Below are 144,179 nucleotides of genomic sequence, written 5' to 3'. Positions count from 1 at the left end.
CATCCACTGGGTCATCCGTGAACTCATACTCCTGGATCTTTGGCTGTAGGTTCCTGGACTTGGGTCTTCCTGGGCCTTGCCCCGATGCATGACTTCCCTTTCCTTCGAGCTTTGGCTTCTTGGGTTTATGTTTGACGGGTGTCCCGGGTTCGTGTTCTTTCCCAAGCTTCAGAAATCTCCGGTCTCCCTTCTTGTCCTGCCAATCTGTCAGGATCTACAGTAAGACAAAGAGATCAGATGATCTGTATATGAAGTACATACCCCAGCAGCCCACAGTAATTGCTGGATACTCTACGCTTGTTCAGACAGGGCCCCCTTCCTCCCCCTACCTAACCCATATGGGGCAAAGTGACTTTTTTTCATAATATTTAAAGGAGAAGTAGGGCCAAAGGGTTTTTTTAGCTGTAATTCTCCTATGGATCACAGGAATGAAGTTCGTTCTGCATTCCTGTGACCCGTTTTCAGCCCAGAGCGGGCTAAAGTCCATTTTTGACTGACGTCACTCAGCCAGTCCAGATACTGGATCGATCCCAACTTTACAGTCAGGATCCACCTAGCAGACTGGACCAGTAGCTGGCCTGGCCTCTCAGCGAACCACTGAGCAAGGCGCTCCTGTCCTCTCCATAGCCCGGCAGTCCAGTGGGTGCTGGAGCCCCAGAGCAGAGAGCCGGTGACTGACAGTCACCACTCCCTGATCAGAATAGAGTGTAATCAGTTCTTGATGTAGTGCTGGATCAATGCTGCATCCACCTAGAATTAACTTTTTTTTTTGTGAAACCCAAACTTTTAAGCGGGCAAGAGTGGGAACCTCTGCCAACGTTTACACCTTCATTGGAGAAGATTTTTTTCATTTCTTGTCCTTGTGACACCAGGATATAAAATGAAAGGGTGTCTATGTCACCGGGACAGGAAGCCACAGGGAGCAAAAAAGAAAAAAAACAAAAAAAACAAAACAAAACACTGGAAAGTCTTGTACCTGATGGTGCTGGACCAGATGTGGTTCAAAGTAGTAACCGCAACAGATGGCATTGTGTATTATTATTTATTTATCTCAGGTATTTGTATAGCGCCATCAATTTACGCAGCGCTTTACATACATATATATTGTACATTCACATCAGTCCCTAACCCTCAAGGGGTGTACAATCTAAGGTCCCTAACTCACATCCATACATACACATATTAGGGCCAATTTAGACAGGATCCAATTAACCTACCAGCATGTCTTTGGAGTGTGGGAGGAAACCGGAGAACCCAGAGGAAACCCACACAGGCACAGGGAGAACATGCAAACTGCAGGCAGGTGGTGCCATGGTTAGGATTCGAACCAACGACCCTAGTACTGCCAGGAGGAAGTGCTAACCACTTAGCCACTGTGCTGCCCATGTGTAAACTCAGCAAAAGGAAGTCACCTGCACCCCAAAAATGTATTAAACTGGAACTTCACTTAAAAAGTCCCGCTGGTTCACTGGCTCACTCCAGCTTGTAATGGAGACAAGTTTTTTCTTTGGATGGAGCAAGATATTTACCAGAACTCGCTCCCAATTACGCAATCCTTGCTTGGACAAGGATAATGCCCCTTATCCCACCCCCTCACATGTCACATGTCCCAGGAGGCTGCAGGACCATTCCAAAGCGCCAAGTAAACTTGCACATGTGCAGTCTGTGCCTCTTTAAGAACAGAAAGTGTCACATAGGATTTTGGGGCCTCACAGGTCCAGGGCTGTCCCGAGGAAAGGGGACCCTGCAAAGCCCCAATACACTGGCAGTTTGAGCTATGTGTTCTTAAAGCTGAAGTTAAGGTATGGCAATTTTTACATAGTCACATGGGTCCAGCTTGGACCAATACAACTATGGATGTGCCATACCTGTGGAACCTGCAAATCACTGTAGTAGACCGAGCCAGCGACCTCCTGGTTCACAATGCAGCAGGGCAGCTGCTCAGCACAAGACCAGAAGCTAATAGAGATTGCGGGAGTAGCGGTGTCCGCTACAGTGATTTCCGACTTCCACAGGGATCCCACAGGTATGGCACATACATACTGGTCCAAGCTGAAAGAATGTAACTATGTAAATACTGCCATTCCTGGAATTCAGTTCTACGGCTCCATGTACACGGGACACTTCTAAACGATGGAAACGGACTGCTGGAAAACGTAGGTTAAAAAATGTCTGTTTAGCCGCGTTTGCATACCGCATTTATGCGCGTTTGCGTTTAGAAGTGTTTTTTAGGGAGACCTTCCCAAATGCCCAGAATGCACTGAAAAACAGTAAAAAATTAACCATATCAGACATTTTGAGAGAAATAAAGAGAGCAGAAGCAGATAGAGCAGTATTTGTGGAGATTAGCGGTCTTGTTTTTTTGTGGTGTTTGGATGTTTTCCAGCTCATTTCTGTGCAGAAATTATTGCGGCAGTGTCTAACATATTTTCTTTCATGCGAAACCTCAAAGTACGGTGTACCGGGTCCATTTGAGTACTGGGAAAATGCTTTGCATGCAGGGGCGGACTGACCATTTGAGCACTCGGGCACTGCCCGAGGGCCCGGGGTCAGTAGGGGGCCCCATGAAATGCCCCTGGTACCTTTTCATAGGCTTTTTTTGAGTGTGGGCAAGGACACAGGGGCCCCATGATCCCCTATTGCCCAGGGGCCCCATGAGTTGTCAGTCCGCCCCTGTTTGCATGCATTTTTCAAGATGAAAAAAGACTCTGGACAGCATTTGGAAATGGAAGAGTTGAAAAAAAAATTCTAAACGCAGATACTTATAAACGCTAGTTGCGTTTACATGCATTTACAAGCATTTGGTGTTTGAAACGCTGATAAAATCTACTCCTGAATGCAAGTTTGGTGCATTCAAAAAAAATGACTGTAAACTCAACTGCCTGTAAACGACGATGTGTACATGGACACATAGGAAAACATTAGGGAGAGTTCAGGGGCTGCTGAAAAAAAACGCAGAAAAGCTCCTAAACGTCAGTTTATCAGCTGCCGTGTACATGGAGTCTTGCAAATCTTAGAAATGCATTTTGGTGTGCTTGTGACTTACTTTCATTTTAGCAATAAAAACCTGACAGATGTTCCATTTATATAGCACCCTGTTGGGGACACCAGAAGTAAGGGGAAAACTTTGCAATGGGGACACAGACAGAAGTAAAAACTAGACAGAGTTATAAAAAGTTCTGACTTCAAAGACACAATAAAGAGATCTTGATTTTTGCTAAAAGTGAACATCCCCCTTGAAATCAAAACCGAGCCCCACCTGAGTCTCCGCCTCCAGCACACGTAGTCTCCGACTGGCCGAGGACAGGAGTGTTTCCAGTTCCAGCTGAAGGGTGTCCAGCTCCTCAATACCGATGCCATCGTCCTCTGACCGGGACAGCACCGCCGTGTACCTGGGGCAAAGCTTCACGTGATCCACAGACTTGAACTCATGGAACTGCAGCGGGCAATCCTTTAACTCGCTCATCCTATCAGTTGGCACGCTGTAAAGTGAAGTCAAAAGTAGAATTTTTAAGATCAATATACATGTTGACAGCTAATGAAATCATTTCCTCAACCTGGCAGCCAATGAAATCGCATCCCCAGCCTGGCAGCTAATTAAATCACATCCTCAACCTGGCAGCCAATGAAATCGCATCCTCAACCTGGCAGCCAATGAAATCGCATCCTCAACCTGGCAGCCAATTAAATCGCATCCTCAACCTGGCAGCCAATTAAATCGCATCCTCAACCTGGCAGCCAATGAAATCGCATCCTCAGCCTGGCAGCCAATCAAATCGCATCCTCAGCCTGGCAGCCAATCAAATCGCATCCTCAGCCTGGCAGCCAATCAAATCGCATCCTCAACCTGGCAGCCAATCAAATCGCATCCTCAACCTGGCAGCTAATCAAATCGCATCCTCAACCTGGCAGCCAATTAAATCGCATCCTCAACCTGGCAGCCAATGAAATCTTATCCTCAGCCCGGCAGCCAATGAAATCTTATCCTCAGCCCGGCAGCCAATGAAATCTTATCCTCAGCCCGGCAGCCAATGAAATCTTATCCTCAGCCCGGCAGCCAATGAAATCTTATCCTCAGCCCGGCAGCCAATGAAATCTTATCCTCAGCCCGGCAGCCAATGAAATCTTATCCTTAGCCCGGCAGCCAATGAAATCTTATCCTCAGCCCGGCAGCCAATGAAATCTTATCCTCAGCCCGGCAGCCAATGAAATCTTATCCTTAGCCCGGCAGCCAATGAAATCTTATCCTCAACCTGGCAGCCAAATAAATCATATGTGCGCAGAAAGAAATCAAACAGCACAGAGCCTGAGCTGTGAAAGACAGTACCTGCTAATGATCGGTAGCTGGCAGGATTGGCTCCTGACCAGGGGTGGACTGATCATTTGGAAACTCGGGCACTGCCCGAGGGCCCGGGGTCAGTAGGGGGCCCCATGAGATGCCCCTGGTACCTTTTTCATAAGCTTTTTTGAGTTTGGGCAAGGACACAGGGGTCCCATGATCCCCTATTGCCCGGGGGCCCCATGAGTTGTCAGTCCGTCCCTGCTCCTGATCATGTGACCACTGTGACAGCCAATCACAGTGGTCACATTTTCAACCACTCCTTCCCATCCCTGTGGTCAGAACTTTTTAATGAGACCCTGGGACAGGTGGGAAGGGGTTAACGTTTAGCCATAATAATAGAAAAAAAAAATCTCTATTGCTTTAGCCTTGTAGTGCAGGAAATGCAGCCAATCCTGTGCATTTCCCACACTGCACTGAAATCGCACCATGTCCCAGCGATCTGCCGTGGGTGTCAAATATACATTAGTGACACCCCAAAACACAGTGCAATTGCCAGAAATGGATTGCGTGGCCACGAGATCCGATGCTGGTGCAGAAAAAAAAAAAAAAGGATGCATGCAGCTTTAACGTGCGATGCAATTGGAGCCCATAAAAAAAGAATGGGTTCAAATCGCACTGCAAAGAATCGCATGTGGTTTGAACAGGATTGCGGTACGATTCCTATCCGAATCACATTCAGTTTCCTGCACCGCTCCCGTGTCAACCCAGGCTTAGTGAGCCAACCTATCTGTAATGAAGTATGTCCTACAGCATCCAGCTGGATCCTGGAGAAGTCTTCTGTGCAGGGATACCCTGTCCTCTTCCAGTCTCAGCATTCCTGGTGCTACAGGGGTTAACAGCTTCAGCTCTTCTATGAAGCTGCTGTGTAAACCATTCCCGAAGAGGACCCGCCCCCTCCTCCCCTTTTTCTTTCACTGCCTGTCCCATGATCTGTGAATGAAGGAAAGAATCCTGTCATTCATCCGAATTTCCTCCATTCACAGGTTTTGTTGCAGGGAGTGAAAGCGACAAAAAAACATTTCACAGTGGAAGAAAAAGGGAGGATGGGGCGGGCCTCTTTGGGAACTCATTCACAGCAGCTTCACAGGAGACCAGGAGCTGTTAACTCTTGCAGTGCCAGAACGATAGAGCCAGGAAGAGGACGGGGCATCCCTGCACAGAAGATTTCTCCAGGATCCAGCTGCCTGCGTGACATGGGACGGCCTTCATTACAAGTACATTAGCTCAATACGGCTCCATTCACACCATGCAGATGCGACGGCGAGCATGCCTTTCCGTGTGTCACATGAAGGGAAATCTATTGATTATAATGGACTGACAAGCACATAAAAGAAGTTCCCGACCCATTTATAAAATCGCCATTAATTCATGATTAACCATTTACCCCCCCCCCAGAAGATTTAACCCCCTTCATGACCAAGCGATTTTCTGCTTTTTGCCATAGTGTTACTTTACCTGATGCGGTCATGAAACGCTGTGCACTGAACGCTGCACTGAAAGCTGCACTGATGACATTTATTTCATTTATTTTCCCTACAAGTAGAGCTTTCTTTTGGTGGTATTTGATCACCATTGGCTTTTTATTTGTTTGCAAAATAAACGAAAATTTTTAAAAACAAACAATATTTTAATTTTTGCTATAAAACAAAATAAATAAATATGTATTCATGAATGTAGGCAAATATGTATTCTGCTACATAGTTTTAGTAAACCATTAAAAAAAAAAAAAAAAACATTCTAATTTCAGGACCCTGCATTCACTATATCTACTCTCCCCGGACCCTGCATTCACTATATCTGGTCTCCCCGGACCCTGCATTCACTATATCTACTCTCCCCGGACCCTGCATTCACTATATCTGGTCTCCCCGGACCCTGCATTCACTATATCCGGTCTCCCCGGACCCTGCATTCACTATATCCGGTCTCCCCGGACCCTGCGTTCACTATATCCGGTCTCCCCGGACCCTGCGTTCACTATATCCGCTCCCCCCCGGACCCTGCATTCACTATATCTGGTTTCCGCGGACCCTGCATTCACTATATCTGGTCTCCCTCATTACACAGAACATGGAAATCCAATTATTTTAGTAAATATAAACTGCTAAATTCCTTTTCTCAAAAGCTGTATAGAGCAGTCCTGTGACTTCTATCAGTGTCCAGCAGAGCACTGGTTAAATCTTGCAGGAGGAGTTTTCATTCCCCTGATTGTCCTATGAGGCTGCATAACTCTGTCTGGGCATTGCTGGTTGGCCCTGTGCTGATCACATGCACCCTCTCAAAGAAAAAAAAAGCCATAACCACTAAACTGAGCATGTGCAAAGTGACTACCAGAGCACTATACTATCAGCAGATGGATTGGGGACACTAGAAGGGGAGGATCAGAGAAGTCAGGATCAAAAAGCCTTTTTACACAATGCAGAGGATTAACCCCTTAGGTTCCACAGTGAGTATAACCAGCATGCTTTACTGCATCTACAGAACGATTGTACTGTGGTGGGTTTAGTAGCACTTTAAGGCTTCATGTACACAAGTCTACTTTGACCACCAGGAAACGCAAATTACAGCAAAAACGCGGTACCGCGGTCAGCAGTCAAAGCGTTCCTAACCTGAATCTGATTCCTTCGCGTTCCAACAAGGTTTAACCTCACCTAAACGCAGCAGCTCCTAAACTCTGCTGCACGCCTTATGTACATGGACACACAGGCTTTTATAGACTTGAGTTTAGGAGCTTTGCTAAAAAATAAAATGCCAAGCTGGTCGTGAACATGAAGCCTAATTCTGAACCCGTGTGGAAGGGAGATGGAGATCTCTGTGTGTTATGGAGTCCTGGCGCACTTCCTGTCCTGGGGTGACAACGCCGCTTGCTCCGTAGATACAGTACAGTGGGTGTTGTCACCCTACGGCAGGAAGTGTGTTTCTGGCAGGATCACCAAGTGAAAATAAAGGGGGGGGGGACGAATGCAGCCACCAGATCTGAGGAACATAAGTGATGGTTGTCCTGTTGGCTCAGATACAATGTAAACGAATGATTTCCCTCATGGATACAAAGGATCATACAGTCAGATCTACTACAATGTATCAGATTTCTCCTGGGGGGAGGGGAGGGGGCACTGCAAAGGCGATCAAAGCTATCTAAAGGCAGATTTTCCGAATGTAGAGATCATCGGTCTCCATGGTGATGGGCTGCAGCCCCTCCATTGCAGTATGTGCATGCATGCTCCTGATGAGGACTGAGCTGTATACAGACCACCCCTCCCCCAGGTGTGCCCCCCATCTCCCAGCGTCCAGTACTCACATTCATTCACAGCATGACAGACGGAGGCACTGCTCTCTCCCCCCACCGGCCACTGACCCTGTTTCCTGGGCCCCGATCCCCCCCTCTGGCCTTTGTGTGCCAGCAGGTGGCAGAGGAGGACTGCCCGGGCCTCTGGTGCCAAGCGACCACTAAACCGGGGCCTTGGAACGCACCATTCACAGCACAGGCAGGGGGTGGACGTACGCCCTCCGAACCTCTTCACGGGAAAGCAGAGCCGTGTCTTGCCGCTTGTAACCCATAATATGTTTTACGGATAAAATTAAACCTCCGCGCCGACTTCGCTGCCATCTGTTTGTGGGGCTATTGCTCTTTTGTTTTCCAAGTTGTACTCCCCTATTTGTAGAAATGGTACAGTCCTCTACAACACCTCAGAGCGTGAGTGGAATCAACTATGTGCGCCGTAGGGAGTTTTGTGATTGACTTTAAGTAGTGTATTTAACCGGGTGGGCTGCCAGGATAAAGAGTTGAATATCTGTATCGAAATCAATAAATGGTTTCCTCGGGTTAGGATTCATGACACTCGGAGCATACAACGGAGCAAATGTGTTAAAAAGAATCATCGAATGTCCCTCCGTTTACGGTTTGGTTTCGCCCACCAGCATTCCACATTCCCTAATATGGTGAGGAGTATAGGAGGCGCGTCCATTGTAGGCGTGGGGGGAGACTTACCGCTCTATTTTCTCTCATTCTCTGTCTTTTCACAAAATAAATGCGACTGTGACCAAATATGCCTTTTTACTGTATACATATTAATGGCGGGTAAACATACGCTGTTTATTTTTAAGATTAGCTAGATACAAGAAGGAGAGGAGAGGAAAGCCAACCCTACTAGAGACATGGTTTGTCCCGGCGGCTGACCGTGGCTCTCTGTAGGGGGAAGCGGCGCTGTGCGCGTGCGCGGAGCTGTCACTTCCGCTATCGGGAGCAACCGGAGAGATGGTGAGTGTCTGGGGAGAGTCCCGGGGTCGCCGGGTGGGGTGGGTGTGAGTTGTGGTGACCCGGGAGGGGGTGGGCGCTGCGTTTGGGGGTTAGTCTGTGGCTAGGCCGCCTTGTGTGCGCGTGGGAGCGGCTCTGAATGAGTGAGTCAGACCGGGGAGGGCGGGGGCCGCCCGGGAAATGATGCCAAGACAGCGCCCGGCCTGTGGCCTGCACCTTGTACACCTCCCAGAGGGGGGAGCCTGCCCCCATAGGGGGACATTGTGCATCTGGAGCTCGGGAAATGTCCGGTCCTCCCGCTCAAGGATTGCACAATGCAGACACCACCCTCCTCCTCCATTGGAGATCAGTGCAGGACAACCATTGAGGCCTCTGCAGGCTCCTGAAGTGTCCATTGACCTTCCTTTTATTGCAGCATTAATATTCATTCTGGAGCCAGTGCAAAAATATCACCACCCCTGCCAGTCAGTGCAGCCAGGTCCTTGACACGCCCCCAACGTGCTGATTGGATGAAGAAAGGCTCAGCAGTATGATGATGGTGATATAGCACTCTGATCTCTCCTTCTGTCTGCATGCTCTGTCCTGAGCAGCTTTATCAGCCTCCGGTGCTAGACCTGTCCCTGCTGTGTGCAGCGTACTAAAGCCCCGCTCTGGGCAATCAATACAGTGATCTGTGCCCGGAGGTGGCCTTCAAGGTAGGCTGATCCCTCCATGGATTCTGGGACTTACATAGAAGTGTCTGTAACCCTGAGAAGTAAAATGTCATCTATGGCAGCCGAACAGTCCTTGGATATGGTTAGGCTGCAGTAGTCCTGTTTTTTGTTGTCTTTATGAAGGCTTTTGGCCCTTTATGTTCCTTTGGTGATCCTGCCAGTAACACACTTTCTGTCCTAGGGTGACAACACTCACTAGGTTTGTTCAATGGAGGAGCAACGTTGTCACCCTAGGCTGCTCTGTCTTGTTATATACTACAGAATGCATTGCCTCTCATCTCTAACATGGGGGGGTGTCCTGTAGTTCACAGTGAAGAAGTAACAGATTGCCAGTAACACACTATTTGTCTTAGGGTGACAACACTTGCTGTATTGTATCAGTGGAGGAGCAGTGTTGTCACCCTAGGCTGCCTAGGCTGTACTGTAGTTCACAAGGGGGAAGTAATACACTTCCTGTTATAGGGTGACAACACTCACCGTATTGTATTAATGGAGGAGCAGTGTGGTCACCCTACTCACTTCTCTCTTGATATATACTACAAATGTTACCTCTCGGCTCTATCGTGGGGTGTCCTGTAGTTCACAGGGAAGATTGCCAGTAACACACTACTTGTCTTAGGGTGACAACACTCACTGTATTGTGTTAATGGAGGAACAGTGTGGTCACCCTACCCAGTTCTCTTGATATATACTTCAGAATGTTACCTCTCGTCTCTAATGTGGGGTGTCCTGTAGTTCACAGTGAAGAAGTAACAGATTGCCAGTAACACACTACTGGTCTTAGGGTGACAACACTGACTGTGTTGTATTAATGGAGGAGCAGTGTGGTCACCCTACCCAGTTCTCTCTTGATATATACTTCGGAATGTTACCTCTCGGCTCTAACTTGTGGTGTCCTGCAGTTCACAGGAAAGAAGTAACACATTGCCAGTAACACACTTCCTGTGTTAAGGTGACAACACTCACTGTATTGTATTGGTGGAGGAGCAACGTTGTCACCCTAAGTTGCTCTCTCGATATATAGTACAGAATGCATATCCTTTCATCTCTTAACATGTGAGTGTCCTGTAGTTCACAGGGGAGAAGTAACACTTCCTGTCCTAGGGTGACAACAGTCACTGTATCGTTTCAGTGGAGGAGTAATGTTGTCACCCTAGGTTGCTCTCTCAAGATAAACCAAAGAATGCTTTACCTCTCATCTTTTAAAATGTGTGGTGTCCTGCAGTTCACAGGGGAGAAGTAGCACATTGCCAGTAGCATACTTCCTCTCATAGGGTGACAACACTCACTGCATTGCATCAGTGGAGAAGCTGCATTGTCACCCTAGGCTGCTGTCTCTTGATTTATACTACAGAAAGCATTGCCTCCCATCTCTAACATGTAGGGTGTCCTGTAGTTCACAGGAGAGATGTAACTCATTGCTGGTATCAGACTTCCTGTCCTAGGGTGACAACACTAATTGTATTAACGCAGTGTTGTCACCCTAGGATGCTGTTTTGATATATACCACAGAATGCTTTGTCTCTCATCTCTAACTTGTGGGGCTTCTTGAGGTTCACAGGGGAGAAGTAACTCATTGCTGGTAACACGCTTCCTGTCTTGGGGTGACAACACTCACTAGGTTGTATCAGTGGAGGAGCAACGTTGTCACCCTAGGCTGCTCTGTCTTGATATATACTACATTGCCTCTCATCTCTAACGTGGGGTGTCCTGTAGTTCACAAGGGAGAAGTAACACACTTCCTGTTATAGGGTGACAACACTCACTGTATTGTATTAATGGAGGAGCAGTGTGGTCACCCTACCAAGTTCTCTTGCTGTATACTACAAAATGTTACCTCTCAGCTCTAACGTGGGGTGTCCTGTAGTTCACAGGGAAGATTGCCAGTAACACACTACTTGTTTAGGGTGACAACACTCACTGTATTGTGTTAATGGAGGAACAGTGTGGTCACCCTACCCTTTTCTCTTGATATATACTACAGAATGTTACCTCTCATCTCTAACATGGGGTGTCCTGTAGTTCACAGTGAAGAAGTAACAGATTGCCAGTAACACACTATTTGTCTTAGGGTGACAACACTTGCTGTATTGTATTAGTGGAGGAGCAGTGTTGTCACCCTAGGCTGCCTCTCTTGATATATACTAGAGAATCTTCTCTAACATGTGATGTGTCAGTACAGGAAGTGAGTTACTGGCAATGTGTTGGGTGTCCTGTAGTTCACAAGGGAAAAGTAACAAATTTCCAATAACCCACTTCCTGTCCTGGGTGACAATGCTCACTGTATTGTAATAATGGAGGAGCAGTGTTGTCACCCCAGGCTGCTTCATCCTATCTACTACAGAGCATGTTAGTTCTTGTCTAGGTAATGTTGGGGGTGGTATGTATTTCATAGAGGAAAAGTTACATGTTTCCTGCCCTGGGGGGCAACCCTCGCTGTTTTGTATCAGTGGAAGAGCAGAGTGGTCATCCTAGGCTTCTCCCTCCAAATGTGTGCTATGGAACCCATTTCCTCTATTCTCCATAATATGTGGGGTGTCCTGTAGTTTACAGAGGAGAATTAACATACTTCCTGTTCTAGGGTGACAACACTCACTGTATTGCGTCAGCGGTGGCCACAGGTGTCAAACTGGCGGCTCTCCAGCTGTTGCCAAACTACAAGTCCCATGAGGCTTTGCAAGATTGACAGTTACAAGCATGACTCCCAAAGGCAGAGGCATGATGGGACTTGTAGTTTCGCAACAGCTGGAGGGCCGCCAAGTTTGACACCCCTGCCCTAGGCTGTTCCTTCAGGATGTGAACTACAGAACCTGTTACCTGTGTTAGGTTGGATGTGCTGTAGTTCACATAGAAGGAAAACACTGCCAGTCCTAGGGTGACAGCAGTTACTGTATTGTATCAAAGGAGGAGCAGTGTTGTCACTTAGGTTGCTCACTCTAAATACGGACTAAGAAATGTGTTACCTCTCATCTCTGTAACATGTGGGGTGTCCTGTAGTTCAGAGAAGTAACACACTTCCTGTCTTAGGGTGACAACACCCGCTGTATTGCATCAGAGGAGGAGCAACTTGTCACCTAGGTTTCTCCCTCCAAATATGGATTGTAGAATGCATTACTGCTCATCTCCGTAACATGTGGGGTGTCCTGTAGTTCACAGAGGAGTAACACACTTCCTGCCCTAGGGTGACAGCATGCACTGTGTTGTACCAAAGAAGGAACAGAGTTGTCACCAAGGCTTGTCAGCTCTAAATATGAACTACAGAATGCGATACCTCTCCTTCATAACAGTTGGGGTGCCGTGTAGCTCACAGAGAAGTAACACACTTCCTGTCCTAAGGTGGCAACACTCGTATTTTATTAAAGGAAATGTGGTGTTGTCACCCTAAGCTGCACCCCCTCGTGGATTGCAGAATGCATTACTGCTCATCTCCAGAACAGTAGTTCAGAGGAGCAACACATTTCCAGTAACACACTTCCTGTCCTAGGGTGACAACATGCACTGTGTTGTATCAAAGGAGGAACAAGGTTGTCACCATATCTTGCTGCCTCTAAATATGAACTACAGAATGCGATACCTCTCCTTTATATCAGTTGGGATGCTGTGTAGCTCACAGAGAAGTAACACACTTCCTGTCCTAAGGTGGCAACACTTATTATATTTTATTAAAGAAAGTGTGCCGTTGTCACCCTAAGCTGCACCCCCTCGTGGACTGCAGAATGCATTACTACTCATCTCCATAACATGTGGGGTGTCCTGTAGTTCAGAGGAGCAACACATTTCCAGTAACACACTTCCTGTCCTAAGGTGGCAACACTCATATTTTATTAAAGGAAGTGCGACGTTGTCACCCTAAGCTGCACCCAGGGGCGGACTGACAACTCATGGGGCCCCCGGGCAATAGGGGATCATGGGGCCCCTGTGTCCGTGCCCAAACTCAAAAAAGCCTATGAAAAAGGTAACGGGCATATCATGGGGCCCCCTACTGACCCAGTGCCTGGGTTTCCAAATGGTCAGTCCGCCCCTGGCTACACCCTCCTCATATGGACAACAGAACACATTACCTCTTATTCTCATAACATGGGGCTTTCTGTAGTTCACAGAGAAAAAGTGACACATTTCCTGATCTGCGATGACAACGCTAACTGTGTTGTATAAGTGGAGGAGAAGAGTTGTCACCCTGGGCTGCTTCCTCCTGATATGGCCTACAGAGCACTCTGCACCTGCATAAGATGGGTTAGCATTCTGTAGTTCAGGAAAGAGAACTGGTCAGGGCTGATGACACTGCCTTGATAATTCACAGCATACAGGAAGTGAGGAGCTCGCTGGATTTGTTGCAGGGTTAACCGCTTAATTTTTTTTGCACTTTTCTAAATAACAGGAAGAAGTTTTTAACAACCCAAAATGGAACAAATAAGAGAAGCTGATTGTTACAGTTTACAATCCCTTTAATTATGATAAAATAATAAATTCAGCTGTTTAAACATTCCATCTAAATAAGAGCTGGAAAAACAAACAGTTGTCTATTGCCCCGTCATGTGACCAGTGCTGAGGTCATTCTATTGCCCCGTCATGTGACCAGTGCTGAGGTCATTCTATTGCCCCGTCATGTGACCAGTGCTGAGGTCATTCTATTGCCCCGTCATGTGACCAGTGCTGAGGTCATTCTATTGCCCCGTCATGTGACCAGTGCTGAGGTCATTCTATTGCCCCGTCATGTGACCAGTGCTGAGGTCATTCTATTGCCCCGTCATGTGACCAGTGCTGAGGTCATTCTATTGCCCCGTCATGTGACCAGTGCTGAGGTCATTCTATTGCCCCGTCATGTGACCAGTGCTGAGGTCATTCTATTGCCCCGTCATGTGACCAGTGCTGAGGTCATTCTATTGCCCCGTCATGTGACCAGTGCTGAGGTCATTCCAGGCAGAGGATACTTTGCTTTTAGAAATAAATCATAAAATCAGACATTGTTACAATGTAAATGTTCACACTCTTGAAGGAAAAATAAAAATATAAATCCTGTATAATAATAATACCTGCAGGTGGTGGTTACTGTTTAGCATTTCTCTGGTGCAATATACAAGCTCATCCACTCGGGTATAAAAGACAGTGATATGTAGAATTTTGTATGCCTTTCTGATATTTATGTATCAGTCCTGAGCAGCGGCGGTGCCCAAAAAGGTCAGTTTATGCTGCATGTATGTGAAACATTACCATTACATGCATACAATGTACAGACAATCCTGCCAACAACATGGTGCCTAGTTCAGTGTGGCCTTGTGAATGAGGCCGAAGGCTTTCCCCCCCAGAGAACAAGCTGCACTGAATGACCCGCAGGCTGTAAAAAGTCATCCCAGTGTATCCTGCTGGAACGATGTGCTAAGACTTGAAGTTGCCAAAAAGGAATGCATAGATAAAGCGGATACCACAAAAAAAAATTAAAAAAACTTTTAAGTGCAAAAAACTTTTGTGCAAAAAAAGTGTCTAAATATGAAAAATTTTCACCAAAAAACCTTGATAATATAATGGCAGATCATCCATAAATATATCTTCAGAAACGGAAACTCTGCAACACATCGATCCTCATCGATCGAAATAACAGGATGAAAAACTTTGTAATTAATCGAAAATCCACTTCTCCAATAGATAAAGGACCACCTTCAAACGTATCCATGGGGGGAAATGCCAAGCACTCGAGAGAAACAGAAAGACTTCATGGTGCAATATTATAAAAACCAATTCCTTTATTAGGTACTCATTGCACTTACTCAAGAGGTGTCCCAGCCGACACCAGCATCAACAGCATAACAGCAATCACATAAACGAGCCTGGCTACTCAGCACATGCGCAGTAGCTGGCAGCCAAAAACGTAATGACGTCACATCAATCAAGCTCCGCCCTACGTGTTTCGTCATCGACGTCCTCACGGATATATATAAAAAAAGAAACCACGCAAACTTGTATAGAATAAATAAAAGTGAGCAACAAACACAGAAGAGGATATCCTCTCCAGTATTTTTGATTTCAGGTACTTGTATAGCGCTGTCAATTTACACACACACACTTATTATACAGTATTTATAAAGCGCCAATAGTTCGCTCAGCGCTGTACATTACAAAGGGGGACAGAACATGTGACAGAACAATACCAATACAATGCAAAACATGAGGGGATCGAGGGCCCTGCTCTTTCGATAGATATATATATATATATATATATATATATATATATATATATATATATATATATATATATATATATAGTACATTCCCATCAGTCCCTAACTGAGGGGTGTATAATCTAAGGTCCCTAACTCACATTCATACATACATATTTAGACAGGAGCCAATTAATCTACCAGTATGTCATTGAAGTGTGGGAGGAAACCCACACAGGCACAGGGAGAACATGCACATTCCAGGCAGGTGGTGCCATGGTTGGGATTCGAACCAATGACCCGAGTACTGCCGGGCAGAAGTGCTAACGATTAACCACTGTGCTGCCCCAATATGTACTAGTTGGAGAAAAACTGTTGCTCTGTAAACATATATGTCAATTTGTGAAATTAAAAAATATTCAAAAATCCACAGTGATATATAAATATATGACCAATTCATAAAGTGACTAAATGAACCAAATGTACGGCATAAAATATAAAAATGTGAGAACATTTTATATTATTATTATTATACAGGATTTATATAGTGCCAACAGTTTGCTCAGCGCTGTACAATATAACGGGAGACAATACAGCAACAATACAGTTCAATACAAGAGGGATAGGAAGGCCTGGTCCTGGGAGCTTACAATCTAAGATAAAAGCGAGTCCCCTTTAAATAAATAAAAAGTGGTTACAAGTTAAAAAAAAGTCCCCTTTTAATTCAATATGGATTCCTGAAGCAATTTTCAAATAATGCACCGCCTATCACCAGGAATATAGAATAAGATGCAGACTTATCAAATGTGTTTGACCCCCTTATTCAGAGGTGATCATGAGTTCAACACGGCGTCAGCTACGTCTCTCTATGTCCTTCCCGAGGATGCCACTTTGGCAGTATTATTATTATTATACAGGATTTATATGGCGCCAACAGTTTGCTCAGCGCTTTACAATATAATGGGAGACAATAATACAGTTCAATACAAGAGGGATAGGAGGGCCTGATCCTGGGAGCTTACAATCTAAGAGATTTCAATTTAAAATTTCATGCAATCCATATCATGTAAAAAAAGAGCACATACACACTCCATATAGTATAAGGATCGTAAAACAACTTTTATTATAGACCCGCACTTAGAAATACAAAATCAAATGCACAGATCCCAATATTCACCAAAGCTGGAAATAGAGCCACACTTCCAGTATGATCAGTGCGTGATGACGTCACAGCGGAGCTTCTCCTGCCGAAGTGGCATCTTTGGGAACGGCATGCAGAGACATGACTGAGACTGTGTGGAACTGAGCTCATGTTGATTTCACTGAGTAGGAGGATCAAACACATTCGGCAAACCTGAATCTTATTCACTATTCCTGGTGACGGGCAGCTCCGGTGATGTTGCTTCGTTTGAAAATTTCTTCAGGAGTCCACATTGGATTAAAAGGGGATTTTCTTTTTCCTTGCAATTACTCTTTATTTAAAGGAAATTTATAGTTGTTTTGTATTTATTCTTTTTTTTATTACAATATTATTATTTTGTTTTCCACTTTTCAGCCAACAGAGGGAGCTTTAGACTCCTTTTGATCTTTTATTTAATGTAATTTATTCATATTTAAGGGCTTTGTTTGCTTTTTTGATGGAAAATGTCTGTTATTTAAACCGCTCAGTTACTTACCAGCAGGAACCCATCCATTATTAGATGACCCAGCCTGTCGTTTCTTTCAAGTAACTTGTGATTCAAAGCAAGCTGAGCTGTCTCTTTAGCTGACCCATAGAGCTTAGGGAATCCTTTGTCATGTGATTTTTTTTTGTTTGTTTATATATGTATTAAATTGCCAATAAGATTTACCTTTAACGTGTATCTGCTTTTTTTTTTTTTTTAGTTTTGGATTATGTGGGGAAGGATTTGAACCCTTGTAAAGTTTTACTGTTATCCTAGGCTCTATTAGACTAGGTTCACATCTGGGTGCTGCCACTGCGAATCCGCATGAAAATCTGTGCAGCTGCACCACCCTCACAGAGAAATGCGGACCCGCGGGCGGGTGCCATTAGTTCTAATGGCACTCCGCCCACACTGGAAAATGCAACCGTACTGGGAACCGAGGTTCTCGTGCGGGCTGCATTTTCGGAAGAAGTGCAGGGACTTCTTCCCTGCGTGTCCCGGGACACGGGAGTCCATTCAAATGAATGGGCTCTCGTGTCCATGCAAAATGGCGGCCCGCATGGCCGCGTATATGTGAACCGGGGCTTAGAAAGATTTGCTCTCACTTCCTGTCCTGGTGACAAAATCATACTAGACAGGAAATGAGGAGAACGCTCCAACAGCAACACAGCAAAGTAGAATTTGTAACCTCTGACTGTGTAGCACATATATGTGGCAGCAAGATGGGCTCTGACACCCAACCACTGCACTTATTTTTATTATTATTTATTATAGGTACTTGTATAACGCCATAAATTTATGTAGTGCTTTACACACATATATATATATATATCAGTCCCTAACCCTCAAGGGGTGTACAATCTAAGGTCCCTAACTTACATTCATACATACACATACTAGGGCCAATTTAGACAGGATCTAATTCACCTACCAGCATATCTGTGCCTGTGTGGGAGGAAACTGGAGTACCTGGAGAAAACCCACGCAGGCACAGGGAGACCAATGACCCTATTGCTGCTAGGTAGAAGTGCTAACCGCTTAGTCACTGTGCTGCCCCCTTATTATGAGGTTTTTGTGCTGATCGCACTCCTGGCACAGTGACCGAGCTGTCATGACAGGCTTCTGATTGGGAACCAGTGGGGTGGGTTCCCAATCATGTGACTCTCACAGCAGTCACCTGATAGAGAAGCTCTGCTGCCTCTTAGGCACGCTAAGGGGTTAAGTACGGGAATACTAGAACCCCTGTCAGCTTTGAGTTGTCTGTTCCCTTTGACAGGTTTTTCCCTTTCTTCCTGTCTGATTTAAATGGTGTCACCAAGACAGGAAGTTAGGGCAAATCTCTCCAACAGAGGTCTGGATAGCAGTAAAACCTGACAGGGGCTCCAACCTTTTCCCATCCATTCCAAAACAGAAAAAAAAGTTTTTGCTATAGATATGCTTTTAATGTCCCTGACTCTTTGGATTCCTTGTCTGTAGAATAAACATGCATGCCTGGGCATAGGTAACCCGCCTACACTCTGACTGATAAATGAGTTTGTTTTCTAGAGTGATCATGCCGGCAGGAGGATGTTATTTGTGTTCCAATTATGAGAAGTGCAGCCCAGTGTTTTCTTTGGCCAGGATCATGCGGTTGTTGTGGGCTTTGTGCTGACTTCCCCTGTTCATAGACCTGTGATCACACACATCGGTGGTTCCCTGGAGGACTTCCCATTGATTGGATGGTGTGTTCCACCAATTTGTGTGCAGGTGAAGTATGGTGTGTGATGAGAACTTCGGCATTCACCTGTGTGAGCGGATACAAATCTCTGCATTCTTGTTCTCTAGATCTGGAATTTGATCTTTCTGGACTTTTTAGGATGAATCTGATTTCTGAAGAGTGCACAGATCTGAAATATTGTTTCTTTTACAAGGAGGTAGGAGAAGCCATAGATTAGTTGGAGGTCGAGTTGCTGGAGTACTTTTACAGATGGGATTCCTTACTCTGCCCAGACTTGTTGGAATGCCTTCAGGCCACAGCTGGGTTTACCATAGGCCAGTGATCTGGAATAGTTTGTGAATTCCTCTGGAGCAGACTTTCTGTACTTTTTCTTTTTAAATAAAGGAAACCTTAAAGTGGACCCCCCGTCCCCTTTGCATAGGCGGTCGGCGCGGCCCCCCCGTCCCCTTTGCATAGGCGGTCGGCGCGGCCCCCCCATCCCCTTTGCATAGGCGGTCGGCGCGGCCCCCCCGTCCCCTTTGCATAGGCGGTCGGCGCGGCCCCCCCCCGTCCCCTTTGCATAGGCGGTCGGCGCGGCCCCCCCGTCCCCTTTGCATAGGCGGTCGGCGCGGCCCCCCCGTCCCCTTTGCATAGGCGGTCGGCGCGGCCCCCCCGTCCCCTTTGCATAGGCGGTCGGCGCGGCCCCCCCGTCCCCTTTGCATAGGCGGTCGGCGCGGCCCCCCCGTCCCCTTTGCATAGGCGGTCGGCGCGGCCCCCCCCGTCCCCTTTGCATAGGCGGTCGGCGCGGCCCCCCCGTCCCCTTTGCATAGGCGGTCGGCGCGGCCCCCCCGTCCCCTTTGCATAGGCGGTCGGCGCGTCCCCCCCGTCCCCTTTGCATAGGCGGTCGGCGCGTCCCCCCCGTCCCCTTTGCATAGGCGGTCGGCGCGGCCCCCCCCGTCCCCTTTGCATAGGCGGTCGGCGCGGCCCCCCCGTCCCCTTTGCATAGGCGGTCGGCGCGGCCCCCCCGTCCCCTTTGCATAGGCGGTCGGCGCGGCCCCCCCGTCCCCTTTGCATAGGCGGTCGGCGCGGCCCCCCCGTCCCCTTTGCATAGGCGGTCGGCGCGGCCCCCCCGTCCCCTTTGCATAGGCGGTCGGCGTGGCCCGCCTACTCCCTCCCTTGAATTGGCGGCCTGCGCAGCCCCCCTTGCATTGGTGGTCGGCAAAGCGCCCCCCCCTCTTTGAATTGGCGGCCAGCTCAGCCCCCTCCCTTGCATTGCTGCTCAGCGCATCCCTCCACTGCCCCCCTTGTATTGCAGACCCCCTATCCCCCCCCCCTTTACATTGATAGTTGCTGTGGTTCCCCCCCCCAAAAAAAGAAAATGATTCCTTTTTGGAAAGTACACACCCCAAGGTGATCTTTTTTTTTTTTTTTTTTCACAATTTTTTTGGAAATGAAGATACATGTTGGTGAGCTTTAGTAATGGTGCAATGGGAACAGAAATTCATTTTTCGTTTTGCTCTTTTGGTTTAGACACGACCCTTCCTGTTCTAAAGCAGGATTGTGGTTTTGGTTGTCTACTGAAGCTTTAGTTGTTCGGCATCGGTTCATTGTACGTTGTTTTTGTATAGTTGTATTGTTTAAAACTTTTTTTTTTTTAGGTTGATAGCATGTCTGGGAGAAAAAAATCATTGTTTAGATTTTAGTCCACTTTAAAATGATCCTGCTAACACTCACGGCAAACTGCATGTATTTTGGTGGAGCACGACGAGCGTGTGCCCTCTGCTGACCTGTGTTGTGATTGGACACAGCATGAGTTTGTCATCAGGTTTCAGCCAATGATTTTGGGTGAAACCTGCTGATTGGCTGTGTCCAGTCAGAGCACAGAGTTCTGTGTTTACAAACACTCAGAACTCTGTAGACAGAACAGCGATCTGGCTGTTTTTTCTCCCTGGAAAGCAGGGAGAAAAAACAGCCAGATTTGTGAGTAAAAGCAGCACACATAATACTTGTTAGGCATACAGTTAACCCTTGCTTAGCCAGTGTCATTAGTACAGTGGACAGTATTATAGCTAATCACTGTATTAGTGTCACTAGCGATGTCAGTTAGTGACCCTCCCAACCAGTATCCATTAGCGCCAGGTTGCCCGCCACACTATCACAGTCCCGCTAAAAGTCGCTGATCACCGCCATTACCAGTATAGTGTCATAGCTGCGTAAGTTCCAGTATATATACCATAGTTTGTAGACGCTATAACTTTCACTCAAACCAATCAATATACATTTATTGGGACTTTTTATCAAAGACATGTAGCAGCATACATTTTGGCCAAAATTTATGAAGACATTTGATTTTTTTTTTTATTTTGGATATGTTTTATAGCAGAAAGTAAAACATAGTTTTGTTTTTGTTTTTTTGTTTTCAAAATTATCAGTCTTTTTTCATTTATATATAATAAAATACCACCAAAAGAAAGCTTTATTTGTGTGAAAAAAAATGTTAAAAATGTAGTTTGTGTACAGTGTTGCATGACCTTGCAATTGGCAGTTAAAGTAGCGCAGTGCTGAATAGCAATAAATGTCCTGGTCATGAAGGGGGTAAACTCTTCCAATGGTCAAGTGGTTAAACTAACACTGAGCAAATTGTTTTAGTTTTTCTTTTTTTTTTGTTTTCTTTCTATGGCTTGAATAAAAAATAAAATCATTTTTCAAGATAGTATCACCAAAAGAGAGCCTCGTTTGTCAGTAAGCCCGGATTCACACTTCTGCAGTGCGGTATATCGCATGTGGTTCGCACAGGAACCACACTGCATTCCTGTGCAAATCACATGTGAATTCTGTGCGGTGCGATTGGAGCCATACATTTTGTAGGGCTCAAGTTGCACCGCAGCGGCACCAAAAAGGTGCAGGACCCTTTTTTTTTTTTTTTTTTGGGTCCACACTAGAATCGGATCGCATGGGTATTCACACCTATGCGATCCGATTCTGCACATCGCACCGCGCTTTGCGAACTGATTTCGGGGTGTTGTTAACTTAACATACACATCCGCAGCGGTTCCTCCGTTTTAGCCCAGTTATACACTGATGCGGTGTGGAATTTGCACCAGTTTCTGTGCAAATTCCGCACCACATCACACCCCCCCCCTACCCGGATCGTGATGTGGTGCGGAATTCGCACAAAAACCGGTGCAAATTCCGCAGCGCATCATTGTGAACCCGGGCTAAAATGATTAATGTACTACTTTATTTTAACCCCTTCACGCCTAAGGGTAAAACAAATGTAAATGCCTAAGCACCATTCTGCAACGTTGACATGTGTTAGTAAAACCGTACATATCATCACAACTACTTTGTACATCCAGGTGGATTATACCGCGTTTTTTCAGGAGAAATTGGGGTTTCATTTGGTGGTAAATGGTAATGGATAGCTCCTGATTTTTTTTTTTTTTTTTATCAAAATAGTAAAATAAATATTTTTTTATTTAGCTGTGTGTTTCTTGTTACTACCATAACCTACCACCAAAGAACAACCCAAAATAAATTCTCCAGCTCTTGACGATCGCAGCGATATCATATATGTGTATGTTATTTGTACCCGTAGTACAGCCCAGAAACAATAGTGCGCATTTTGTTTTTGTCTTTTTTTTTTTTACCTAAAACACACTGACATTGACACCATTTTTTTTTTTATTCCTGACCTTGACCCAAACAATAACCCTGACACTGAACTAGATCAAACCTTGTTCTAGGTATTTTTCTTTATTTTTTATTTTTCTTTTTAATATTTATTTATTTATTTTTTTTTTACAAACATTTTTTTTCTCTCTATGTCAGGAGTTAGAGAGATACAATGTATCTCTCTCCTCCATTCATAGAGCGAGAAAAAAAGCAAGGGGGTAATGGATAGCTCCTGATTTTTTTTTTTTTAATTTTTTTTTTTTATTATTATTATTTAGCTGCGTGTTTCTTGTTACTACCATAACCTACCACCAAAGAACAACCCAAAATAAATTCTCCAGCTCTTGACGATTGCAGCGATACCATATATGCGTTTGTTATTTGCACCCGTAGTACAGCCCAGAAACAATAGTGCGCATTTTGTTTTTGTCTTTTTTTTTTTTTTACCTAAAACACACTGACATTGACACGAACGCCATTTTTTTTTAATCCTGACCTTGACCCAAACACTAACCCTGGCACTGAACTAGATCAAACCTTGATCTAGGTATTTTTCTTTGTTTTTTTTTTCTTTTATCTTTTAATATTTATTTATTTATTTTTTTTTACAAACATTTTTTTTTCTCTCTACGCCAGGAGTTGGAGAGATACAATGTATCTCTCTCCTCCATTCACAGAGCGAGAAAAAAAGCAAGGGGGGCCGGGCTATCACAGCGATCATGTGACCCGGAATCGGGAGTCCCGGGTCCCGATAGTTAGAACAGGACCCAGGGCTCTCAGTGACACTGCGCTCTTTGTGCTGGGAGCGCGAAGTACGCAAATATGCGGCGCCACGGAAAAAAGCCCAGTTCCGTGAGGCCGCATGTTTGTGTGACGTCGGCGTTAAGGGGTTAATTCATGACAAGGGTACTGCCAAATAGACAAGCCCATAGCAGCAAACATTTCTAGGGTCCATACAGGGGTGAGAGCTGAAATGGTTAAGTTAAAAATGGTCTTTTTTTTCCGGACCCTTTACCTACACCATGACAAATGATAAAGGTTCCAGAAGTCTGCATTCACAGCTGATCAGTTGAATCTGATTTGTGATCTGTTTTTCTTTCCCATATAAATAATTGCTTACTATATGATGATTAAATAAATGTCCATGAAGGACTAAATGTCAGACTAGTCGGATGTAGCTCTGTCCTGGTGTTTCGCAATGAGTCAGCTAGATCCCCCCCCCAGCATCCCTTTCACATTAGGTAAGACACAGGATTAAAGTGAAAAGCTTTTCCATCCCTGTTTGGATAAATGTGCTCCAGAAATAGAAGTGTGCGGTCACGTTATTGCTGAGACTCTGCGGGAACATTGTGCTTTTGTTAGGCTGAGTAGGTGCTTTTTTGTTTTAGCTCTAAAATAACAAGTTCTTGTTCAGAGGAAAGCTGTGGGGGAGAAATTGGCGATGTTGAAGATGATTATTTTATTAAAGTCATGCCAAACCGTGAAATTATTTTTTTCCTTAATGCATTGGTTGCATTAAGGTCAAAAACATTTTTTAAGTTACCTGCGCTCCCCCTTTCCAGTGTGATGGGGAAGAGATCTGCGCTGTGCACGGCTGCTTCTCTTCTCCCCTCGCTTCCCCTTCACACAGGGACTTGAACAGCAGCTGCTGGCAATCAAATGCGGTGAAGAGGAAGTGGGGACAAGTCCCGCTCAGGGGTGTATTTACTACAAGGCAAACAAGGCATCTGCCTAGGGCGGAATTTTTCAGGGGGGACAGCACTGCCCCTTGGAAGAAGGGACACATGGGGACCTGGTGGGTTCCGAGAGATGGTGCGGGTTTCATGACGGTGTATGCACAGCCCCACTCTCATTCCTGCGGATGTCCAGAGCTGTGAAGGTGAGTGTCTTTCTCACTCTCGCCATGGGGGATAGTGGCTGGTGTATGGGGTGCAGTGGTAGTGGAAGGCTTGGGTGGAGGGCAGTGGTGTTCTTGGTCAAAGCAATCGTTTCTCCTCCTCTCTGGCTGCATTCTTGCAGCCATTGAGAAATACTGTGTGAGCTGTGATTGGTCACAGCTTGTCACATGGTACAAGGCTGTTGTGAATAGCCTTCTACCATGTGATCTCTGTGATCATTCACAGATTTCACACGAAGTAAGCAATGATGTCAGAAGTGACATCTTGCTTACTCCTATTTATGTGATCACTGATTGGCTAATCAGTGATTACATGATCGGGACCTCACACAGAGGTTCCGTACAGCGATCCTCCGGACACAGCAGGCACCGGATCACGCACAGTCCAAAATGGCGGGCGCCGTTTATGAACTGCAACCCGCCCCTGCACTGCTATCGTCCGGCTATTTATATACATGGGCCGGACGGGCAGTGATTAAAGCTGAACTCCAGGTACAGAAGTTTTAATGCAAATATATTTCTTAATAGCCTCAAAGGATATAAATAGTTACTTTGTGTGAGCCAAATGCCTTTGCAAAACCAGATATTACCTTATACAGCCTTGGCCTTGTACCATGTGGTCTCTGTGATCATTTCACAGATTTCACACGTAGTAAGCAATGATGTCAGAAGTGACAACTTGCTTACTACTCTTCATGTGATCACCGATTGACCAATCAGTGATCACATGATCGGGACCTCACACAGGTCCCGTACAACGATTGGTGTTCCGCGGTGTCTGGAGGACACAGTGGGCACCGGATCATGGTGCTGTGCGCTCCCAGGGATCGGGGAGGACGTTTATAAATGGCCACCCGCCCCTGCACTGCACCCATCCGGCCGTTTATATACATGGGTCGGACAGGAAGTGGTTAAAGCGGTAATAGACTTCAGCTTGAGAAAAAAAAATTTTTTAAATCCCCCGGAAGGTAGTGTGATAATGTGTTCGTATGCATCCCATACCAGCACATTATGCAGGACTTACCCTAAAATGAAGCCCTCCAGCGGTGCAGTGTCCCCGCTGCAGAGGCTTCCGTCTTCACCTGGCCTTCCTTCTGGGTTTGCAAGCTCCAGCCGTCTGACTGGCCGAGCTGCGATGACGTCACTCCTACGCATGGCACAGTGAAGGAACGGCACGGGTATGCTATTCATTCAGGGCACATGCGCCAGCTGACAAAAAGATCGAATATGTCCTGAGCGGTGCACGTTTAGGAGATACTCATTTTACCTACAGGTGGTCTTTATTGTTAATTACTGCAGGTAAAAGATACAAAAGGGGGTTTACTTCCACTCTAAGATGTAATATTTTCATCTGTTGTTGATCCATTGTTCGTACTCCAACTCGCACACTTTGACAATAGCATGTGTTTTGTCTCAGCATTTTTTTTTTTTTTTCTTCAGCCCAACAGACTTGGCTCATACCATTCCTATATAGTTTTTAGAAATCATCTGAATGGTCACTCTGCAATACCAGATTTTGCCTGTAGGCGATGCTGTAAGAGAAATCTTGTTTTGACTTTTGGTCATCAGGGGGATACCGTTCTCTTTTGCTACTTAGAGCAATATTAAGCAGCAGTGTTTTGCAGAGTATGACATTTCGGCATTGGATTTACTAGGCCTTACATGTGTTTAAAGTGGAGCTCCACCCAGAAGGGGAAGTTCCGCTTTAAGGACCGCTCCACATTAAGCATTGGCACCTTTGGAGGGCAGGGGGGGAGCGGGTACCCAAATCTGACAGGTACCCGCTCCCACTTCTGGTCCGATCAGAAGCAGAAGGTGTCCTCCCTCCCTGTAGTCTTTTGGGACACGTGACAGGTCCCAGAAGACTACAGGACCATTCATGAAGCGCAGCACTACTCGCGCATGCGCAGTGGGTACCCGGCTGTGAAGCTGCAAGCTGTCACAGCCGGGTGCCCACACTGAAGATGCCGGCCTCCAGGAATACAGGACCACTGGTGAAATGGACTGCGGGGGACACACCACGGGACCGAGGGGCAGGTAAGTGTCTGTATTTTAAAAGTCAGCAGCTACAGTTTTTGTAGCTGCTGACTTTTATTTTTTGAGAGGGTGAGTGGAAGTCCGTTTTAATTTTGGGGGGAATCGAGTCAAACTCTTCTAAACTCCAGACCTTCCTTGTGTATGAGAGTTTTCTAAGATGTCTTTCTGTGCATTATTGGGATTATTTGCTGTTCATTCAAACTTAGTTTTTGTTTTTTTCAGTCTGCCACACTGCGCCCGTACCTCAACACAGTCCGCGCCACCTTACAGGCAGCGATGTGTCTGGAAAACTTCTCTTCTCAGGTGGTGGAGAGACATAACAAGCCAGAAGTTGAAGTAAGGTAAGATCCTGACTCTATGGAATAAGCCCCATGTAGAATCATTGGAGCATTTCACTTTTTCAGATGTTTACGGGTCATTCTGTGTGGTTCTCAACACTTCAACATGTAGTCCCACGCCCACCACACAACTAGCACTGTGAACACATCAATGCAGCTGCAGCAGAATCTACTGTTTATTTTTATCTCCGTTATCTATAATCCACTGACACCTTGACACATCAAGATTCTCACATGTGCTGGAGGCGTTCTAATTTATGCAGTGCAATTTACCTTTTTGAAAGTCAGGAAGGAGCCTTAAAGGATAAGTTCGCCTTTAGTAGCATGTGACACCCATAGTCAGGATGTAAGATTTTACTAAAGCGACTTCTTGCAGCCCTACCGGATCCCCTTTTGTAACAGTGAGCAGGGGGTTCCTCTCCCCGCACCCGCTGTCGCCAATTCAAAAACTGCCATGCTGTTGTGTCATTTATTCACAGCTGCCTGACAGACAGATTGTAGTTCTCAATGAACTGTGCGGGTGCTGGTGAGCGTTCTCAAAGTTCGTTGATCTTCCTGGACTTAGTAACTGTCTGCCTGTATGGAGGTACGGGTAGACAGCTGAATTCAGGGCTGCTGTTAGAAACCATGTGGCCCTATAGAGCCAACCAGACGGGCACCCCCCAGAAAAAAAAAATATGACATGTTTACCGGACCCTTCCTCAACTCTCCATCCTGATTATGTGCCTATAGCTGCTACTGGGTAGGCAGCACTGTGGGGGTAGAGGGGCATACAGGGGGGGGCCTGGGCAGTAAGGGGAAATTAATGGTGCATAGGGAGGGTGATGGGTGCAGCGGAAGAAGAGGTAAAAACTGGAACCGATCCCCTGTACGGCTCTCTCTGCAGCAGCTGAAAGCCATCAGGAGGGGGAGGAGAAGAAGCCAGCATTCAGCTGCTGCAGGGAGAGCCATAAGGGGGATTGATTCCAGTAATTGCCCCCCAGCCGTGGGGATCACCCTCCCTGCCCACATCTGATTCACCCAGCTGCCTTATCCTTTAAGTCCTGCTGCACACGGGACATTTTTATAGCGGCTGTTTTTGGCTTTTGACGTTTTTTTCTACAGCCAGTAAACTCCCCCAGCATGTTATCCTATGTGTCCATGCACACAGACTGGAATTGACATTTTTTGGTTGGAAAAAAACGCAGGACTAGTGGGTTTCTAGAGGAGTTTTTTAGCTGTAAAAACACTTTAACGCTGAAAAACGTTTTTGCTCAAAAAACGCAGCTAAACACTAATACAAAAACACTGAAAAACTCACATTTTTAACGTGACTACACCGCTAACATTACCAGCGTTAATGCCCCGTGTGTATAGAGCCCAAATGTATTTATTTCAGGTACTTATATAGCGCTGTCAATATACGCAGCACTTAACACATATATATATTGTACATTCACATCAGTCCCTAACCCTCAAGGGGTGTACAATCTAAGGTCCCTAACTCACATCCACATACTAGGGCCAATTTAGACAGGATCCAATTAACCTACCTGCATATCTTTGGAGTGTGGGAGGAAACCCACGCAAGCACAGGGAGAACATGCAAACTCCATGCAGGAGGCGCCATGGTCGGGAATCAAACCCATGACCCATTTACTGCAAGGCAGACGTGCTAATCACTAAGCCACTGTGCTGCCAAATGGTTGGGTTCAAAAATCCATGGCTAGTGTTTTCACTTGGCTCAAGTTTTGGTGTTTATGTAACATTTAACTCCAGCCTTACCTATTTTCCCACACCTGCAAAGTCCTCTGCTGCGTTGAAACTCCCTGCAAACCTGCATCGCCACAATATAAACCTTTGAAGCTGCAGCAGCTATCTTGAGCCCACCTTCATTTCCTGTTTGAAGGCATTCTGTCATCAATCAATCAATCTCCTCTCCTCCTGATCCATTCTGTTGTTACCCGCCTCTCACAGCTGTTAGCTTTCTCTGCCGTCAATCATTTTGTTCCATTATATAGAACAATACATCCCTGGCACCCTTTAGATGTGCAGACGTTAGCTGCATAATTTGCTGCTTGATAAGAAATCAAGTTATTGAAAAAACTACAATCAAGCGACTGGTCAGCAGATTGCACAGCTAAAATCTCCAATACCCAGTGGCCACCAGGGAGGAGCATGCATGTCTAAAGGGATGCCAGGGATGTGTACTTTCATTGAGTGCCCTTTTTAGAAAAAGATGATATGAGGCAGGACGCTGTCATTTAATACCAATCTGTACACCCAATTGAAGCACTGTGTTTTGCAGCCGGAGATGCACAGGAGTTCCATGCACGCATCCCAGAGTGTGTACACATCAATACAGGTCCTTGGTTCAGAATGCAGGCTGTCTGCTTTCTGATGTGTACATTGGATGTGCACAACTAGATGCGTGTGGAAGTGCGTGTAGCCAGACAGCTGTCATTTATTACAACAGGCTGTCTGCAGTCCCATGCATGGAACACCTTTGCATCCCAGATGGTTGAAGACTGCCCTTTGCAGGGGCGTACAGATCGGTGTGCCCCTGTGAATGAGGCCTTACAGGAGTCTGCTGGCCCCTACCATCAAAGCAAAGACCAGCTGACAGACCCATTGATGAACTCACTGGGTCTCAAAAGAGGTGTTCTTTTAAAAAAAAAATGATTCCTTTGAAAATGCTTAATTGCAAGTTTATCAGTGAGGATGAAAGGAAGGTATTGCGAGTACTATACACAGTACTATAATGTGTATGTCAAGCCACAAAAAAAGAGCAACAAAAAAAACAAAAGGCATACATAGTACAGTTGTGCAATACATGTATATTTGTCCACGTTTGTCGCTTTAAACCCCCTGCAAGTATAGAACAATACCTGTGTGTGCCAGAAGTGCATTCAGCTCCTAAGTCCTGTTGTGGACTGACAACACAGAATTTTTGTGGAGTGAATAGTGTCAGCCCTGCTCTTTGTATTTTTTTTTTTTTTTTTTTAATAGTTTTGGAGAAAGATTAAAACCCATGTCAGGTTTTGTTGATTTTGGTACCCACATTAGGGAAATTCACCCTCTGAATTTGTACTGTTTGCTGTTATCGAAAGTGAAACAAAATCCCAAAATTTTGGCTGACGCTGGAATAGTAATAGAGGGGACATGTTCCAATGGGGACACTAGTTTGGGTAACCTGGTGGCACCCTGGAATTCCCTCTCTGGAGAGATTTCTTCTCACTTCCTGTTTTGGCTATAGGACAGGAAGTCAAGGGAAATCTCCCCTATGGGACACAGATGGCAAAAAACTGGCAGAGATTATGACCCACCCTTACGCAATCCAAAATGGGGAAAAAAAGTTTTGCCTTTAGTTACATTTTAACACACCGAAAGGGAGAATATAAAAGTAGTTATTGTTAGTGTACATACTGTATACTTTAAAGTGTTACTAAACCCCGGACCCTGCATTCACTATGCCCGGTCTCCCCCCGGACCCTGCATTCACTATGCCCGGTTTCCCCCCGGACCCTGCATTCACTATGCCCGGTCTCCCCCCGGACCCTGCATTCACTATGCCCGGTCTCCCCCCAGACCCTGCATTCACTATGCCCGGTCTCCCCCCGGACCCTGCATTCACTATGCCCGGTCTCCCCCCGGACCCTGCATTCACTATGCCCGGTCTCCCCCCGGACCCTGCATTCACTATGCCCGGTCTCCCCCCGGACCCTGCATTCACTATGCCCGGTCTCCCCCCGGACCCTGCATTCACTATGCCCGGTCTCCCCCCGGCCCCTGCATTCACTATGCCCGGTCTCCCCCCGGCCCCTGCATTCACTATGCCCGGTCTCCCCCCGGCCCCTGCATTCATTATGCCCGGTCTCCCCCCGGCCCCTGCATTCACTATGCCCGGTCTCCCCCCGGCCCCTGCATTCACTATGCCCGGTCTCCCCCCGGCCCCTGCATTCACTATGCCCGGTCTCCCCCCGGCCCCTGCATTCACTATGCCCGGTCTCCCCCCGGCCCCTGCATTCACTATGCCCGGTCTCCCACAGTATACAGAACATGGAAATGCAAGTATTTTAGTTAATGTAAACTGCTAAATACCTTTTCTTATCAGCAGTTAGAGCAGTCTTGTGACTTCTGTCAGTGTCCAGCTGAGCACTAGTTAAAACTTGTAGATGGAGATTTTACTCTGCTCTAGGAAGATGCAGGACCCCTGACCTCTGTATGGACAGTGCTGATTGGCCCTATGCTGATCACATGCACTCTCCCAAGAAAAATTAAAAACCTCTCTAGCAATACACTCCAAACTGAGCATGTGCAGAGTGACCACACGATATGTCTTATCAGGAGATAAGAGGGGGACACTGGAAGAAGGGGAGGATCAGAGAAGTCAGGATCAAACAGCGTTTTTACACAATGCAGAGGATTGACCCCTTAGGTTCCACAGTGAGTATAACAAGCATGTTTTACTACATATACAGACTGATTGTACTGTTTTGGGTTCAGTAACACGTTAAACATTCCCTGTATGAAAAGTAGAAGACCTGAGCAGGCAGACTGGAAACATACGGGTGTCTTCTTAACCTGTACAAGGTGCATGGAGGAGTGTTGATAGTGGTCTAAATGACTTTTAATTCTACACTCAGGTTTTCTGAAACTGAAGGAGCAAGAAATGTTCACAAACTGATGTCAGACTGGTAACCATGGAAACAGTGTGCGGTACATTCCGTTACTGGGGAGACGTGGTACTTGGTTTTTGGTGTTAAGAAGTAGATGGCATTTAAGCTACTTATAGGAGACATTCATGTACAGCAGTCCTTGTGCTGAGTCTGGTTTCCTGACATTTTTTTATGGTGTTTTATGGTTGAACACCCCAAGTTATTAAAGTGGAACTTAAAGTGGAGTTCCAGTCAGTTTTGTGTTTATTAACCTCCTTAGCGGTATTCCCGAGTGTAGCTCGGGGTAAAATGTCAGTACCAAGAGCTACACTCGGGCTTACCATGCGGCATTGCTCAGGGGGTCCCTGCAGCACTTACCTTGTCCTTCGCTCCCGCGATGTGTTCCCTGCAGCGTCCCCGGCCGATGCCGGCATCCGGCTTCCATGTTCCGGTCCCTGTGACGTCGGGACATACAGGCACCAGAACCGGCGGCAAATTTGAAATTTTTAAAAAATTTCATTTTTGCTGTCAATGCTGTTTCAACATGCATGCATTTCACATATATTTTGTCCCTACTGCTTTGTCCTGCGCCCTGCCTGCATTTTGACTGTTCTTTCTGCCTGGAAACTTAGAAAAGTCCATGGCGTCCAAAAAGCGTCCCTTTAGGTCAAAAGCGGTTTTAGACCAGCTAGAGAACAGCGATAGTAAATCAGAACCACTTACAGAATTGAGTGATAATGATTCGTGGGGGAAATTCCTCATCAGACACTGAAAACGATTTTGCGACTTTGCTCAGCGATGTGCGAATTTGCCTCTGTATTTCAAATTTCAGTGTTTTTGGTTTGATTATATTATTGAATTAAATTTATTATTATATTATTATTTTTTATGATTTATTAAATTATAATTTATGATTTCGTGTTTCAAGTTTTATCCTACCCGGGATGTTTACTAGACTCTTGTTCGGACAGATTTCAGTGAGTTATTCCTAAAAATTACAGCCTACAATAAAAAAAACGACATATTTCCATGCAAAAAATGGTACCGCTTTCAGCACAAAAAATCGGAAAGAATCATACCGCCGAGGAGGTTAAAAGTCAGCAGCTACAAAAACTGTAGCTGCTGACTTTTAACAAACACGCACTCACCTGTCCCGGGGTGCAGCGACATGCTCACCCGCACCGTCCCTCTCCGGCGCCGGCATCACAACTGTGGGCACCAGGCTGTGACAGCTTGCGGCTTCACAGCCAAGTGCCTACTGCGCTTTGGGAATGGTCCCGTAGTCTTCTGGGACCTGTCACGTTTCCCAGAAGACTACGAGGAGGGATGACAACTTCCGCTTCCAATCGCCTTAGGCCAGGGGTGTCAAACTGGCGGCCCTCCAGCTGTTCCAAAACTACCTCTACCTTTGGGAGTCATGCTTGTAACCAGGGCTGTGGATAAGGGGGTACCACCAGTCCTCCTGTACGGGACCCAGGCCAGCAGTGGGGCCCAGGCAGCTGGGTGTATCAGATTTGGGCAGGAAAACTGATCAGCATGGCAGGGTGGAGGGGGGGGGGGCAATTACGGGAACTGATGAATGGCTGTCCCCCACCCCTGCAGTGCTGTTAGCTTTCCTCCTCTCCTTTCCACTGCCAGCTGCAAGCACTCGATAGGATCCTTCAGGATGGAGTGTGGAAAGGGTCCGGTAAATATGTCACATGTTAAGGTTCCCAGAAGACTTCGGGAGGAAAGAGGAGGCCGAACTTCCGGCTCACTTTGCTGCGGCAAACTGAGCCGGAAGTGGCAGCGGGTACCTGTCAAAAACAGGGATCTCCCCCATCCACCCCCCCCCCCAAAAAAAAAAGATGCAGTGAAAGGGGGGAGGAGGCAAATAAGCGCTTTTGAGTGGAACTCCGCTTTACGATAAAAAAATAAAATGGGTTAACCAGCAGGATTTTTAAAGTGGTAGTAAACTCTTGAAATAAAACAAGTTTCCTCCTGCAAGACAATATAATGTGCTAGTACATTGTGAAAGACTTACCTGGAAACTGAGCCCTCCAGTGGTGCGTTGTCACTGCTGCAGAAGCTTCATCTTCGCTCAGTGTTCCCTCCAAGTTTACAGGCTGCGGCCTCTTGAATGGATGAGCCGCGATGACTTCACTCCTGCGCATGCTCACAGGAGTCAAGGCCTCGGCACACGACTCTGAAGGAACGGCACAGGCATGCCCTTCTGCTCACTAGAATATCTCCTAAGGGCCCGTTCACACTTGACTTTATTTCTAACTCTTGCCAAACGCCCCTATAGCGTTTGGCAAGCGTTGGTCCGGTGTTTGCGGAGCGTTTTTAACGCTCGGCAAACGCTCCGCAAACGCCGCATGCGCGGTTTAGCGGCGGTTGCTAGGCGTTTGCCGAGCGTTAATAACGCCCCACAAACGCCTATAATGCATTTGAGTGGTGTTACCGCTCCGCCAACGCCCCGCAACCGCGTCGCAAACGCCGGCCGGGCGTTTGCGGAGCGGCACCATAGACGAGAATAGGAGGCTTCAAAGCCTCCTGACTCGACCAGAGGCGTCCGTTTTGCCGCGACGCAACGCAAACGCTCCTGTTAGAACAGCACCATGTGCTGTAATGTGCAGAGTTGGCAGAGGCGTTTGGGAAGCGGTAAAAACGCTTCCCAAACGCCTCTCTGCCGCCTGCACACAAGGCTAGTGTGAACGTAGCCTTAGATAGGCGTTTGGGAAGCTTTTGTAATGCTCCCCAAACACCCCATGCGCGGTTTTGAGGTGGTTGATAGGCATTTGCCAAGCGTTAAAACTGCACCACAAATGCCTTTAATGAAGTTAAATGGTATTAGCGCTCTGTAACCGCCTCGCAACCACACTGATCGGAAGCTTCAACTCCTCCTGACTGGACACGAGGCGTCAGTTTTGCCGCGACACTAAAGGTTCAGTGTGAACAGCACTGTGTGCTGCCTTGTGCAGAATTTTCATTGGTGTTTGAAAAGCTTAAAAGCTTCCCAAATGCCTGTCTGACACCTGCTGACAAAGCTAGTGTGAACTGAGCCTTAATGGTGCATCATCCAGGTATGGTGTTATCATCCAGGTATGATATATACATGGTGTCACTGATCCAAGCTGGATCAAGGCAACGAAGTTCAAATATTCATACCTGGAATTCTTCTTAAACACAGTTCTGGCACTCACTTCAAATATGGAGCCACAGAAGAAAAAAGTAAGCTTCCAAGATTTTAAGTACATCGAAGATCGCATGGTGATCATGGTAGAGGAATGGGATAAAAGTTGGTTAACCCCCCTGGCAGTATTCTCGAGTGTAGCTCGGGGTAAAGTTTCAGCACCACAAGCGGTAACCCTGAGCTACACTCGGGAATACACTGCAGCGTTGCTCCGGGATCTCTTCTTCACTTACCTTGTCCTGCGCTCCCGCGATGTCCCTCCTGCAGTGTCCCCAGCCATCTCCTTCGGCCGATGCCGGCATCTGTCTTCTGGGTTCCGTTCCCTGCGACGTCGGGACGTACGGGGGACGGAACTGGCGGGAAATTTAAAAATGACAAAAAGTGACATTCACTAAAATCACATAGTATAACATTACTGTATCAAACCATTTCACATATATTTTGTCCCTACTGCTTTGTCCGGCGCCCTGCCTGCATTTTTACTGTTTTTTCTGCCTGGAAACTGAGAAACGTCCATGGCGTCCAAAAAGCGTCCCTTTAGGTCAAAAGCGGTTTTAGACCAGCTAGAGAACAGCGATAGTAAATCAGAACCACTTGCAGAATTGAGGGATAATGATTCGTGGGGGAAATTCGTCATCAGACACTGAAAACGATTCTGCGACTTTGCTCAGCGATGTGCGAACTTGGCGCTCTAATTCAAATTTCAGTGTTTTTGGTTTGATTACATTATTGAATTAAATTTATTATTTTTTATGATTATTTATTAAATTATAATTTATGATTTTGTGTTTCAAATTTTATCATACCCGGGATGTTTACTAGACTCTTCGGACAGATTTCAGTGAGTTATTCCTAAGAATTACAGGCCTACAATAAAAAAACAACATATTTTCATGTAAAAAAATGTACCGCTTTGAGCACAGAAATACTGACATAATCAGACCGCTGGGGAGGCTACAGAAGCTGTGCCTCGCTGTTTTTGCATTTAGTAAATCTTCAAGAGATTATCCACTCTCCTGTTCAGAAAATAGTTTGCCCAACACAAGGCAAATCAACAGGTTCAGGAAAGAGGGGGTCATTGGTGGTACTTCCTTTGTTCTGACTGGCAAAGCTGGTGAAGCATCTTTATCACAAAACTGTAGCTTTCTGTAATGGCTGCTGTGCTAGATGACTTTTCATGAGCATCAAGAAGTGCAGAGCTGAATGTAGGCCACTTGGCCTCTTTACCAGCAGACTTGTAGGGGAGGATTGTATGTGATGTAGGACAGTTCTGTGAAGCTGTTTGCTAAAGAAGTCTTTCTTTTCTGGGTTTCAGGAGTAGTAAAGAACTGCTCTTACAGCCGGTGGTCATAAGCAGAAATGAAAAGGAGAAAGTGCTGATTGAGGGATCCATTAACTCAGTGCGCGTCAGCATCGCTGTGAAACAGGTGAGCTACTGCAAGCGTGACCTGACAGTACGGTTTGTGATTGTCTGGTATCATGTGCCTGTGTGTTGCTTTAAATAACTTGTTACAGATGCAGCTGCCCCCCGCACCCACCGATCCTCTGTTTTGACATTGAGTGGGGGATCTTTTCCCTCTGCTCACTGTCAAAATGTTTAAACCCACGGTGAAAACTACAGAGAGCCTTTGTGGCCGCCTGCTTGTATTTCTCAATAAACTACCAGGGCACTGGTCAGTGTTTCTCAACCTTTTTTCAGTCAAAGCACCCTTTAAAATGATGGACAGTCCCGAGGCACCCTTTAAAATGATGGACAGTCCCGAGGCACCCTTTAAAATGATGGACAGTCCCGAGGCACCCTTTAAAATGATGGACAGTCCCGAGGCACCCTTTAAAATGATGGACAGTCCCGAGGCACCCTTTAAAATGATGGACAGTCCCGAGGCACCCTTTAAAATGATGGACAGTCCCGAGGCACCCTTTAAAATGATGGACAGTCCCGAGGCACCCTTTAAAATGATGGACAGTCCCGAGGCACCCTTTAAAATGATGGACAGTCCCGAGGCACCCTTTAAAATGATGGACAGTCCCGAGGCACCCTTTAAAATGATGGACAGTCCCGAGGCACCCTTTAAAATGATGGACAGTCCCGAGGCACCCTTTAAAATGATGGACAGTCCCGAGGCACCCGTTAAAATGATGGACAGTCCCGAGGCACCCGTTAAAATGATGGACAGTCCCGAGGCACCCGTTAAAATGATGGACAGTCCCGAGGCACCCGTTAAAATGATGGACAGTCCCGAGGCACCCTTTAAAATGATGGACAGTCCCGAGGCACCCTTTAAAATGATGGACAGTCCCGAGGCACCCTTTAAAATGATGGACAGTCCCGAGGCACCCTTTAAAATGATGGACAGTCCCGAGGCAGCCGTTAAAATGATGGACAGTCCCGAGGCACCCGTTAAAATGATGGACAGTCCCGAGGCACCCGTTAAAATGATGGACAGTCCCGAGGCACCCGTTAAAATGATGGACAGTCCCGAGGCACCCGTTAAAATGATGGACAGTCCCGAGGCACCCGTTAAAATGATGGACAGTCCCGAGGGACCCTTTAAAATGATGGACAGTCCCGAGGCACCCTTTAAAATGATGGACAGTCCCGAGGCACCCGTTAAAATGATGGACAGTCCCGAGGCACCCGTTAAAATGATGGACAGTCCCGAGGCACCCGTTAAAATGATGGACAGTCCCGAGGCACCCGTTAAAATGATGGACAGTCCCGAGGCACCCGTTAAAATGATGGACAGTCCCGAGGCACCCGTTAAAATGATGGACAGTCCCGAGGCACCCTTTGTAATGATGGACAGTCCCGAGGCACCCTTTGTAATGATGGACAGTCCCGAGGCACCCTTTGTAATGATGGACAGGCCCGAGGCACCCTTTATAATGATGGACAGTACCGAGGCACCCTTTATAATGATGGACAGTCCCGAGGCACCCTTTATAATGATGGACAGTCCCGAGGCACCCTTTATAATGATGGACAGTCCCGAGGCACCCTTTATAATGATGGACAGTCCCGAGGCACCCTTTATAATGATGGACAGTCCCGAGGCACCCTTTATAATGATGGACAGTCCCGAGGCACCCTTTATAATGATGGACAGTCCCGAACACCCTTTAAAATGATGGACAGTCCCGAGGCACCCTTTATAATTTATGGACAGTCTTGAGGCACCCCATTCTAAATTCTGAAAAACTATTCTAATAGTTTTATATACCTCAGCAACATCCACACATGTAGGACACCCAACATTGGAGGTGATTTATTCTTCCAAAGCAAATACTCTTATGCACATTGGTACTGACTAGTATTCCAATGTTTCTCTTCTCCCTCAGTTTTTCTCCATCACTGAGCTAATGTGACCCCAGCACTGATGGAAAGGGGCGGGGGAGGGTCAAACTAGGATGCTGTGCAGGTAGATGACATCCTCCTTATCAACTGATGATGTCATTGGTTGTCAGCGGCTAGAAGGTCATAATGGTGCACAATGAAAATCTGGGGCTTTGTGTAACTAAAAGACAGGCTTGTTCCACCCTCTGGCTTGTAAACAAGTTTTGGGTAGTTTTTAGAGATTTTGCCCAGGAACCCAGTTGAGAGAGGCTGCTCTAGGTAGCTCTTTGAGTCTTCCTGTCAGTTTGTAACTGCCTGCCCATCTGAGGTACAAGCAGACAGCTTACATACACTGCCTGCTAGAGCCCTACATCTGGGTCTAATGCTGTGCAGGCTCATAATAAAGAAAAAATAATAAATTCAGATTTTTTTCATTTAACTTGCAAAAAGTTGTGTATTTATAATTCATTTTTTTTTTTTTCCAAGGTAAACTAATCCTAATATTCTAACACAGGCACCTAGGCATAGCAATGGCTTTAATTGTTCCTTCTACACCTGTTTTCCAGGCAATTATGAACAGGCATAGCTCAGACACTTTTGACTAGTGTTGGGTCTTGCCTACCCCCTCTTGCCCCCCTGCACTTCCCATTGGCCAAGCACTGTGCTGGGTTGCCTTACTGGTCCTTATTAGGCCATTTGATATGGTCCAGTATTTGGGCATAGATGGAATAATGAAAGCTCTTCCTATCATATATTCTACTGGAGCCATGTTGTCGAAGACTCACACTCACTTTGAACATTCAGGGGAAGGTGACAGTGTCTCTAGAAAAGGCATCCCCTGGCCTCATGTGCTTACCTTACCTGTATTTCCACCAGGGTGGATTTGATTTAAATCAAACTGATTTAAATCACTAGTCAGTAAGGCTTGATTTAAATCCTAGTTTTCTACATAAAGACTAATTCTTGCTGGTATAACTTTAATATGCAAGTAGATGAAGATTTTTAGAATAACAACTTTTCTGTTGTACTTAGGAAGGAGAAAAATAATCATTACCTTAATAATAACAATTTAAATAGATTTATTCAACTGAAACAATAACATTCCAGCATATGTGATTTACTTAAACATCCATATTTATTAACTAATTTGGCTAAACAAAATCTATATATTTTAAGAAACTTAGACTGTCAGCCCCTTCCTCCTCACACTTAGTTTCACTTTCTTCTTGTGCAGATCTATTCCACTCCAAACAATCAGAAAAATATTGTTTCTGTTCTATTCACTGAACTTCTTGAAACTTAGCACTGAAGGGGTTGATTCTGTATTCATAGGTTTGTAGAAGTTAGGATGAAGGTCTTTTTCTTAACTCTGTTCATGTTATAACATTTTTGCTGTGAAGAAGAGGCATGTGATCTCCGCTGAGTCAAATTCAGTTTTGAGAACTGCAAAAGTAAACCGAGCATCTGTGATAATATCTTGTAGGCAGAGAAACTGCCCAATAATCTTACAAAAACCTCTGGAAGAGCATGACATTGTGAATGGATTCATGGAATTTATTTACCAAAAAAATTAAACCTATACAGCCTTATTCTACATAATTAAAAAACTAATCTTTATTTCATGATGGAATAACCTTTGGATGGTAATATATTTTCCTCAAAAAGCATTTTATTTAAAAAAATCCGATTTAAATAAAAAAAATCCGATTTAAATAAAAAAAATCAGATTTTTTTTTTAAAATCATTGATTTTTATCCACCCTGATTTCCACCCAGCTCCTTGCTCTGTGCTATGAACAGCATTGTTGGCAACCCAGAAAATGTACTCTCTGGTCACGTGCCAGTGCTTGGGCATAGTGATTGGTTAGGGCAACTGGCAAGGTGATAGTTTCTCTTTAAAGTATAACTAAACTCAAAACATTTTTTTTTTAGTTTTGTATGGAATGCAGAGGGATTAGAACACCCCCATCAGTTTTACTTGCTGTATGTGCCCCCGTTAGGGCGATTCATGCTCTCTATTTGTCCTATTTGAAAGTAACAAACAAATCCTACATTTTGGGTTTTCCCCAGAAAAGTAATAGAGGGGAAATCTTCCAATGGGGATGTAACGGAACCGACCCCAGACTGCGCTTGGGGACTTCCTTTAGAATACCGCTTCCCCGTCCGAACACAGACAACAAGCACCACAGCGACCATACAAGACTAGACGACACCAGCCTGGAAGTAAACCTGGAGGTAGACTAGTTTATTTGAACACAGATACAAGATATATACACTGGATACAAATGGAGAAACAGAAAAAGGGTGCACCGACCTAGTGCATTATCGTTTAAAATAATTTATTGAAGAAACAAAATAGGTATCATACTCACAATGGACATAATAACACAGACATGTCAAACTGAACAAGGTGTATGATCCAAACAACATCTGAGTCCATACGATGGTTGGCTCTGAGGAAGAGGTTGTGTCCTCGAAACGCGTTAGTCAGTTGGTTCCATTGTATGGACTCAGATGTTGTTTGGATCATACATCTTGTTCAGTTTGACATGCCTGTGTTATGTCCATTGTGAGTATGATACCTATTTTGTTTCTTCAGTAAATCATTTTAAACGATAATGCACTAGGTCGGTGCGCCCTTTTTCTGTTTCTCCATTTGTATCCAGTGTATTTGGACCACCCCGGTCTGTTGAGGGCAGCAAGCAGTGCATATTCCAGAAAATTCCAGAACATTCCTATTGGGTCTACTGAGTCCTTTCCTAGCGCAGGAGTAAAGTGTTTGTTGTGTTGGACAAGATATATACACTCAGGAGACAGTCCCCCCTCCCTGCATAATGACACAGGGCGGGGTAATCAAGATTTAGTAAAAAGAGACACACCAACAGACAGTCCCATCAGGAGTGAGGGCTGCTGGAGACACCGTGCCCCCCCCCCAGCGCTAGACGGATGGGAACGGATCCCCATAGGCCTGGTTTTAGCGGATAGCATCAATCAGATGTCGGTGTGTGTAAACAGACAAATGTCTGTTTATAACTGACGCTCCGTAGAGAACAATGAAGGGTCCGATCGGGTCCGCCTAAACAATTGACAGGTGGACCCGATCGGTCTGCCCATGTGAAAGGGGCCTTTTTATTGTGCAGGGGGTGAGCACAAATACATAATCTTCCAGGTGTTCTAAGTATTGTGATTTCACCAGCTGCTAATCAATCTGTTCTGACCGTAAAAACTTACTTATCTGCACATTTTACTTGAAATATTAATTGTTTGTTTGTACAGGCTGATGAAATTGAAAAGATTTTATGCCATAAATTCATGCGTTTCATGATGATGAGGGCAGAAAACTTCTTCATCCTGCGTAGAAAACCTGTAGAGGTAAGAACATGTTTGATGCTGGCCAGTCACATAATAGTACCGTTGCTTTTATGAAAGAATCAGAAATCGATTGCAATTAACAGCCAGTTTGATCAAGAAACTGCAAAAGTTCCGACCTAACCGATCTTTTCCTTGGGTTGAAGGTTGATTTTTGATGGAAAGGTCTCTTGGAATAATCTGCGATTCGCTGCTTTCTTATGTGGTCTGCATAAGGCAGTGTTTCTCAACCTTTTTTCAGTCAAGGCACCTTTTAAAATTACGGACAGTCTCAAGGTACCCCATTCTAAACTGCGAAAAACTATTCTAATAGTTTTATATAACACAGCAACATCCACACATGTAGGACACCCAACATTAGAGGTGATTTATTCTTCCAAAGCAAATACACTTTTGCATGCCGGTACTGATATGTATGCCAATGTTTCTCTTCTCCCTCATTTTATCCTCCATCACTGAGCTTGGTGCCAGGGGCATCTCATGGGGCCCCCTACTGACCCCAGGCCCTCGGGCAGTGCCCGAGTTTCCAAATGGTCAGTCCGCCCCTGATCCATGCACACCTACATGATAGCGATCTAGCAACTATTAAAATTCCACAGCTCGTGCCACCTCCGTTTACTGCCGTTAAATGACAGTTCAATAGCCTGACTTACTGTTTGCTTGAAACCTGAAGCTTCGTATGTGGAACTGGAATATGTTTCAATTTTTGATAATTACACAAACATTTAATGGTATTTGTGCCACATTGTGGTGCTGCTTTTGTTCTCTTTGTTTTGTTTGTGTGATCAGGCAATGTATTATAAAGAATACATTGTCTATACTGTTTTTTCATCTCTCACAGTAAAGCATTATTAAACCCAAAAGCAAACATTTATTATATTGCAACTTACCAATTCTTAGATGTGATGGCTGCATTAGTTTTCTTTTTTAAGTTTTCTTCTATTTTCATCCGGTGGTACGGCCAATGCGTCTGTTGTTTTTCAACAGAGCAAGCTGTTCTGCACATGTAGCAATTAGAAGGTCGAGACAAACCATTTACCACTGATAGGAGTGCTTGCAATGATCAGTTTTTATTTATGTGAAACCTTTATCTTAAAAGGAATATACCGTATTTGCCGGCGTATAAGACGACTTTTCAACCCCTGAAAATCTTCTGAAAAGTCGGGGGTCGTCTTATACGCCGGTATACGGCGAGCCGGTGTGTCAGGGCGGCACTTTTTCCAGGGGCGGTGTCCTCCAACGGACACTAAGTACAGGGGTGGGCAGAGGGGCTGCTGTACCTTACCTGGCTCCGGTCCCGGTCCCACGATGATCCGGTCCAGGAAGCGCGGCTGCTCCTTCTTTCAGTTCGGCCACTCAATGGTCGCGCGGCCGCTCGGCTCCGCCTCCTCCTCCTCACCGGTGATTGGGCGCCAGCGCACACAGGCGACCAATCACCGGCGAGGAGGCGGAGCCGAACGGCCCCGCGAAAATCAAGCTGCCGAACTGAAAGAAGGAGCAGCCGCTCCTCTCCCCCACTGACACTAACGATGGGGCACTATACCTCCTCCCCACTGACACCAATGATGGGGCACTATTCTCCCCCACTGACACCAATGATGGGGCACTATTCTCCCCCACTGACACCAATGATGGGGCACTATTCCTCCTCCCCACTGACACCAATGATGGGGCACTATTCTCCCCCACTGACACCAATGATGGGGCACTATTCTCCCCCACTGACACCAATGATGGGGCACTATTCCTCCTCCCCACTGACACCAATGATGGGGCACTATTCTCCCCACTGACACCAATGATGGGGCACTATTCCTCCCCCACTGACACCAATGATGCGGCACTATTCCTCCCCCACTGACACCAATGATGGGGCACTATTCCTCCCCCACTGACACCAATGATGGGGCACTTTTCTCCCCACTGATACCAATGATGGGGCACTATTCTCCCTACTGACACCAATGATGGGGCACTATTCCTCCCCCACTGACACCAACCATGGGGCACTATTCCTCCTCCCCACTGACACCAACGATGGGGCACTATTCCTCCTCCCCACTGACACCAACGATGGGGCACTATTCCTCCCACTGACACCAATGATGGGGCATGATTCCTCCCACTGACACAAATGATGAGGCACTATTCCTCCCACTGACACTAATGATGGGGCACTATTTCATCCACTGACACCAATGATGGGGCACTATTCCTCCCACTGACACTAATGATGGGGCACCATTAGTGTCAGTGGGAGGAGTAGTGCCTCATCATTGGTATCAGTGGGAGGAATAGTGCCCCATCATTGGTGTCAGTGGGAGGAATAGCACCCCATCATTGGAATACCATACTGAAATACCATACCATATTGAAATCAAATCTGATGTTTTTTCATTTTTATTTGGTGTGCGTTGGAAGAGGGGTAGTCTTATACGACGAGTATAGCTCAAACCCTATATTTTAACAGGAAAAGTAGGGGGTCGTCTTATACGCCCAGTCGTCTTATACGCCAGCAAATACGGTATATGTGACTGCATTGTGAGCTGGAGTTTGGCTTAGGTTTGTTAGTATATCTAAATATGCTAGTTCATCTAACATTCCCCTCCCCCACGACTGACAATGCTGCTGTCCAGTGGTATCCCCTGTGCTCCTTTATCCAGAGCGGGTGCTCTCTAATACAGGAGATGCGTTACTGGCCAGATCACCAGGTGAAAGCAGAGGAGAAAAGCCTAAAAAAAAAGAAAACTAATGCAGCCACCACATATAATGATTAGTGAGCTGCAATATATTAATACTGCTTTAATGCCCACAAAAGGATTAGTAACAAAAACATTGCAATGGTAAAATACATGTGAAGGGATTTGGAGAAGTTAAAGGTGCTGTATGGCCACTCCACCCCAACAGCATGCCATTCCCAGGGGTTGGGGGGGGGGTTCCTACAGATTCCTAACGATCTTCCATTGACCGCAACTCAGAATGCCCAGAGATCTGGTAGGGGTAATAATTCTTCATATTTGGTGTTTTCCAAAGACGTGCTTTTCATCATCAGTGATATTAGGAAATGCCTTTGATACGTGGGAGTAATTAGTGCTGGGAACGTGGCTTCAGATCAGATGGCTGCCATTCTTTAATGAGAACATTTTCTGGTTTCCAGGGATACGACATCAGCTTCCTGATCACAAACTTCCACACGGAGCAAATGTACAAACACAAGCTGGTCGACTTTGTCATTCATTTTATGGAGGAGATCGACAAGGAGATCAGCGAAATGAAGCTGTCAGTCAACGCCAGAGCTCGTATCGTAGCCGAGGAATTCCTAAAGAACGTAAGCAAGTTTATGTTTTCATTTCTTAGGTGGGCCAGGGAATCGGTGGCATGTACTAATAACAGGCTCCAGGCTGACGAAGAAATGTGAATCTTGGCATGGTTTGCCACTCTCAAGCTGCTGTTATATTTCCAATGATCGTCAGCTTCCTCTGGTGGCCATATTGTGGTATTTTCCTGAAATATGTCAGTTGGGAAAACATCCTATTTTGGCCACTAGAAGGAGCTGTCGATCATCGGAAATAAATGTATTAGGAAAAATTTTAAAATTTTCATGACACCCGAGCAAACATTGGCACATCACTTTTGGCTTGGGACATTGGCACATCATTCTTGGCTTGGGACATTGGCACATCATTCGTGGCTTGGGACATTGGCACATCATTCGTGGCTTGGGACATTGGCACATCATTCGTGGCTTGGGACATTGGCACATCATTCGTGGCTTGGGACATTGGCACATCATTCATGGCTTGGGACATTGGCACATCATTCGTGGCTTGGGACATTGGCACATCATTCGTGGCTTGGGGCATTGCCACATCATTCGTGGCTTGGGGCATTGGCACATTATTTGTGGCTTGGGGCATTGGCACATCATTTGTGGCTTGGGACATTGGCACATCATTTGTGGCTTGGGACATTGGCACATCATTTGTGGCTTGGGACATTGGCACATCATTCGTGGCTTGGGACATTGGCACATCATTCGTGGCTTGGGGCATTGGCACATTATTTGTGGCTTGGGACATTGGCACATCATTTGTGGCTTGGGACATTGGCACATCATTTGTGGCTTGGGACATTGGCACATCATTTGTGGCTTGGGACATTGGCACATCATTTGTGGCTTGGGACATTGGCACATCATTTGTGGCTTGGGACATTGGCACATCATTCGTGGCTTGGGACATTGGCACATCATTTGTGGCTTGAGACATTGGCACATCATTCGTGGCTTGGGACATTGGTACAGCATTTTTTTGTATAAATTGATCCCTAAAGTCATATGTAAACTTGAACAATGATTTTCTTGTATTTTGCTTTTTAATGGTAAGTAAAAGTGGTTCTAAAGGTAGAAGGCTTTTTACCTTAACCTCTTCACGCCGGCCGCACGCAAATGTGCGGCCTCCCGGCGTCTGTGCCTAGACGCCGAGCGGCCGCACATTTGCGTTCTATTAAAAAAGGACATATGTGCTGAGAGCGTGTGCCCCGCGTGCTCCCAGCACACATGTCCGGTACTCACGAAAAGTTCCTGATCTCCTCTTTCGATCAGGACCTTTCCCGATCATGTGACCAGCGTGATGGTGCATCACAGCGGTCACATGACCCTAAACTCCGCCCCGGCTTCTGATACTCTTAAAAGGCCAGGAGGCGCCGGAGTGAAGGGGTTAAAGTGTTGGTAGTAAACTACTTTTCTAAATTGGTACCTACAGGTAATTTTATAATAAAGCTTACCTATAGTTTCAAGGAATATCTCCTAAACGTTCACCATTTAGGAGATATTCTCTAGTTCTCCACCTGGGGACATCACATGTGCACGGCGCTCTGAAAGGACGGCATGCTAAGTATTCTGTCCCTGCACTGTGCCATGATGGTAGCTCTCGTGCACATGAGCGGGAGTGACATCATTGCGGCTTGGCCATTCAAACAGCCACTGCCTGCAAACTCGGAAAGCAGACCGGTTGAAGATGGAAGCCCTGTCGGGACCTTTTCCGATCATGTGACCACCGTGATGGCGAATCACGGCGGTCACATGTCCCTAAAACCGCACCCACCTCCTGGTTTCTGAAACTCAAAGGGCCGGGAGGCACCAACGTGAAGAGGTTAAAGCGGAGTTCCACTCACCCTGTCAAAAAATAAGAGTCAGCAGCTACAAAAACTGCTACAAAAAACAGCCACTTACCTGTCCCTTGGTCCCACGGTGTCTCCTCTGTAGTCCGTTTCACCGGCCGTCCTGTATTCCTGGAGGCCGGCATCTTCAGTGTGGGCACCCGGCTGTGACTCCTTGTGGCTTCACAGCCGGGTACCCACTGTGCATGTGCGAGTAGTGCTGCGCTTCATGAATGGTCCTGTAATCTTCTGGGACCTGTCACGTGTCCCAAAAGACTACAGGGAGGGAGGGAGGACACCTTCCGTTTCTGATCGCCTAGGCAATCGGACTGGAAGTGGGAGCGGGTACCTGTTAAATTCGGGTACCCTCTCCACCCCGCCAATCCTTAATGGGGAGCGGGGGAGCAGTCCTTAAAGCGGAACATCCATGTTTGGGTGGAGCTCCGCTTTAATAACATTCAATTACAATTGATTTCCTCTGGATCAATTGTTGGTATAGAATTATAACTTTTTTTTTTTGGTTGAACTGGATGGACTTTTTTTTTGTCTTTTTTCAGCCAGACTAACTATGTAACAATATGACTTGTGTTGCAATTGTATACGCTATGTGAATGGGGTTTTTTTTTATTTGCTAATTTTTTTTCCTACGAAAGTGGAGTTACCCATAAAATTAACTTCTCCTCACTTCTGTGTGATCTTTGGGGATGTTCGAACCTTTTCCACTCGTCAACTTAAAAAAAAAAAAAATTGTCAGGAGTCACTCTATAAACCTTGGCATTTCAGGTCCCAATATTTAACTACACAGTGGAGAAGAGTGAAGGATCAAAACATTATGTCAGTCAGATTCGTGCAAATATTATGATTCAAATCATGCAAGGAAATGCACTTCTCTATGCATTTGTTGTCCTAGCTACAAGCCTGCATTCATCTTTTGCAACCAATCAGACATAAATCCTTGACTAGTCATGACTCGTGCTTTGACTTTAGCCCCTTGACGCCGAGTGCATGCAAATATGCGACCTCTTGGCATCTGGGCCTTGACACCGAGTGGCCGCATATTTGTGTGCCATTAGAAAATACATATGTGCTGAGAGCGTGTGCCCTGTGCGCTCCCAGCACGTATGTCCGTGACTCACAGGAATGTCTCGATCTCCCCTTGCGATCGGGATCTTTTCCGATCATGTAATCGCCGTGATGGCGGTCACATGACCCTAAAGCCTTGCCCATCTCCCGGCTTCTGAAACTCTTAAAGGGCCGGGAGGCACCGGCGCGAAGTGGTTTAAAGCGGAGTTCCACTCACTCACAAAAACTGTAGCTGCTGACTTTTAAAAAACAGCCACTTACCTGTCCCACGATCCCGCGTTACCCCTGCTGCTGCCCGTTTCACTGGCCGTCCTGTATTCCAGGCGCCGGCATCTTCAGTGTGGGCATTTGGTTGTGACAGCTTGCAGCTTCACAGTCGGGTAACCGCTGCGCTGCCTGAATTGCCCCGTCATCTTCTGGGACCTGTCACTTTTCCCACAAGACTTCGGGGAGGGAGGGTAGGAGGACAACTTCCGTTTCCGATCGCCTAGGCGGACGTGGGAGCGGGTACCTGTCGAATTCAGATACCCGTTCCCCCCCCAATCCATAAATCCTTAATGGGGAGCGGGGGACTAATCTTTAAAGCGGAACTTCCCCTTTTGGGTGGAACTCCGCTTTAAGGACTGATTCACACCAGCAGCCACGGTGAACGGACAGCCGCTCGTGTTTGCTGGAAAGACACAGTGCTGAAGCACTGATCCTGGCACATCCCACTAATACTCAGAAATCCTACCTATAGATTAGTTCTAGTTAGTGACTAACTGCCCTGATAATGTATTCCTTCTCCTGGTCTGTAACGGGGTATTTACAACCAGACGGTGTGCAAAATAGCCAAGCAACTAGCATTTTAAAAATAGGACTTGCAACCTCAAGTTATCTTGTTTGCCATTGTTGCAATATAGAGAACATTATATCTGTTTTCTAACAACGCATTTTGTTTTATTTTTTTTCAGTTTTAATCAACGTGTCTGGACGGCGGATGTGACTCCCTCATTTTTGCTCCTGGATCTCTGCATCGCTGCCCCTCAGGGGTGGGGAATTAAAGGGCCAAGGGAGGGGGCTTGCATTTAGGTGCAGAGTAAGGAAATCGGTGAATGTCTGTCAGACCTCAGGGGGAAAATGTACATGGCATTTACCTTCATTCCAAATTCCCCCACAGGATGGGACAGAATATTTTTATTGTTATTTTGAGAGAAAAAAAATGTGCTTGTCTCAATCTGTAATCTTCCTTTTTTATTTTTTAATATTGCTTTATTTTTTGTTTTTTTTTCTTTATCGCAGTCTTTACAGAGAAGGTCATTAAAGTGATTTTCAGTAAGTGCCCACAGCTGGAACCTTCAGTCACATTGAAGGGGCTGCTCTCGAGTGCATTATCAGCTCTTGCTGCTTCTCCCACAACCCCCTCAGAGATTTTGTTGTTTTTTTGTTTTTTTTTGTTTTTTTTATATAAACTTGGCCATGGATCAAACTCAAAATACACAGCCTGGTGCATGTATGATTGGCAGCGGGCCATCTTCCTGCTCCCTGACAGGTCCATTAGCGAGAGCGCGACCGTTTTTACTTACAAGACTGCCAGAGGTACTGTAATAAAGGTGTATATTCTATCAGTGGTCTGTACAGGGTGGCCTCCCTCCCAGCTCATTCAGAGGAGAGATCTGAAGACCGCTGTGCTGTCGCAGGTCAGAACACGCCTTTATATTTCACTCCGGACTTTTGCCAAATCATACGGTTTGTCTCTGAAATAGTAATTGCAAATTTTCAGAGCTTTTTCTTTTTTTTTTTGTTGTTGTCGTCCGTCCCCCCATAAAATGAGAATTGGGAATCTGAAAAAAATATATATCCTCTATATCTTCTGCTTTTTTTGCACTTAATGTAGATTTTTCTTATTCAAAAATAAAGCCTTTTTGTCCTGTCTCCTATTACTGCAAGTCTGGTTTATTTAAAGGGACGCTCCTTTCGAAAGGTAAACATTTGCATTTTAAAGCTGAAAGCTGGGAGAAACGAACTGTCTAGATACGATATTTTTGTGTATTCTTAGTTCTTGGTCTATTTTTTTCTAGATATTGGAATCCAGTGTGAAACAACTCTTATACTGTGACGTTGTTCAGGTATTCCTGTAATAAAGACCAGTCACTGCTGCTCTCTCTCTCCTTGTGCAGGGTGACTGGTCTTGTCTCCACCCCCTCCTGCAGTTTTCTGCCCTCAGCTCAGAGAGGCTCAGTGGTTGGAGCCTGCTGAGCCTCTCTCACAGCTCTGCTCTTTTAACAGGTTATGTACAAAACCGTGATAATGTCAGTGGCGTCACTATGGGGGTTCGGGGGTATGAACTGCACCTGAGTGACACCATGGCAGGCCCCTCAATTAACACTGTACTTGGTCCGCTGAGCTCCTCCTCCTGTTTTCCGGCACTCAGGGCTGAGACTAGAGAGGGCAGCCTGGTTCAGTAAACTGTACATAGGGGGCTTTTGTAGGTAAAAAAAACACGTGTCTTGTGGTGTCTGCTTCTTAGGATGCATCCTTTTTTACTAGGTCACTAGGGGACATTTTTGCATTGAAGTCTATGGGACGAGTTTTTGCCTTAAAGTCTACAGGGCGAGATTTTGCCTTAAAGTCTACGGGGCGAGATTTTGCCTTAAAGTCTACGGGGCGAGATTTTGCCTTAAAGTCTACGGGGCGAGATTTTGCCTTAAAGTCTACGGGGCGAGATTTTGCCTTAAAGTCTACGGGGCGAGATTTTGCCTTAAAGTCTACGGGGCGAGATTTTGCCTTAAAGTCTACGGGGCGAGATTTTGCCTTAAAGTCTACGGGGCGAGATTTTGCCTTAAAGTCTACGGGGTGAGATTTTGCCTTAATGTCTACGGGGCGAGATTTTGCCTTAAAGTCTACGGGACGAGATTTTGCCTTAAAGTCTACAGGGCGAGATTTTGCCTTAAAGTCTACGGGGCGAGATTTTGCCTTAAAGTCTACGGGGCGAGATTTTGCCTTAAAGTCTACGGGGCGAGATTTTGCATTGAAGTCACTAGGGGGTGTTTTTGCGTGAAAGTCTATGGGTCGAGATTTTGCATTGCAGTCACTAGGGGGTGTTTTTGCATGAAAGTCTATGGGACACAACTTTGCATGCGAGTTTCCTTGACACTTTTTTTTTATACTAAAAGCAAGCAATTCTCTGTACCTTTTTTTCCTATCGGCAAAGTGCCATTAACACTATTTTCAGCCAATACGTTTCGGCCACCGATATATCGGTGCATCCTTAGTTTAAAATAGCTGACAGCTTTCTGTTAAGGCCGATTGCACATGGGAGTAAAAAAAATGCTCAGTTTCTTGCCAGAAATGAAATGTATTGTTGTCTATCGGACATGGAACACAACTGAGCAAAGATCAGTAATACAGCGTTGAGTACAGAGCAGTAAAACGAAAATAGAAAATCTTTTTTTTTGAGTGCAGTAATTTATTCACATATTTACTTATTTTGGCCCCTTGCACATGATGTTTACTCAGGAATTTGTGACGCCCGTGTGCCACGAGGGGCCACAATACTGGCAATGAAGAAGAATTTTACTTGTCTATACGCTTATACACATTTTCTCGCCTATACGCAACATTACTCAGGTCTTTACACAGTTTTTGGCCTATTATACACTGGCGAGTAAACATCATGTGCTAGGTTCACATCTGTGCGGGTGGTCCCGCTGCAGATCCGCACAAAATCCGTGCAGCCGCACAGAGAATTGCAAACTCGCGGGTGGGTGCCATTAGTTCTAATGGCATGCCGCCAACACTGGAAAACGCAACCGTCCTGGGAACCAAGGTTCCCGTGCGGGCTGTATTTTCAGAAGTGCAGGGACTTCTTTCCCTGCGTGGCACGGGAGTCCATTCAAATGAATGGGTTCTCATGCCCGTGCAAAACGCGGGCCAGACGGCCGCATATATGTGAACCGGATAGGCTAAGGGGCCTATCTGAACAAGGTTATTGGTAATTATTATTTAGGCCTGGGTCACATCTATACGTTTTGCAGAAACTTTCTACAGTCCCTTTAACATGGTTTCCTATGGGACACCTTCACATCTATGCGTTTTCAGCCACCGCATTTTTGAAAAGGGTCAGGGACTTTTTTTCCCTGCAGCAGGTTGCAGCACACTTAGGCTGGCCATACACTATACAATTTTCTGTCCAATTTCCTTTAGATTTACCTTCAATTATGCAGTGCACGGGCCTGCCTAATTGGATACAATTGAAAGTGTTGTTTAGGTTTGACCTCATATTATATGGTTATATCAAAATTCTCAAGAAAATTGTATAATGTATGGCCAGTCTAAGGTGTGGACCAGGCCTTAGAATCAGATTTTCCTGTTTTGTTAAATATGTCCCATATGCAGCTGAAGTTACATTATATTGCCAAAAGTATTAGGACTCCCATTCAAATCATTGGATTCAGGGGTTCCAATCCCCTCCATGGCCACAGGTGTATAAAACCATCCCCTAGGCATGCAGACTGCTTCTACAAACATTGGTGAAAGAATGGGTCGCTCTCAGGAGCTCAGTGACTCCAAGCGTGGTCCCGTGATAGGTTGTCACCTGTGCAATAAGTCCATCCGTGACATTTCCTGGCTACTAAATATTCCTCTGTCCTGTTAGTGGGATTATAACAAAGTGGGAACAACAGCAACTCAGCCAGCAAGTGGTAGGCCACGTCACATGACAGAGTGGGGTCAGCGCATGCCGATGTGCGCAGAAGTCGCTCACTGTATTCATAAACCGAAGCATAGTAAACTGTGTTTCTTTTGTGAAGGGCCCTGTCAGGTTAGCTGTATGGGGCCCCATGGTTTCTAAGGGCAGCCTTGCTTGTAACTGTCAATCTTGTCTTGCAATGCCTCATGGGACTTGTAGTTTGGCAACAGCTGGAGGGCCACCAGTTTGACACCTGTGCTTTAGGCAATCGCAGTGGAAGCGGTAGCGGGTACCTGTCAAATTCGGGTACCCTTTCCCCCTCCCTCTGCTCCCCAAAGGTTCCAGCCCTTAACAGGGAGCGGGGGACCAGTCCTTAAAGCGGAACTTCTACTTTTGGGTGGAGCTCCACTTTAATTGAACAAGCTAAAGTTAGAAGCTCATTGGCTGTCCTGCACAGCTGCTAGTACCAGGTCACGGTCTTCAGAATCGCCCCACCAGGAGAGGAGCAAACCTGGGTCTGGTAGCACATGTAGCAGGTAGGGATTAAGCAGAGGAACTAGCTAAAGTTCGGTAATGAAGATGCAGTTGGCAGCAGGAGCGTAAGGAGCGAGATATTGGCTGGAGAATGGCTTAATGGGAGGAGCAAGGAGTTCAAGGTTCACCAGAAACAAGCCAGAACATCAGTAAGAATGGTCTACAGCATTTGTGGCTCATCAAGAAGAGCTGCTACCAGACACAGCAGAGGTCCTGGGTTCAGATCCTGGTCCTGATAAAAGGGAAGATGTCCTGGTCTGGAGGTGCCCACTATGTTATGCCAATGGAACTTTCATGCTTGAAAGTAGATCCAAACCCAATTGCTAAACATAATTTCAAATGTATTTATATCTGCAGCTTTCATAAAAAACAAATCTCCTGAGATCCCGCGATGAAGGTCATTGCTCAGGCACCTCCTGTTATAAAGTGACAACTGTTACCTATTTGTGCTCCTATGTTGCCACCTTGCACAGATGCCCCCCAGAGTAGACTACAAGGGGCCATGCCAACACACATTAGGAAAGCATTGACCAGTGTTGTGCAACTATAAAGAAGCCGGTCCAGATCAATGACGTGCCGCCGACACTGGAGCAAGTGCATGTAGACAGTAAGTGGCGTAAAGAGGCTGGAGGGGATCAGTAGCTCTGAGATTCATCGAGGAATAAGGAATTAAAAGGTCCCGTGGCCTCCTGGGAGCCATGATGGAAGTGTCCTAGGAGCTTGAATGAGATGAGAGAAAAGGATGCCACTCAGAACCAACCCCGGGAGTCAGACATGTATGGTATATGGGATGGCTTTAGCCTCCACTCTAGCCACGCCTCTGATGCGTTTCACCCCACCCATTGGGGGCTTGGTCACAGAGGCCCAGGAGGCTGAGGGCACTGTGTTTGCCATTCAAGCCTAAGCCAGAAATAAGAAAGTGGAGGGAGGGGCCCCCAAAAATATAATTTCCCCCGTATTTTTTTTTTTAAGTCCAGTTCTGTTAGGCTAGGTTAAATTTTGCCCGTGCTCTGAAAAGCGATCTGCGGCAGCCACTGTCAGGCATTCCAGAGGCAATACTGGTCCTTTATTTTTGCCAAACAGCAGTTTATATTGAGGCCAACGTGCTGTCTGTTTTTACCGCCCCCTCCAAAAGAAACCTTGGAGTGAGGGGGTAGGAGGAGATTGATGAGCAGTTGTCGGGGAAGGCAAAGTTCTGTTTTAAGAGCTCGTTCACAGTTGGACCCCAAAGTCTCATGACAAGTCACACCCCATGTTTCCCAACGAGTACCATTCCTATCTATGCAACTTGAGGGCCATAGACTTCAATGTAAACCCTCCAAAGTCGCATGACAAGTCACACCCCATGTTTCCCAATGAGTACAATTCCTATCTATGCAACTTGAGGGCCATAGACTTCAATGTAAACCCTCCAAAGTCGCGTGACAAGTTACACCCCATGTTTCCCAGTGAGTACCATTCCTATCTATGCAACTTGAGGGCCATAGATTTCAATGTAAACCCTCCAAAGTCGCGTGACAAGTCACACCCCATGTTTCCCAGTGAGTACCATTCCTATCTATGCAACTTGAGGGCCATAGACTTCAATGTAAACCCTCCAAAGTCGCATAAAAAGCCACACCCCATGTTTCCCAATGAGTACCATTCCTATCTATGCAACTTAAGGGCCATAGACTTCAATGAAAACCCTCCAAAGTCGCATGAAAAGTCACACCCCATGTTTCCCAATGAGTACCATTCCTATCTATGCAACTTGAGGGCCATAGACTTCAATGTAAACCCTCTAAAGTCGCATGAAAAGTCACACCCCATGTTTCCCAATGAGTACCATTCCTATCTATGCAACTTAAGGGCCATAGACTTCAATGAAAACCCTCCAAAGTCGCATGAAAAGTCACACCCCATGTTTCCCAATGAGTACCATTCCTATCTATGCAACTTGAGGGCCATAGACTTCAATGTAAACCCTCTAAAGTCGCATGAAAGTTGCACCTGAATGATACACATGCGACTTTGTACAGCACAAACAATTATTCTTGGTCAAAATCAAATTCGCACTCAAGTTGCAATGAAAATTGCACGATTTTGAAGTCGCACAAGTGTGACTGGAGCCCGAAGCCGGACTAAACCCACCTAAACTTTACAGCCTAGGAAGCGGCCATCTCAGCCTATGTTTGATCTGCAGTTTCCATGGTGATCAATTACGACACCAACCATTGGATGGCTTGACAGTTCAGTTCAGAGCACAAGCAACTGTGCCAGTTATCGTACAGAACAAGCCCTGAACGTAACTGCTTTGGAACACCGTTTAGTTCCCCTTTAATCCCACGCTCTGCATTCATTGCCCTTTGTGTGAAATGGAACGTTCAAACAATTGTTCCAGAATTCCTGGGGTTGGCCAAACCAATCGCATGTGTTTCCACAGAAGTGCCACGTCGCAGATCCTGTCATGGCGCTTCATCTACCGCCTGCCTGGCGTAGATAGCATTTCCCTTCCATCGGTTTCACTTTTTAATTCATCCATAATACACGACTTCGCTCTAATCACATTTAATCGCTTGCTGAGGCCGTGCCCCGGGGTTCTAAGGAGTTCACAGGTTGCTATGGCACACAAGCTGTCAGTCAGGCCTACACAGATGGATTACAGGGGAAGCCATCATGTGCTGCAGGCATAGGATTGTGTTGCCCTGTTGCCCTGGAGACGGCTGCCTGGTGACAGCAAACAGAAGGGGGCGGTGCTTCTCCAGGAGCCTGGCTGAGATGGACTGGGATGTGGGCTCTGCAGGGCAGTGTAGGGGCTCATACACCTGTGTACCTGGGACAAGCAGCCATCAGAGGGACGGGCCAGCAGGCACGCTCCCCGGCCCTCCCTACCATCCCATGCTGGGTAAGCCCTGCAATACACACACTATGACCTTCCTTTACAGGTTGTCACCTATGGCAGCTGGTATAGAGGATTCAAAGACAGATGAATGATCCTCATCGCACATAATACACATAGGGGCGAGATTTACTCATCTGTGCACAGTAACCAATCAGATTCTAACTTTTACTTCGAAAGCTTGATTGCACAAGTGGAAGTTAGAAGCTGACTGGTTACCGTGAACAGCTGCATCAGATCCTGAGGGCTCCCAGTTGTCATAAATCGCCCCCCATGTATGATGACATCATACATAAGAAGAATACAGTATATATATATTTACGTATATTATATATATCCGAGATGATCACACACTATACATGAAGATAGATATATATATATATTTATAGATCGATATTCATGTATAATGTGTGATTATCTCAGTTACACACACCTTATTCTATCTATCTATCTATCTATCTATCTATCTATCTATCTCAGTTACATATATATATATATCTGAGATGATCACACACTATACATGAAGATAGATAGATATATATATATAGATAGATATTCATGTATAATGTGTGATTATCTCAGTTACACACACCTTATTCTATCTATCTATCTATCTATCTATCTATCTATCTATCTATCTATCTATCTATCTCAGTTACATATATATATATATCTGAGATGATCACACACTATACATGAAGATAGATAGATATATATATATAGATAGATATTCATGTATAATGTGTGATTATCTCATATATATATATATATATATATATTTATTTTTTTTTTTTATTTATTTCATGTATAATGTGTGATTATCTCAGATATATATATATATATATATATATATATATATATATATATAATTTTTTTTTTAATTTTATTTTTTATTTATTTCATGTATAATGTGTGATTATCTCAGTTACACACACTTTAATCTATCTATCTATCTATCTATCTATCTTTCTCAGTTACATATATATATACACATACATACATACATATATATTTATATGTAGCTGAGATAATTATACATAATACATGAATATATATATATATTTTTTTCTCATGTATTATGTGTAGTTATCTCAGCTACATATAAATATATATGTATGTGTATATATATATATATGTGTGTGTGTGTAACTGAGAAAGATAGATTAAAGTGTGTGTAACTGAGATAATCACACTTTATACATGAACATATAAATATACACATATCTATATATATTCATGTATAATGTGTGATTATCTCAGTTATTGGTGTAAATATCTATTGATCTCGGGGAATATCCTTGCATACGCTGGGAGCCTCTAAAATACAATTCTTATTTTAATATGCAACTCATTATAACTGATCATTGCAACAGTTTTTAGTCCTAAGGGCCAATTCACACCAGTGCTGTGACCTGCGTTTTAGGGCTGGTTCATATAATAGAATCGCAATCCAGATGCGTTCCGGGTGCATTTCTGCATGCACATTTTTTGATACGTTTTTGATGCATTCTGGTTCATTCCCCCCTCTTTTTCTTCAATTGAAATTCCGGTGCGTTTTTGGTGCATTTTACTACATTCCAATAGAGTTCTGTGCAGGAAAAATGCAGCCTGTTCTACTTTTTTTCTCTAACTGGAACGCACTGGAACTGCAAGCACTGATTAATTATTATTTATTAATTATTATTTATCAATGTAATTATTTATTATTATTATATTACTCTTCCTTCTTAGTAATAAAAACAGTCATGTTATTATATTCATTCCTAATTTTAGGAATAATATTCAGTTATTATTATTATTATTTGCATTCATTCGTTTTTGCAGGCTAATCACCCCTCCCTAGTCATTTATATCTCCAAATATCTGGGTGTGCTTTTATGTATTTTAGGTTTGATAACAATGCCATTGACAACTGAGGACTCGTTCACACCACAGCGAACAGAAAACACACAATGGTGTGCGGTTTGTAATCTTTTGTGCTGCATTTTGCTGCATGTAGAACTGCATTTTAAAAATAAGTTTTTTTTTCTGTACAGGTCACATCAAGGGTTGAAAATTATTTTTTTTACTTGATGAATTAGGAGCATTAGGATGAATGCTCTGCGTTGATCTGCATTGACAACACAAGGACACATAGAAAACATACATTTTTGTGCATGTAAAAATGCAGACATGCTGCGCCTCTATGCAATGCACCTGTATACTGGGAACAAAGGGGGAGATTTACTAAAAGTGCAGAATATGGTGCAGCTCTGCACGGTAGCCAATCAGCTTCTAACTTCAGCTTGTTCAATGAAACTTTGGCAGTAAAACCTGGAAGCTGATTGGTGTCTATGCACAGCTGCACCAGATCTTGTACTCTCAAGCTTTACACAAGGTTCACATCTATGCAGGTTGGGGTGGGTGCATTTGCTGTGCATTTTGCTTTTTTTGAACATGCATTTGTTATGCATATTATATGCACTTTGAGTTTTGCCAATAGAAAAGTTTGACAGTTCTGTAGTGTGACTTTAATGCGGCTTTACATTCTCTGGCACTCAAGGAGCATCAAAGTCACATCAGAGTAGTGCAGGAACCTTTGTGTCCAAAGTCACATGTTAGGGTTGGGGTTAAGGGCTAGATTAGGGTTAAATGTTAGGGTCAGGGGCGGACTGACAACTCATGGGGCCCCCAGGCAATAGGGGATCATGGGGCCCCTGTGTCCTTGTCCACATCCAAAAAAGCCAATGAAAGGTACCAGGGGCATCTCATGGGGCCCCCTACTGACCCCGGGCCCTCGGGCAGTGCCCGAGTGCTCGAATGGTCAGTCCGCTCCTGGTCAGGGGTAAGTGTAGCCCCTAACCATAACATTTAACTCTAGCTTTCATCCCTAACCTTAACATTTAACCCTAGGCCTAAACTTAATATTTAACCCTAACCCTTAACATAACCCTAACATTTAACCCTAACCCTCAACCCCAACATTAAATCCTAACTCTAGCCCTTAACCCTAACCCTAATATGTAACCCTATAATTTAACCCTAGCCCTAAACCCTAACATTTAACCCTACCCTAGCCCTTAACATAACCCTCACATTTAACCCTAGCCCTCAACCTAGCCCTCAACTCTAACCCTAGCCCTTAACCCTAACACTAACATTTAACCCTAGCCCTCAACCCTCACCCTAACATTTTTTTTTATTATTTTTTTTTTTTTATAACTATTTATTAATTTTAAATAAAATTCATATTACAATCCTTTTCCCCACTTAACGGAAAAAAGAAAACAAACAAAACGATACAATTTTACAAATAATTATCTCCCTAAAATAACTCCATAATCCTCCCCCTCCCCATCTACCTACCCCTCCCACCCCCCATCCAACTACTCTGCGTTTTCCCCCGCCCCACTATAGAGAGCGATCATAATATATCTAGTAGGGTTTTATATCTTCATATATTTCACCTTTCCTTTAAAATCCTCCCATTTTTCCCATTTTGCATGAAATATCCCCATCTTATCTACGTGCATATAATAAAGTTTCTCCATCTCACAAATCTGATTCACTCTAACTACCCAGTCCTCTTCCGTTGGAACTTCCTTTTTTCGCCAATACCTGGGTATCAGACTCTTTGCGGCACTTAATAAATACCATATACCCGAATTCTTATATGTTTTCACTGGTACCTCTGTATTATGGAAAAGACAAACCCCTGGGTCCAATCTAATATTAACTTCAGTAATCTTCCCCACTACGTGAACTATTTCCTTCCAGAATATTTGTATTTTTGAGCACCCCCACCATATATGATACCACGTGCCTGTCTCTCCACACCCTCTCCAACACAACGGTGAAATCTCCCCATTCATCCTATTTTCAACTTTCGGTGTTATGTGCCATCTTATCAAACACTTAGAATTTACTTCAACCTCTCGCATACTAATATTTTCATGAATTAATCTATATATTTTTTTCTGCATCCCGTCGTCTATTTCCATCCCGAAATCTCTTTCCCATTTCTCTATATACATCCTAACCCTAACATTTAACCCTAACCCTAAACCCTAACCCTCAACCCTAACATTTAACCCTAGCCCTGAACCCTAACCCTAACATTTAACCCTAGCCCTAAACCCTAACCCTCAACCCTAACATTTAACCCTAGCCCTAAACCCTAACCTTAACATTTAACCCTAGCCCTAAACTCTAACCCTAGCCCTAAACCCTAACATTTAACCCTAACCCTAGCCCTAAACCCTAACATTTAACCCTAGCCCTAAACCCTAACACTAACATTTAACCCTAGCCCTAAACCCTAACATTTAACCCTAGCCCTAAACCCTAACACTAACATTTAACCCTAGCCCTAAACCCTAACATTTAACCCTAGCCCTTAACCCTAACACTAAGATTCAACCCTAGCCCTTAACCCTAACACTAACATTTAACCCTAGTCCTTAACCCTAACACTAAAATTTAACCGTAGCCATAAACCCTAACCTTGACATTTAACCGTAGCCATAAACCCTAACCTTAACATTTAACCCTAGCCCTTAACCCTAACACTAACATTTAACCCTAGCCCTCAACCCTAACACTAACATTTAACCCTAGCCCTCAACCCTAACACTAACATTTAACCCTAGCCCTTAACCCTAACACTAACATTTAACCCTAGCCCTTAACCCTAACACTAACATTTAACCCTAGCCCTAAACTCTAACCCTAGCCCTCAACCCTAACATTTAACCCTAGCCCTTAACCCTAACACTAACATTTAACCCTAGCCCTAAACTCTAACCCTAGCCCTAAACCCTAACATTTAACCCTAGTCCTCAACCCTAACACTAACATTTAACCCTAGCCCTAAACCCTAACATTTAACCCTAGCCCTAAACCCTAACATTTAACCCTAGTCCTCAACCCTAACCCTAACATTTAACCCTAGTCCTCAACCCTAACCCTAACATTTAACCCTAGCCCTCAACCCTAACCCTAACATTTAACCCTACCCTAGCCTTTAACCGCAACTCTAACATGCAACTTTGGACACATAAAGGTTACTACACTACTTATGCGACTTTGATGCTACTTGAGTGCCAGAGAGTGTAAAGTCGCATCAAAGTTGCACTGCATTAGCCTAACAAAAACTGCAAATCACATCAAAACTTTATGAAAAATAAAATCTTATTAAAAAAGAATAATAATGCCATTGACAACTGAAGACTTGTTCACAACACACAATAAAACGCACAGAAACTGTATGCTTCTTTACATGCATTGACGAGCATTTTACTGAACACCAAACTGCATTTTACAAATGTCATATCAAAGGTCAAAAGTGTAAAATTATTCATCTCCCCTTGTATTAGGATAGATGCTTTGCATTGACATGCTTTTTTTTTTTACATAAAAATGCAAACATGCTGCATTTTTACACATCACACCTGTATTGTCCAAACAGGGCACAAGGAAAATGCATTTCAATGCTTATCAACGTCTATCCTAATATAAGAAAAAAAAAAAGATTTTAGAATTTTGACCCTTGAAGTGGCCTGCATAGAAAAAAAATTGCAGTTGATAATTCAGTTTAATGTGTGGTAAAATGAAGCAGAACGTGTTAATAAAGTAAGTTTTCTGTGCCTTGTGGTGTCCTCAGTTGGTGGAGCCCTCAGTTGCAGGGGCGGACTGACCATTCGAGCACTCGGGCACTGCCTGAGGGCTCGGGGTCAGTAAGGGGCCCCATGAGATGCCCCTGGTACCTTTCATAGGCTTTTTTGGATGTGGTTTGAGTTTGGGCAAGGACGCAGGGGCCCCATGATCCTCTATTGCCCGGGGGCCCCATGAGTTGTCAGTCCGCCCCTGCTCAGTTGTCAAACGCCTTGTTAATAGCTGCAAAATACATAAGAAGACTTACAGATGCTTAAAAATGTAAATGACTCCGGAGGAGCAATTGTGCTGCAGAATGACTAATACTTTTGTACTTTGAGCTGTTTAGGTGAAATTTACATGAAAAAAAAATCTAATCAATTTGGATGGCATGTTTTTGGGGTGTATTTAAAGTAATTCAGATTATAATTATTACCCTATTTTTTGTGTGTATTTGTGTATTTGTTTCTTTTTTTGGTGTACTGTTTTTTTTGTACTGTTGCTTTACATTTTTTTGTTATTTTACTTTTTTCTATTTTCTGTGAAAAAAAACAAAATAACGGTTCCAATAAGGGCCATTTTTGGCATAAGAACAGATCTAAAATAGTTGAAAGGAGCTTCTGTTTGATGCTCACTGTATCCTTAAAGTGGGTGTAAACCTCAGAGATGAAATATGAACAAAGCATATTCCTCTTTAGTAGCTTGTGTCAATCTAGAGCACTAAGTGTCATTTCTGTCCACTGCCTTGATCCTCTGCTATCAGCATGAGTCATTTCTCACACGTTTTCCTGACACCAAGAGAAAAATGGTGACAGGGGAGCAGGGGCGGACTGACAAATCATGGGGCCCCCGGGCAATAGGGGATCATGGGGCCCCTGTGTCCTTGCTCAAACTCAAAAAAGCCTATGAAAAAGGTACCAGGGGCATCTCATGGGGCCCCCTACGGACAGCGCCCGAGTTTCCAAATGGTCAGTCCGCCCCTGCAGGGGAGGGACCTACAGCTGATTGACAGCCTCAGCTCTGTTCCTGTGTGCTCTGAGAAGGGGGTGTGTCCCTTCCCTCCAATTAGCTCTCAGAGCTCTCCTCACTGATGTAACTTCAGCTCCCCGCCCCATGCTTTTCAGAGTTGATAGCTCCTGTGTAATTTCTGCACTTTCAAATGTATGTAGGAGACAGATGGCTACAGATAAACAGGTACAACCTATGTAGGAGGATTTGTTCATCTCTGTGTATCACCTGAGGCCAGTCACTTCAATGGGTATATATGAGAGTTTACAACCACTTTAAGTCAAAATGTAGACACGTGGTTGGGGGTGCAGTAAAAATGTATGGCTGACCCGCTCCCTCCTGGTTCACACCTGTGCGTTTTTTGGTGCTTTTTGCAGAAACACACTACAGACCATTTAACATGGTTTCCTATCGGACATGTTCACATCATTTTTGGAAAGGGTCAGGGACGTTTTTAAATGTGTTTTTGGTTAAGAAGACTTCAATGGAGACACTGCAGAAAAAACCGTAGTGCGTTTTTGATGCGTTTTTGACACATTTTGCATTTTTTTAATCTGCCCAACAAATTGTCCCAAAAAAGCATAAAAAAAGCAAAACACATAAAACAAATGAGTGTGCAAAAACGCAAAATGCAACACAAAAAGAACTGCAAAAACGGATCTAAAGCATACTGCGTAGGTGTGAACTGGGTCTTAGGGCCGGTTCACACCATAGAAATGCAGTCCGGATGTGCTCTGGATATGTTTTTGCACATTTTTGATGCCTTCCGGTGCATTTTTCATGTGTTTTTGATGTGCTCTGGTATATTTTTGCCCTCTTTTTTTTCTTTACCCTTAAAAAAAGGACTTGTGCATTATGGTGCATTTTTGGTGCATTTTTGATGCTTTTTACTTTGTTCAAGCACAGTTCAGTGCAGAAAAAATGCAGCATGTTCTAATTTTTTTTTTCTGGAACTGATCGCACTGGAAATGATCGCACTGGTGTGAACTATGCCATTGGAAACCATATAACCTACTATCCATGCATTTTTGATGAAGAAAAAAATGCACTGGACTGCATGTGGTGTGATCTGGTTTAAACCTGCAATAGGCAGAAGACGGGGGTGTTTACATACCATGATGCCTCGCAAAATCTACCCAACATGCAGCGATCAGTAGGCGGCAAACATGCTGAATGCAGCACATTCAGGCAAATGGGGAAGCACTGCAATGTACACAGTTGTGTCACCTTTGTTGGCAAAAATGGGGTTAAAACAGGCAGTGAGGAAGCATCACATCGCCTCCTCACCATCTGTTAATCGCCCCTGAAGTGCGACCTGAATGCTAATCGTGCTTCAGAGGGGAAGTAGATTTGGATGCATGTCTAAATCTACCATAAAAAACACCCCCCTGTGAAAATCCTGTTGAATCTCGTTACTCTGTAATTCTTATTTACTTCAGCTCCAGCTATGTACCCATACATCTCTGGACTCCAAGTGGCTATAGCTGCAAGCATCATCCCGATGCCGTTTTTTAGAACCGACAGTCGGCTCACTTGTAAAAGCAGCCTGAGTAGCTAACTAGCAGCTGAATCGCTTTTACAAGCAGCGGGAATGGGACGTGTCCCCCCCTCCCTCCGCCTTCCATGGCTTCGTTGTGCTATCCTGTCCCACTGGGACAGCCGATCGACCAGCTGGCTCTTCCGGCGGCTGATCATAGAGATGAACAAAGACCGGATCAGCTTTGTTCATCTCTATGATATAGTGCAATGACCTTAGGCCTGGTTCACACCACTGCATTTTGGATTTCGTCGGTTTTGCCATGCTTTTTCCATTTTTTTCATGCTCGTTTTTCATGCGTTTTTGGTTTTCACTGCCAACTTGTTGCTGGGCAGATTCAAACACAAAACACGTCAAAAACGTGTCAAAATCACATAAAAAAAGCACTACATGCATTTTCTGCAGCATCTCCATTGAAGTCATATGAACAGGGGCGGACTGACAACTCATGGGGCCCCCGGGCAATAGGGGATCATGGGGCCCCTGTATCCTTGCCCAAACTCAAAAAAGCCTATGAAAAAGGTACCATGGGCATCTCATGGGGCCCCCTACTGACCCCGGGCCCTCGGGCAGTGCCCGAGTTTCCAAATGGTCAGTCTGCCCCTGCTTATGAATCAAAATCGCAACGTTTTGCATTGAAAAAAGTCCCTGACCCTTTCCAAAAACGCAGAGGCTAAACAAAATCATAGATGTGAACACGTCCTATAGGAAACCATGTTAAATAGATTGTAGTGCGTTTCTGCAAAAAGCACTATAAAACGTATTGGTGTGAACCAAGCCTTACATCACTTTTGGTTTACTTGGAAAGAAACGGAGCTGTTTTTAAAAATGAAAAGCATTTGATCACACAGATCTTGGTGTGATCAAATGCTTTTAAGAGCAGAGGAGGGATCTGGGGTCTTATAGACCCCATATCTTTCCATAAAGAGTACCTGTCACTGCCTTTTTACATTCCTTATGACAGCAATAAAAGCGATTAAGAAAAAAATTAATGCGACAGTGTAAAAATAATAATAAAAGAAATAATTTAAAAATAATTTAAAGTGCACCTGTTTCCCCATGCTCGCGTGCAAAGGTGAACACACGCATCAGTCCCGCACGCACACACGCACGCATGCAGCAATCATCTCACACATGTGAGGTATCGCCGCCAACGTCAGATCAAGGGCAGTAATTCCAGCACTAGACCTCCTCTGTAAATCTAAAGTGGTAACCTGTAAAGGCTTTTAAAGCATCGTCTATGGATAGTAAAATGTACGCCATTTGTCGCTGTTGCACAGGCGTGTGCAATTTTAAAGCGTGGTATCTGTTTACTCAGTGTAACATCATCTTTTCTATTTTATTAAAAATTGGGTTATGTATTGTGTTTTGTTTTTTTTTTGCATTAAAATTAAAAAGTGTATTTTTTCTAAAACAAATTGCATTTGAAAAACCGCTGGCATGTGACATAAGAAATTGCAACACCCACCACTTTATTGTCTAGGGCCTCTGCTTTAAAAGATATATGTTTGGGGGGTTCTACGAAATTTTCTACCATAAAAAACAACTGATTGTTACATGTTAACAAAAAGTACCAAAAAAAGCTTGGTCTTCCCAGCAAGCCAGGTAGATTGCTCCTTTTAGTAGTTGCAGTGTGTTTCCTGGAGTTGCTGGGTTATCTTTCATTGTCCTCAATACACAGATGGTTGCTGTATCAATCGTCCTCCCCGCAGCGAGCAAGAATGATGGACCTGTCAGTCTGAAGACACCATACAATCCACAATAGCTGGAGCAGCCAGCTCTCACTATGGTAACCCAGGTGAATGCTCCTTTATGTTCATGTTTGATGTGGGAACAATGGCGCTCCACTCTGCGGTCATAGCTGAGCCTTAAGGCATCCCTCCGGCTACAATCCCAGCATACACTGCCAGCTGCCACGCTACATTGTTGTACAGGCTGCTATGCGAGTAAATCACTGTGAGGTCCCTGTTGCTGTTGGGGTGATTCTTGCTATTAGGTTGGGTCCACACCTGGGCGTAGCAGGAACGAGATCCCATTTTTTGGAGTGTTTTTTCGCTCGTTGCGCATAGGGCAGTCTATTGACTTGAATGGGCTACCCTACGCTCCCTAAAGAAGCTCCAAAACTTTTTTGGAGAAGAGCGTGACTTGTTTTTTAGTGCGTTTGCCATACAAAGTGCAGAGAAAATGTGTGTTTGCCGGAAATTCCAAGTGTGACTGGAACCTTAAAGTGAACCAACCAGTACTTTACCCATACTAGTTTTTTGTCTCGTACCTGGTAGAGGTCGAACTGATGACCTCCTGTCCTGTTTTTCCCCAGAGAGTGATGACAGTGGTAGACAGGACACGGAGTGGCAAGGGTGCATGGAGTGGCATGGGTGCCGGTAGAAAGTTCTGGCCAAAAGAAGAGTTGGATCTTGCAGTAAGGCAGAAGCTAAACAGCAGGAAACTTGTGCCAGATGTCCTCCCAGAACTTGTGAGAACCGGCGACAGGAACATGGTTAGGCGAGCAGGGTTCAGCAACAGTCGGGCAGTGAAGGTGCAGATTCAGGAGTCAAAGAGCAGAAACAGGAGCCAGTTCAAGGTCAGTTCAAAATGAGTAGAAGCAGGATGTGGAATAAAGTAACAAGCCAGGGGTCAGGTACTGGCAGGGCCATCTTTAATATTGATTGGACCCTGGGCAAACCCAGCCCATGCAAATTTGCTCTCACATTACACAGGACCCCCTCCCCCATACTACCCCCATCATTACACAAGACCCACTTCCCCATACTACCCCCATCATTACACAGGACCCCCTCCTCCATCATTGCACAGGACCCCACCTCTATACTATCCGCATCATTACACAGAACCTCCCCTCCACACTACTCCCATCATTACACAGGGCCCCCTCCCGCATACTACACCCATAACTATACAGGACTCCCTTTCCCATACTACCCCCATCATTACACAGGACCCCCCTCCTCCATTATCACACAGGACTCCTCTTCCCTACTACCCCCATCTTTACACCAGACCTATCCCCCCATACTACCCCTATTATTACACAGGACCCGCCCATACTACACCCGTAATTACACAGGACCTCCCATCCCATACTAACCCCTTCATTACACAGGACCTCCCTCCCCCATAGTACCCCTAATATTACACAGGACCCCCTCCCCAATACTACCCCCATCATTACACAGGACCCCTTCCTCCATTATTGCACAGGACCCCTCCTCTATACTACCCGCATCATTACACAGAACCTCTCCCCTATACAACTCCCATCATTACACAGGACCCCCATCCCCATACTACACCCATAATTATACAGAACCTCCTTCCCCATACTACCCCATCATTACACAGGACCCCCCTCCTCCATTATCACACAGGACCCCTCCCCCATACTACCCCCATCATTACACCGGACCTCTCCCCCCATACTACCCCCATTATTACACAGAACCCGCCCATACTACACCCATAGATACACAGGACCTCCCACCCCATACCAACCCCTTCATTACACAGGACCTCCCTCCCCCATAGTACCCCCATTATTACACAGGACCCCCTCCCCCATACTACCCCCATCATTACACAGGACCCCCTCCCTTCCCTCCACAGACCCCTGCATTGCCCCCTTCCTGTATTCTGTCAGCAGGGGGGTGCAGGAAGCATTCTTGGCTGTCAGAATACAATGGTTACTGCTAGCAGCTATAGCCACTGCCAGTAACTGTATGTAGAAAAATTCAAAATGCTGGTTGTACCCAAGTCAATTGATCGATCAACCTGGGTACAATCAGCCTGGCCATACATGGATCGGAATTTGTCCCTTCTAAACCAGCCAAATTGTAATCCATGTATGGCCGACTTTAGACAATTGTGGGTTTTCAACTTTGTGGCAACAGTTTGGTGAAGGCCTTTTTTGTTCCAGCATGACTCTGCCCCACGTACAAAGTCAGCTACATAAAGACATGGTTTGGTGTGGAGGAACTTTCATGAATTGCACAGAGCCCTGACATTAACTTTACTGAATATATTTTAGTTGAACTGAAATGCTGATGGCAAGCCAGGTCTTCTCATCCAACATCAGTACCTCACAAATGCTTTTTTGGCTGAATGGGCATCAATACCATCAGTGATGCTACAACATTTTGTGGAAAACTTTCCTGGAGCAGTAGAGGCTATTAGCTTCAAAGGGTAGGGGAGCAACTCCATCTTAATGCCCATGGTTTTGGAATGGTATGTCCAACACAGGGGCGGACTGACAACTCATGGGCCCCCGGGCAAAAGGGGATCATGGGGCCCCTGTGTCCTTGCCCAAACTCAAAAAAGCCTATGAAAAAGGTACCAGGGGCATCTCATGGGGCCCCCTACTGACCCCAGACCCTCAGGCAGTGCCCGAGTTTCCAAATGGTCAGTCCGCCCCTGGTCCAACAAACTCATATAGGTGTCCACAAACCTTTAATGATATAGTGTATGGGCAGCTCAGTAGCAAGTGATTCTGCCCCCCAGCAGTAAGGTCTTTGGTTTAAGTCCTAGTCAAGATACTATCCTTAAGTAGCCTGCATGTTTTCCCTGAGTCTGCATGGGTTTCCTCTAACACTCCAAGGACCTACTGGTAGTCTAATTGGCTCCTGTCTAAAAATTATCCTAGTATAGTGTTCTACTGAGTGCACCCAAGATGGCTGTCTCACTATCTTCATCCAACAGCCAGTAGAAAAGTGCTATGAATATATGAATTAATTCATGTAAAAATTGATTTTCTACAATTTGCCTTTAACACATTGTTTCTGGTGTAACCCACAGTTTGTCTCTCAATGTTCTGCTGACACACAGGAGCTGGATGGAGGACAGGGGACTACGGGAAGTGTAGATGAATCAGGTATGGAGAGAGTCATGACATTGTGACTCTGCTTTGGATATGTTGTAAAGGAGGCTTCAACAACACCAACTACTAGGAAACTTTATCTTCCCAAGTTTTTTATAGTCTCAAATATTAGTAGTCTCTATTTATCTAAATCTGTGCCCTCCTGTATAGTACAGTGCTAATTCTAGTCCAGCCATTCTCAACCAGGGTTCCATGGAACCCAAGGGTTCTCCAGGAGTTGCTAGGGGTTCCTTGAGCCGTGGCTGGTTGACCTTCCTTTTAATGGTGCCTGTATTGTTCTAGGACCAACAACACTTGGCAGAGTCAGCAGGGTGACACCAGTTATCTTTTTTTAGCATTATTCCTACTTTTCTTTCCAGTTTTATTTTTTATCATCATTCCTACTGACCACCAACGTAAGGAACCTTTGCCTCCTGATTAACTGGTTTTAGTAAGGTTCCGTTGAGATCTCCACACTTTTTTAGGGGTTCCTCTGGGCTATAAAGGTTGTAAAAGGCTGTTCTAATCTGTGTGAGTCTCCATGTTGGAGCTTGTATAGCATTGTGTACTGTACATTAGGGGCAGGTATACCTTGAGGTGTCTCATTCCTTCCTAAAGGTGCAGGGACACACAAGAAGTCCAGCAAAGCACAATGACAGCTGAAGGCGTCCAACGTGTCCCTGCTTCAATTTTCACCAATTTAACTAAATAAAAATGGCAATCACCCGAACATACATATAACATGCTTTTAAAGTATGGTGCACATAAAAAGCCTTTGCATAGCAAAGTTCTTTTATGTGGATCTTACTTAAAAAAGCTAGTTATAAATTCAGGTGGCTGCCATTTTTGTTTATCTTGGTTCTGCCTCCAGTCCTCTGCCCACTGCACCTTGGCCATCCATAGGTACACATCAAAAGTGAAAAAAGTAACTTTTAATCAGAAGATTTTAGTTTTACCTCCTTGGAACATCTCTTAGCCAGTTGGCCAAAAGGTAGTAGAAAAACCATATAAGCCCCACTTGATGGACAGGTTGGGTGAGTATAGTTGTGGGTCACAGTACCATCAGGGGCGGGCAGGAATCTCACCGGATTTTTTACTCAAGAAAACACCTGTCCTATCTATAGCCAGTACTGCATCAAGTCATCTACAGAAACCTGGTGTGGCCATGTTATATACAATAGGTTGGTTCATCATTTCTGAATATAGGTTCAGCCCACTCTAGAAGTTGTAGAGTAGACTTTCTGAATGTCACTGCTGGTTATATGACTTGGCCATGATATTTGTGCTCTTGTTTAAAAAAATGAACACTGAATGAGCAGCTGGGGCACATTTAAAAAAATATGATATACTTTCCAGGCACCTCCTTGAGTCTTCAAAGTCAACATGAAGGCCATCGAGCACCATCTCCTACTGGGAACCTCAAAAAGAAGCCTCGGTCTGCTGTGGAAAAACACAAGCAGGATGGTAGGAAAACAATCAAAGACTTGCTATTGATGCGTATGGGAGGGCCTCATGCATAATAGTCTAAGGAGGAAAAATAGTTCATGCAGTCAGGCTTTACCAACCAGTCAGGCTCTCTATTCTTAAGTTTCCAGCAAAGGGTAGTTGCTATGGAAAACCAGAACTGTTCATCTCTCAGCGACCTTAATGTATGGGGCCCAATGGGTATGCACGATGAACATCTGCTCACAGCATTTTCTCACAGCTAGTAATCACATTCCCTATTTAATCCCCTAACCAGTACTGGAAAATTAAATATAGACTGAAGGCAATGCTTGGATGGTCCACCATCCACCCAGCTCTGTATTTCCTTATTGAGAGTGACAACCCTATTCCAGCCAATGCTCTGTGTACCACTTTTTCTGCTCATGCTCCAGTTTCCCCTGGGGATGAAGCTGTGCACTCCCAAACGTTTCCCCTTTTAGCTACCACAGGTGACATTCTTCATCAGCTTGCAGGACAGCATGAGTGACAGCTGCTCCTCCAGGGATCTTCACTGTCAGAATGGAACCCCAGGCAAAGGAAGAGAGAGTCCTGCAGTGATGTCACGCTAGCTATGACTCATAATAATGCATATCATCCTTCAATAAAAGAGCATTTTATGCAATGATCAGTCATATTTTCAATATCAATACCAAAATTTCACAATTTCTGCCAGGGGATGCAAACTTTTGAGCACAACTATATACAGTCATGGCCGAAATTGTTGGCACCCTTGATATTTTTCCTGAAAATCAAGTATTTCACACAAAAAAGGTATTGCATTAACACATGTTTTGCTATACACATGTTTATTCCCTTTGTATGTATTGGAACAAATATAAAACAGAGGCAGAAAAGCAAATATGACATAATGTCACACAAAACCCCAAAAATGGGCTGGACAAAAGTATTGGCACCCTTAACTTAATATTTGGTTGCACACCCTTTGGAAAACATAACTGAAATCATTCGCTTCCTATAACCATCAATAAGCTTCTGACACCTCTCACCCGGAATTTTGGACCACTCTTCCTTTGCAAACAGCTCCAGGTCTCTCTTATTGGAAGGACACCTTTTCCCAACAGCAATTTTAAGATCTCTCCACAGGTGTTCAATGGGATTTAGATCTGGGCTCATTGCTGGCCACTTCAGAACTCTCCAGCGCTTCTTTGCCATCCATTTCTGAGTGCTTTTTGACGTATGTTTGGGGTCATTGTCCTGCTGGAAGACCCAGGATCTTGGACGCAAACCCAGCTTTCTGACACTGGGCCCTACAGTGCGACCCAAAATCCTTTGGTAATCCTCAGATTTCATGATGCCTTGCACACAGTCAAGGCACCCAGTGCCAGAGGCAGCAAAACAACCCCAAAACATCATTGAACCTCCACCATATTTTACCGTAGGTACTGTGTTTTGTTCTTTGTAGGCCTCATTCCGTTTTCGGTAAACAGTAGAATGATGTGCTTTACCGAAAAGCTCTATCTTGGTCTCATCTGTCCACAAGACGTTTTCCCAGAAGGCTTTTGGCTTACTCAAGTACATTTTGGCAAACTGTAGTCTTGCTTTTTTATGTCTCTGTGTCAGCAGTGGGGTCCTCCTGGGTCTCCTGCCATAGCGTTTCATTTCATTTAAATGTCGACGGATAGTTCGCGCTGACACTGATGCTCCCTGAGCCTGCAGGACAGCTTGAATGTCTTTGGAACATGTTTGGGGCTGCTTATCCACCATCCGGACTATTCTGCGTTGCAATCTTTCATCAATTTTCCTCATCCGTCCACGACCAGGGAGATTAGCTACAGTGCCATGGGTTGCAAACTTCTTGATAATGTTGCGCACTGTGGACAAAGGCAAATCTAGTTCTCTGGAGATGGACTTGTAACCTTGAGATTGTTGATATTTTGCCACAATTTTGGTTCTCAGGTCCTCAGACAGTTCTCGTCTCCTCTTTCTGTTGTCCATGCTTAGTGTGGCACAGACAGACACACAATGCAAAGGTTAAGTGAACGTCTCTCCTTTTTATCTGCTTTCAGGTGTGATTTCTATATTGCCCACACCTGTTACTTGCCCCAGGTGAGTTTACAGGAGCATCACATGCTTGTAACATTCTTATTTATCCGCAGTTGTGAAAGGGTGCCAATACTTTTGTCCAGCCCATTTTTGGAGGTTTGTGTGACATTATGTCGAATTTGCTTTCTTTCCTCCCTTTTTTTGTTTTGTCCCAATACACACAAAGGGAATAAACATGTGTATAGCAAAACATGTGTTAATGCAATACGTTTCGTGAGAAATACATGATTTCCTGGAGAAATATCAAGGGTGCCAACAATTTCGGCCATGACTGTATATATATATATATATATATATATATATATATATATAAACAACAAAACAACATTTGACAAATAGAGGACTATTTCTAAAAAATATTTGTTGGACCAGTGTGACAAGCATTTGCCCATCTTTGACTAGTTCTGACCATATTTTATTTAATACATTGATTTTCTGTGATCATCAGCTCCATCTAGTGGCCATAATAAGGTATTGTTTCTGATTGAAGTATTTCAGGAAAAATACCACATTAAAGCCACTAGATGGAGCTGACAATCATAAAAAAAAAATTACTTTATTAAAGGAGAAGTACAGCCAAAGCTCTTCTGGCTGTATTTTTCCTGTAGATCACAGGAGTGCAGTTCATTCTTCACTTCTGTGACCCTTTTTCAGGTGACAGCGGGCTGAAGCTCGCTGTCGGCTGACGTCGCTCAGCAGGTCCAGGCTGGAGAAAGGCTGGGTGAATTCTTGTCACATTCGTCCAACATTGTTTTTTTTTTACAATTAGCTTAGCTTTATGATCATATGCAAGTGCTATAAATTGCTTTGCAGACACTTTAACACCTTCTATCACTGCAATTCTACTAAAAGGGATTGTACCAGGAGAAATGTACATTAAAAATTTAATATATTGCAGTCCTTAGATATGGTATTATTTCAGGCTAAGTACATTTTCTGAAACTATAGAAAAATTCCTGTTGATCCTGCCAGAAATCTAATTTCTCCTTGTGTACTGATCTCAAAAAGGTTATCAGCTTTCCAAACTTTCTTCTGTAAATTACCCAGCCCCCCCCCCTCCATATGTAAGAGACATGTAGAGGACAGTGGCGTCCCTAGAAGGGTGTTGGGAGTGCGGGCCACACTGGGTGCCACAATCACAGGGGGTGCAGGAGCAGGATGCCAGCACAGTGACAGCTGCCCCCGCCCCGGTGTAGAGGTAAAATAAGTATCCTCTGAAGCAATTGCACATGTGCCAGTTTCAGGCCAAAGAAGCCGATCGCTGGCTCTGTGCTAAAGTCAGAGATTGGCTTCTTTGGCCTGAAATCGGCACATATGCAGTTGTTTCAGGGGTTACATATCTTCAAGGGATACTCATTTTACCGCTACACCGGCACCACTCCTCTCTGGAGGGGGGACACCATGTGTTACTGCACCGGGTGACACCAACCCTAGGGACGCCTCTGGTAGAGGGGTAGATGTTTATAGTCCAAATCAGGGGAGCAGCCTAGGGTGACAACACTGCTCTATACAGTACAATGAGTGAGCGTTGTCACTCAGGAAGTGTGTTTCTGGCAGGATCGTTAGGTGAAAATAAAGAAAAAGCCAGAAAGAAAAGAAAACTAACGCAGCCACCACCAAAACTGGTGTGCTGAGATGGATATAAAATGTTCTTGGGTATAGATACAATAATATCATGCAGACAGGGCAGGCGTGACCGCCTCTATTAACATCGCAATCTAATCTTTATGTACACATGCTATGGCAGCCGAAGGACGGATAAGAAAAACAATGAATTCTACCATGATCAATCCAGAGAGACTGAAGCTAGCCAAGCTCCTAGTGGAGAAAGCAATTAAGGTCAGTAAAACTAGTTCAGCATACTCTAAAGTGCGGCACGATAATTATTCATCCCCCGTTAATGAATTAATTCAATCTTTAGGGTTTAATATATATGAGACGTGACACAAGGGCCAAGCTGGGAGCCCAAATGAACTGTCATTGTAAATCAGTTAAATATTTTCCAAGCAAAAGCTATGGGGTGTGTTAAAAAAAAAATGTAGATCTCTTCTTCGTGTGAAAGAGCATGTACATTCCTTCTGTGCAAATTGGGGCAAAAATTCACGTAATTAGGCTATTTTTTCTCCAAGTTGAGTTACTCTTCATACAGAATAGATTGACGGAATATACTGCATTATGGCCACTAGATGGAGCTGAGTGTTTATTTCCTATGATTATCAACCCCATCTAGTGGCCATAATGCAGTATTTTCCTGATTCACATTTTTCTAAAAAATGACAGAAAAAAAGCCTATTAACGTTTGTTTTTGCCTTGGTTCACACAGGACGTACATGTCGTTTCTCAGGACAAAGAGGTCTGTAATTTTTTTTTCTTAATAAATACACGCCTTAGAGTTTGTCTTCTTTCTAAAGCAGAAACAGCGTGTCTCCTGCAGCATGCCATAGAGAAGGGTGCTATGTTCTAACAATAATAGTCTGGTTCTATTAATAACAAAGCAGTTTTTGTTTTTCTCAGATTCCCACGTAGCATAGTTTTGTTACCTTTTGATCCCGCCAGTATGTGACTTCTCACAAAGGTCACAGCACTCCCCCTGAAAATGCCTTCATCTGTATTTTTTTTTTAAATTCAGGACCATCTTTGTTCAGGTATCAATTCAGGGTCCATGCACTCTGGCTTAACCCCTTGCCCTCCAGAGGATTTACTCCCCTTGCTGACCAGGCCATTTTTTGCGATACGGCGCTGTGTTACTTTAACTGACAATTGCGCAGTCATGCAACACTGAACCCAAATAAAATTTACGTCTTTTTTTCCCACAAATAGAGATTTCTTTCAGTGGTATTTAATCACCTGTGCGTTTTTTTTGCGCTATAAATAAAAAAGACAATTTTGAAAAACTAAACAATATTTTTGACTTTTAGCTATTAAACAAAAAATAAAGAAAAAAAAATCAAATTTTGTCATAAATTTAGGCCAAAATGTATTCTGCTCCATGTCTTTACTAAAAAAAATTCCCAATACGTGTAAATTAATTGGTTTACGTGAAAGTTGTAGCATCTAAAAATGGCGGTATATACACTGGAATATTTATTTATTTATTACTAGTGATGGCGGTGATCAGCGACTTATAGTGGGACTGTGGCGGGCATTCTGGCACTGGGGGGAACTAACTGCCACTGACGTCCCCAGTGACACCAATACAGTGATCAGTGCTAATAAAAAGCACTGACACTGTACTAATGACACTGGGCAGGAAGGGGTTAACATGAGGGGCGATCAAAGGGTTAACTATGTGCTGTGTGTATTCTACTAGGGAGACTGCGCAGAGCAATACAAAGCAGCATGCCATTGCTGACAGGGGAGAGATCTGTGTTGTTCACATACAGACCTCTCCACTGTCCGCTCCGCCAACGATCACCAAGTCCTGGCCGAGAATCGGCGGCCGGGACCCGGTGATTGACATGCCGAGGAGCCAATAGCGGCGCAGGTAGGGAGCCAGATATAGTGAATGTAGGGTCCTGGGAGACCAGATATAGTGAATGCAGGGTCCGGGAAGAGCAAATATAAAGAATGCAGGGTCCGGGGAGAGCGGATATAGTGAATGCAGGGTCCGGGGAGAGCAGATATAGTGAATGCAGGGGCCGGGGAAAGCGGATATAGTGAATGCAGGGTCCGGGGAGACCAGATATAGTGAATGAAGGATCCAGGGAGAGCGTATATAGTGAATGCAGGGTCCTGGGAGACCAGATATAGTGAATGCAGGGTCCGGGGGGACCAGATATAGTGAATGCAGGGTCCGGGGAGACCGGATATAGTGAATGCAGGGTCCGGGGAGAGCGGATATAGTGAATGCAGGGTCCGGGGAGATCAGATATAGTGAATGCAGGGTCCAGGGAGACTAGATATAGTGAATGCAGGATCCAGGGAGACAGGATATAGTGAATGCAGGGTCCGGGGAGAGCAGATATACTGAATGCAGGGTCTGGGGAGACCAGATATAGTGAATGCAGGGTCTGGGGAGATCAGATATACTGAATGCAGGGTCTGAGGAGAGCAGATATAGTGAATGCAGGGTCCGGGGAGACCGGATATAGTGAATGCAGGGTCCGGGGAGAGCAGATATAGTGAATGCAGGGTCCGGGGAGACCGGATATAGTGAATGCAGGGTCCGGGGAGACCAGATATAGTGAATGCGGGGTCCGGGGAGACCAGATATAGTGAATGCGGGGTCCGGGGAGACCAGATATAGTGAATGCAGGGTCCGGGGAGAGCAGATATAGTGAATGCGGGGTCCGGGGAGACCAGATATAGTGAATGCGGGGTCTGGGGAGACCAGATATACTGAATGCAGGGTCTGGGGAGAGCAGATATAGTGAATGCAGGGTCCGGGGAGACCGGATATAGTGAATGCGGGGTCCGGGGAGGCCAGATATAGTGAATGCGGGGTCCGGGGAGACCGGATATAGTGAATGCAGGGTCCGGGGAGATCAGATATAGTGAATGCAGGGTCTGGGGAGATCAGGTATACTGAATGCAGGGTCCGGGGAGAGCAGATATAGTGAATGTGGGGTCTGGGGAGACCAGATATAGTGAATGCGGGGTCCAGGGAGACCAGATATAGTGAATGCAGGGTCTGGGGAGATCAGGTATACTGAATGCAGGGTCCGGGGAGAGCAGATATAGTGAATGCAGGGTCCGGGGAGACCAGATATAGTGAATGCAGGGTCCGGGGAGACCAGATATAGTGAATGCAGGGTCCGGGGAGACCAGATATAGTGAATGCAGGGTCCGGGGAGACCGAATATAGTGAATGCAGGGTCCGGGGAGACCAGATATAGTGAATGCGGGGTCTGGGGAGACCAGATATAGTGAATGCGGGGTCCGGGGAGACCAGATATAGTGAATGCAGGGTCCGGGGAGACCAGATATACTAAATGCAGGGTCCGGGGAGACCAGATATAGTGAATGCAGGGTCCGTGGAGACCGGATATAGTGAATGCAGGGTCTGGGGAGAGCAGATATACTGAATGCAGGGTCTGGGGAGACCAGATATAGTGAATGCAGGGTCTGGGGAGAGCAGATATACTGAATGCAGGGTCTGGGGAGACCAGATATAGTGAATGCAGGGTCTGGGGAGATCAGATATACTGAATGCAGGGTCTGAGGAGAGCAGATATAGTGAATGCAGGGTCCGGGGAGACCGGATATAGTGAATGCAGGGTCCGGGGAGAGCAGATATAGTGAATGCAGGGTCCGGGGAGACCGGATATAGTGAATGCAGGGTCCGGGGAGACCAGATATAGTGAATGCGGGGTCCGGGGAGACCAGATATAGTGAATGCGGGGTCCGGGGAGACCAGATATAGTGAATGCAGGGTCCGGGGAGAGCAGATATACTGAATGCAGGGTCTGGGGAGACCAGATATAGTGAATGCAGGGTCTGGGGAGATCAGATATACTGAATGCAGGGTCTGGGGAGAGCAGATATAGTGAATGCAGGGTCCGGGGAGACCGGATATAGTGAATGCGGGGTCCGGGGAGACCGGATATAGTGAATGCAGGGTCCGGGGAGATCAGATATAGTGAATGCAGGGTCTGGGGAGATCAGGTATACTGAATGCAGGGTCCGGGGAGAGCAGATATAGTGAATGTGGGGTCTGGGGAGACCAGATATAGTGAATGCGGGGTCCAGGGAGACCAGATATAGTGAATGCAGGGTCTGGGGAGATCAGGTATACTGAATGCAGGGTCCGGGGAGAGCAGATATAGTGAATGCAGGGTCCGGGGAGACCAGATATAGTGAATGCAGGGTCCGGGGAGACCAGATATAGTGAATGCAGGGTCCGGGGAGACCAGATATAGTGAATGCAGGGTCCGGGGAGACCGAATATAGTGAATGCAGGGTCCGGGGAGACCAGATATAGTGAATGCGGGGTCTGGGGAGACCAGATATAGTGAATGCGGGGTCCGGGGAGACCAAATATAGTGAATGCAGGGTCCGGGGAGACCAGATATACTAAATGCAGGGTCCGGGGAGACCAGATATAGTGAATGCAGGGTCCGTGGAGACCGGATATAGTGAATGCAGGGTCTGGGGAGACCAGATATAGTGAATGCAGGGTCCGGGGAGAGCGGATATAGTGAATGCAGGGTCCGGGGAGACCGGATATAGTGAATGCAGGGTCTGGGGAGACCAGATATAGTGAATGCGGGGTCCGGGGAGACCAGATATAGTGAATGCAGGGTCCGGGGAGACCAGATATACTGAATACAGGGTCTGGGGAGACCAGATATACTGAATGCAGGGTCCGGGGAGACCAGATATACTGAATGCAGGGTCCAGGGAGACCAGATATAGTGAATGCAGGGTCCGGGGAGACCGGATATAGTGAATGCAGGGTCCGGGGAGACCAGATATACTGAATGCACGGTCTGGGGTTTAGTAACACTTTGATAATACTGTTTTCTCCCCATCCCTGTTACACAGCAAAAAAAGATATTCAGCATCCATGGTCCATACCCCGTCATACGCAGATGTCTGCGGAATCGCGGATGGGTGGAGAAGAAACTGCCCAAGGTGGCCAAGGCAGCGCGGAAAAAAGAGAAGTCATCAGATGAGGAGACAGAGGAGGATGATGGCGATGGAAGCGGCCATGATGATGACGGTAATACAAATGGCAGAACATGGGCTCCGTATAGACATGACTAGGACGTCTCCATGCCAGAGCTGTATGCTTTTCTGCTCCTTGCTGCAAATGGAACTAAACCGATTTCCTGGTAATGTAAGGAAGAGGAAAAGAATATTTACCAGCATGGCATAAGCTGCGCTTCTATCTAAGACTCACTACAATGACGCCTTCTTTATGATGCATAAACAGTCCTTATATATGGTGGATGCATTTGTTTTCTTTGTCTAATGTCTTTTCTCCCGTTATTTTCACCTTGTGATCCTGAGACTAACACACTCCTGGCCCTTCCATGGCTACACTCACTTCTCCATTGTATCTATGCAGGGAGCCCCAGGCTGGACTTTGGGTCTGCCTTTGTGCCTCTCCACTACATGGGGGGGGGGGTTTACAAAACAAAGATATGATTGTTTTGTTGTCCGTTCAGCTCACAGAAAGTGATGAGAACACTGCATTTCTGGCAGGATCAACAGGTATTTTCTGTACTTGCTGAAAATGTTCTTAGCCTTAAAAAAAGAAAACTAATGCAGTCACCACATCTAAGGACCTGTAAGCTGCAATATATTATGTTTGTTTTTGGGTTGTAAACCTTTACATATACCCTATCAGCATGCTTCTTGTCAGCTCATGACTGATTGGCTGCTTGTGCTGGTTCTTCCTCTCGTACTTCAGTCCTGCTGTACAGGGACTGCAAGATGCCAAGTCACAGTCAGGTACTTGCATTTAAAAAATAAATTTAAAGTGGTTGTAAACTCTTATATACCCAGTGAAGTGACTGGCCTCAGGTGATACACAGAGATGAAACAAATCCTCCTACATAAGTTGTACCTGTTTATCTGTAGCACTCTCCTCTCTACAGTCATTCTCTACATCCATTATAAAGCTTGTTTGAGAGTTCAGAAAGCAAGGGGCATGCGGCGGAAGTTACACTATGCAGAGTTCAGTGAGGAGAGCTCAGAGAGCTGATTGGAGGGAAGAGACACCCCCCCCCCTTCACATAGCTCACAGGAACAGAGCTGAGGCTGTCAATCAGCTGGAGGTCCCTCCCCGTCACCATTTTTCTCTTGGTGTCAGGAAAAATTGTCAGAAGCGATTCATGCTGATAGCAGAGGAATGAGGCAGCAGACAGAAATGACACTTAGTGCTCTGGATTGAGACACGTACACACTATAGAGGGATATGCTTTGTTCATATTTCATGTCTGAGGTTTACAACCACTTTGGGTTAGCAATAGTCGGACACCAGTAACAAAATCAGGCATGGAGACAGAGGGTCAAATCCGGTGTTACCCACAGACACACTTTAGTTGGTTCTTCTTCTATTACCATTCAGTGAGCAGGCATACATCTGCTGATAAGGTGGAAGTAGGGGCGGACTGACCATTCGAGCACTCGGACACTGCCCGAGGGCCTGGGGTCAGTAGGGGGCCCAATGAGATGCCCCTGGTACCTTTCTTTGGCTTTTTCATAGGCTTTTTTGGGTGTGGACGAGGACACAGGGGCCCCATGATCCCCTATTGCCTGGGGGCCCCATGAGTTGTCAGTCCACCCCTGGGTGGAAGCCTGCGACACACCACCACACACCATGAAGGAGAAGGTAGGAGATCTTTGGGAATGGCCAGGAACTTACAATAAAGTCATTTGGAAAAAATGGTAAAAAAGTTATGAAAGTTAATGTCATTTCCACAAAACTCCCAGATGAGCAATGCTGAATGGCTGGTAAATGTAATGGTGAAATCATGTTTTATTTCCTGATCAGATGATGATGGTGAAGAGGAGGACGAAAAAGATGATGATCCTGATGGCACCTATGACCTTATGGCAAGTATCTAATCAGTCAATAACCCATTCCTTTACATTCCATTCTGTTTTATTTTATTCTTTTATTCTATATTTTATTCTGTTCTGTTCTATTCTATTCATTTTGTATTCATTTGTTAGGTTATGTTAGAATGATTCGCTTTCGGAATTCGTATATTTGGATTAGTTTTGTTTGTCCAACAAGGACTGCGTTTGCTTTAGCCGCAGTTCACACCTGAGAAATTTGAAGCACATCAATGCTTTGCATGAGGATTCCCCATGTATAGTATCCTATCGTACCCTTTAACATCTGAGCAGTGTTTTGCTTGAAGCTTGTCCTCCAAAGCTTGAAAAAAAACCCTTGAGCTTCTTTGGGGAAGAGTTGCATATTTTTTTCCCCTATAGGTGTCAATGGGAGTGCCTGAAAAAAAAGGCCTAAAAATGTGCACTTTCTTGCCTCTAGGAATGTGCATAATGGAAAAATCTGTTTAGCTGCGGATTCATTCATTGACACCCCGGTCACATCAAGCCCGACTTTGAAATCATGCAACTAACTGAGAAGTCGCACAATTTCTTTTATATTCTATTCTGTTTTTTCTATTCTATTTTATTTCTTTCCATTCTATTCTATTTTATTCCTTTACATTCTATTCTGTTTTCTTTTATTCTTTTATTCTATATTCTGTTCTATTCTGTTTTATTATATTCTATTCCATTCGTTTTGTATTAATTCGTTAAGATAGGTTATGTTAAAATGATTTGCTTTCGGAATTCGTATATTTGGATTCGTTTCATATTTTCATTATTTTCAAATCTATTCGAAATGTGAATTTCAGAAGATAGCTATATTAATTCTATTTTATTCTATGCTATTATATTCTAGTTTTTATTTTCTATCATATTTTGTTTATTCTATTCTATTCTTTTCTGTTTCTCTTCTATTCTTCTATTTTATAGTATTCTTTTATTTACTATTCTGTTGTATTCCATTCTATTATATTCCTTTATATCCTATTCTATTATTTTTTTATTCTATTTTATTCTTTTTTTTCTATTCTAATCTTTTATTCTATATTATATTCTTTTCTGTTTTGATCAATTATATTATATTATTTTCTATTCTATTATGTTTTGTTTTATTCTATTCTACTCTATAAAGCAACCTAAGTAGGATTCATCATCTTATTTCACTTTTAGACTTTACTGTATTTATTGCAATATGTTTCCATTACAAATTCAAATTCATTTTCAAATGTAAATTCAAATTCATTTCCAAATTCAAATTCATTTTCTAATTTGAATTTGGATAGTACTGAATTTGGATAGATTTGAATTAGTCCTTTTACAAATTTTAATTTGGATAATTTGTTTGTTACAATTGATTTCGGATTTGTTGAAATTCGTTACTACAGTGGGGATCGAAAGTTTGGGCACCCCAGCTAAAAATTTGTATTAATGTGCATAAAGAAGCCAAGGAAAGAAGGAAAAATCTCCAAAAGGCATCAAATTACAGATTAGACATTCTTATAATATGTCAACAAAAGTTAGATTTTATTTCCATCATTAACACTTTCAAAATAACAGAAAACAAAAAAATGGCGTCTGCAAAAGTTTGGGCACCCTGCAGAATTTATAGCATGCACTGCCCCCTTTGCCAAGCTGAGACCTGCCAGTGTCATGGATTGTTCTCAATCATCATCTGGGAAGACCAGGTGATGTCAATCTCAAAGGTTTTAAATGCCCAGACTCATCTGACCTTGCCCCAACAATCAGCACCATGGGTTCTTCTAAGCAGTCGTCTAGAAAACTGAAACTGAAAATAGTTGACGCTCACAAAGCTGGAGAAGGCTATAAGAAGATAGCAAAGCGTTTTCAGATGTCAATATCCTCTGTTCGGAATGTAATTAAGAAATGGCAGTCATCAGGAGCAGTGGAAGTTAAAGCAAGATCTGGAAGACCAAGAAAAATATCAGACAGAACAGCTCGCAGGATTGTGAGAAAAACAATTCAAAACCCACGTTTGACTGCACGATCCCTCCAGAAAGATCTGGCAGACACTGGAGTTGTGGTACACTATTCCACTATAAAGAGATACTTGTACAAATATGGTCTTCATGGAAGAGTCATCAGAAGAAAACCTCTTCTACGTCCTCACCACAAAAATCATTGTTTGAACTTTGCAAATGAACATATAGACAAGCCTGATGCATTTTGGAAACAAGTTCTGTGGACCGATGAGGTTAAAATTGAACTTTTTGGCCGGAATGAGCAAAGGTACGTTTGGAGAAGAAGGGGCACAGAATTTAATGAAAAGAACCTCTGTCCAACTGTTAAGCATGGGGTTGGATCAATCATGCTTTGGGGTTGTGTTGCAGCCAGTGGCACAGGGAACATCTTACGAGTAGAAGGAAAAATGGATTCAATAAAATTTCAGCAAATTTTGGATGGTAACTTGATGCCATCTGTGAAAAAGCTGAAGTTAAAGAGAGGATGGCTTCTAATAATGGATAATGATCCTAAACACACCTCGAAATCCACGGGGGATTACATCAAGAGGCGTAAACTGAAGGTTTTGCCATGGCCTTCACAATCTCCTGACCTCAACATAATTGAAAATCTATGGATAGACCTTAAAAGAGCAGTGCGTGACAGACAGCCCAGAAATCTCAAAGAACTGGAAGACTTTTGTGAGGAAGAATGGGCAAAGATACCTCAAACAAGAATTGAAAGACTCTCGGCTGGCTACAAAAAGCGTTTACAAGCTGCGATACTTGCCAAAGGGGGCAGTACAAGATATTAACTCTGCAGGGTGCCCAAACTTTTGCAGACGCCATTTTTTTGTTTTCTGTTATTTTGAAAGTGTAAATGATGGAAATAAAATCTAACTTTTGTTGACATATTATAAGAATGTCTAATCTGTAATTTGATGCCTTTTGGAGATTTTTCCATCTTTCCTTGGCTTCTTTATGCACATTAAAAAAACTTTTTAGCTGGGGTGCCCAAACTTTCGATCCCCACTGTATTGTGATTCAGAATTTCAGATACATCTGAGTATAAAGTACCAAATAAAGAAAATTTTGTCCAAATTATAATTCGTAATGAAATGAATCGCACATGTCTCCTTCTCCTGGTAACTGTTTTTCCATTGGCTAAAATAAAAACGCATGAAAAATGCATGCGCAACTGCACATAAAAAAACATTCCAAAAATGTCTGAAGAAGCTCAAATGTGAACCTAGCCTTGAGATTTCTACATCTCTGGGCCTTCTCCGCCATCATTTAATCACTGCCTCTCACTGTTACTGCCCCCCAACTGTGGTATAAAGACTGCTCCAGTGTTACGTTGGTGATGGATCTTTATCTGAAGACCTTCAGCAAACACTAAGTCATTGTTCATGAGGTGGATAGGGAACACGACTATGCAAACGCACTTCTCTTGGCTCTCAGCTGATCACTTCATTTTACTTTGTACTGAGTTCTTGCATGTGCATATTTTTCAACAGTTGGGTATATTGGAAACCAGAAGGGTAGCTGGACTTTGAAGGCCAAGTATAGCCTTGGAACAAGTGGCCCCCATTCCTCTGAGCTGACCCAGTCCAATACTTGCCTTCATCCTGCTTCCAGCAATTTTTACTGTATGGCCCTGTTCACACCGGTACAGGCTTTCTTCCAAAACTGTCCCTCTGGGTCCTCTTCATCCTGCGCATACATGCCATGGTTCCATTAGTTCCTATAGGGAAAGAAGTACTCCATAGGACTGCTGGAGGCCACAATGAATACAGATATCCAAAGAAACGAATGGGGCCATGGAGTGTATGCCCAAGATGAAGAAGACTCGGTAGTGATCCTTTGATTTCTTCGTTGAAGTTTGTTAAGTGTATGGCCAACTTTACAGGACACAGGACAAATCTGTAACACAGATGATGTTTTGATGGCATTACACAGGATCTTCTATCCATAAACACATTTACGTTAGTTTGAATAACACTTCCCACGTGTTCTGCTTTAATTTTTAGTTTATTTTTGATTACAAGGGTTGTGGATCCCTTTTTTATAAGGACTTTACACAGCAAGGCCCCATTAAAAGGAATTCTTGAAGAAGATATAGTAATACAAATGTCACTGTAAGAGTATAAACTAATCCTTCCATTTCAGCTTTGCCCAGCCGACTTTGTTGAGTTCTGGCCTGGCTGTCTGAGTGGAGTTCTGGCCTGGCTGTCTGAGTTGAGTTCCGGTCTGGTGGGCTACATTGAGTTCTGGCCTGGCTGTCTGAGTTGAGTTCCTGTCTGGCGAGCTACGTTGAGTTTTGGCCTGGCTGTCCGAGTTGAGTTCCGGTCTGGTGGGCTACATTGAGTTCTGGCCTGGCTGTCTGAGTTGAGTTCCGGTCTGGTGGGCTACATTGAGTTCTGGCCTGGCTGTCTGAGTTGAGTTCCTGTCTGGCAAGCTACGTTGAGTTTTGGCCTGGCTGTCCGAGTTGAGTTCCGGACTGGTGGGCTACATTGAGTTCTGGCCTGGCTGTCTGAGTTGAGTTCCGGTCTGGCGGGCTACGTTGAATTTTGGCCTGGCTTGTAAGCAAGGATTAGTAGCTCTTTTAGCGAGACACCACCCATTGGGTCAGCTTATTTCTTTATAAGCAGGGTCCCGGAAGAACCGTAGTGGGTTGACTGGAAGTCTGCAAAACAACACCATGTAGGAACACAGTCTGAGTGGAGCATGCCCCTCAGGGTAGGCCTAATATAGGCCCCAATGAGAACCCATCTCAGGAAACCTAAGGCTGAGGTAAATGGAAGCGTTGGTTGACATCCGTATGTTTGAATATCACTTCCCATGTCTGCTTTCATTTTAAGTTTATTTTAAATTATGCTTAAAAAAATAATAACTTCTAGTGTCCATTGCATGTCCTGCTCAGTCCAGGCTAGTTCGCAATGAGATCCCCTATTTTATCTGGACGACCAGACGTGATGCCGTGGACTGTCGCTTCCTGAAAAAAGACCAAATGATGAATCACTACGCCAGAGCTGGTTCCTTCACCACCAAGGTGGGTCCCTCCACTTTGTATCTTAATGCCTACATTATCCCGATGAAGACCAATGAAGACTGGCCTTATGTTATAAACAAGAGCAAAGTGTGATGATTGTGTGCACATGTAAGTCTTTATCCTTCTCATCATCTGACAGCAATGTCCTGAAATCTGATCGGCTGCACTTTGCTCTTTTGTTAAATACATTTCTTTCAGAAATGGAAAAGAGGGACACCTTTTATAATGTTGGCACAGGACACACCCCTGCCACGTCCCCAGCTGAGTGGACCACAAATCTTTTGTCCTTTAATCTGGGTGGCAGAGTACAAGGAAACAAATGGCCGCACACTGGTGTCATCATTTTTCTTTATAAAAACTTTATTGAATCAGCCAAGAAGGAGCTGAAGACTGAGCCTCTGCTGGTGTCAGAGATGAGCGGTCTTTCAGTGGAGTTGTCAGTGTGTTCTTGACTAGTTCAATAAAGTTTTTATAAAGAAGTGACAACTTTGATGCGTGGCTGTTAATTCACTTGAGCTACATAGTTACTTAGTCTGGCTGAAAAAAGACAAAAGTCCATCCAGCTAAACCATAAAAAAAAACAGTTATAATCCTACACCCATAGTTGATCCAGGGGAAGGCAAAAAAACCTAGCAACGCATGATCCAAATTTGCTCCTGCAGCAGAAAATATTCCTTCCTGATCCCCAGAGAGGTAATCGGATATTCCCTGGATCAACCTTACCTATAAATGTTAGTATCCAGTAATATTCTTTGTATCCAATAAAGAACCCAGGACTTTTTTTAAAGCAATCTATTGAGCTGGCCAGAGCCAACTCTTGAGGGAGTCTATTCCACATTTTCACAGCTCCATGTTTGAAGCTAGGGTGTGCAAAAGCAGCTTGACCGGCACCTGAGACACCCATGGCTGGAGAATTTAGAGCATTAACTGGGTTATTTTATTAACTGGGAAGCAAAGTGTTATAGAGTGCTTTATAAACAAGTTCAGACAGCCATAATACGTGTGCAGGCATCTGAATGTATCATAACAAGAACAAGAACTGGGACTAACTTTCAAAGTATAGATAAAATCAGAGGTGGGCATCCTTGAAGAAGTGGAGGTCTACCTGAACAACATGGAAGAGATCGAAGATTACCAGGGTTGTGGAGCCCTTTTTTATAAGGACTTTACACAGCAAGGCCCCATTAAAAAGAATGCTTGAGGAAGATATAGTAATAGAAATGTCTCTGTAAGAATATAAACTAATCCTTCCATTTGAGCTTGGGCCAGCCGACTTTCTTGAGTTCTGGCCTGCTTGTCTGAGTTGAGTTCTGGCCTGGCTGTCTGAGTTGAGTTCCTGTCTGGCGGGCTACGTTGAGTTTTGGCCTGGCTGTCCGTGTTGAGTTCTGGTCTGGTGGGCTACATTGAGTTCTGGCCTGGCTGTCTGAGTTGAGTTCCTGTCTGGCGGGCTATGTTGAGTTTTGGCCTGGCTGTCCGAGTTGAGTTCCGGTCTGGCGGGCTACGTTGAATTTTGGCTTGGCTTGTAAGCAAGGATTAGTACCTCTTTTAGCGAGACACCACCCCTGGGTGGGTACTGTGGATTGGGCCAGCTTATCTCTTTATAAGCAGGGTCCCGGAAGAACCATAGTGGGTTGACTGGAAGTCTGCAAAACAACACCATGTAGGAACACAGTCTGAGTGGAGCATGCCCCTCAGGGTAGGCCTAATATAGGCCCTAATGAGAACCCATCTCAGGAAACCTAAGGATGAGATAAATGGAAGCATTGTTAACTTTGAGTTTGAACTGAACAGTAATGCTAATGTCTGATGAATAGAGGAAGAGATGTACGTGTGTATGGGGAAGAACTGAGCATAGTAAAGCATTCAAAAGGCTGATTGTGTGGACATTCTTCTATTCCTGGAGGAGGGTATTTTGGCTGGGAGCATGTAGTTAATCAAAATGGCTGAACACATTTGTTGTACAGGTGAACGATACCCCATTTCGTTCATGTTGCAGGAGTATGATGAGAGGTGCCCTGAGCCAACATGATTGTTGCTGGTGGCGAATCCGGTCCTTGCTTATAAGCTAGGTACGTTTAGCTCTGTCCTGGCTGCCTTGAGTTCTGGCCTGACTGGTTGGGCTGAGATTTGCTCTGGTTGGCTAGGATCGGCCCATCAGAGCAATATGTAATTTAGTTAGGATAGCACAGCAGTCAGGAGTAAGTAATGCAGAGTGCAGAGCAGGGGCGGACTGACAACTCACGGGGCCCCCGGGCAATAGGGGATCATGGGGCTCCTGTGTCCTTGCCCACACTCAAAAAAAGCCTATAAAAGGTACCAGGGGAATTTCTTGGGCAGTGCCCAAGTGCTTGAATGGTCAGTCCGCCCCTGGTGCAGAGTTAAGTAACACGTAATGCAGAGTGCAGAGGTCAGTAGGAAGTAATGCAGTGTGAAGAGGTCAGTAGGAAGTAATACAAAGTGCAGAGGTCAGTAGGAAGTAATGCAGTGTGCAGAGGTCTGTAGGAAGTAATACAAAGTGCAGAGGTCAGTAGGAAATAATGCAGTGTGCAGAGGTCAGTAGGAAGTAATACAAAGTGCAGAGGTCAGTAGGAAGTAATGCAGTGTGCAGAGGTCAGTAGGAAGTAATACAAAGTGCAGAGGTCAGTAGGAAGTAATGCAGTGTGCAGAGCTCAGTAGGAAGTAATACAAAGTGCAGCGGTCAATAGGAAGTAATGCAGTGTGCAGAGGTCAATAGGAAGTAATGCAGTGTGCAGAGGTCAGTAGGAAGTAATGCAGTGTGCAGAGGTCAATAGGAAGTAATGCAGTGTGCAGAGGTCAGTAGGAAGTAATGCAGTGTGCAGGGGTCAATAGGAAGCAATGCAGTGTGCAGAGGTCAGTAGGATATAATACAAAGTGCAGAGGTCAGTAGGAAATAATGCAGTGTGCAGAGGTCAGTAGGAAGTAATACAAAGTGCAGAGGTCAGTAGGAAGTAATACAAAGTGCAGAGGTCAGTAGGAAGTAATGCAGTGTGCAGAGGTCAGTAGGAAGTAATACAAAGTGCAGAGGTCAGTAGGAATTAATGCAGTGTGCAGAGGTCAGTAGGAAGTAATACAAAGTGCAGAGGTCAGTAGGAAGTAATGCAGTGTGCAGAGCTCAGTAGGAAGTAATAGAAAGTGCAGCGGTCAATAGGAAGTAATGCAGTGTGCAGAGGTCAATAGGAAGTAATGCAGTGTGCAGAGGTCAGTAGGAAGTAATGCAGTGTGCAGAGGTCAATAGGAAGTAATGCAGTGTGCAGAGGTCAATAGGAAGTAATGCAGTGTGCAGAGGTCAGTAGGAAGTAATGCAGTGTGCAGAGGTCAATAGGAAGTAATGCAGTGTGCAGAGGTCAGTAGGAAGTAATGCAGTGTGCAGGGGTCAATAGGAAGCAATGCAGTGTGCAGAGGTCAGTAGGAAGTAATACAAAGTGCAGAGGTCAGTAGGAAGTAATACAAAGTGCAGAGGTCAGTAGGAATAATGCAGTGTGCAGAGGTCAATAGGAAGTAATGCAGTGTGCAGAGGTCAGTAGGAAGTAATACCGTGTGCAGAGGTTTTCAAATCTGACAGATAGTAGAGGGGGGACTTCTCCCCATATTATCTGTCAGAGAGATGGGGGGGCAGCGGGCGCAGCTACAGCCATAGGAACATGTTACATGTTTCACCCTAAAAACAGGTGGAACATGTAACAAGTAATATGTTCCCAAAGGTGAACTTATCCTTTAAGCGCAATGCTACCTTTTTAACAACTACTTTCCTTCGCTTCAGCAGGCAAAAAGTTTAGTATAGTGTGACCTTTTTGTTAGATAAAGTGGATGTGAACTAGGTGCAAAAGCTGGGGTACACACAAAAAGCGAGGTCTGATGACAGGGTCTCTTTAAAATGTTAAAAGCTCAGTGATTTGATTTACACTTAAATGTATTTTAAATGATAGAGGTCTGTATATCAGACTACAAAGAGAATGAAAGACAGATTAATTTGGTTCCAAAACAGAGGATGTACCTCCAAGGGTGGCACCATCATTGCACACTGCATTCACTTATTAAGGTGTTACTAAACCCACAACAGTACAATCAGTCTGTATATGCAGCGAAGCATGCTTGTTATACTCACTGTGGAACCTAAGGGGTTAATCATGTGTAAAAATGCTGTTTGATCCTGACTTATCTGATCCTCCCCTTCTTATTTATTTATTTCAGGTACTTGTATATCGCTGTCAATTTACGCAGCGCTTTTACATATATATTGTACATTCACATCAGTCCCTAACCCTCAAGGGGGGTACAATCTAAAGTCCCTAACTCACATTCATACATACACATACTAGGGACAATTTAGACAGGATCTAATTAACCTACAAGCATGTCTTTGGAGTGTGGGAGGAAACCGGAGTACCCAGAGGAAACCCACGCAGGCACAGGGAGAACATGCAAACTCCAGGCAGGTGGTGCCATGGTTTGGATTTGAAACGGTGACCCTAGTACTACCAGGCAGACGTGCTAACCACTTAGCCACTGTGCCGCCTTCTTCCAGTGCCCCCATCTTATCTCCTGATAAGACATACGGAGACACTCTGCACATGCTCAGTTTGGGAGAGTGCATGTGATCAGCACAGAGCCAATCAGCACTGTCCAGACAGAGGTCAGGGGTCCTGCATCCTCCTAGAGCAGAAATAAACTCCTCCTACAAGCTTTAACAAGTGCTCTGCTGGACACTGATAGAAGTCATAAGACTGCTCTAACTGCTGATGAGAAAAGGGATTTAGCAGTTTATATTTCCTAACATAATTGCATTTCCATGTTGTGTGTACTGTGGGAGACCAGATATAGTGAATGCAGGGTCCGGGGGACCAGATATAGTGAATGCAGGGTCCGGGCAGACCAGATATAGTGAATGCAAGGTCCGGGGAGACCAGATATAGTGAATGCCGGGTCCGGGGAGACCAGATATAGTGAATACCGGGTCCGGGGAGACCAGATATAGTGAATGCAGGGTCCGGGGAGAACAGATATAGTGAATGCGGGATCTGGGGAGACCAGATATAGTGAATTCAGGGTCCGGGGAGACCAGATATAGTGAATGCGGGGTCCGGGGAGACCGGATATAGGGAATGCGGGGTCCGGGGAGACCAGATATAGTGAATGCAGGGTCCAGGGGACCAGATATAGTGACTGCAGGGTCCGGGGAGACCAGATATAGTGAATACAGGGTTCGGGGAGAGCGGATATAGTGAATGCAGAGTCCTGGGAGACCAGATATAGTGAATGCAGGGTCCGGGGAGACCAGATATAGTGAATGCAAGGTCCGGGAGACCAGATACAGTTGCAAGAAAAAGTATGTGAACCCCTTGGGATTACGTGGAGTTTTGCATGAATTGGGCATAAAATGTGCTCTGAACGTCATCTAAGTTACAACAATAGAAGAACACAGTCTGCTGAACATAATACTACACAAACATTAGATGTTGCCATGGATTAATTGCACATAACATGTAAACATTCACAGTGCAGGGAGGAAAAAGTATGTGAGGCCCTAGCTTAATGACTTCTCCCAGAGCTAATTGGAGCCAGGAGTGAGCCAACCTTGACTCCAATCAGTGTGATGATATTGGATGTGTTGCTGACAGCTGTCCTGCCCTTAAAAAACACACACCTGTTTTGGGTTTACTGGTTTCAAGAAGCACTGTCTGATGTGAACCATGCCTCGCAGAAAAGAGCTCTCAGAAGACCTACCATCAAGAATTGTTGACTTGCATCAAGCTGGAAAGGATTACAAAAGTATCTCCAAAAGCCTTGATGTTCATGTGTCCACGGTAAGACAGACTGTCTACAAATGGAGAAAGTTTAGCACTGTTGCTACTCTCCCTAGGCATGGTCGTCCTGTAAAAATGACTGCAAGAGCACAGCGCAGAATGCTGCATGAGGTAAAGAAGAATCCCAGAGTGTCAGCTAAAGACCTACAGAAATCTCTGGCACATGCTAACATTTTTGTTGACACATCTACAATAAGGAAAAAATTAAACAAGAATGGAGTACATGGGAGGACACAACGGAGGAAGCCATTGCTGTCCAAAACGAATATTGCAGCACGTTTGAAGTTTGCAAAAGAGCACCTGGATGTTCCACAGCACTACTGGCAAAATATACTGTGGACAGATGAAACCAAGATTGAGTTGTTTGGGAAGAACACACAACACTATGTGTGGAGAAAAAATGGCACAGCACACCAACATCAAAACCTCATCCCCACTGTAAAACATGGCGGAGGCAGCATCATGGTTTGGGGCTGCTTTGCTGCCTCAGGGCCTGGACGGATTGTTGTCATTGATGGGAAAATGAATTCCAGAGTTTATCAAGACATTTTGCAGGAAAACATACGACCATCTGTCCGCCAACTGAAGCTCCGCAGAGGATGGGTGATGCAACAGGACAATGACCCAAACCATACAAGTCATTCAACAAAACAATGGCTGCAACAGCACAGAATACGCCTTGTGGAGTGGCCCAGTCAGAGTCCTGACCTCAACCCAATTGAAATGCTGTGGCATGACCTTAAGAGAGCGATTCACACCAGACATCCCAAGAATATTGCTACACTGAAACAGTTTTGTGAAGAGGAGTGGTCCAAAATGACTCCAGATCGTTGTGCAGGTCTGATCTGCAATTACAGGAAATGTTTGGTTGAGGTTATTGCTGCCAAAGGAGGGTCAACCAGTTATTAAGTCCAAAGGTTCACATACTTTTTCCTCCCTGCACTGTGAATGTTTACATGTTATGTGCAATTAAACCATGGCAACATCTAATGTTTGTGTAGTATTATGTTCAGCAGACTGTGTTCTTCTATTGTTGTGACTTAGATGACGTTCAGAGCACATTTTATGCCCAATTCATGCAAAACTCCACGTAATCCCAAGGGGTTCACATACTTTTTCTTGCAACTGTATAGTGAATGCCGGGTCCGGGGAGACCAGATATAGTGAATACCGGGTCCGGGGAGACCAGATATAGTGAATGCAGGGTCCGGGGAGACCAGATATAGTGAATGCGGGATCTGGGGAGACCAGATATAGTGAATTCAGGGTCCGGGGAGACCAGATATAGTGAATGCGGGGTCCGGGGAGACCGGATATAGGGAATGCGGGGTCCGGGGAGATCAGATATAGTGAATGCAGGGTCCAGGGAGATCAGATAGTGAATGCAGGGTCCTGGGAGACCGGATATAGTGAATGCAGGGTCCAGGGAGATCAGATAGTGAATGCAGGGTCCTGGGAGACCGGATATAGTGAATGCAGGGTCCGGGGAGATCAGATAGTGAATGCAGGGTCCGGGGAGACCGGATATAGTGAATGCAGGGTCCGGGGAGATCAGATAGTGAATGCAGGGTCCGGGGAGACCGGATATAGTAAATGCAGGGTCCGGGGAGACCAGATATAGTGAATGCAGGGTCCTGGGAGACCTGATATAGTGAATGCAGGGTCCGGGGAGACCAGATATAGTGAATGCAGGGTCCGGGGAGACCGGATATAGTGAATGCAGGGTCCGGGGAGACCGGATATAGTGAATGCAGTGTCCGGGGAGACCAGATATAGTGAATACAGGGTCTGGGGAGACCGGACATAGTGAATGCAGGGTCTGGGGAGACCAGATATAGTGAATGCAGGGTCCGGGGAGACCAGATATAGTGAATGCAGGGTCCGGGGAGACCGGACATAGTGAATGCAGGGTCCGTGGAGATCGGATATAGTAAATGCAGGGTCCTGGGAGATCGGATATAGTAAATGCAGGGTCCTGGGAGACCGGATATAGTGAATGCAGGGTCCTGGGAGACCGGATATAGTGAATGCAGGGTCCAGGGAGACCAGATATAGTGAATGCAGGGTCCAGGGAGACCGGACATAGTGAATGCGGGGTCCGTGGAGATCGGACATAGTAAATGCGGGGTCCGGGGAGACCAGATATAGTGAATGCAGGGTCCTGGGAGACCGGATATAGTGAATGCAGGGTCCGGGGAGACCAGATATAGTGAATGCAGGGTCTGGGGAGACCAGATATAGTGAATGCAGGGTCCGGGGAGACTGGATATAGTGAATGCAGGGTCCGGGGAGACTGGATATAGTGAATGCAGGGTCCGGGGAGACCGGATATAGTGAATGCGGGGTCCAGGGAGATCAGATATAGTGAATGCAGGGTCCGGGGAGATCAGATATAGTGAATGCAGGGTCCGGGGGTACCAGATATAGTGAATGCAGGGTCCGGGGGTACCAGATATAGTGAATGCAGGGTCCGGGGGTACCAGATATAGTGAATGCAGGGTCCGGGGAGACCAGATATAGTGAATGCAGGGTCCGGGGAGACCAGATATAGTGAATGCGGGGTCCGGGGAGACCAGATATAGTGAATGCGGGGTCCGGGGAGACCAGATATAGTGAATGCAGGGTCCGGGGAGACCAGATATAGTGAATGCAGGGTCCGGGGAGACCAGATATAGTGAATGCAGGGTCCACGGAGACCAGATATAGTGAATGCAGGGTCCGGGGAGACCGGATATAGTGAATGCAGGGTCCGGGGAGACCAGATATAGTGAATGCTGGGTCCAGGGAGACCGGATATAGTGAATGCAGGGTCCGGGGAGAGCAGATATAGTGAATGCAGGGTCCAGGGAGACCGGATATAGTGAATGCAGGGTCCGGGGAGAGCAGATATAGTGAATGCAGGGTCCAGGGACACCGGATATAGTGAATGCAGGGTCCGGGGAGACTGGATATAGTGAATGCAGGGTCCGGGGAGACCGGATATAGTGAATGCGGGGTCCAGGGAGATCAGATATAGTGAATGCAGGGTCCGGGGAGATCAGATATAGTGAATGCAGGGTCCGGGGGTACCAGATATAGTGAATGCAGGGTCCGGGGGTACCAGATATAGTGAATGCAGGGTCCGGGGGTACCAGATATAGTGAATGCAGGGTCCGGGGAGACCAGATATAGTGAATGCAGGGTCCGGGGAGACCAGATATAGTGAATGCGGGGTCCGGGGAGACCAGATATAGTGAATGCGGGGTCCGGGGAGACCAGATATAGTGAATGCAGGGTCCGGGGAGACCAGATATAGTGAATGCAGGGTCCGGGGAGACCAGATATAGTGAATGCAGGGTCCACGGAGACCAGATATAGTGAATGCAGGGTCCGGGGAGACCGGATATAGTGAATGCAGGGTCCGGGGAGACCAGATATAGTGAATGCTGGGTCCAGGGAGACCGGATATAGTGAATGCAGGGTCCGGGGAGAGCAGATATAGTGAATGCAGGGTCCAGGGAGACCGGATATAGTGAATGCAGGGTCCGGGGAGAGCAGATATAGTGAATGCAGGGTCCAGGGACACCGGATATAGTGAATGCAGGGTCCGGGGTTTAGTAACACTTTAACTAAGATCAAATGTTTTATTCGCAGGTGGGGCTGTGTGTCAATCTTAGAAACTTGCACTGGTTTGATGAAGCCGACCCTGATTCCTTTTTTCCTCGTTGCTACAGACTGGGGGCTGAAGATGAGAAGAGGACTTTCATTGGTAAGGCCTTTTATCACCTGTAAGACTTTGTTTACACGGGAAAAACAAGGAGGTTATATACATGTGGATGCAGTGCTACAAAACACCTCTCCCATATGTGATATGTGATGGGTATGCAAAACAATTATAAACTTTAAAATTAACCCACAAAAACAAAACAAATAAAGATAAAAATCCACATGGTGTTAAAATTACCAAAATATATGTACTATTAAATCCTCCCTCCTGCTACCAATGTTTCACCATCCTCAGAACATATCTATTCAGTGTAAATCCAACCAAATATCATTAGTCATGCGACAACAAACAGTTAATAAACACAATTTTGTGTGGTACTACGACACACCTCCCCCATTACAATATATGACATTATAAAAGTCTTATATGGTTTTAATTAAAAGTCCAATAAAGTGCTTGCTAGTGACACGTTTGTTATGTTGATCTGTTTTTGGGGGCTTATTTTATAGCTTAGAATTTTTGCATACCCATCATATATCACATATGGGGGAGGTGTTTTGTAGCACATCCATGTGTACATAACTTTGATTGGTTGTATCTCTTTTTGGATATGATTGAGGTGCTGGCAGCCACATGTTAGGAGTTTGTACACCATAGCGCTGGACCTATTGCTATTTATCAATAAAAGGGGTGCCCAAATTCCATTCTCTATGCCCTTTGAGCGCCCCTTCCACTTCTCCATGTCGAAAGGATGGATCTCAGCAATTCTTAGTAGAGTGTTACATTTTGCTGTCTTCAATGTTACCTGTAATATGTGGACAGAGAGAGAAGTCCCTTAAATATCATGTCTACCCTATTAAAGTGTTACTAAACCCACAACAGTAAAATCAGTCTGTATATGCAATAAAGCATGATTGTTATACTCACTGTGGAGCCTAAGGGGTTAATCCTCCGCAATGATTACAAAGGATGTTTGCTCCTGTGTTCTCTGATCCTCCCCTTCTTCTACTGTCCCCAATCCATCTGCTGATAGTACAGAGCCTTGGGGGCAAGCTGCACATGCTCAGTTTGGTGAGTTTTATTTTCTCTGGGAGAGTGCATGTGATTAGCACAGGGCCAGTCAGCACTGTCCAGACAGAGGGATAGGGGTCAGGCAGCCTCATAGGACAATCAGGGGAGAATTAAAACTCTTCCTACAAGCTTTAACCAGTGCTCAGCAGGACACTGATAGAAGTCACAAGACTGCTCTAACTACTGATGAGAAAAGGTATTTAGCAGTTTATATTTATTAAAATAATTGCATTTCTATGTTGTGTGTACTGTGGGAGACCAGATATAGTGAATGCAGGGTCCGGGGAGACCAGATATAGTGAATGCAGGTTCCGGGGAGACCAGATATTGTGAATGTAGGGTCCTGGGAGACCAGATATAGTGAATACAGGGTCCAGGGAGACCAGATATAGTGAATGCAGGCACTGGGGAGACCAGATATAGTGAATGCAGGGTCCGGGGAGACCAGATATAGTGAATGTAGGGTCCTGGGAGACCAGATATAGTGAATGCAGGGTCCGGGGACAACAGATATAGTGAATGCAGGGTCCGGGAAGACCAGATATAGTGAATGCAGGGTCTGGGGAAACCAGATATAGTGAATGCAGGTTCCGGGGAGACCAGATATAGTGAATGTAGGGTCCTGGGAGACCAGATATAGTGAATGCAGGGTCCGGGGAGACCAGATATAGTAAATGCAGGGTCCGGGGAGCGGATCTAGTAAATGCAGGGTCCGGGGAGAGCGGATCTAGTGAATGCGGGGTCCGGGGAGACCAGATATAGTGAATGCAGGGTCCGGGGAGATCAGATATAGTGAATGCAGGGTCTGGGGAGACCGGATATAGTGAATGCAGGGTCCTGGGAGACCAGATATAGTGAATGCAGGGTCCGGGGAGACCAGATATAGTGAATGCAGGTTCCAGGGAGACCAGATATAGTGAATGCAGGGTCCGGGGAGTCCAGATAAAGTGAATGCAGGTCCTGGGTTTAGTAACACTTTAAGAGAGTGATAGAAAGCCAGGTGGAATATTTCCTCAAGCCACACAAGTGTTGAGGGGTTCTTGAGTCCAGCATAAGGTCTAGCTGCTGTGATATCCATTGTCCTCTGGGATGGACACCATCAGTCAGTAAACTCTGAGACAAACCCTAAATGGGTGACCATCAAGGCCCCTTATGTATAGTCCTTCTTTCTTCTTCAGCTGTCACTCTGTTTGGTCCAAAGTCAGGATCTGTAGACGTAATGGTCTGTTCTACAGCACAATACTACAGTATATGGGAAATATTTATGTGTAAGATTTTATAACTACCAAATTACAAATAAAATGATTATAAAATCACAACACATTCTTTATAAAATTTCACTTTGCACAATAAATATATCCATTTCCGTGGGAATTTTAACCTTTAGAAGATTTCTGGCTGACGGCTGCTCGGAGTATTCTCAAGAGAGTGTCGGGAAGAAGAAGCATTTCGGCTACAGATACAGAGTTCATCGCATTGACCCCGGAGAATGCAACTAATCCAAAGAATGAACAAGGTAAAAACAGATCCCGACATGTTGGCATTTGACTGATGTAAAACGTACCTGTCACCAGATAAATAAAAACAGAAGAACATATAAAAATAAAGAGGATGGTGGCCAAAAACAAGTGTTTTTCCGTACATTGCCTGAGAATAGACGTGTTTATCTCGAGTATGGGAACTGCTGGGCCTGTTTTGAAAATATTGGTTCCTGGTGTCATTGAAGGGTCTCATTTATCCAGGCCATGGTATAACTAGTAGTAGTCACATTGCACCTGAATTGTTCTGTAATGTTGAAGACATTTGTAGCTTCTACAAGCCACTTCTTCAGTTCTACCGGATGTTAGGAAGATAACCCAGCATCCATATGCCCAGACATATTAATCCACTTAACAAAATCAAAACAGGACGCACTCTCTTCATGCATTGACGTAGTAGACCACGAATTTAATATAAAGCATAAAAATGCATACTCACAAACCAATGGGGGATAAAAACAGACAAGAAGTGTCCATAATAACAGTCCAAAGTGACGATAAATCCTTAGTGAGGTAAGCTAACGCATTTCAGGAGATGAACTCCCCTCATCAGAGCCAGTTACCATGAAATGTGTAGATGTTGATTGTCCAAGAACAGGATGGGAGGTGAGAAAAGATGTGATACTTAACTAGAACTTGGTGGTACCACTTTCCCATCTCCGATCCAGTTCTTGGACAATCAACATCTACACATTTCTTGGTAATTGGATTAAGGTGTCTGTGCTACTGATGTAGGTTTAAATGTTGGGGTATCTTCCTGATAACCATTGGAGCTGAAGAAGTGGCTTGTAGACGCTACGAAATGTCTTGAACATTGAAGTTCAGCTGAATATGACTTACTGCTACTAGTTGTAGTTCCCTGGCTGTACCTGGCTCTAATACCGTTGAGTCACTGACCTGCTGTATAATGTTGGAATTCCTTATCTCTACACTTGTTACAGATCAGTGATTCAGAAAGTATTAAAATGGTTGTAAACCTCAGACATGAACTATGAACAAAGCATATCCCTCTATAGTGTGTACTTGTCTCAAGCCAGAGCACTAAGTGTCATTTCTGTCTGCTGCTTTGTTTTTCTGCTATTAGCCTGAATCACTTCTGACAAGTTTTCCTGACACCAAGAGAAAAATGATGACAGGGGAGGGACCTTCAGTTGACAGCCTCAGCTCTGTTCCTTTGAGTTGTCTGGAGGGTTGTGACTTTTCCGTACCAATCAGCTCTCAGAGCTCTCCTCACTGAGCTCTGCAGAGTGTAACTTCAGCTCTCCACCCCCTTTTTTATTTTTTTTTACTCAGGCTTTAAAAAAAACTGGACTTTGAACTGAAACAGAGAAGAGAAGACTGCAGATAACCAGATACAACGTATGTAGTAGGATTTGTTTCATCTCTGTGTATCACCTGAGGCCAGTCACTTCATTGGGTACATGGAAGGGTTTACAACAGCGGTTCTCAACCGGGGGGTCGAGCGACCATTTCACAGGGGTTGCCTAAGACCATCGGAAAACACATATTTCCGATGGTCTTAGGAACCTAGACACCGCTCCTGTCTCAGGCGATCTGTGGGCGGGATGATATGCTGCCCCTGTAACCTGGCCACACCTCCGGGATCACTCAACAGCTCCGCCTCCTCGCCGCTGATTGGCCACCGGAACTGTAGCTCAGGAGAGGCACACAGGCGGCCAATCGCCGGCGAGGAGGTGGAGCTTGGAGAGGAGGAGCCGAGCGGCAGCGCGCGGAGATCGAAGAAGATCAAGGGAGCTGCAGGAGCGAGTGAAGAGAGAGGCCAGAGAAGGAAGACAGCTGACAGGTAAGTGCAAATTTTGCTGCTGCAGCCAGGTATGCAGGCTGTAGATGGGAGAGGGAGAGAGCGAGCCCAGGCTGGAGCAGGAGTCAGCAAGGTAAGTATCATTGGTGTCAGTGGGAGGGATAGTGCCCCATCATTTGTGTCACTAATACCAACGATGGGGCACTATTCCTCCCCCCACTGACACCAACGATGGGGCACTATTCCTCCCCCACTGACACCAACGATGGGGCACTATTCCTCCCACTGACACCAACGATGGGGCACTATTCCTCCCACTGACACCAACGATGGGGCACAATTCCTCCCACTGATACCAATGATGGGGCACTATTCCTCCCACTGACACCAATGATGGGGCACTATTCCTCCCACTGACACCAATGATGAGGCACTATTCCTCCCAATGACACCCACAATGGGGCACTATTCCTCCCACTGACACCCACAATGGGGCACTATTCCTGCCACTGACACCCACAATGGGGCACTATTCCTCCCACTGACACCAATGATGGGGCACTATTCCTCCCACTGACACCAATGATGGGGCACTATTCCTCCCACTGACACCAATGATGGGGCACTATTCCTCCCACTGATACCAATGATGGGGCACTATTCCTCCCACTGACACCAATGATGGGGCACTATTCCTCCCACTGAAACCAATGATGAGGCACTATTCCTCCCAATGACACCCACAATGGGGCACTATTCCTCCCACTGACACCCACAATGGGGCACTATTCCTCCCACTGACACCCACAATGGGGCACTATTCCTCCCACTGACACCCACGATGGGGTACTATTCCTCCCACTGACACCAATGATTGGGCACTATTCCTCCCACTGACGCCAATGATTGGGCACTATTCCTCCCACTGATGCCAATGATTGTACACTATTCCTCCCACTGATGCCAATGATTGTACACTATTCCTCCCACTGATGCCAATGATTGTACACTATTCCTCCCACTGACGCCAATGATGGGGCACTATTCCTCCCACTGACGCCAATGATTGGGCACTATTCCTCCCACTGACGCCAATGATTGTGCACTATTCCTCCCACTGATGCCAATGATGGGGCACTATTCCTCCCACTGACACCAATGATGGGGCACTATTCCTCCCACTGACACCAATGATGGGGCACTATTCCTCCCACTGACACCAATGATGGGGCACTATTCCTCCCACTGACACCAATGATGGGGCACTATTCCTCCCACTGACACCAATGATGGGGCACTATTCCTCCCACTGACACCAATGATGGAGCACTATTCCTCCCACTGATACCAATGATGGGGCACTATTCCTCCCACTGATACCAATGATGGGGCACTATTCCACCCACTGATACCAATGATGGGGCACTATTCCACCCACTTATACCAACGATGGGACACTATTCCTCCCACTGACACCAACGATGGGGCACTATTCATCCCACTGATACCATTGATGGGACACTATTCATCCGACTGACATCAGTGATGGGGCGCTAGTCCTCCCACTGCAAAATTACAGTTATGAAGTAGCAACGAAAATAATTTTATGGTTGGGGGTCACCACAACATGAGGAACTGTATTAAGGGGTCGCGGCATTAGAAAGGTTGAGAACCACTGGTTTACAACCACTTTAAAGATAAAGTATCAACAAAACAACTATTCTCAAGGAGATAGTCAACAAAGGGAGCCCCCATACTTTTCTCCTAACAAGGTCACTTTAGATTCACTTGCAGTTCAAACTCACAATTGACCTAAACACTGCATATTTCTATTATGTTGCCATTCTGAATAAGGTAATTGAATTGTACTATAAACCATGTGATGACCCAAGTGGGACTTGAACCCACAATCTCCAGCTCTGGAGGCTGATGCCTTCTCCCAGGGGCGTATATACCACAAGGCAAACAAGGCATTTGCCTGGGGCAGCATTTTTCAGGGGGGCAGCACTGTCCCCTGGAAGAAGGGACTGAAGAAGGGACACATGCGGCATGGGGATCAGGTGGGATCTGAGAGAGGCTGCGGGCTGGTTGACAGTATATGCAAAGCCCAACTCTCATTCTCAAGGATGTCCAGAGCTGTGAAGGCGAGCGTCTTTCTCTCTCTTGCCGGGTGGGGAAGGCGGTGTATGGGGGGCAATGGTAGTAGAAGGCTCTTTCAGGTGGGGGGGGGGGGGGGCAGGGGTGTTGTTGGTCAAGGTCTCAGGCTCTCTCCACCATGGTGGTGGGGAAGTGGTGTTGGTTGGTGTCAGGCTCTCTATACGGGGGGGGGGGGGGGGCGATTTTTGTGTTGCCTAGGGCAGTACAAAACCTACATACACCACTGCCTTCTCCATTAGGCCACTGGGCCCACTATAAGGAACCTATGTAACTCCGCAGTATCTTTCTGCAGTTTCTGTGGACCCCTTGACGTGCTATAGGTAAGCTAGGTCCATTGAGATTCTTACTATTAGGGAGATTGCTGAAAGATACCCTCTAAAAAAATTGGATCAAATGGAAAAAAAATGTCCTTTCGCCCATAGCAGCCAGAGAGGTTTCATCTCTTTTATCGTAGATAAGAAAATGAAAAGGGGAACTTGATTGGTTATTATCGTTCACACCACTGCCCAAGCTCTACTTGTATTTTTCTCTAATGAAGAAAGCATGAGCTCTGGAGGCTCTATTAGGCCACTGGGCCCACTATAAGGAACCTATGTAACTCCGCAGTATCTTTCTGCAGTTTCTGTGGACCCCATTGACGTGCTTTAGGTAAGCTAGGTCCATTGAGATTCATGCTATTAGGGAGATTGCTGAAAGATACCCTCTAGAAAATGAAAGAAGGAACTTGATTGGTTATTATCATTCACACCACTGGCCAAGCTCTACTTGTATTTTTCTTGTTTTCTTTTTGTCTGCAGATGCCAAAAGAACAAATAAACATGGAGGACGTGTGTCAGCTCAGGTGATCAGTACCGCCATCCAGGCCTGTGAGGCCTACCTGAATAGCCTGGAACACGATGACATTGATATGGAAACATGCTCAGCTTCCATCATGACAGATGCAGCGTGGGAAGAATTTCTGCGTCATTATTATCAGGTCATCCAGTAAGTGAACACCCAAGGAATCATTTATGATGTCATTTTTTTTTTTACATCCAAACATGATGTCATTTTTATATTATCGGACATCTGCCGTGAACTCAAAATTCCAGGCAGATATAAAAAAAACATTCAAAATAAAAATTATATTATTAATGAATAATAATATTTAGTGCTGCGCTCCCGTGCTAAATTAATTATATAAAAAAACTTGCAACAGTGATTATCAGTTCATAATCAAATTATATACTCAAAAACATATTAAAATAACAAAAACAATATAATATAATAGCCTTGATGCAAACAATTTGTGTGTTAAATGAACAGTCCTCTTGATAAATCCAAAAACTCGTGTCACCAAATGGGGAAAAACACCGATGAATATTAATATATATTGCGCTCACCTCCAATTTTTGCCTAATATATAAATAGGCAAAAAAACACTTTTTGTCCTGACAGGACAGATGAAAACTACTCCTGCTCCAGATCTCTCACATAGGTGTCCATTTATGACACAGAGAATAGCTGCGATTCAACAGATCTCAGCTATTCTCTGGTCATTCACAGTTTATGACACTCAGGAGATCATGTCAGCCCTTCACTGGAGATCTGTGTTCTCCCTCCAGATTCTCCAGCCCAGAGCTGGAGAATCAGAGGGACCGAAAACTAAGCAGAGATAATTTACCTCTGTTTAGTAAACTGATCTTTTACTGTAATCTCGCGAGATTATAGTAAAATGAGCCGTTTTCCAGAGTTTGTAGACCATTCTCCAGCGTTTGGAGACCGTTCTCCCTTCGTTCGGAGAACTGCTTCATAAACTGCATTCACAGGAGAACTGCGTTCTCCGAGAATGCCGGAGAACTGAACAGCGATCTATTACCGCTGGTTCGTAAACGGACACCTCAGCTGGTTGCACGTTGTTGTATGCTAATGATCCACCTGGTGTCTCTCCACAATGCTGCTTAATAAGATGGATATGGAAGGATTCCTCACTCGCACCTCCAGGGCTCTATTTGTCTCTATATCCCCTCCAGAATATTCTGATCACTGGAGCTGGGTGTAAGGTGCCACCATAGCATGACTTCTGTAGTACTGAAATGGAGCTGAGTAACTTCACCAAAAAAAACATATCACTTGATTTTTATAAAAAAAACATTGTTTAATTCTGGGAGGTATTCATTAATAATTTAATAAATTTTTTAAAATGCAACTAGTGTAACAACCTGAATATGACTTGGTAGCGGCGTCTTGCGGTCCTTGTTCAAACCTAGAGGTAGGAGTAGCCGTAGGAACACTTCAGGTGTGCTGCATGCAAATATACTAAAAGGGAACAAGATGAGAGGAAGAGCGAGCAGAAGGATGATCTCAACAGTCTGCTGCTATCTTTATCCAATCAGTGGGATAGGAGTAGAAAGAGGACATCACTGTATTTCTGAACTGTAAGTGGCATATTCACCTGGGTGTGATGTATGATGGGGCTGTGTCAATCTTTGGACTGGACAGACAGATAATAAAAATGCATCAGAGGGGAAGAGCAGGTTAAAGTGTTTCTTGACTAAATAAAGTTGTTTAGGAGATGAAGGTTTGCAGTATGTTGTCTTGCCTCGTAGAATATGCTAGCAGAACGAGGTAACAAGCCCCAATGTTGGGTCATGACTGGAATGTGTAGCTTGGGGGGATGGGTGAATGGACTCATGGAACCAGAAATACCTACCGTAACATTATAATAGTACAGTATGTTCTGGCTGTTAAATAATCACTTCCTATCTTATTTTAGTGAAGGAGCTGTGATAGACCAATCGTCCTCCTATGTGGACCAGTGTGATCATGTTTTAAGACAATTGGCAGACGTGAACCCACAGCTGGACATTGAAGGTGACAGAAACATCTGGATTGTTAAACCGGGTGCCAAATCCAGAGGTAGAGGTGAGAGAACAAGAATCACATGGCCTTATGTCCTACCATACCTTTCCATACTGGCGTACCCAATCCATTTTGTCTGGAAGTTTTGTTTTCTCTGCCATAATTCATTACATCAAAAGAGTCAGCCCACCTAAGACTAATTTATCGGTTAGGAATGGAGAGTGGTTGATGTTGGAGTATTATATGCAGCCAATTATTATCTAGCACCTCACAGACCCTGAAGAGCTAGTAGTCAACATGGGGTTTATTTACTAAAGCTGGAGAGTGCAAAATCAGACTCCCTTCTGCATAGAAACCAATCAGCTTCTAACCTCAGCTTGTTCAATGAAGCTTTGGCAATGAAACCTTGAAGCTGATTGGTTTCTATGCAGAAGTGAGTCTGATTTTGGACTCTCCAGCTTTAGTAAATAAACCCCCATGTGTCAAACGCCTATGAATCTACTTTGGAGATACACTCACCAGCTACTTTATTACGTACACCTTGCTAGAACCAGGTTGGACTCCCTTTTGCCTTCAGAACTACCTCCATTCTTTGTGGCATAGATTCAACAAGATGTTGGAAACATTCCTCAGAGATTTTGGCCCATATTGACATGATAGCATTACGCAGTTGCTGCAGATTTGGCGGCTGCCCTTCCATGATGCGAATCTCCCGGTCCACCACATCCCCAAAGGTGCTCTATTGGATTGAGATCTGGTGATTGTGGAGGCCATTGGAGTACAGTGAACTCATTTTCATGTTCAAGAAACCAGTTTGAGATGAATTGAGCTTTGTGACACGGTGCATTGTCCTGCTGGAGATAGCCATCAGAAGATGGGGACACTGTAGTCATAAAGGGTGGACATGGTCAGCAGCAATACTCGGGTAGGCCACGGCTTTTAAACGATGCACAGTTGGTACTAAGGGGCCCAAAGTGTGCAAAGAATATATCCCTCACACCATTACACCACCACCAACAGCCTGAACTGTTGATACAAGGCAGGATGGATCCATACTTTCATGTTATGTACACCAAATTCTGACCCTACCATCTGAATGTCGCAGCTGAAATCAAGACTCATCAGAACAGACAACATTTTTCCAATCTTCGTTTGTCCAATTTTGGTGAGCCTGTGCAAATTGTAACCTCCGTTTCCTGTTCTTAGTTGACAGGAGTGGCACCCGGTGTGGTCGCCTGCTGCTGTAGCGCATCCGTTTTAAGGTTCAACGTATTGTGCATTCAGAGATGGTCTTCTGCATACTTTGGTTGTAACGAGTGGTTATCTTAGTTACTGTTGCCTTTCTATGATCTCAAACCCCAGTCTACCCATTCTCCTCAGACCTCTAACATCAACAAGGCATTTTCGTCCACACATCTGCTCACTGGATATTTTCTCTTTTTCGGACCATTCTCTGTAAACCCTAGAGATGGTTGTGCGTGATAATCCCAGTAGATCAGCAGTTATGAAATTCTCAGACCAGCTTGTCTGACACCAACAACCAGGCCACATCCAGAGTCACTTAAATCCCCTTTCTTCCCTATTCTGATGCTCGGTTTGAACTTCAGCAAATCGTCTTCACCACATCTAGATGCCTAAATGCATTGAGTTACTGCCATGTGATTGGCTGAATAGTAGTTTGTGTTACCACACAATTGAACGGGTGTTCCTAATAAAGAGGCTGGTGAGTGTATAAAGGACACAGGAGCACATGGAAGAAAACTGTGCAAACAAAGAGAGCAGATACAGACTCCATGCAGATGATTGGGACCTGATAAGAACTGCACCCAAGACCCCAGCATTGCAATACTGTACAACAAAATAGTTCTAGTTGTTCCATATGTGTTGAGATCATCCAAGTTACAGGCAGATGGATGTGGTTGGCGGAATCTCTAACATGGTTGAACTTCCTTTTTTCCAGGAATAATCTGTATGGATCGTTTGGAGGAAATTCTGAAGTTGGTGGATTGCGATCCCATGATCGTTAAGGATGGCAAATGGGTGGTGCAGAAATACATTGAGAGACCACTGCTCATCCATGGCACAAAGTTTGATGTCCGCCAGTGGTTCCTTGTTACGGACTGGAATCCGCTGACCATTTGGTTTTACCGAGAATGTTACGTCCGCTTTTCAACCCAGCCGTTCTCCCTGGAAAATCTAGACACGTAGGTTAGGTTGGGACTGTACAGAAACTAGCTGTTTAAAAAACACTTTTATATGTTAAACATGCAGGCTAGGCTACAAGGTTTGGTTTGCACAGTTTCACAGATACCAACCGGCTAGGACCATATACGTGCTGCCATGTCACCCGCTGTGGAAAGTGTTGTCAAGATAACTCCATACTGACAAAGCAAAATGATGAGGGGCCGCATTATCATGTATATTGTACATCAATGTATAATGTAGAGGTAACATACCTACTTTGGGCCCACCCTATATATGCAGCCACAGTTCTGCACTCACATTGTACAGTTGACCCAAACTTTACCCAATATATTTTACAGGTATACGTCGATAGATAGACTCCAGTGAAACATGGAGATTTTTCTTTTTAACCAACCAATAGCACACAACTTTGCAGCTCAATGGTCCTGATATTTATCTTGTGTAGTTGACTTTCCCCTTGCTAAATATGTATTCCTGTTGGTTCAGCATAACAATCAAAATTACCACATCACAGGGAATGGGTGTATGGTGCCACATCCAAAATGTTGAGACCAAAAAGAGAAGAAGAGGGAGATTCTCTCAGAATGAAGGGGACAATAAAGGCACCATACTAATGCATAGCATAATTTGGTTAAAATATATATTTATTAATTAACATAAATATAAAAATAGTGGAATATTACATAACCACCATGTAAAATTCAAGGACATCATGGGACTATTTAAAGATTTAAAGCATTATTTCATAGTACCAATAACATTTCCATTAACAACATTTCATATATCAACAAAAATTTTATTTACAGCTTTCCACAGCGTCAGTTAATAACCTAACTGCCGCTAATTCTGAGAGGGTGCTATATATACGTGGTTTAAGAAATCCTACCCCAGGTGGCAATAGGGGAGTGCCTGCAGGACACTGGGATAGATAAAGGGGAGGCAGAATAGAGCCGTAGCCAGCTGTGTAATCCCAACTATTACAAAAAAAAAAATGGAGAAAACAAACTATGTATACCCACAAGCCAAGGCTCCAGTGAAACATGGGAGATTTTTCTTTCCAACCAACTCAGAGAACACGACTTAGCAGCTCAATCGTTCTGATATTTATCTTGTGTAGTTGACTTTCCCCTTGCTAAATACTTATTCCTGTTGGTTCCGCTTAAGAATAATTGTAAGTCTGGGGCTGGTCAAAGTGTTCCATGTTTCCAGTACTTCCCTCCCCAATGTAGCTTTTAACATACACTGGATAATAAGGTGGAGGATGAGCAGAATCATGTGACAGATACTGCAGTACCTAACAAAACGCAAGTAAGAAGTCTGCAAAACCAGACTACATTTGATGATTTAAGACTTTCTGACATTCCTGTAGTATTTGTTTTGATGACCTTGCCTGATCATTGGGAATTTCAGAAAAAGGAAGTGCTGTTTGAATAGTATTAAGGTGTAATACTGTACAGAACAGAACAGAACTCAGTCGAATTGTATTCCCTTAGCTCTATCCATTTATGCCACAACTCCATCCAGAAGAATTTTGAGATCTCCCGCCATCGCCACCCTCAGGTGCCATTGGAAAATATGTGGTCCAGTGACCAATTCCAGGCCCATCTGGAAAAAACCCTCCCCCAGGTGGCATTAGGAGAGGGCCTGCCAGGCAGAAAAGAGCCGTAGCCAGCTGTGTAATCCCAACTATAACAACAAATGGAGAAAACAAGCTACGTTTACCCACAAGCCAAGTCTCCAGTAAAACATAGAGATTTTTCTTTCCAACCAACTCGACTTAGCAGCTCAATGGTTCTGATATTTATCTTGTGTAGTTGACTTTCCCCTTGCTAAATATGTATTCCTGTTAGTTCATCTTAGGAATAATTGTAAGTCTGGGCCTGGTCAATGTGTTCCATGTTTCCAGTACTTCCCTCCCCCTCCCCAGTGTAGGTTTTAATGTACACTGGATAATAAGGTGGATGATAAGCAGAATCATGTGACAGATACTGCACTACCGAACAAAATGCAAGTAGGAAGTCTGCAAAACAAGACTACATTTAATGATTTAAGACTTTCTGACATTCCTGTACAGTATTTGTTTTGATGACCTTGCCTGGGAATCTCAGAAAAAAGAAGTTCTGTTTGAATTGTATTAAGAACATAACATAACACAGTCAAATTTTATTCCCTTAGCTCTATTCATTTATGCAACAACTCCATCCAGAAGAATTTTGAGAACTCCCGCCATCGCCACCCTCAGGTGCCATTGGACAATATGTGGTCCAGTGACCAGTTCCAGGCCCATCTTCAGAGGCTAGGAGAAAGACATGCCTGGACTGACATCATTGTCCCAGGGATGAAAGCTGCCATCATACATGCCATGCAGAGTGCTCAGGATGTTGTGGAGTTCAGAAAAAGCAGCTTTGAATTATATGGGGCCGACTTCATGTTCGGAGAGGACTTCAAACCCTGGCTGATTGAGATCAATGCCAGTCCAACCATGGCCCCTTCAACGGCAGTGACCACCAGAATGTGTGCCAGCGTTCAGGAGGACACCATACGCATCATCATAGATAGGAAGCACGATCGCAACTGTGATGTTGGCAGTTTTGAACTCATCTATAAACAGGTACAGATAATCCATGAACACGAGAAACCCTTAAAACTAAATGTTGAGATTCCACTGTTCAGGGGGCCAAAGCAATATAAAAGATTACAGTTTCCTGGAAATGTTCTAGCTTGGTGACGTATACAGGAAGGCCACTTGCTTCAGAAAGCTGTCTCTATTGCTGTAGTCAAGCCTTTGAAAATAGCAACAAGACGTCATTTTGTAAATTTCTAGCAGCGTATTGTGAAACATGGGATTTTTTAGGCAGAACTATTAAAAAATATACTTTATTTATTCAATTAAATATAAAACCTGCTAATATAATATACAATGTTTTGTAAAATCAATCCATAATACAATCTTATTCATTGGTTTCACCAAAACATTTTATAGAATTGGTATACAGATATGCTGGGCTTATGTGGGCCGACACGTTTCATGGAATACTCTACTTCTTCAGGAGCCGTCAGTCTAGTATTGTATCAAAATTGATCTGAAGAAAAAAGGAGTATACATATATGTGTCATAATTATGAAATACCATCTTGACCTAAGGGCCAGGAACCCACCGCATGCTATGACAGAGAAAGAAAAAGCAGCCATGGAACAGGGTCCAGAGGAGGGACAATGGCAGTGAAAGAGTCTCCATAGTTTCCAAAATTATAATGCATTAAAAATAATGAAGGTTACTCTACCTCAATAAAACCAAATGGCCAGAATCCATCAGTTGCTAACATAAGGAAGGGATCTGTATTCATAGCATTATGCAAAACTATTATTATTATTATACAGTATTTATATAGCGCCAAAGGGTATGCTCAGCGCTGTACGGTATCAAGGGGGACAGAACATGAGACGAGACAGTAACAATACAATACACGAGGGGTTCGAGGGCCCTGCTCTTTCGAGCTTACAATCTAGGAGGGAGGGGAAGGTAGTACAGGAGGAGATGGCTGTGGGGGATGGAGTGGTGGGAGGAGTGGAGGAGGTTAGTTGCTAGGTGAGGTCGGGCGTTAGGTGAGGTTGGGGTAGGCTTCCCTGAAGAGGAGGGTTTTCAGGGTGCGCCTGAAGGTGAGGAGGGTAGGTGACAGTCTGATGGATTGGGGTAGGGAGTTCCAGAAGATGGGGGACGTCCTGGAGAAGTGCTGCAATCGGGCGTGGGAGGAGGAGACCAGGGAGCTAGAGAGTAGGAGGTCCTGTGAGGAGCGGAGGGCACGGGTAGGGAGGTATTTGGGTATCAGGTCAGTTATGTAGTTTGGGGCGGCATTGTGAATGGCTTTGTAGGTCAGGGTTAGCAGTTTGAATTTGATGCGTTGGGCAACCAGGAGCCAATGAAAGGATTGGCAGAGGGGGGAGCCAGATGTGGAGCGGTTGGTGAGGTGGATGAGTCTAGCCGCTGAGTGTAGGATCGACTGGAGTGGGGATAGCGTTCATTTGGGTAGGCCAAAATCCTCCAGTTTATAACAGAGGCATCTGAAAAAAGGAAATTTTTATTCAGGTAAAGTGAGCTTCATTATTGTTTTTTGAATTATAATTTTGGAAACTATGGAGACTCTTTCATTATCATGATAACTAGACAAAAAATAGCCTAACAATTTTATTTTCTTGGGGTGTATATCCAAAATAACCCATTCATATGAAAAAGCTTTCGTAGATCAATAAACCATCAACTCAAAGTCACTCTTTTTTTTTAGACCATTATTATATAATTAGGCCTCATGCACACAGGGGCTTTTTGCAGCTACTTTTAGGGGCGTTTTCAGCCCTCCATGTTATCCTATGTATCCATGCACACAAACATTAGGAGCTTTTAGTAGCAGTAGTGTTTACCAGCAGGAAGAAAAAACCCATGGCCAGTGCGTCCAGGAGCAGCAGCGTTTTGTCAGAAAAATGCCTGATGTGTCTAAACGCGTATTAATGATAGGCGCTTATTATTCTCGCCAATTAAATGGATTATCGCCAAAGCACTTGACACCTGTAAACGCGCCTAAATGCTTGTAAAACTGTTAGACACTTTGATAAGACTCAGGAGTTTTTTCTGCCAAAACGCAGCTGCCAAGAGGAGGAGCTTTTTTAAAACGTACTGTGTGCATGAGGCCTTGACGTGTAATTTTAGATATATATAATGAGATGGCACCACTCCCACCCTGCTAAATTCCATAAAGTTTTCAGGCCATCTAGGAGATTCAGTCACATACGTGAGTTTTTGGTCTTCCTCAGGATGTCATCCCCAGTGGAGTTGACTAGTAGTTACCTGATCTAGTTCCAAGAGAAACCTCCCACCTACAGTGCCTTGAAAAAGTATTCATACCCCTTGAAATTTTCCACATTTTGTCATGTTACAACCAAAAACGGTAATGTATTTTTGTTGTGAGGATGCTTTTCTTCATCAGGGACAGGGAAGCTGGTCAGAGTTAATGGGAAGATGGATGAAGCTAAATGCAGAGCAATCTTGGAAGAAAACCTGTTAGAGTCTGCAAAAGACTTGTGACTGGGGCGGAGGTTCACCTTCCAGCAGGACAACGACCCAAAACAACCAGCCAGAGCTACAATGGAATTGTTCCGATCAAAGCATATTTATTATTATTATAATACATGATTTCTATAGCGCCAATAGTTTGCACAGTGCTTTACAAAATGAAGGTAGACATTATAGTTACAATACAATTTTGTACAAGAGGGAAACAGATGTGTTAGAATGGCCCAGTCAAAGTCCAGACCTAAATCCAATGGAGAATCTGTGGCAAGACTTGAAAATTGCTGTTCACAGACACTCTCCATCCAATCTGACAGAGCTTGAGCTATTTTGCAAAGAAGAACGGGCAAAAATGTTCCTCTCTGAATGTGCAAAGCTGGTAGAGACATCCCCAAAAAGACTTGCAGCTGTAATTGCAGTGATAGGTGGTCCTACAAAGTATTGACTCTGGGGGGCTGAATACAAATGCATGCTGCACTTTTCACATATTTATTTGTAAAAAATTTGGAAAACCATTTCTCATTTTCCTTCCACTTCACAATTATGTGCCACTTTGTGTTGGTCTATCACATAAAATACCAATAAGACACATTTACATTTTTGGTTGGAACATGACAAAATGTGGAAAATTTCGAGAGGTATGAATACTTTTTCAAGGCACTGTGTATAAGTGGACCACTGCTTCTGAAAGCTGTCAATAACATCAGTTACTTTTCACTTCTTGCACTATAAAAGACCAGCAATGGAGAACTGTGGTAACATCTTGATTGTGTTACAGGCTGCAGTAGACATCCCTCAATACATTGGAATAAATTTGCTGGTTGAAGGAGCCATGGTGAAAAAGCCACGTGTCCCTCTTCCAAGACAACCCACTAACCTTGTCAACCCAGGCATGACTCACCTGATCAACCACCAAAGATCTCTCTCCATGGTGCAAGCCAAGGTGTCAACAGCAACAAGCTTTGCTGGGCCTCATGATACCACCAGACACCCACCTGCCATCCCATATTCAACATTCAAAGCAAATCATCGTACCAAAACACTGCACACCTTGAACAGGGCAAAAACCACAGTCCTAGATAAAGAAAACAAAGCAACGTCCGAAGTTCGGTGCGGATCAGAGAGCGTAGAGTTGGTCAGGCTTTCTGAGAAGTTTGGTGTTGATCATAAGAACACAAAATCGCTCATGCATGGAGTAAGCACGGCAAAAGTCATACAGCTTCACCAACGTTTGCTTGCCACTCCTAAGCTGTGTCTTTCGGAAAAGCCTTCTTTAACAAAACACCTGATTGGGCAGAAAGATGCATCACGTCTGGATCTGAAGATTACAAGCCTTGACTCAGGAGAAATACAGCTTCTTAAGAGGGTGACGAGGGCAGGTAAAGACATCTGTCATTTATAAAGCATACACTCATAATTTGTCCAAGAAGGAGTTTAATTGGTTGATTGCTTCTAGTTTTTAAAGCGGAGCTCCACCCAAAAGGTAAGTTCCGCTTTAAGGACTGCTTCCTCGCTCCCTATTAAGGATTAGTACCTTTGGGGGGTGGGGGGGAGCGGGTACCCGAATTTGATAGGTACCCGCTCCCATTTCCGGTCCGACTGCCTAGGCGATCAGAAACGGAAGGTGTCCTCCCTCCCTCCCTGTAGTCTTTTGGGACACATGACAGGTCCCAGAAGACTACAGGACCATTCAGGAAGCACAGCGCTACTCGCGCATGCGCAGTGGGTACCCGGCTGTGAAGCCGCAAGCTGTCACAGCCGGGTGCCCACACTGAAGATGCCGGCCTCCTGGAATACAGGACAGCCGGTGAAACGGGGGACACACCACGGGACCGAGGAACAGGTAAGTGGCTGTTTTTTATTAAAAGTCAGGAGGTACAGTTTTTGTAGCTGCTGACTTTTATTTTTTGACAGGGTGAGCTTTAACTGCATAGTACACTTTTAATGGCGATCGCTTTTCCATTTGACGTATAAGGGCTACCCAAGGGCTGTGGTAAAGCCAATATCTCCAACTAGACATGTATGAATCATTTCATTACAAATTGAAATTCGGACAAAATTTTTGTTATTCAGAGATTCGGATGTATCAGAATTTCTGAATCACAATAACAAATTTCAACAAATGTGAAAGAATTATAATGAAAACAACGAATGCTTTCGTATTCATTTGTTTAACCACTTGCCCTCCAGAGGACTTACCCCCCCCCACTTCCTGACCAGGCCATTTTTTGCGATACGGCGCTGCATTACTTTAACTGACAATTGCGCGGTCATTCAACACTGCACCCAAATGAAATTTTTGTCCTTTTTTCCCACAAATAGAGCTTTTTTCCAGTGGTATTTGATCACCTATGCGGTTTTAATTTTTTGTGCTATAAACAAAAAAAAGACCAACAATTTTGAGAAAAAAAACAATATTTTTGACTTTTTGCTATTAAACATGTCCAGTAAAAAAATTTAAAAAATCAAATTTCGTCATAAATTTAAGCCAAAATGTATTCTGCTCCATGTCTGGGTGGTGATCAGCGACTTATAGCGGGACTGCAGCGAGCTTTCTGGGGGTGAACTGACTAACTGCCACTGATATCCCCAGTGACACTAATACAGTGGTCAGTGCTAATAAAAAAAAAGCACTGATACTGCACTAAAGGCACTGGGCAGGAAGGTGTCAATATATGGGGCGATCAAAGGGTTAACTGTGTGTTGTTTCACATTATGTGCTGTGTGGGTGCTTTCAAGTGTGGCTCTGCACAGACATTTCCCTCCTTTTTCTTTTTTAGCTAAAAATACGGTATATAATGAATGAATCCAACATGAAACAAAATAAAAGAAAAAATTCCTTTCTTCTGAGTACTCTACACTAAACTGAGCATGCTAGGTGAGGTTGATTATCTACCTCACGGGTGTCAAACTGGTGGCCGTCCAGCTGTTGCCAAACTACAAGTCCCATGAGGCATTGCAAGATTGACAGTTACAAGCATGACTCCCAAAGGCAGAGGCATGATGGGACTTGTATTTTCGCAACAGCTGGAGGGCCGCCAGTTTGACACCCCTGATCTACCTATAATGTACTGACATCTTGAATGTTAGTGTCCAGATCCTCCTGTAGGTGGTAGTATAGCCATAACATGGAATTTAGAGACGTGTCCCTAATAGAACATATAGAAAATGATGCTGGTATCCCCTATGTGTAAAATAGACCTTGTTACTAAACTAACCTTCTTTATCATGCAGGACTTGACTCCCATCGGATGCCCTGCCTGTTCTGTAAGGGAATCTCGTCTCTGCAAGCCACATGCAGCTGTTGTAAAAGCACCAAACTCCCCCCTAAACCAATCCGCTTCCAGCTATCCAAAGGGACGCATCTCAGCAGGTTCCACGGAGGAGCACAACAGCTCTCGGCACGAGGAACCGCCATCATCACATCCTTGCTGCTGTGAATCTCATCTGTCAGTCCATGCATTGACCTTTGGTTTTAAAGAGACTCTGTCACCTTAAAAACATGAACGCTGCAGGTATACAGTGCCTATATTTTTATTTTTTTCAAGGTGACAGAGTCTCTCTAAAGTCAACCTATCACCAACTCAGAGACCTTACCAATGCAGACTAGACAGTATTGAAAGGTATCTCTTGCATTACAATCTGTTGCTGCGGCATGATACTGTAAAACCTGCAATATGCAAACACTGACTTTTTCAAAAGTCAGCAGCTGGAATCGCTTCCTGCACCTCCCTATATACACATTGCATTGTGGGATGATTGGGAACATTTTCAGCCTCAACATCTCCAAAGACAGAACGTTTGAATATTGTAGGCCACGGAGTTGTGGAGGCTCCTCGGGGGCCCTGCAGTGGAAGACTCATGTAACCAATCAGAACCCGGTGCTGTCTTATCTTCATTGGTAAACTTAGCCATATCAGTTGGGGGAGTGGCAGGTTTGTTTTAGAGAAACATGGAGGCTGCCATTGTTGACGGGTCTATCTGTAAATGTTGGCTGCCTGGCTGTTTCTTGCTTCAATAACTTGTGACCTGGAAAAAGCACTCAGGATTTGACTCTTCTGTGACTTTCTCTACATTCTTGATCCAAGGGGTGACTCAAAGTATTGAACTAGTAGCTTCTCTGCACCAAAAAAAATTAGCACTTTAAACTGAGTCATCCAATGTCTTCTAATACTGCTGCTGTTGCTGTCTTTACAATCAGCCTCTAAGAAGCCCAGGACCCTGGGTGCGTGGGCCATTCCACAGTCTTCACTGGTGCTACCTTCTCCGAGTTTCCCTCTTTAAAAACATATTCAACATATTTCTGCCATAAATGCAAATTTTACTGTTTTATCCCTTTAAAAATGCTGCAAGTACAGAAAAAGACCAATCAAATCTGCCAGAAATCCAATGAGCTCCCAACTTCCTGTAGTGAGGTGACAACGCTGCTTCTGCTGCACTGAACTCCCAAACAGTGTTGTCAGCCCTTCCAAGCTCTTCTCTGCTGGATTACAGAACACCTTCCCCTCTCCATAACCCAAGGGAAAAGTGTACTGTAGTCAAGTAGAGAACTCAGACAGGACTGACAACACTGCCTGGGATTTCAGTAAAATATATCGGTATTTTGGTGTTGGAGGGGTATAGCCAAAGTAACTTAAAAGTCCAATAAAAATCCAGTGAAAAGTTCAATAACAAGTCCGTAAATAAAGTCCAACTTATAGCCAGGGCAATTAAAGGGAGAGGGATTGTTGGACAGGCTGTGGTTACTCAAGGGGGGCAGTGGGCAATAAATGGTAGCATCAGCGGCAGCTCCCTTAGAGTAAAGCTGAACTCTGTAAACAGGGAAAGAGAAAATAGGGGCGCCAATCTAAGTGCAGCATTAAAAGTCATTTATTGCAAGGTTAAAAATATTAGCAACTCACTAGACATAAGTTGATAAAAGGCACCCTTGTTCAAGGTCCTGAAGGATCGAGAAGCCGGTATGCGGCACAGCGAGTCTGGGCGTCCCATTGGTAGTTGAGAGCAGGTTCTCTGAGGCACAGGAAGCATCCGGCCACGATGAAGGAACCAGCCTGGAGCGGAGATGGCGCTGGAGTAGACATGATGTCAGAGCGTGATGGCGTGAAACAGGGGGCGGTAATGCGTTTCGAAGCGTAGCTTCTTCTTCAGACCTCCTAAAGGCCTGAAGAATAAGCTGTGCTTGGAAACGCGTTACCACCCGTTTCACGCCATCACGCACCGACGTCTGTCATCACGTCCGCTCCAGCGCCATTTGTGCTCCAGGCTGGTTCTTTCATCGTGGCCGGCCGCTTCCTGAGCCTCAGGGAACCTGCTCTCAGCTACCAACGGGACGCCCAGACTCGCTGTGCCGCATATCGGCTCCTGGATCCTTCAGGACCCCGTACGACGGTGACATGTCTTTTATCAACTTATGTCTAGTGAGTTGCTAATATTTTTAACCTTGCAATAAATTCCTTCTAATGCTGCACTTAGATTGGACCTATTTTCTCTTTCCTTGGGATTTCAGTGCAGCAGAGGCAGTGGTGTCAGTTCACTAAAAGAGGTCATGAGCACACTGGATTTCGGACAGGGTCAACAGGTATTTTTTGGTACTTTTTTAATGAGAAAGAAAATATAGGGAACTGTGCACATATTGAAGAGATGTACTTAATACTTTTTTTTTTTTGTAACTTTGACCAGACATACGCCCTCAGAGACTATATGACCCGTGCTGTTTGTGAGGCCCCCTACAGGCTAAAAATGGTGCATACACTGTGCTTTACTATTGCATACATGAGACTGTGATATATACTTTTTCTGTACTGATTGATGTACAACGGTTTGGAAAATGAACAATCACTGCAGAAAAATGCACTCTTCTCTCACTATCTACCTTTACCTCCCTGGAGAAATGTGATGGTGCTGGTTGTCCCAGCTCTGTGCAAATAAAGTTTTATAACTGCTTATCATGTGTTTTCTTCTGGCCATTTCATTCATATTCCCTGTAAGGCCTCTGTCCTGGTTCAGACTTGAGTCGCACAGAATTGCATGATGATGGAAATCACATTGTTCTCAATGATGTCCATTCACATGAATGCAACTCAGTATGGAGCAATTTTGGAACTTTGATGCTATTCCAGAACAATTTTGGCCCCATAGAGTTCAAAGGAATCACACAGAAATTGCACGTATATTCGATTCTGATGCGATCTGGAAAGTGATTTCATGTTTTTTAACCTTCAACTCTTTATCCAGGTAAAGCAGCAACACCTTGACTACTAGGGATGAAACTGCATGAAATCATGTCAAAATCACTCACAAGTCGCACTTCAAATTTATTTATTACAGGTACACTGTCAACTTACGCAGCGCTTTACATATATATTGTACATTCACATCAGTCCCTAACCCTCAAGGGGTGTACAATCTAAGGTCCCTAACTCACATTCATACATACACATACTAGCGACAATTTAGACAGGAGCCAATTAACCTATCAGCATGTCTTTGGAGTGTGGGAGGAAACCGGAGTACCCGGAGAAATCCACGCAGGCACAAGGAGAACATGCAAACCCCAGGCAGGTGGTGCCGAGGTTGGCATATGAACCAATGACCCTAGTACTGCCAGGTGGAAGTGCTAACAATTTAGCCACAATCTCCTCAAAAACGCATTGCACTTGTTTGAACCAGGCCTTAGAGTCCTGGATCGGGATTCTTGATCCAGCTGGTTACAGTCAGATCAGGAAACATCATGGGGTTGATTTACTAAAGGTAAAGAGGCTGTTCATTTTGCCCATCAGTTGAATCAGTGCCACCTAACAGTGCAGCCTCATCAGTGTCACATATCAGTGACTCCTCATCAGTGCAGCCTATCTGTGCCAATCAGTGAAGGAGACAAATTACTTTTTTAAAAACTTTATAACAGAACTAAAAAAGCTAAAAACTAAAAAAAGTTTGGTCTTTTTTGGTTTGTTTAGCAAAAAATAAAAACCCCACTGGTGATTAAATACCACCAAAAGAAAGCTCTATTTATCTAAAAAAAAAGATAAAAGTTTAGTTTGGGTACAATGTTGCATGACCGCACAATTGTCATTCAAAGTATAAGACTACTGAAAGCTGAAAATTGGTCTGGACAGGAAGGGGGTAAAAGTGCCCAGTAGGCAAGTGGATAAACCAGATACAGTGAAGGAAATGTGTTCAGCAGGATTTCTGGCTACCAGATGTCTTTTATACAGGTAACAAATTGAAATTAGAAGCAGTCTCTTAAAGGGAGTGCTGCTAATCTCATTTAATTACCTGTATAAAAGACACCTGTCCACAGGAGCAATCAAACAATCAGATTCCAAACTCTCCACCATGGCAAAGATCAAAGAGCTGTCAAAGGATGTCAGGGACAAGATTGTAGACCTACACAAGGCTGGACTGGGCTACCAAACTATGGCTAAGCAGTTGGTGTAATCATTCGTGAAATAGAAAAAACGCAAAACAACTGTCAGTCTCCCTAGGCCTGGTGCACCATGCAAGATCTCACCTCGTGGAGTGTCAATGATCATGAGAACAGTGAGGAATCATCCCAGAACTACATGTGAGGATCTTGTCAATGATCTTCAGCCACCAAGAAAACAATTGGTAACACACTATGCCGACAAGGATTGAAATCCTGAAGTGCCCACAAGGTCCCTCTGCTCAAGAAAGCAAATGTCTGAAGTTTGCCACTAAACATCTGAATGATGCAGAGGACGACTGGTTGAAATTTTTGTGGTCAGATGAGACCAAAATCGAGCTCTTTGGCATCAACTCAACAAGTTTGGAGGAAGAGGAATGCTGCCTATGACCCCAAGAACACCATCCCAACTGTCAAACATGGTGGTGGAAACATTCTGCTTTGGGGGTGTTTTTTTGCTAAGGGGACAGGATAACTGCACTGCATCAAAGGGACGATGGACGGGGCAATGTACCATCAAATCTTGGGTGAGAACCTTCTTCCCTCAGCCAGGGCATTGAAAATGGGTCTTGGATTGGTGTTCCAGCATGACAATGACCCAAAACACACAGCCAAGGCAACAAAGGAGTGGCTCAAGAAGAGTGGTTTAGCCATTCTCCACCCCTTAATCCGATTGAAAATCTGTAGAGGGAGCTGAAAGTTTGAGTTGCCAAAAGTCAGCCACCAAACCTTAAGGACTTGGAGAGGATCTGCCAGGAGGAGTGGGCCAAAATCCCTCCTGAGATGTGTGCAAACCTGGTGGCCAACTACAGGAAACATCTGACCTCTGTAATTGCCAACAAAGTATTTGCCACCAAGTACTAAGTCATGTTTTGTGAAGGGGATCAAATACTTATTTCCCTTGTGAACATGCAAATCAGTGCATCATTTGTTAGACATGTATTTCTGCTGAATTTGTTGTTGCTATTCTCTCTCTCAGTGTTACAATACACCATTTGATTTTTAGACTGATCATTTCTTTGTGAGTGGACAAACATTCAAAATCAGCAGGGGATCAAATATCTATTTCCTTCACTGTATAACCAAAAATTATCATTTATTTTAATTATGTATAATTTATTTTTTAATATTATTAGTTTTTTTTTTAAATATACTGCCTGAAGATTTTTTTTTAATACACCATAAAGGCTGTAAAAGCAATCATTTCTCCTACTACGAGAGCTGCAGTTGGTCACAGCTTGTCACATGGTACAAGGCTGTTGTGAATAGCCTTGTAGCGTGTGATCTCTGTGATCATTCACAGATTTCACTAGTAGTAAGCAATGATGTCAGGAAGTGACATCTTGCTTACTACTATTCATGTGATCACTGAGGTCCCGTACAGCGATCGGTGTTCCGCTGTGTCCGGAGGACAAAGCAGACACCGGATCGCGGTACTGCGCACTCCCATGGAGCACACACAGGCTCAAAATGCAGGCGCCATTTATGAACGGCAACCCGCTCCTGCACTGCTCCCGCCCGGCCGTTTATGGACATGTGCTGGACGAGAAGTGGTTAAAAAGGTGACAACACTGTTCATTCTGCAGTGAAATCACACATGTAGACAGGGGATGGATATTGTCCATGCCTCTGTTATTGCATGGTCCACGGTTCAGATTTTAGGTCCTTCTCAGCCCTGACAAAGGGGGACTCCTACAGCACCTGAAACACGTTGACTTTCCTATGAAGATTTTTAAATAAAATCCCATTCTGAACTTTTAGTGGAGGAGTGGTACTTCTATTACTTTTTCTATATGGTATTGCACATCTTTTTATTTTATTTTGCCCACAGTCACATCAACCTATGCTTGGAGGCCAACATTAGAAAAGGTAATGATAAAACATCAAATGTGTTTATGTGTTAAAAATACAATGAAGTCATAATAATTAAGAGCATGAAGTGACACTGTCATTTTAAGTTGCATTACAGTTAAAAAAAACAAAACAAAAAAAAAAACATATTTTGTAAATCCAGAAACGAGGCTACTGATTGTATGTGTTTTGGGATCACTCAAATTGTCCCAAAAAATATATTCTGCAGGGAGCTACAGTTAAAAGTCCACAGTGAAATCATGATACAGTTGGAAATGGCTTAGACAATCCTGAAATCCATGTGCAGATGAAACCATGCTTGATGCAAGCAGGTTAATTTTGCATCCTAAGTCCCAAGAGTTCCATTGTCCGCTGGAAGAAGGGCAGGGGTGGAGCCTGGATATGTGCAGGATACCTCCCTCGAGGATCCTTTGGCATTAACAGTTGGTGAAGGTGGAGGTGAAGAGGCATCCGATGCATCAGCTGGCTTGAAAAATGCATCTTACGAAGAATCCTCTCTTCTACCCGCTGGAGAAAACCAAGACAAAAATGAATCCGTTTGTTACCACAATGTTCAGTAAACTTCTCTGGTGTTGGATAAATACAATGGATAGGTTTTCCTATTGAGATGATTTATTAAGATGGGAAATGTCTCCACTAGGGACACAAACAACAATACAATTTAAGCAGTGAAGAGGGGTTAGAACATCTGAAATGGTTTACTATCTGCGCCTTTCTGTCACGGTGATAATCCCTTTTATTTGGAGAACAGGAATTAAGGGGGAAGTCTATCAAACAGATTCACAGGCAGAAATAAAAGCCTGACAGAAATGTAATTCTTCCTCAAGCCATCTAAAGCTAGAGAAACATTTTGGTTGAGTTTAAAGCCCAGGCTCACCCCTGCAGCCCGAGTTGTTTTGTTTACTTTTGCCCTGACTGGGTGACCATTTGCCTAGAGTTGAGCTTTCATTTTGGCTGTCTGAAGTGAAATTATGTCTCCCAATGAGTCTGGAATGCCAACGGGGCCCAAATGATTATCATCACTTTTTCCTCTTCAATGCCGTAGTATGTTATTAAATAAAAATATATTTTCTTGTGTTTATTTTTTATTATAGGTCTCGTCATAAACATCATTTTAAACAAAACAGAACTCTAGGCATATACCTACAACTACAATACAGAGGAGATGGTATCAAAAGGTTTGGGGACTACCACTGTTTACAAGAAAGTACTTTGTCTACGTTCACACACTTCCACCTTCAACATAGTCCCCTTGCAAAGCAATACAGCGCTCCCAGCGTTCCGGTCACTTCTGGAATGTGTCCTGGAGGTCTTTTCAAAGCGCATCAAGCACCTTCTGCTATTCTTGGATCTCTTCTTTACGAAGAGGGTGAAGTCTGCAGGAGCCAGATCTGGTGAGTGCAGAAGTGAGATCATTGCAGCCTGGGGTCGAACTTGGCAGCAACATGCCACATGTTCAAATTACACAAGAATAGCCTGGACTGCCTTGATGTTTCTTCAGGGGTGCCTTGGCCAAATGCCTAAAAATTGCCCAAAACCTGTACACAAGCTTGCCTTTTAGTTACACAAAGCCACAGGGTTTTCATTGTGCAACATTATGACCTTCTTAGGTGCCGGCGTCCTGACAACCATCAGTTGAAAAGCAGGATGTCAGCTGCCTGCACAGCATCCTAGTTTGACCCTTCCCTGCCCACCTCCATCAGTGCTGGGGTCATATTAGCTCAGTGATGGAGAAAAACTGAGGGAGAGGAGAAACATGGGAATACTAGTCAGTACCAGTGTGCAAAAGTGTATTTGCTTTGGAAGAATGAATCCCCTCTAATGTTGGGTGTCCTACATGTGTGGATGTTGCTGCGTTATATAAAACTTTTCACTTTTAGAATGGGGTGCCTCAAGACTGTCCATCATTTTAAAAGGGTGCCTCGGAACTGTCCATTTTTAAGGGTGCCGCGGGACTGTCCGTCATTTTTAAGGGTGCCGCGGGACTGTCCGTCATTTTTAAGGGTGCCGCGGGACTGTCCGTCATTTTTAAGGGTGCCGCGGGACTGTCCGTCATTTTTAAGGGTGCCGCGGGACTGTCCGTCATTTTTAAGGGTGCCGCGGGACTGTCCGTCATTTTTAAGGGTGCCGCGGGACTGTCCGTCATTTTTAAGGGTGCCGCGGGACTGTCCGTCATTTTTAAGGGTGCCTAAACTGAAAAAAAGGTTGAGAAACACTGCCGTAGGATATACCGACAATGGCAGCAATGTTGTGGATTGTTCTCCAATGATCATCATGCACAAATTGCCGATTGGTTTCGACATTTTCGAGGGTTGAGCTTGTTGAAGGTCTTCCTGATCTCTCCTCGTCTTCCAGTGATGTTCTTCTGCTCTGCTCTCGTGTGCTACTTGAAACACTTCAAACAACTCATTGCAGCATCGCCATAAACTTTCTGAATCATGTCAAATGTCTCTGTAGCAGATTTGTCCAGTTTCAAACAGAATTTCACGTTTGCCCTTGTTTTTTGTTTTTTTTATTGCAGTAGTTAACACTTACAGACCTTATTCCCTTACACCCCCTGTGACTGAAAAGTGAATAGAAAAGCAGTAGGTTTGATAGGCTGAACTCTGGCACTTCACTCTCTCCTCCTATCGGGATACGCCACAGCAAAAGGAAATGCAGCAAACATTACTGCCATCTTTATGCTGTTTCTCTTACTCCCAGTCTGAGCTCTGCTGTTCGGGGAACACTGAGTCACATTCAGGCACTTACACGGCTTACATTAACCTCTTACCATTCACGTAATGCAAAATGAGTGGGCTTTAGAACCCACGCATCTCATATATGCGTCCAATTCATAAAGCTCTGCCTCCCACGAAGGCGTGCTCACTTCGTATACCCAGCACAGTGACCAAGCTATCAAAGATAGCCTTTGGTCTCTATAAGGGCTCATGTACACAGGGTGTTTGGAAAACTCTTCTGAACGATGGAAACTGACTGCTGGAAAACGTAGGTTAAAAAAACGTCAGTTTAGCTGCATTTGCATACCGCATTTATGCACGTTTGTGTTTAGAAGCATTTTTAAAAGATAACCTCAGGAGACCTTCCCAAACGCCCAGAATGCACTGAAAAATAGTAAAAAATTAACTATTTCAGACATTTTGAGAAGAATAGAGAGCAGAAGCAGAGAGAGCAGTATTTGTTGAGATGACCTGTCTTTTCTGGTTGTATTCACTATGGATCCCATCATGAGCATAATGAGGTGCGTTCTACCATTGTTTCCTTCACGCGAAACCTGGAACTGACTGCGCTGGTGTGCCGGGTCCATTTGAATACATGGAAAACGCTTTGCATGCATTTCTGATGATGAAAAAAGGCTCTGGACAGCATCTGGACATGGAACAGTTAAAAAAAATGCTTCTAAACGCAAATGCTTATAAACGCAGTTAACCGCGTTTACAAGCGTTTGAAACGCTGGTAAAATCTACTCCAGTTTGCCGCGTTCAAAAAAACAACTGGAAACTCAACTGCCTGTAAACGACTCTGTGTACATGGACACATAGGAAAACATGAAGGAGAGTTCATGGGCTGCTGAAAAAAATGCTGAATGGCTCCTGAGTCAGTTTATCAGCTGCAGTGTACATGAGCCCTTAATGATTGGAAGCTGGCAGGACTGGCTCACAATCACACAACCACTGATAGGCAATTGCAATGGTCACACGATCGGCTGGTCTTTCCCACCCACCAGGCATAAAGACCCTGATACAGAGACCCTGGGCTGGGCTGGAAGGGGTTACAAAATACACGGAATGATAACAGAGCTGCATTCAATTGTGTCTTATATCTGCCTGGAGTTCACATTTCGGCAAAGAGCAGCAACGCTTCACATTGTAACATTTTGTATACTGGCTCTAGAACATTATTTATACTGGAAATGTGACAGGTACTCTTTAAGAAAATCAGCCAAGCATCTACCTGAGTTTGTGGAAGAGCCACATCAAAGGGGATGTAGATGTCCTTTCCCAAAATCTTTGCTACCCGCATGCTGTACGTGTGATCGCCAAGTACTGGACAAAACTTCAGGGTGCATTGAACCAGCAGCTGGTCTTTAAAGACTGAAAATAAAAAGTAGTAAAAAAATATAAAATAATGATAAATGCAAATAATCCTCCCCAAAAGGAGCTATTCCATTTTTACGTGACTGTAAGACAGTGGTCTCCCAACTGCGGCCCGGGGGCCAGATGTGGCCTTTTTCTTGGCTTTATCCAGCCCTTGGGACACTATTTCCCCCACTGTCAGGAACAGTGGGGGATACTGTAATTCCTGACAGACAACGGGACACCCACATTCTCCCCACTGACACCAATGATGGGACACTATTCCTCTCACTAACAAGGACGGGGCACTGCTCCTCCCGCTGACACCAATGACGGGGCACTGCTCCTCCCGCTGACACCAATGACGGGGCACTGCTCCTCCCGCTGACACCAATGACGGGGCACTGCTCCTCCCGCTGACACCAATGACGGGGCACTGCTCCTCCCGCTGACACCAATGACGGGGCACTGCTCCTCCCGCTGACACCAATGACGGGGCACTGCTCCTCCCGCTGACACCAATGACGGGGCACTGCTCCTCCCGCTGACACCAATGACGGGCACTGCTCCTCCCGCTGACACCAATGACGGGGCACTGCTCCTCCTGCCGACACCAAAGATGGACACTATTCCTCCCATTGACACCAATGATGGGGCACTATTCCTCCCGCTGACACCAATGATGGGGCACTATTCCTCCCACTGATACCAATGATGGGGCACTGCTCCTCCTGCCGACACCAAAGATGGACACTATTCCTCCCATTGACACCAATGATGGGGCACTATTCCTCCCCCAGTAATAATGATGGGGCACCATTCCTCTCACTGATACCTCCGATGGGGCACTATTTCTCTCACGAATAATGAGGCACTATTGCTTCAACTGACACCAATGAAGGACCACTATTACCGGCTACAGTCTAGCCCCCCTAAAGTCTGAAGGACAGTAATCTTGCCCTTTATTTAGAAATATTGGACACCGCTGCTGTAGATAATGTTCAACACATTGGAGGGGGGGGGGGGGGGGATAAACAAAAAAAGAAAAATGAAATGCACATCTTTTACCTGCTAAATAATGTGCATTTATTATTTTTTTGTAAACGGTAGTAAACTGGATAAAACAATCTTTATGTATCCTTTGTTACTTCTGATCTCCTGCAGCTTCTTCCTGTCTAGATGCACTCCAGTGATGGCTGCATGACATTTCTCAGGGTGGGTTTCCCGATGACAGCAGTAGACCATGCCTGTGTGATGTGGGTTCAAACAGCCACTTGTAATCTCTGTAAGAGGTCGTGTTACAGTGTGACAACACAGGAGCACAACTGGTAGACAAAGACAGAGCGTTGTCGCCCTCTAACAGGAAGTGCCTGCACAAGTACTGTACATTCATGGCAGGATCAGCAGGAATGATTAGAATGAAAGTTGCAGATATGAAAAGCTTGTATGTGATTTTAGCAATTGGATTGACATTTAACCTCTTCACGCCGGCCGAACGCAAAAGTGCGGCCTCCCGGCGTCTGGGCCTAGACGCTGAGCGGCTGCACATTTGCGTTCTATTAAAAAAGAACATATGTGCTGAGAGTGCACGCCCTGCGCGCTCCCAGGACACATGTCTGGTACTCACGGAAAGGTCCCGATCTCCACTTTTGATCGAGACCTTTCCCGATCATGTGACTGCGTGTCACGGCAGTCACATGATCCTAAAACCCCTCCCAGCTTCTGAAACCCTTATAAAGGGCCGGGAGGCGCCAGCACCAAGAGGTTAGAGCACTACGCACTCATTGAAAATATACTGTACATGGCCTTCAACCACAGGTGCGCTGCCTTTGCCCTCTGGCCTTGTTACATAGAGCAGTACAGGGGTTCTAGGACATGCAAACGTCTCACCACTGACTATCATTGAGCCTACAGAGCATTTCTGATGTACCTTTCATGGGCTGCAGCTGTAACAAAGAACAACCATCCACAGAGTCCAGAACCTTATAGAATGTACAGGTCTCCTTCAACTCTCTCCTCTCCAGGCTCCCTCTGGATGGATCAGTCACTGGAATGACCTGTACAAAAATCATAAACTGCATCTACACAGAAAAATATTTCAACACATCTGCTTATTTCATACCTCCTTCCCCCAGCAACATGTTAATGACATTTGTAAATAAAATCTTTTCATTGCATACCTTATTTTAGACCCAGTGACATTATCACTGGGTGTCTGTGCTTCTCTATGCAGTGCAGGCAGGTCATAGCTATTGTGAGGGGCCAACAAGGTGCTGTACATACAGTAGTTCCCTGAATACACCACAGCCCCCTGCTTCAGTACTCCTCTCAAGAGCCCTCAGTCCCTAAGAAAACAATGAGCTGGTTCTTGGGAGGAGTTATGCAAATATTAAAGCGTCTTAATTATTGGGAGCAGTGGGCATTCTGAGTCAGGCTTTATTTGTATGCAGACCCCCCCCCCTAGGTAACACCCCCAAGTGTTCCTGAGCCTGCATGATTGGAAAAAACTGAAATCCAATGAATGAAAGGGTTGGGCCAGGGACATTCAGGCTGGGGAGGAAAGGCCTAAAGGGTGCTGAATGTCCTCCAGCCAGAAAACGAGACAGGCCCCATGTGACCTGCTTCTAACGAACAATGGGAGAAGCCAGAGGCGTCCCTAGGTGCGATCACACTTGGTGACACCCCCTCCGACGATCCCCGCAGAATAGATCGGATCTGCAGATTGAGCATAATGGATCAGACTACAATCCATTATGCTCAATCCGCAGATCCAATCCATCCTGCGGGGATCGTCAGCTTTCTTTACAACTTATCTTTTCTTGGAGCGGGTCCGGGACAACTGCGCATGTCCTGGTTTCAGGCACGATCAATAGATCGATTGATCGTGCCTGAAACCAGGACATGTGCAGTTGCTTTAGGGGGACATATCTACATGGGAGACACATCTTGCCGATACACTGGTGTCACCCCGCAGGATCGTCCGCATGCAACCTATACGGGGCGAGACCGGACCCGCTCCAAGAAAAGGTAAGTTGTAAAGAAAGCTGACAATCGTCGGCTTGCTTTACAACTTACCTTTTTGTGGAGCGGGTCCAGTGTCACCCCTTGCGGTCGGTGTCACCCGGTGCGAACCGCACCCCCCGCACCTGCCTCGGGACGCCACTGGGAGAAGCTCACAGTGTGCAGTGAAATCAGAGTAAGCAATTACAGTACAGGAGAGGAGCTGTACAACAACAAGACTGAAGGGAAGGCTGGAGTTCAGCTTCAATCCCCGAAGGGCCACAAGCTGCTCAAATCCAATGAGACATCAAATCAACTTACCAGCCTTAGATCTTTAATACTTTCCTCCTTCAGAGATACTTTTACATCCCCTTCCGCTGGGTCTGGCACTCCTAAAGTGATAACACTGAAAAATAAGTGGCCATTATTTATAAGAAGTCTTTATTCAAATCCCAGCCACGACACTAATTACATGGAGTATGCATGTTCTCCCTGTGCCTGCGTGGGTTTCCTCCAGGTACTCTGGTTTCCTCCCAAACTCCAAAGACATGCTGGTAGGTTAATTGGCTCCTGTCTAAATTGTCCCTAGTATGTGTATGTATGAATGTAAGTTAGGGACCTTAGATTGTACACCCCTTGAGGGTTAGGGACTGATGTGAATGTACAAAAATATATATACATATATATATATATATATATTGCTGCATAAATTGATGGCGCTCTATAAGTACCTGAAATATATAATGAGTAGGATGTGTTAAACGATAACGATATTGTGAACGAAAAATTGTCGTTTTGCATACGAACGATCGATTTTCTATGCGGTGGTATGACAGTCGTACAAAAAAAATCAATCAAGCGCTATCACGCATGAGCGGAAACAGAAGATAACCCGGATGTTTATATCCAAGGAATCTTCGTAAACATGAAGGAAAAATCCAAATGTTAAAAGTAGATTGTGCTAATGAGATGATGAAACCAGAATTCTGCAGATTATATTTTATGTATCACTATTTATGTATATAAGTCATGTAATAAACGATATTATACTCATTGCTGGTAATCGTGTATATCGCTCGTTCTGTCCGGAAGGGCGTGGCTACAAGGTCACACGCACACCGCATCACTTTCACTTGTACGGAAGACGTCAACACTACGTATTGCCCAACAATTTTTTTTAGATTGGTTAATGTGGCCCACGATTTCGACCAGCGAACGAACGCCTCTTGGTCGTCGGATGACCGATCAGTTGATTTTCTAATCGTGTATTCCCACCTTAAGGCTCATCCTTGCCATTAACAGCAGCGTTGTCAGCCTGCTGTGTTCACTCCTTCAGATGGTCATTGGGTTGTCTAACAGTTCTATCAGATAAGCAGCCTAATGGCCAACTAAAGCCCAGTACACATGTACCAAAAGTTGGCCAGTTCAGCAGGAACCGGTCAACTTTCAGCACACGTGTATTGCTGTCTTCAACAGAATCCGGGCTAACAAGAGTACACAGCATGCTGACAATGCGTCTGCTAACTTTGAGGAACCAAAAAAAAATAAAAAAAAATCTAAAACCTTAAAGAGATCCCTTGCAAAGCAAAGCAACAGCTTCATCTACCTGCCCCCTCAACTGTTCTATTTGGCTGCCAGAAACAAAGAAATGAAGCCCTGTGTTTGAGTCTAGAGCTTACACAGGGCTTAGGACACTGTCTGCCTCCATGTGACATCATTGGTGGCTGTGCGACCAATCACCATTGCTGCAGGTCACATGCTCCCTGTATTTGGAAGTTTTATTATTATAATACAGGATTTATATAGCGCCATCAGTTTGCTCAGCGCTTTACAATATAACGGGAGACAATACAGTTCAATACAAGAGGGTTAGGAGGGCCTGATCCTGGGAGCAGGGGCGGACTGACCATTTGAACCTCGGGCACTGCCCAAGGGCCCGGGGTCAGTAGGGGGCCCCATGAGATGCCCCTGGTACCTTTGTCATAGTCTTTTTTCAGTTTGGGCAAGGACACAGGGGCCCCATGAGTTGTCAGTCCGCCCCTGCCTAGTACTCTACTATCTAAGACGTATGTGTTATTTATGTTTCTTCACAGAACGGCAGTACAAGATGCTGAGTAGACTGGCACAAAAACCTTCATTCAAATATATTCCTCAGTAGCAATCGACTATATAAAACCACTATGTGTACTAAATGCCAGATATTACTTTGTAAAAGCAGCAGTGACATCACTGTGCTGTACAAATCCTATGCATAGAGCAGAGATGTGGGAAAGGTCCAGCAAGCTCCACCCATTACAGGCTGCCTGCAATAAACTACAGGAGGCGGAGACAAGACCAGTCACCCTGCACAAGGAGAGAGCAGCAGTGACCGGTCTTTATTACAGGAAGCCAACATTTCACACTGGAATACTGCACAGATCTTGAAGAAATGCACAAAGCGCACCAAAATACAAGAAAAAATAAACATGACGAATGTATTTAGGCAATATTTACTTATGCCCGAGTTCAGTTGTTGCTTTGCCCTATACAGGCTCACTTGGATTCTTTTGGCATCGTACATAATGCTCACACATCTTGGGTATAACTTACAGGACTTGAAGACACAAACTCACCAGAACGTTGTAAACGGTTTCTTTGCTTTCCGACACCGAGAATAAAAATCTTCAAAGTGCTTGGTTGTCACATGGCAGGTGGAGAGGAGGACGAGCCCGGAGCTCTCCCTACAGGAGAGACAAGGAGAACAGATGACAGCCATCCTACAGAAGTGCACTCATATGGGTTACATGTCTGGTGGGGTGGGACATAAAGATGGCCATACATCACTAGAATGCCTTTTGAAAATGTTATGTCTTTGGCACATTTGTTTCATTTTCTAATGGTTAGTGGAGTCAAGTCGATGTTCGTTTGTGACATTACTGATGAGAAAATTTGAAGGAAGCTCTTGGGAGGAGTTATGCAAATATCAAAATACCTTGATGGGTGTTGCTAGGTGGGCTGTGTTTGCATGCAGATCGTCCTAGGTAATGCCTACATGTAATGCTGAGGCTCCATGATTGTAAAAACTGAATTCCAGAGATTGAAGGGGTGGGCCAGGGAGAAAAGTGCTAGATGATGCTGGATGTCCTCCACTCAGAAAATGAGGCAGGCTCTATTTGAACTGCTGCAGCTTCTAATGCACATCGTGAGAAGCTCACAGTGTGCAGTGAAATCAGAGGAAGCAATTTCAGTCCAGGCGAGGACGTAATCTGGAGCCTAGGGCAGGGGTGTCAAACTGGCAGCCCTCCAGCTGTTGAGAAACTACAAGTCCCACCATGCCTCTGCCTTTGGGAGTTATTCTTGTAATTGTCAATATTGCAATGCCTCCTGGGACTTGTAGTTTGGCAACAGCTGGAGGGCCACCAGTTTGACACCCGTGGCCTAGGAGAAACATGCCAAACTGTCCCCCCGCCCCCCAAGATGTATAACCATTATGTGTCAGCAAAAATCCCCCCCCCCAAAAAAAAGTAAAAAAACAAACAAAAAAACAAAAACAAAAACTGAGCACTAATTTGCATGCTTACTAGCTATGCATGACCACAGTGCCCAGGGCAGCTGCCCCTCCTGCCCACCCCTTGTCCCGGCCCTGTATACAACTGTGCAAGACTGAATGGAAAGCCGGAGTTCTGGCTGGAGGCTGTAAGAATGCGACTACCATACACAGAAAATAAATAATAATAATATCACATATGTACTTAGGTGCTGCTTTCACAACATGCAGTTCAGGTTCGACCTCCAACAACTGCTGTAGATCCGGTAGTAGAGACACCAGAGAGATCTCCTCTGAAGTTCCTACAGATAAAAGGAAACATTGTTAACAGGAAATGAGAATAGATGACACCACCGCCATACAGGGAAGGATCTGATTGGCTAATACAGACACTGCTCTAACCCCAATCTAATATATTGCTACATGCTGGATGACAGCTGACATCACACACATGTCCCTTTGGGGAGATTTCTCTTCACTTCCTGTCCCGAGGAGACAAAGGAAGTAAGAGGAAATCACCTGGTGTCCCCATTGGAAGAGGTCTTCACTATTCCTGTTTTGGTGACAGCTGTAAAAATTTCCCATTACTTTCTGTCCAAGTGTGGATGGTCATCAGGACAAATAGAGAGGGTGAATCTCCCCAGTATTCTGCACTCCATCTAAAAAAAAGAAAAAAAAAAAAGAAAAAAAAACAAACAATTGGCTTTAGATACTTTAAAGGTTTAGTTCAACTTCTCAGAAAGAAAAAAAAAAAAAAAGAAAAAAAAGGTGACCGAACACCCTGCCTACCTCCCGTTCCCCGTTGTACTGATGAGCTGTCAGTACACACACAGGCGGTGTAGTGTTCCAGAGATTCTCCCTCTTCTCTCTGCAGGGCTTCCGGGATGGATGATTTGTGCTGGTGCTGACCAATCAGAACCATTCTGATCCATCCTGGAAGTGATGCACAGAGAAGAGCAGAGATTTCAAATCACCAGACTGCTATACTGGCTGCCTGGGCACTGACGGCTCATCACACAAAGAGGTAAGTACAGAGGGGACCAGGGGGAAGGTGGGGAGGCTGTACGGTGTAAGTTCACCTTTTCATTGTCTCTTAAAGGTTGAACTTACACTTTAAGCTCCGTTCACACTGGGAGTTTTGAGTCGCGGGCAGAATCAGCGTGATTCTGCCCATGATTTTCATAGCGCTCTGCTATACTGACAATAACTATATTCCCTTCGCACACATTCCTGGCAGTACGGCTCATCAATAGAGGGCGCTGTACTGACTGCCAGCTGGGAGTGGAAACACCATAGGAAAAACGTCCATATTCAGTGCATTATTGTTTAAAATAATTTATTAAAGAAACAAAAATAGGTATCATACTCACAAAGGTTGGCTCTGAGGAAGAGGTTGCGTCCTCGAAACGCGTTAGCCAGTTGGTCATCCAGGGTTCCATCGTATGGACTCAGATGTTGTTTGGATCATACATCTTGTTCAGTTTGACATGCCTGTGTTATTATGTCTATTGTGAGTATGATACCTATTTTGTTTCTTCAATAAATTATTTTAAACGATAATGCACTAGGTCGGTGCGTTCTTTTTCTGTTTCTCCATTTGTATCCAGTGTATTCGGACCACCCCGGTCTGTTGAGGGCAGCAAGCAGTGCATATTCCAGAAAATTCCAGAACATTCCTATTGGGTCTACTGAGTCCTTTCCTAGCGCAGGAGTAAAGTGTTTGTTGTGTTAAACGTACATATTCGTCAGCACAGCACGGATCTCGATATGGTCCAAAAAGGTTTTCATTCCAAAAAGATCACATCGCAAAGAAAAGTGCAGCATTTCGGAGTCGTTCAGGACCCCTTCGTCACCCCTTCAAATGCCTGATGAAGGGGTCCTGTGAGGCTCCGAAACGTTGCACTTCACTTTGTGATGCGATCTTTCTTTGTGATGCGATCTTTTAGATGCCATTCATTTTAATGGCACCCTAAAGCGTGGTGCGGTTCTGCCATAAACGTAGAGCAAAAATTTGCGCTACAATCACAGCAAACCGCATCGTGCGAAGCTTGTCGCCCAAAAGAAGCTCCTTTTTGGGCAACGAGCTTCACGTGATGCAATTGCAGCACGATTTATTGCATGACAATCGTCGCAGAACCCCACTGCGTTTTTAGGTGCCTTTAAAATGAATGGCATCTGAAATTTGTGTTGTGCGATCTGTCATTTTAGCAGGGCGCTTTGAAATTGCAAAAACTCCCAGGCGTGAACGAAGCCTTAAAGTTGGCAGCAAAAAAAAAAAAAAAAATTTAATATATTCCTCAATAGCCAAATTGAATAAAAATCCATTTGTGTGCACCAAACGCCTTTAAAAACCGGGATATTACTGTGGAAACGTAGTGGTGACATCATCAGTGTGCTGTGCAGAGAGCAGAGCTGTGGGAGGGACCCAACAAGCCCCACCCACTACAGGCTGCCTGCAGAAAACAGTTGGGGGCAGAGACGAGACCAGTCACCCTGCACAAGGAGAGAGAGCAGCAGTGACTGGTCTTTATTACAGGAAGCCAAAGTTTCACTCTGGAATACTGCAGAGATGTGAAAAAAAATACAACAAAGCACAGCAAGATTCCAGGAAGAATGCACAGGGTGAATGTATTTAGACCATATTTGCTAATCCTGGAGTTCAGCTTTCAAGGTTCATGATCCGATCTCTGGCTTACATCAATGTGGAGTGGGGACAGGCTGTCATTACTGTTGTATACAATGGGTGTGTACCTGTGATCGACAGTCCTTGTGGTTTGTTAATGGCAAGGATCGGACCTAAAAAAAAACAGAACAATGCTGTAGTCAGTAAAATAAAAAAGGTATTCTAGATCTAAAACATTCAAAAGAGAGAAACTCAACACCTGGACTTTCAAGAAGGTGCCCCAAGGAGTAACACACAAGATGCCAATTGTAAAAATAGCAGGGGGGGGGTCGGAGGGTTACCTCCCCGATTACTCTTTATTAATACTCTCCTAATCATTCTACATCTTTATTCTAGATCTAAATAGGAGAACATTAAGGGCTGCTGGATCACACCAATCACGGCGTGGGAACATACGTGGAAGTGCGTGTTTTCCCACACTGCACAGGGGCGTGCTGCTGGCTACAGATTTGCGGGTGCCACTAATTCTTAATGGTGCCCCCGTGCATCTTGGAAACGTGGGTGTATTCGCAGCCACCAAAACACATGGTACCACAGTGATTTGGTGCGAAGCGATCTTAACCCCTTCCCGCCGGAGCCTCCTGGCCCTTTAAGAGTTTCAGACGCCGGGAGGCAGGGCGTGTTTTAGGGATCATGTGACTGCCGTGACGCGTCGGCACGGTGGTCACATGAGTAGGAAAGGTTCTGATCGAAAGAGCAGACCGGGACCTTTCCGTGAGTACCAGACATGGGTGCTGAGAGCGAGCAGGGCGCGTGCTCTCAGCACATATGATTTTTCTTACATGAACGCAAATGTGCGGCCGCTCAGCGTCTCGGCCCAGACGCCGGGAGGCCGCACATTTGTGTGCGGCCGGCGTGAATGGGTTAAAAGTCGCACCTGCCATACTTTTTTTTTTTGCATGGAAACATGCAGAACCATGGGAACCGGTCCTAAAGTCGAAGTTTAGTTAATCATTTGAGCACCGGAAGATTTTACCCCTTTCATGACCGGGTCATTTTTTTTTTTTTTTTTTGCTATTCAGCACTGTGCTAATTTAAACTGGCAATTGTGTCATCATGCAACACTGTACACAGATAAAATTTATATCATTTTTGTTCACACAAATAGGGCTTTCTTTTGGTGGTATTTGATCATCACTGGGATTTTTGATTATATAAACGAAAAAAGACAGACATTTAAAAAAAAAAAAAATTTATAATAAATTATATATATATATATATATATATATATATATATATATATATATATATATATATACATACATATATACATACATATATATATATATATATATATATATATATATATATATATATATATATATATATATATACACACACACATACACACACACACACACACACAGTTGTGCTCAAAAGTTTGCATACCCTGGCAGAAATTGTGAAATTTTGGCATTGACATTGAAAATATGACTGATCATGCCAAAAATGCCCTTTTACTGAAGGATGATGATCATATGACGCCATTTATTATCACATAGTTGTTTGGCTCCTTTTTAAATCATAATGATAACAGAAATCACCCAAATGGATCAGAAGTTTCCCTCCCCTGGAATGTTTGGCCTTGGTACAGACACACAAGGTGACACACACGGGCTAAAATGCCAATTAGAAGTTAATGTCCCACATTTGTGGCTTTTCAAATTGCAATTAGTGTCAGTGTATAAATAGTCAATGAGTTTGTTAGCTCTTATGTGGAAGCACTGACTAGGCTGATCCATGAGGATCAGAAAAGAACTGTAAAAAGTCCTGCGTAACAAGGTAATGGAACTTTATAAAGATGGAAAAAGACATATAAAGATGTCCAAAGCCTTGACTATGCCAATCAGTACTGTTAAATCACCTATTAAGAAGGGGAAAGTTCGAGAATCTCTTGATACCAAGCCAAGGTCAGGTAGACCAAGAAAGATTGCAGCCATAACTGCCAGAAGAATTCTTCGGGATACAAAGAAAAACCCACAGGAAACCTCAAAAGAAAAACAGGCTGCTCTGGAAAAAGATTGTGTGGTTGCAGCTACAAAAACTGGTGATTGGACCGGAAATGGGAGCAGGTACCTGTCAAATTCGGGTACCCGCTCCCCCCCTGCCCCCCAAAGGTGCCAATCCTTAATGGGGAGCGGGGGAGCAGTCCTTAAAGCGGAACTTCCCCTTTTGGGTGGAGCTCCGCTTTAAAGCGGTTATCCTCCCACAGTGCTGGAAGTTCAGCAGCAGGAAGAGGACAGGGCAGCCCTGCACTGAAGACTTCGAAGGAATCCAGCAGCCTGCACATGGATGTCAGTGGGTGCTCCCAGGTCCGGTAGAGCGCCGTTCTTTGTGGTTTGGTTTACCTTCCTTGTAGACAACATTCTGAGCCAGATGCTGGCACAGCTCCTCCTTGCTGAGTCTACTGACGGTGACGACCCCCGGGTTCCTCAGGATGCTTTGCCGGTCTCGGTCTTCCTTCTTAACCTTCTTTGTTTTATCCTGTGTTTTCAGAATCTCCTGGTACCTACCGCAAGGGAAACAACACCGTGATACATATTTCCCAACGTAACCCTGGAACCCAACAGGGATGCACCAGTGCCGATACAGGTGTCAGTGCCAATGGAGAGAACTTATACTTGTGAAAATGCTCCCAATACCAGACACCAATACTTTGTGGCGCAAAATTACTGAGCGCAAATCCCACTGCAAAGAACCATATGTGATTTGAACAGGAATGCAATGCGATTCCTGTCCAAATCACATGCGGTTTCCCCACTGCTCCTGTGTGAAGCCAAGCTTGTTATCGTAACTTTGAGCCTGAGTTCACATAGGAGGGGTGGGGGAAACCTCCCTGCATGGCGGGTTCCACCAGCTCCTGATCTGACTGCTGACATCAGTGGCTGCGGCTTTGGCTTCTCCTGCCTCTCCCATGGCTCTCTCTCCCCAGCCTCCAACAGTTCCAGCCATCCAATGGACCTCTGCCTCATCCCCCCCTGGTCCCGCTGTACCAGATTGCCGATCCCTGCTGTCAGGAGCGGTGCGGGAAACCTCCCTGCACCCATCCCCGTTGTCACGCAACGAAAAGCCGCTTCACAGGTCTGGGGATTTGCAATCCCTGCGGCTTTCTCGCCTCTCCTTGCAGGGATGACTGTATGGGCTAGGTGGCTACTGATTGGTCAGCACTGTCACATGGACAGTGCTGACCAATCAGTAGCTGTCTAGCCTGTACTGTTATCCCTGCAAAGGGAGGAGAGAAACCCCCAAGGATTGCAAATCCCCAGACCTGTGAAGCAGCTTTTCGTTGAGTGATAGCGGGGATCGGTGCAGGGAGGTTTCCCCCACCCCTCCTATGTGAACTCAGCCTCAAAGTAACTATGACAAGCCTGGCTGTGTGGGAAACCGCATGCAGTTTGGACAAGGAATCGCACCACATTCCTGTTCAAATCACATGCGGTTCTTTGCAGTGTGATTTGCGCCCATTTATATTTATGATGCAAATCGCAGCGCAAAGTATCGGTATCTACCAATAAAAAAAAAAAAAAGTGTATCGGTGTGTCAATAGAACCTACCTGACCTATAGACGTCCTATGGAGTGATGGAGTCGGAGGGCCCGATGAGACCCCCAGGGCATGACAGGGATTCCAGAACAATCATCCATTTATAGTTTCTTGTACACTTCCAGTTTCCAATAGGGTCAGTTCACGTTAATGTGATTTTCCAGTTGTAGGTGGAGCCTGGCGCTCAGAGTCATCCAATTTTTTCCTGAAGCTGACCATACACTGCACAATCTAATTGTACAATCTCCTTTACATCTGCCATCACTTATGTAGTGCAATGGCCTGCCTGGATACAAAGCGATTGGTTTCATTCAGTGAGTGCTCATTATTCATGGTGTTGGGAAGTCTAATGACTGTATAGTCACATTGTAACCTGTATGATGGCCCTAAATGAGGTCATACAATCAGATTGCACAGTGCATGGCTAGCCTTTTACCTCCTGCATTGAGATCTCCCTGTTAAGAGTGCCTAGCTTTGTCCCCGCCAACCTGGAACCCCTCATAATGGGCACAGCAGGTGTACAGACCCGAGAACTCAGCACAGAGACGGTGGGAACCCCTCATAATGGGCACAGCAGGTGTACAGACCTGGGAACTCAGCACAGGGATGGTGGGAACCCCTCATAATGGGCACAGCGAGTGTACAGACCCAGGAACTCAGCACAGGGATGGTGGGAACCCCTCATAATGGGCACAGCGAGTGTACAGACCCAGGAACTCAACGTAGAGATCTCACTAATGTCTACCAAACTCTGAACTCTCAGTTTAGGGTGGAAGGACACATGCTTCACCTGCTATCCATGCAGGAGTTACAGGCGGTGCACTCCATCTGTCCTCTCATGTCCCCATAATTATCTACATAAAGGACTCACCAGGGCACTGAGTGCCTCCTCCTTGCAGAGGGGATGTGGAGGCCAGTAATGTGACGGATCAGCCCACACACAGGCAGACAGGTCCTCTTCCAGGGCAGAGCCATCACCTCCCTCTACCCATCAGATGTCAGCACAGCCCTACCCATGCCGAGGTGGATGGCTGCAGAACGGAACTCTGTTTTCTACAGGAAACACGTGACCTCCACTTTTTTTTTTTAAATGAACTTTAATGTAAAACACTGGCAAAGTCTACAGAGTGGAGCTCCACTCGACAGAACCCGTGTCCTCCGCTACAACTTTTTTTGAATTCATTGAACTTTAATGTAACAAACAACTCATAGACACAAGGCAAGGAAGTGGAGGTCACGTGTTTCCTGTCACATATTGCCTGTGTATATTTTTCAAAGGGGCGTAGCTGCAGACTGGAGTTCCACTCTGGACAGGAAACGTGACCTCCACTCCAACTTTTTAGTGGACTCCACCTTTATTTAATGAACTTTACCCACTTGCCCTCCAGATGATTTGCCCCCTTTCCTGACCAGGCCATTTATTGCGATACGGCGCTACGGCGCTGCATTGCTTTAACTGACAATTGCGCGGTCATGCAACGCTGTACCCAAACTAAATTTACGTCCTTTTTTTCCCACAAATAGAGCTTTCTTTCGGTGGTATTTGATCTCCTCGGTGTTTTTTATTTTTTTGCGCTATAAACAAAGAAAGACTGAGAATTTTGAGAAGAAAGCAATATTTTTAACTTTTGTTATTAACCACTAGCACTAACACCCCCTTCCTGCCCAGGCCAATTTTCAGCTTTCAGCGCTGTCACACTTTGAATGTCAATTGCGCGGTCATGCAACACTGTACCCATATGAAATTTTTATCATTTTTTTGTGACAGAGAGAGCTTTATTTTGGTGGCATTTAATCACCTCTGGGGTTTTTATTTTTTCTTAAACCAAAAACCACTGAAAATTAAAAAAAAAAAAGTTTTTTCTTATTTTTTGTAATAAAATGTTGTAAATAAGTGATTTTTCTCCTTTACTAATGTGCGCTAATGAGGCTGCAGTGATGGGCACTGATGAGGAGGCACTGGTAGGTGGCACTGATGGGCATTGACAGGCATCACTGATGGGCACTGAAAGACAGCACTCATATATGGCACTGATAGGCGGCACTGACTGGCACTGATAGGCGGCACTGACTGGCACTGTTAGGTGGCACTGACTGGCACTGATAAGTGGCACTGACTGGCAGCACTTATAGGTGGCACTGACGCACTGATGGGTGACACTGAAAAGCAGCTCAGATGGGCACTGATATGTGGCATTGATGTGGCACTGACGGGCACTGGCAGGTGGCATGGATGAGCACTGACAGCTGACATTGATGGACACTGACAGGTGGCACTGCTGGGGCTACACAGATCATCAGAGCACACTGCTCATCAGTGCCTTGATGATCAGTGCACATCTCCCCTCCGAGGAATGCCGATTACCGGCTCTGCTCTCCTCTGGAGCTGTCAGCATGACAGGTCGTGAGGAATGCCGATAACCGGCATTTCCCTATTTACATGCGATCAGCTGTGATTGGACACAGCTGATCACATGACCAAGCCGACATATTCGGCTCTTTCCATTGATCGGTGATCCGCTGTGTCCGAGGGACACAGCGCACCACCGATCGCCGCGGTGCGCGCTCCCAGAGCCGCACATGCACGGTTAGAATGGGAGGACGTCATATGACGTCCTCCCAGAACGAGAGAACCGCCTTGCGCCCGTCATTGTACTATATGGCAGGCGGGAGGCGGTTAAACATATCTAGAAAAACAAATTTAAAAATCAAATTTTGTCATAAATTTAGGCCAAAATGTATTCTGCTCCATATTTTTGCTGGAAAAAAAATCCCATTACGTGTAAATTAATTGGTTTATGTGAAAGTTCTAGCGTTTACATACAGGTCTCTCCCCAGTCAGTGTTCCTCAGCGATCGCTGGGTCCCGCCAGGGAATCACTGGCTGGGACCCGATGATCAACAGCTGTCAATGCACGTGTGCCCCCTACCCGGAAGTGCAAAATCATGTATATATACGTGATTTTGCACAGCCCTGCCGCCCTGTAGCTGTATTTCTACTATAGGGTGGCGGAAAAGTGCTTAATATAAAAAACAACCAATAGACACAACTCAAGGAAGTGGAGGTCACGTTTCCTGTGTAAATGTTTACAGAAACACTGTGGTCTGTATTTTGGCAAACACCCAGAAGTGCGTTTCAATATACAGGACACTGCAAAGGTAAGTATAGTGCCTGTCCTATTACAGTGCTGTTAAATTTTTTGCAAGCTAACCTGTGGTGACAGGTCACTTTAATCGGCTCAATACCCTGCCGTATTGTAAAAAAAAAAAATGGTGGGGAGATGGACGCTATTTTCTAATGGGCCGGAAAAAATGGCTCTTCAAAAAACACACATGGGTGGCCAGCGCTTCCATAAATGGCTGCCATTGAACAGCTCAGATCACATGCACAATGTACAGAGCCAATCAGAGTGGCTCAGTACCTTGTGATCACTGTGAACTAATCAAAGTCATCACAGGTGTAAATACTGCTAGTGTTTACAAACATTCAGCCAATTCACAGTTGCTGAAGGAGAGTAAAGGGAGCACTAAATATTTGTAAACACAGTAGGAAGAAGGATCAGCAGATGGAAGGTGAAGGTAGGGGGTCTTAAAGTGTTAAAGTGCTACTGACCACCAATGATGGTGGAATTTGTTTCTCCAGGGTCAGAGCTGGGGTTAAAGTGCTACTAATCGGCAACGATTGTGGGATTGTTTTGGGGGTTTAAAGTGCCATTGGCCACTGATGAATAGGGACCATGCTGCATGTTGCACACTAAATATACATGGTCTAAGGCAGGCCATACATTTACCATGGGTTGAAGGAAAGGAAATTGCTTGATTTCTCTATCAACACAGTCAGTGTTGGGGGAATCCCTCCCACTGTGCTATTGTATTCTGATGGCGGAAGGATTCACCGCTGTCAGAATACATTGATCAATGCTGGTGCCTATAGTGATTGAACAAAAGAAAAAAAAAAAAAGAAAAAACACAGGCTGGTTGCACTGAAGTCAATCAATAGATAGCTCGACTTCAGTTCTACCAGTCTGATCATAGATGGATTGAAATTTGTCCGGTTCCTGCTGAATCACCTGGGTTTAGATTTGTCTATGGCTGGCTTAAATGCGGCCTATAAACTGTTCAGATGTCATAACAGTGTCTCAGTCTATAATTATATAAATTTTAAAACTTAAAAAAAACCCCTTGTGTATGGACTTGTAACCGATACAAAAGTAAAAAAGAAATACGACTGGGAATTTTAGGGCCGGTTCACACCTGAATCGCACACATTCCTACGCTATTCAGAATGGTGCGAGTTTCAGCCCATTCATTTGAATAGGCTGCAATTGCACTAGATTGCACATAAAGTAAAGCGTGCACTACTTTTCAAAAACACACAGCACTGCGGTACCATGCGATCTGGTGCAGGCAAATGCACTGCGTTTGCAATCTGTTTGGGGTGCCATTAACAAATTATTGGCACCCACAGCAGATCAGTGGGTTTTGGATGCGGTGCGAGAAACGTGCACGGAACGAGAAAGCAAGGGGCTTTATGAGGAGAAAGAGGAAAACGGACAGCTAGGAGACCCAGATTATGGACCTGTCAGCATACCCATCGACACTAGAGTGTATGGTTGTACCTACACTGTGTCAAACAAAACACCCAAGATTCTGGGTCAGAGCAGCTGCCATCTAGTAAATTCCTGCAAGCCAGAGGCGTAACTACAACCTTCAGGGCCCTGGTGCAAAAAACCATGAAGGATCCCCCTGATCCGTGCCTGGGGCCCTTTATTATGGTACTGCAGCGGGGCCCTCTCACATGTTCTGCAGCGTGCCCCCTTCCTGTCACTACATTAGAATCCCCTCATACATCAGAGTTCCCAGCCTTTCGCAGAGACCTCTTTACATCAGAGTTCCCCTTTACAGTACATCAGAGTCTACAGGATTTGCCTTATAGTGCAAGGAGAAACTCTATGGACCCGATTTAAAGGGAACTCTGCAGACCCTGATGTAAAGGGGAACTCTCCAGACCCTGATGTAAAGGGGAACTCTCTGGACCCTGATGTAAAGGGGAACTCTCTGGACCCTGATGTAAAGGGAACTCTCTGGACCCTGATGTAAAGGGGAACTCTCTGGACCCTGATGTAAAGGGGAAATCTCTGGACCCTGATGTAAAGGGGAACTCTCTGGACCCTGATGTAAAGGGGAACTCTCCAGACCCTGATGTAAAGGGGAACTCTCCAGACTCTGATGTAAAGGGAAACTCTCTGGACCCTGATGTAAAGGGGAACTCTCTGGACCCTGATGTAAAGGGGAATGTTGCTGACTTGGTGTAAAGGGGAACTCTGGTGTAAGAGGTTACCTGGTCACTAGAGCCCCCCCCCCTTACATAAGAGTTTGCAGAGTTCCTCCTTACCTCAGAGTCCATAGAGCTCACCTTTACATCAGGGTCCACAGATTTCCCCTAAAGCAGGGGTCTCCGAACCTTTCAGTATGATGGCTATATTGTTTATTTTACAAATATTTGTGGGCCAAAACAAAAAAATTTTTATAAAGAAATGAGTCCACTTTTACATCAGAATCCCCCCTTACATCACAGTCCCCCTTACATCAGAGTATCCACTTATATCAGGGTCCCCCTTTCATCTGGGTTCCCATCAGAGTCCCCTCTTACATGAAGTCAAAGCAGAGACCATAGGCAGCCTCTGTTGGGCTAAATCCCAGATCTGTGCACATTGAGGATATGTCAATGCCACTAGTCGTTGGCTGGAAAAAATCTTGCAGTAGGACGGTTATGGTGACCCCATTCTAGACAAACATTTCTGGAAAAATAGAGGAAATGTTAAGTACAACTCATGTCTCAATCTTTATTGCAATCTTGATTCAAACTGCAAAAAATCTTAATTTAGATATAAGATTCAGGCATGTAGATTGATCAGATAGGGAGCTGGGTTATCACTGTGAGAGAATGTGATGGGAAATCTTAGAAAAGGAAGGCCCAGTCCTGTGTTTGAGCACCCAGGAAAATTGTTAAATGTAGTGTTCCCTCTACAGCTGGGAGAACAATGCATCTAGTAGGGGTGGTGAGGAGATTACAGGAAGGTCTAGACCAGGCTTTTTCTAACTTAAATCCTCTAACAGTATAAAAAAATAATAATTTTCAGGTTTTTGGGAACCGCAGGGGCG

The 144,179-nt window shown here is 44.8% G+C and overlaps 4 protein-coding genes across 5 annotated transcripts in view; 2 read left to right on the top strand and 2 right to left on the bottom strand.

The window, feature by feature from the left end:
- The window catches only part of TADA3 (transcriptional adaptor 3), a 22,839-nt gene extending 14,903 nt beyond the window's left edge, over positions 1 to 7,936 (bottom strand). Inside the window, exons 1-3 of one of the 2 annotated variants that reach the window (XM_089682081.1) lie at positions 7,698 to 7,936; positions 3,260 to 3,482; positions 1 to 214 (exon numbers count right to left, since the gene is read on the bottom strand). The exon at positions 1 to 214 is cut by the window's left edge and continues 34 nt beyond it. In XM_089682081.1, coding sequence (XP_089538207.1) covers positions 1 to 214; positions 3,260 to 3,466 — 421 coding nt within the window. In that variant the 5' untranslated portion in view covers positions 3,467 to 3,482; positions 7,698 to 7,936. Of the gene's footprint in view, positions 215 to 3,259; positions 3,483 to 7,640 lie in introns of both variants that reach the window. The other variant, XM_089682080.1, reaches the window with a different exon arrangement.
- A 528-nt stretch (positions 7,937 to 8,464) lies between these two features.
- ARPC4 (actin related protein 2/3 complex subunit 4) lies at positions 8,465 to 49,443 on the top strand. The gene is made up of 6 exons (XM_089682078.1): positions 8,465 to 8,600; positions 26,657 to 26,775; positions 35,900 to 36,011; positions 41,194 to 41,289; positions 44,444 to 44,614; positions 48,483 to 49,443. The coding sequence occupies exons 1-6, from the start codon at positions 8,598 to 8,600 to the stop codon at positions 48,486 to 48,488; spliced, it is 507 nt and encodes a 168-aa protein (XP_089538204.1). The 5' UTR covers positions 8,465 to 8,597; the 3' UTR covers positions 48,489 to 49,443.
- Positions 49,444 to 55,498: 6,055 nt separating this feature from the next.
- Positions 55,499 to 116,766, top strand: LOC149458601 (tubulin tyrosine ligase 3-like). The gene is made up of 16 exons (XM_089682079.1): positions 55,499 to 55,619; positions 65,471 to 65,587; positions 68,596 to 68,671; positions 70,013 to 70,120; positions 73,953 to 74,044; positions 78,689 to 78,866; positions 80,646 to 80,707; positions 85,595 to 85,723; positions 95,182 to 95,296; positions 97,713 to 97,841; positions 102,580 to 102,766; positions 104,538 to 104,686; positions 106,584 to 106,827; positions 109,004 to 109,439; positions 112,672 to 113,272; positions 115,128 to 116,766. The coding sequence occupies exons 2-16, from the start codon at positions 65,576 to 65,578 to the stop codon at positions 115,331 to 115,333; spliced, it is 2,724 nt and encodes a 907-aa protein (XP_089538205.1). The 5' UTR covers positions 55,499 to 55,619; positions 65,471 to 65,575; the 3' UTR covers positions 115,334 to 116,766.
- A 1,428-nt stretch (positions 116,767 to 118,194) lies between these two features.
- On the bottom strand, positions 118,195 to 139,076 carry LOC149458600 (mitochondrial mRNA pseudouridine synthase Rpusd3-like). The gene is made up of 9 exons (XM_089682077.1): positions 138,887 to 139,076; positions 136,822 to 136,982; positions 134,542 to 134,586; positions 131,996 to 132,092; positions 130,877 to 130,984; positions 128,586 to 128,670; positions 127,195 to 127,321; positions 125,143 to 125,282; positions 118,195 to 121,695 (listed from the first exon to the last, which is right to left on the bottom strand). Exons 1-9 carry the CDS (start codon positions 138,988 to 138,990, stop codon positions 121,501 to 121,503), a joined length of 1,062 nt encoding a protein of 353 aa, XP_089538203.1. The 5' UTR covers positions 138,991 to 139,076; the 3' UTR covers positions 118,195 to 121,500.
- Between the last annotated feature and the right edge of the window lie 5,103 nt (positions 139,077 to 144,179).

The sequence above is a fragment of the Staurois parvus genome, unplaced genomic scaffold (assembly GCF_062004578.1).
Source record: "Staurois parvus isolate SC_StPar_1 unplaced genomic scaffold, SC_StPar_1.0 ptg000283l, whole genome shotgun sequence".
Taxonomy (NCBI): Eukaryota; Metazoa; Chordata; class Amphibia; order Anura; family Ranidae; genus Staurois; species Staurois parvus.
This window is presented reverse-complemented; position numbering and strand designations above follow the sequence as displayed.

Bases quoted from the DNA above. Each gene is read 5' to 3' on its own strand.
- LOC149458600 (XM_089682077.1), bottom strand. From the start codon at position 138,990: ATGGCTCTGCCCTGGAAGAGGACCTGTCTGCCTGTGTGTGGGCTGATC. The intron at 136,983-138,886 runs GTGAGTCCTTTA...CCCTTGCGGTAG, and splicing joins AGGAGGCACTCAGTGCCCTG to GTACCAGGAGATTCTGAAAA. The intron at 125,283-127,194 runs GTACATCAGAAA...TTTTATTTTCAG, and splicing joins ACAGCTGCAGCCCATGAAAG to TCTTTAAAGACCAGCTGCTG.
- LOC149458601 (XM_089682079.1), top strand. The intron at 97,842-102,579 runs GTAAAAACAGAT...TTTTGTCTGCAG, and splicing joins TAATCCAAAGAATGAACAAG to ATGCCAAAAGAACAAATAAA. The intron at 102,767-104,537 runs GTAAGTGAACAC...ATCTTATTTTAG, and splicing joins CATTATTATCAGGTCATCCA to TGAAGGAGCTGTGATAGACC.
- ARPC4 (XM_089682078.1), top strand. The intron at 26,776-35,899 runs GTAAGATCCTGA...TCTGGGTTTCAG, and splicing joins AAGCCAGAAGTTGAAGTAAG to GAGTAGTAAAGAACTGCTCT. The intron at 36,012-41,193 runs GTGAGCTACTGC...TTGTTTGTACAG, and splicing joins TCAGCATCGCTGTGAAACAG to GCTGATGAAATTGAAAAGAT.